Source organism: Pecten maximus, chromosome 4, assembly GCF_902652985.1.
Source record: "Pecten maximus chromosome 4, xPecMax1.1, whole genome shotgun sequence".
In the NCBI taxonomy this organism is placed as follows: domain Eukaryota; kingdom Metazoa; phylum Mollusca; class Bivalvia; order Pectinida; family Pectinidae; genus Pecten; species Pecten maximus.
Window position 1 is genome coordinate 18,483,216 of NC_047018.1, and position 111,515 is coordinate 18,594,730.

Sequence of the window (111,515 nt, forward strand, 5' to 3'; positions counted from 1 at the left end):
GTCCCCTGGTGTGTCTCTCTATATGTCGTATGAGGTGACTATTTGTGGGTCCCCTGGTGTGTCTCTCTATATGTCGTATGAGGTGACTAATTGTGGGTCCCCTGGTGTGTCTCACTACATGTCGTATGAGGTAACTAATTGTGGATCCCCGGTGTGTCTCACTTCATGTCGTATGAGGTGACTAATTGTGGATCCCCTGGTGTGTCTCACTACATGTCGTATGAGGTGACTAGTTGTAGGGTCCCCTGGTGTGTCTCACTACATGTCGTATGAGGTGACTAGTTGTGGGGTCCCCCGGTGTGTCTCACTACATGTCGTATGAGATGACTAGTTGTGGGTCCCCTGGTGTGTCTGACTTCATGTCGTATAAGGTGACTAATTGTGGGTCCCCTGGTGTGTCTCACTACATGTCGTATGAGATGACTAATTGTGGGGTCCCCTGGTGTGTCTCACTACATGTCGTATGAGGTGACTAATTGTGGGGTCCCCCGGTGTGTCTCACTACATGTCGTATGAGATGACTAATTGTGGGTCCCCTGGTGTGTCTCACTACATGTCGTATGAGATGACTAATTGTGGGTCCCCTGGTGTGTCTCACTACATGTCGTATGAGGTGACTAATTGTGGGTCCCCTGGTGTGTCTCACTACATGTCGTATGAGATGACTAGTTGTGGGGTCCCCCGGTGTGTCTCACTACATGTCGTATGAGATGACTAATTGTGGGGTCCCCCGGTGTGTCTGACTTCATGTCGTATAAGGTGACTAATTGTGGGGTCCCCCGGTGTGTCTCACTACATGTCGTATGAGATGACTAGTTGTGGGTCCCCCGGTGTGTCTCACTACATGTCGTATGAGATGACTAGTTGTGGGTCCCCCGGTGTGTCTCACTACATGTCGTATGAGATGACTAGTTGTGGGGTCCCCTGGTGTGTCTCACTACATGTCGTATGAGATGACTAGTTGTGGGTCCCCCGGTGTGTCTCACTACATGTCGTATAAGGTGACTAATTGTAGGGTCCCCTGGTGTGTCTCACTACATGTCGTATGAGATGACTAGTTGTGGGTCCCCCGGTGTGTCTCACTACATGTCGTATAAGGTGACTAATTGTAGGGTCCCCTGGTGTGTCTCACTACATGTCGTATGAGATGACTAGTTGTGGGTCCCCTGGTGTGTCTGACTTCATGTCGTATAAGGTGACTAATTGTGGGGTCCCCCGGTGTGTCTCACTACATGTCGTATGAGATGACTAGTTGTGGGTCCCCTGGTGTGTCTGACTTCATGTCGTATAAGGTGACTAATTGTGGGGTCCCCCGGTGTGTCTCACTACATGTCGTATGAGATGACTAGTTGTGGGTCCCCCGGTGTGTCTCACTACATGTCGTATGAGATGACTAGTTGTGGGGTCCCCTGGTGTGTCTCACTACATGTCGTATGAGGTGACTAATTGTGGGTCCCCCGGTGTGTCTCACTACATGTCGTATGAGATGACTAGTTGTGGGTCCCCTGGTGTGTCTCTCTATATGTCGTAAGAGGTGACTAGTTGTGGGTCCCCCGGTGTGTCTCACTACATGTCGTATGAGGTAACTAATAGTTAGAGTTTCTTTCGTCGATAACCAACCCGCTAGACAGCCGTCTTCATAATTATGTTAAAAGTTCAAGTTGTTTTATTTCCGTTAGTCATAATTACAAAACATAATTATCAATATTTCATGCTAAAAAGTTTCAAGGCAAAATGACACGTAAGACCCGTTAAAAGAACACTCGCTGTTCATTTTCTCACTTCAGACATGAAATGTAAACTGAAAACAATTATGTTCACGAATAAAGTACATCCTGGGTCATGACCGTGAAACAAACAAAGAAACAAACAAACAAGCAGACAAAGAAAGAAAGAAAGAAAGAAAGAGACAACCCCGTCTAACAGGTCGTTAGCTGCACGCTGACAACCGGATTGTTATGCGTGGGGAAGATTGATGAATCTTCACATCTGTCCGACAAAATGTCTAACGTCTGGTGATGGAGTCACAGGAAACTCAGGCTACAAATCAAACAAGTTACCCGGATTCCCCTTCATAGTACATGTTATGTTAGTATGTCGGTTTAGTCATATATGATAACGATTCTAACATATGGGACGTGTTAAACATGTAACTTTAAAGGCGCCTTTGAAACTTCAAAACATATTTTTCGTGTTCTAATTATTCGGGTATGGGAAAGGGTAAGAGTGTCTCTTTTACTAGTCAGATACGGAGAGAGCGTATAGAGGCTGAATCTCCAATGCCATACATATTTTTGCGAACTAGAAAATATACTATTATGAAATGAAGATGAAACTCAAAATAAATGTTTCAGCAATATAAGTTTGTCTTTATAACAAGTGGTATGAACAGAAATCTCACATCAGCGACTGTATATCTGTCCTGGTGTTAAGCGATTTATTTTTAATGGAAATGAGGTTTTACAATTCCTAAAAGTAAATCAATGGTACCTCAGTTTCGTGTATGCAGGTGAAATGCTATAATGTTTGTTAATGTGATAATTTTTGCTAGCAAATATAAACAAATAAAAGTGTATCAGGCGTCCTCGGCATACTATCATTTTACTATGTATTCTTAGGTTATGTCAATAAAGGCTGCATTATCCGATTTTTTTATCTAATTGAAAATCATACACACATGTAAACCCTCACGTACAAACGGGCACGTACACATACATACATTCTTTCTAGTGCCGTTGATAATAATTACACTTACAAGACACACTATCAATGCTAATGTATTATCTCCAATCCACAATGTTCACGTGACCGTGTGATAAGATCAAGAAGTCACGCAATTAACGACGTCATAAGTAATCAGCCAGGGTCACGTGCATGCAGGTGCGCACGCTTCATTAACGCTAAATCGTTGTATCGTATACCAAAAGTTGAATATCCCCAGTAATTTACGGATTTAAACATTTACGACAGAAAATATTCAATTTTTTTTTTTAAATACCACTATAAAGGTATATCGCCGCGTGTCCTTAGTAAAAACACACGTCGCTATATGGGTGACACATATATTTATCGAGCACCATTCCTCAAGGTCACGAGTTGTATCATGTGTGCCGGATATACCGCCAGTTCACGTTTTGTGATCGCGTATACTTGTATCCCGTTTCGATAAAAGTGTTTTCGTAACTTACTGACTTGCACATATCAACGTGGATAATTTATAGGTGTGTCTCCCAAAATTATACACGTCATTCCTGCGTTTTGAACACACGTTTTATCTGAGTAACTCATATGTGTAGTAATGACTTATGCATTTTTGTCGCAGAACACGAATGATAATTTAAATAGATAAAAAATTATCTGTCACAAACAATGTGTGCTCTTGGATATGTTTTAAACAAAAACTCAATACGAGCGTCGATGCACATATGCTTGAATGTCACTGTGTATACACGGCCTAGCATTCCGGCAGGTCATTATATATAACATGTATACAATATTTGAGCAGGGACATTCAGGTTGTTTATATGAAAGTGTTACATATTCTTAAAATAAAGCTGCTGGTAAATGGTTACCTTTTTAAAATATCCTCATATTTTAAATACGAGGAATGACATTTCGAGTCCTAAATTTCAAATTGTTTGATGTACGTATTTATTCTTTTTAATCGTTTTTTCTAAATTTATTTTTGATGTAAAAATTATCATTTGCATGTGCGTAAAAATATCTTGTAAATCACAAGTATTCTTTGTCGTTCTCTATTAATCACGTTAACTTAAAACACGCATTTGAAAAAAAGAAACTAAAAATAAAATATCCAACAAAAGTATTCTTATACACTGCGCAGTATTAAGCGTTTAATTTATGTTTTTTGCCATTTTCTGTCGACGTCATCATGTCTAAATGCTACAGAGTGTTATCCGTTTACGACGAGAAACACGTCAATACCGTATGTGTAGGCATATATATATATTTATACCCAGAAGGCGCTTCACCGATAAAATACACAATCGTGTAGGCTTACTGTCACGCTTGCGCGAGCAAATTATTTGGTTGTGTGTTTGTGAGTAAATACTCGCACTAAGGTCGTTTAGAAGGTTTCGTACTTATCAATACACATTGACGATACACATGTGCTGTGTGGTTATGGTTTAATTGCATTTCAGTCAAATCTAATTTTTATTACAACTCGATAGCGTACGAGTGCAGAGAGAACCATTTATCCCATAATGCAATATTGTGCGTCTGGGCACATGCGTAAAGCCCTGCTGCCATGTCGAAAGTTTTCTGTACAAGGAAACATACCCTGGCGGTAAATTTGTGACATTTTCAATGACTGTCATCAGTTTGACGTTTATATGGAGTTATGTCAGCTTTGCAGAGTAAAGAATGGATCTTGCAAGCGATAGACCAACTCCGCCAACGAAAGGCAAGACCCGATCTACCGCGAATATGTCACATGGCGAAACGAAAACACGGATTGAGATTCTCGGAGACGGAAGAGCAACTTGAAAAACTTGTGGATGCGCAAATTGTTATAAAAGTGGATTATAAAGGCAATATAAGTTATAGAAACGCTGCTAAGTGGCGGAAAAGTCATTTAGGTGGACAGGTATTAAATTCTAGAGCTGCTGTCGAAATGTTAACGGATGCAGTGCATGCATTGACAGAGGGTCGTGGTGACAGAGAGGAGAGGGATGGTACACGCGGTGTTTCAGTCAGGGACATAGAAAGATGGCTTGTGTCACAGAAACTGGGAAGGGAGGAATTTAAAGTCCCCCTCCATGTAATGTTACAAAGAGAAGTTGATGCCGGAAGACTTGAAAAACTTCCTAGTGGAAATTATGTTACATCCCGGCTGGGAGCAAAAGGATGTAATATGAAAGCTATGTTGAAGAGATGCGTTTCTGTCAATACCAAAAGAGGAAGACCCCCAAAAAAGAAGGTTTGGGACTTTTTATTATTTTCCTAGGAAGTATTTTATTTATTTATGTTAAAATCATACCTATATCATGTGCCTGTCTATATTTTTCTTGTTTGATGTGACTATAAAACGGATGAAAAAGCTGAACAAAAATTTCAAATATTTTTTTTGTACGTTTTATTTCTACTTCAGCTTTTTCATTTATTAATTTAAAAGCTTGTAAAAAAATTAAGAAAAATCTTTTTGAGAGGGATACCTCGGAAGTGAATTGTTTTTTGTTTTTTGTTCGTTTTGTTTTTATTTCCTTTTATATAGGGCATATGTATTTTTGTCGCAGTTAGAGCTAAATTACACTCAGGACAATCACTTGATTTTATTGTGTATCGGTATAATCTAACTGTTATTATTTTCGTGTTCAAACTTATTTTGAAAATCGATTGTAATGTATGAAAATAATTCTGTAAAGCTAATAGAATATTAATTAACCCTTTGAAACACAATTAATGTCTTTTTAAACCACGAGTGATTCTCATGTGGCAAAACAATGCTATATTATTTTGCTCCTTCAGGTTCTTTTAAAGATGAAACATCTTTTTTAAATTAAGTCGATAAAGGTGAAGTGTGCCGTGATAATGACATGAATGATATTGTTTATTGATCGCTGTGAACAAACAAATCGTCCTTATTGAAATGAGCAAGACATATTCTCATGTACATTGTTAAAATCTCGAGATGTTATGAATATTTTATCTTTTTTTTCTGACCTTGACCTCGGGCTAAGTAAGCAGATTGTACCTTTAGTAATGCAGGTCGATGTACGTTAATTATATAGGGACAAGAATGGAGGTTACGCGTATAATTGATAAAGCCTATACACATGTATATATATATATTGAAAACTTCTTGTTCTCAGTGTCCGGTACGTATGTATAAAATATACGGAGGTGCGTTAAAGCATCGATCTATTCTTTTATTGAGGGACATTTTTGTATTTTGATCCATGAATTTTTTGTCGAGGGGAGAATGTTGTTGCCGCTCTGTCCGGGCGTCCTTTTTTTTTTATCCGGATCATAGCCACAGTTAGGTAAGCAAGGACCATGAAACTTGGTCTGTACATCAGTAATACTGAGGTAATATACAGGGTGCTAGATTCAACGCCTACAACCTCTTGTTAACAACAGTTATTGCCATTTAAAAAAAATGTGTCCGGAGCATTATTTTGCTTGCATTTAATGAAACTTTGTGTTTATATTCATCATACTAAGACTACGTTCAGTGTCGGTGCCTGCATCCCCTAAATAGGGAGTTATTGCCCTTGTTTAGATTTTGTGTCCAGAGCATAACTGTGTTTTGAATTGAAGCCTATGAAACCTATAGCTAACATATACATCTAGTATCAGACTGAGCGAAACAGAAGTACAGTGTATTAAAAAAACATTATTCTTTTCTCTCGCAAAAGGTTTCCAATTGTTAATCTCGGGGAGCGTTCATCAGCTCCACTGAGTCGATGGGTCCTCTTACAGTTATTGTGAATTATAATTGTTATTTTCATTTGAGGATATAGTTCTGATAGTTACTATATTTATTTCAATCGGTTCCAACATCCGAGGTCTTCCACGTTTGGTTAAGTCTGTACACGCTTTCCGATCAATAAGTTTTTCACACCCGTTGAACTTTTCCGATTCCGTCGTATGGCCTTCAGTTCCGTATTACTTTTTCACGCATGTGTTTTTGTAGGCGATAACCAAGGTTATTGGGGTTTGGATGAAAAAGTGAGTAGGCGATAACCAAGGTTGTTAGGGTTTGGATGAAAAACTGAGTAGGCGATAACCAAGGTTATTGGGGTTTGGATGAAAAAATGAGTAGGTGATAACCACGGTTGTTAGGGTTTGGCTAAAAACTGAGTAGGCGATAACCACGGTTATTGGGGTTTGGATGAAAAAGTGAGTAGGCGATAACCACGGTTGTTAGGGTTTGGCTAAAAACTGAGTAGGCGATAACCACGGTTGTTAGGGTTTGGTTAAAAACTGAGTAGCCGATAACCACGGTTGTTAGGGTTTGGCTAAAAACTGAGTAGGCGATAACCACGGTTGTTAGGGTTTGGTTAAAAACTGAGTAGCCGATAACCACGGTTGTTAGGGTTTGGCTAAAAACTGAGTAGGCGATAACCACGGTTGTTAGGGTTTGGCTAAAAACTGAGTAAGCGATAACCACGGTTGTTAGGGTTTGGTTAAAAACTGAGTAGCCGATAACCACGGTTGTTAGGGTTTGGCTAAAAACTGAGTAAGCGATAACCACGGTTGTTAGGGTTTGGTTAAAAACTGAGTAGCCGATAACCACGGTTGTTAGGGTTTGGTTAAAAACTGAGTAGCCGATAACCACGGTTGTTAGAGTTTGGTTAAAAACCGAGTAGCCGATAACAACGGTTGTTAGGGTTTGGTTAAAAACTGAGTAGCCGATAACCACGGTTGTTAGGGTTTGGTTAAAAACCGAGTAGCCGATAACCACACATTTAGTAATGGGGTTAGGATTAAAAACTAAATAGTCATACAACTATTAAACTTATTTCAACGTCAGCCAAGTCTTATCAATATGTCGAAAAAAATAAATTATTAATATTAAAATGATATCGAGAAAAAGATTCGCGATGACGTTGAAATAATTCGAAAAGCAGTATGTTTTAGGTCTACATGTGCGTTTATCACGGCAGGTATATGCGGTGTAAATTTCAGAATAACCGTGTCATTACAGTATTTATTGAAGAGCACGAGTACTTGTCGTACTCAGGCGTTAATACCAAAAGGGCCCTAAAGCCATATTGATATTATCATATATATATACATGAATGGCATGACAAACACATACTTTTTGAATTTTGATTATATTCATGAATATCTTATTACAGTCGTGATATTTTGGTTATATTATTCATGAATGATTTCATTATAAACTTCATGCATTAACAGCTTCATAAAAGAGCATTTTCCTGGAATTGTATGGGATGTCCTATGTAAACAGACACAGATAAGGACGGTTTGAGTGTGGCGTTATCTAAACGATCCACATTATAATATGTATTGTATTTCTCATTGCACCAACTATTTTTCAAATAACTTCAAACTATTAAAACGAAGATTCGACATACTGTACGAGAGAGGGAGAGAAACGGAGAGAGTAAGAGAAAGAGAGAAGAGAGAGAGAAAGAGAGAGAGAAAGAGCAACAGCCGCGATATCGTCAACCAGCTCACATATTTGTACAAAGATAATCTTACACACATGTGTTATACTAATACACACATGCTGTGAATGTATTTCCGGTGATTCAGGAAATGCGTTCGATACGAAAGTATATATGTTTTATATATGATATTAAAAAAAGATCCTTTCCTGTATTGATTAGAGCGATCGAAAATCACTGATAGCTATGGGATTCAAACTTAGAAGCATCTTTATAAAGTACGTACATGGTATTATATAACAGTGTAAATCACCACACTGTTCGTCGGGTAAGTTTAACTAAAGCCCCAGTAGGTCAGTGGCATGAATCAGTTTCCTCGGATAGATTTGCGCAGTTTGTAATGTCGTTCAATGTCGTACAGTAGTACCATATTATATGGTAAATGTCGAACATGTAGACATTCAAAAACACCTCTTCAAGCAGGTCAGTTTTGACAAGCTTTTCGTATAATGATTTGTATTTTAACTGATTTAGTACGAAGTTGGAACATACAAAAAGACTAATCTTGAAGAAGGCGATCACCTTTTTGTTTTCCTTTTGAATCAAATAAACATGAGATTTCTCTCTGCGGTCTCGTTCATAGTGACTTGACACCAATCCCCAACTCACGATATACATACGATTGATAAGATGATACCACCTGTATGACAAGTGGTTTTGGGATTGTAGAATACCCGTGGTCTGATAGCTGTACAAATTACCAATCCGCTGTAAATATATATCCGTAGTCTGATAGCTGTACACATTACCAATCCGCTGTATATATAAATATATACCATGTAGTACCAACTAAATATACCCGTGGTCTGGTAGCTGTACAAATTACCAATCCGCTGTATAAACCCTGTAGTACAACTAAATATCCATAGTCTGATAGATGTACTAATTACCAATTCGTTGTAAATATATATCCGTAGTCTGATAGCTGTACAAATTACCAATCCGCTGTATAAAACCTGTAGTACCAACTAAATATACCCGTGGTCTGACAGCTGTACACATTACCAATCCGCTGTATATAAATATATACCCTGTAGTACAACTAAATATACCCGTAGTCTGACAGCTGTACACATTACCAATCCGCTGTATAAAACCTGTAGTACAACTATAAATATCCGTAGTCTGATATATAGCTGTACTAATCTACGGTTGACTTACTCGTTGATACTTGCCATCAAATGATATATGTAATTGTAAATGAGCAATGAAGTTAGATTTAATTTCAACTGAATACAAAAGAGCCACTTGTTGAAATTTTCTTGCAGTAATTTCCAGAAAGTCAATATTGATGTTTTTTATTGCCACGTGGTGGAAAAATGATGTTTAACCTGAAACCAATAAGGAGAGTCTATATATGTGCAGATGAAATGGCATGGCTGGATGACTCGCGGCTTTAAAATCGTCTATAAGAAATACTATTAAAATGTATTCAGTTCCTGGCTAAAATATTTCGAATGGTTTAGATAACATTGTTAATTTAGGAATATTTGTCTGTTATAAAGCATAGCCGTCACAACCTCTGACTATAACGACCTAAACGATGTGTACTTGTATAGTCAAACTAGTATAGAAGTGTATTATATATATATATATATATTGATATTTTCACTGCAGTGCCACAAGATATACCAAGTAACAACACGAGTAGACTTAAGGTTCATGCTATTTTCCTGTTATGTTGATACTATTTTCCTGTAATGTTCCTGCTATTTTCCTGTTATGTTGATACTATTTTCCTGTAATGTTGATGCTATTTTCCTGTTATGTTCATACTATTTTCCTGTTATGTTGATGCTATTTTCCTGTAATGTTCATACTATTTTCCCATAATGTTCATACTATTTCCCCATAATGTTCCTGCTATTTTCCCATAATGTTCATACTATTTTCCTGTTATGTTCATACTATTTTCCTGTAATGTTCATACTATTTTCCTGTTATGTTCATACTATTTTCCTGTTATGTTCATACTATTTTCCTGTTATGTTCATGCTATTTTCCTGTAATGTTCATACTATTTACCTGTTATGTTCATACTATTTTCCTGTTATGTTCATGCTATTTTCCTGTAATGTTCATACTATTTTCCTGTTATGTTCATACTATTTTCCTGTAATGTTCATACTATTTTCCCATCATGTTCATACTATTTTCCTGTAATGTTCATACTATTTTCCTGTTATGTTCATACTATTTTCCTGTAATGTTCATACTATTTTCCTGTAATGTTCATACTATTTTCCTGTTATGTTCATACTATTTTCCTGTAATGTTCATACTATTTTCCTGTTATGTTCATACTATTTTCCTGTAATGTTCATACTATTTTCCTGTAATGTTGATGCTATTTTCCCATAATGTTCATACTATTTTCCTGTAATGTTCATACTATTTTCCTGTAATGTTCATACTATTTTCCTGTTATGTTGATGCTATTTTCCCATAATGTTCATACTATTTTCCCGTAATGTTCATACTATTTTCCTGTTATGTTCATACTATTTTCCCGTAATGTTCATACTATTTTCCTGTAATGTTCATACTATTTTCCTGTAATGTTGATGCTATTTTCCTGTAATGTTCATACTATTTTCCTGTAATGTTCATACTATTTTCCTGTTATGTTCATACTATTTTCCTGTAATGTTCATACTATTTTCCTGTAATGTTCATACTATTTTCCTGTTATGTTCATGCTATTTTCCTGTTATGTTCATACTATTTCCCTGTAATTCAGTGGCCGTTTATATGACTTATAACCCGAACGGAACACAGTATAATGCTTAGTTATGTTTTCCCAAGTCAGAATTATTTCACTAAGATTAATATAAAAGATATTATATATAAAATGCGTAAATACAACTAATCTAGGGCGTTTGTTTACACTGGCTGGCTGATCCAGCCTTTCCGGATCTGTGGTGCGTCATTATATTGGTTTGATTTAAAAATATTTAATTGCCTTTTTAGCGACGTGATTGGGTACAAGTTGTATAGCTGATTTGAAGCCACGCTATTCCATCCAAACGGTCTGTTCGTACATGTACATGTATGTATTACCATGGTATTACTTACTAAATCACGGACTGTGTGTTACCATGGTATTACTTACTAAATCACGGACTGTGTGTTACCATGGTATTACTTACTAAATCACGGACTGTGTGTTACCATGGTAATACTTACTAAATCACGGACTGTGTGTTACCATGGTATTACTTACTAAGTCACGGACTGTGTGTTACCATGGTAATACTTACTAAATCACGGACTGTGTGTTACCATGGTAATACTTACTAAATCACGGACTGTGTGTTACCATGGTATTACTTACTAAATCACGGACTGTGTGTTACCATGGTATTACTTACTAAGTCACGGACTGTGTGTTACCATGGTAATACTTACTAAATCACGGACTGTGTGTTACCATGGTATTATACTTACTAAACCACGGACTGTGTGTTACCATGGTATTACTTACTAAGTCACGGACTGTGTGTTACCATGGTATTACTTACTAAACCACGGACTGTGTGTTACCATGGTATTACTTACTAAATCACGATCTGTGTGTTACCATGGTATTACTTACTAAATCACGGACTGTGTGTTACCATGGTAATACTTACTAAATCACGGACTGTGTGTTACCATGGTATTACTTACTAAGTCACGGACTGTGTGTTACCATGGTAATACTTACTAAATCACGGACTGTGTGTTACCATGGTAATACTTACTAAATCACGGACTGTGTGTTACCATGGTAATACTTACTAAGTCACGGACTGTGTGTTACCATGGTATTACTTACTAAACCACGGACTGTGTGTTACCATGGTATTACTTACTAAATCACGGACTGTGTGTTACCATGGTATTATACTTACTAAACCACGGACTGTGTGTTACCATGGTATTACTTACTAAGTCACGGACTGTGTGTTACCATGGTATTACTTACTAAACCACGGACTGTGTGTTACCATGATATTACTTACTAAACCACGGACTGTGTGTTACCATGGTATTACTTACTAAACCACGGACTGTGTGTTACCATGGTATTACTTACTAAATCACGATCTGTGTGTTACCATGGTATTACTTACTAAATCACGGACTGTGTGTTACCATGGTATTACTTACTAAACCACGGACTGTGTGTTACCATGGTATTACTTACTAAATCACGATCTGTGTGTTACCATGGTATTACTTACTAAATCACGGACTGTGACTGTGTTACCATGGTATTACTTACTAAATCACGGACTGTGTGTTACCATGGTATTACTTACTAAATCACGGACTGTGTGTTACCATGGTATTACTTACTAAATCACGGACTGTGTGTTACCATGGTATTACTTACTAAATCACGGACTGTGTTACCATGGTATTACTTACTAAATCACGGACTGTGTGTTACCATGGTATTACTTACTAAATCACGGACTGTGTGTTACCATGGTATTACTTACTAAATCACGGACTGTGTGTTACCATGGTATTACTTACTAAATCACGGACTGTGTTACCATGGTATTACTTACTAAATCACAGACTGTGTGTTACCATGGTATTACTTACTAAATCACGGACTGTGTGTTACCATGGTAATACTTACTTAGTCACGGACTGTGTGTTACCATGGTATTACTTACTAAACCACGGACTGTGTGTTACCATGGTATTACTTACTAAATCACGGACTGTGTGTTACCATGGTAATACTTACTTAGTCACGGACTGTGTGTTACCATGGTATTACTTACTAAACCACGGACTGTGTGTTACCATGGCATAACTACTAAATCACGGACTGTGTGTTACCATGATATTACTTACTAAATCACGGACTGTGTGTTACCATGGTATTACTTACTAAGTCACGGACTGTGTGTTACCATGGTATTACTTACTAAACCACGGACTGTGTGTTACCATGGTATTACTTACTAAATCACGGACTGTGTGTTACCATGGTATTACTTACTAAATCACGGACTGTGTGTTACCATGGTATTACTTACTAAATCACGGACTGTGTGTTACCATGGTATTAATTACTAAATCATTACTTACTAAATCACGGACTGTGTGTTACCATGGTATTACTTACTAAATCACGGACTGTGTGTTACCATGGTATTACTTACTAAACCACGGACTGTGCGTTACCATGGTATTACTTACAAATAAATCACATATTGTGTGGCTGGGTGTCAGGTCCTTGTGTTTCGAGATATTGCGAATAACTACTTTATGCTAATTGTAGATATAAGGTACATATTTTCCTTTCACCTAGGCGGCTAGGGTTCGATTTCCCACTCGGACGTGGACAGATATGGGCTCACCTGCCCGACCACGTGGGTTCTCCCTGGGTACTCTGTTTTCATCCTACCGTAAGACCCCTCGTGCGCTTCCATCCGGGCCAACAGATAAAGTCGATTTAAAGAAAACAGTAAACATGTATGTACATGGTTCTACAGACCAGATATTGAATTTATTCATTGTGATAGTTCCCATATGCAGCTCATCTATATTTTAAAACACAAACGAAGTCACACAGTGAATCCGTTTAGTTGCCTGACCACATTTCTCCAAGGTTCATGTTGTCCTTGGCTCCAAATTATCTGTAAACATCCGACCAGTACTTCATCATTCCCCCGTAGTTTTTCACAGGGAATCCGACACACCTCTCGATGTATTAAAAATTATCCGTGTTGATATATGTAAGTAACGTCTGTTTTCATGGCCCGTACACGGTTTTGGAAAGTATGTTAATATTCAAGTTTAGCCTTTAGTTATATATTAGCCTCAGTATGCTTACAAATGGTCATGAATTTCACTCCGCCACACAGAATAGGAAATATTTGGATTATACTCCGCCTCGCAGAATAGAAAATACCCGGAATTCACTCCGACTCACGGAACAGAAAATGTTTGGATTTTACTCCGCCACACAGAATCAAAACGTCTTGATTTCACTCCGCCTCACAGAAATAGGAAATATTTGGATTACACTTCGCCACACAGAATAGGAAATGTCTGATTTCATTCCGTCACACAGAATAGGTAATGTCTTATTTCATTCCGTCACACAGAATAGGTAATGTCTGATTTCATTCCGTCACACAGAATAGGAAATATCTGATTTCATTCCGTCACACAGAATAGGAAATATCTGATTTCATTCCGTCACACAGAATAGGAAATATCTGCATTTTACTATGCTACACAATATAGTAAATGTCGGATTTCACTTCGCCACGTAAAATAGGAAATATTTGGACTTCACTCCGCCACACAGAATTGGAAATGTCTGGATTTTACTCCGCTACACAGAATAGATAATGTCAGATTTCACTCCACCACCTAGAAAAGGAAATGTTTTGTCTAGATTTTACTCCGCTACACAGAATAGATAATGCCAGGTTTCACTCCGCCATCTAGAATAGGAAATATTTGGATTACACTCCGCCACTTAAATTGGAAATATCTTGATCTCACTCCTCCACACAGAAAAGAAAATGTCTGGATTTCACTGCGCTACAAAGAAAAGAAAATGTCTGTATTTCACACCTTCACACAGAAAAGAAAATGTCTGGATTACACTCCCCCATCTAGAATAGAAATATTTGGATTTCACTCCGCTACACAGAATAGATAATGTCAGATTTCATTCCGCCACAAAGAAAAGAAAATGTCTGGATTATACTCCGCCACCTAGAAAAGGTAATATTTGGATTTCACTCCCCCACACAATAGATAATGTCAGGTTTCACTCAGCTACACAGAAAAGAAAATGTCTGGATTACACTCCGCCACTTAGAATAGATAATGTCGGATTTCACTCCGCCACAGAGAAAAGAAAATATCTCGATTTTACTCCGCCACAAAGAAATGAAAATGTTTTAGTTCTGTTCCTGTTTCGCGCTGTCATATTTAGGTATATTTCTGGTAGCTTTGTGTCGCCAGCCTATCTAATATCTGACAGATGTACCGTAAAATGTATGTCATATTGAAAATTCCACATTTCTTGGTTAGCTGGAACAGTGCACGTGATTCCCCAAGAAAAAACTGACATTGACCTGCCTAGTCCTCCCCCTCCTCCCCCTCCTCCCCTTAAAAATGAATTCTCTCCTTTCCCATCAACTCACTTCGTTTAAAGTTTTTCACGGTGGCAGGGAAAGGACGTTGTCAATAAAAACCAATTGCGTTGGAGCGAAATATAATTGTATTAGAACAACATATCAGGTGAACACTCATATCTTCGTTCGCACGCAATGCACATTTTGTTTATGTTGTCTGTACCCAGTCGCCGTAGTTTTGCGATCAGTCACCATATAAACCAGCAGTATATATATAGTTCAACATCATTTTATTGATATCAGGTTAGAGCAGTAATACATTCCACAGGTAGAAAACAATGTACTGGGTACATACACTAATACCTTCCACAGGTAGAAAACAATGTACTGGGTACATACACTAATACCTTCCACAGGTAGAAAACAATGTACTGGGTACATACACTAATACCTTCCACAGGTAGAAAACAATGTACTGGGTACATACGATGGTGTATGTCCTTGTTGCAGGGTATGTGTACATTAGCGATAGGACTTTACTGTAAAATGGGGGGTGGGACGACGTGATGGATAGGTGCATGCAAAGGGGACAGTCGAATGAAATCGATAAATAGGTAAAACTATGAAAGTACATGTAATTAAATATCGATTAAGAATATGAGTATGACATTATTTTTGTCGTCGGTTGATATCTTTTCTCGTACGCCGTTTTGGATGCACATTTGTATCTAAAACGGTAATATCTGATGGACATAACTCGTCACGGTCTGTCTGCTGGTATAATACAGTATCGACTATTATGGAAAAGAGATATTTATGTCACATGACGTATTATTCGTTCCGTTAATCCCGTTTCCGTCCACAGATTTATATACTTCCTGCTGTGCAGCCCATTTCTTAGTTTATTTTTTATAGCTGGTAATCGATTTATATTTGATATGGATGTAAATTGAGCTGTCTCGCTGCTCCCTGTACTCCGTTCGTCGTATCTACTGAGCCAGTGAATTTGTATAAGTTATATTTTGTTGAAAGCTGACTGTTGCCCGACTCGTTGGTTTCGCGTGCTGAAAATCAATATTTTAACGAGATCGATATTTTCACGTTAATATTTGAAGAGTAAATAGTGAATTAATTTCGTTCTGTCAGGACTGTTTTAATTCGTTTAAAACGAGTGGTACGTGATACTTTTTGATATACAGAAAAAACATTAAACAAGTCATACTCATTTAGAACTGTCAGTACACGTGAATAGGTTAGGCATTGCTCTTTATGAAATTTGATGTAGACATGAAGAGGTTAGGGCCTGATCTATATGTCATTTGATATATATCTTGAATGGTTAGGGCCTGATCTATATGTCATTTGATATATATCTTGAATGGTTAGGGCCTGATCTATATGTCATTTGATATATAACTTGAATGGTTAGGGCTTGATCTATATGTCATTTGATATATATCTTGAATGGTTAGGGCTTGATCTATATGTCATTTGATATATATCTTGAATGGTTAGGGCCTGATCTATATGACATTTGATATATATCTTGAATGGTTAGGGCTTGATCTATATGACATTTAATATACATCTTGAATGGTTAGGGCTTGATCTATATGATATTTGATATACATCTTGAATGGTTAGGGCTTGTTCTATATGACATTTGATACATATCTTGAATGGTTAGGGCTGGGTCTATATGACATTTGATATATAACTTGAATGGTTAGGGCTGTGTCTATATGACATTTGATATATAACTTGAATGGTTAGGGCTGTGTCTATATGACATTTGATATACATCTTGAATGGTTAGGGCTCGGTCTATATGACATTTGATATATAACTTGAATGGTTAGGGCTGTGTCTATATGACATTTGATATATATCTTGAATGGTTAGGGCTGTGTCTATATGACATTTGATATATATCTTGAATGGTTAGGACTTGGTCTATATGACATTTGATGTATATCTTGAATGGTTAGGGCTTGTTCTATATGACATTTGATACATATCTTGAATGGTTAGGGCTGGGTCTTTATGACATTTGATATATATCTTGAATGGTTAGGGCTGGGTCTATATGACATTTGATACATATCTTGAATGGTTAGGGCTGGGTCTTTATGACATTTGATATATATCTTGAATGGTTAGGGCTTGTTCTATATGACATTTGATACATATCTTGAATGGTTAGGGCTGGGTCTATATGACATTTGATATATATCTTGAATGGTTAGGGCTGGGTCTATATGACATTTGATGTAGACATGAAGAGGTTAGGGCTGGGTCTATATGACATTTGGTATATATCTTGAATGGTTAGGGCTGGGTCTATATGACATTTGATATATAACTTGAATGGTTAGGGCTTGTTCTATATGACATTTGATATATATCTTGAATGGTTAGGGCTGGGTCTTTATGACACTTGATGTATATCTTGAATGGTTAGGGCTGGGTCTTCGTGGTATACTCCGGATGTTAACTACGCCGTAAATATCTGTACAGTGACGGTTTACTAAAACAAATACGTTTGGACTATTATCACGAAAACGAGGCTTCACAAAAAGTATATCTATGACGACACTCCTAGTTTTCTGACCTATAAATAATCCTACTCTATATATAGCAGTATTATCAGGAGGTCTGTCAGATGCGATAACATCTGTTGAAAAACTAGGCCGCCAATGACGTTACCCGCACATTAATATAAAATATTCCAACAGAAAACATATTTCTGCAAAGTGGGTAAATATGGCGTCGCGTAACGCTAAACAATATTTATACTATCATGAAAACTTAGTCTTATTTTAGGATTTAAACTATCGAACGTAGTCTTATTTTAGGATTTAAACTATCACGTTCGAGCTAAAAATAAGATACAATTATTGTGATAGACTGCAATGGTCCTTTGGTGCGCCGTGTGTTGTCAATGAGTTATGGAAACATTGTATATACGTTGTCAATTAATACCGTATGAAATAAATTAAAATTGACAAATTAAATAGGAATTAAATTTACACTTCCTTTCCATGTACATATTGTCGACACTCGGGTTTGTTTACAGCTAACTTTGTACATATTGTCGACACTCGGGTTTGTTTACAGCTTACTTTGAACGGTTGCGGAGTTAATGGTTTATTTAAACTTTTTTTTTTTTTTTTACCAAAGTGAAAATTTTCAATCCACCATTTTTATCTTTATACTAAGCACTTAAATATCAAAAATTATTTTAATGTTGAAAATATCTTTCTTATGATGAATAAAAATTGGATAGTAGAAGGAAACATAACAAAATAAAGAAAGATACGTCTTGGCGAATCGAACTCCGAACCTCAAATTTAATAAGTGGTGGCTCAACCATAATCATTATAATCAGTCTAGGTAATGTTTAAACTATGATCATTATAATTAGTCTAGTTAATGTTTAAACCATGATCATTATAATCAGTCTAGTTAATGTTTAAACCATGATCATTATAATCAGTCTAGTTAATGTTTAAACCATGATCATTATAATCAGTCTAGTTAATGTTTAAACCATGATCATTATAATCAGTCTAGTTAATATTTAAACCATGATCATTATAGTCAGTCCAGTTAATGTTTAAACCATGATCATTATAATCAGTCTAGTTAATATTTAAACCATGATCATTATAGTCAGTCCAGTTAATGTTTAAACCATGATCATTACAATCAGTCTAGTTAATGTTTAAACCATGGTAATTATAATCAGTCTAGTTAATGTTTAAACATGATCATTATAATCAGTCTAGTTAATGTTTAAACCATGGTCATTATAATCAGTCCAGTTAATGTTTAAACCATGATCATTATAATCAGTCTAGTTAATGTTTAAACCATGATCATTATAGTCAGTCCAGTTAATGTTTAAACCATGATCATTATAATCAGTCTAGTTAATGTTTAAACCATGGTCATTATAATCAGTCCAGTTAATGTTTAAACCATGGTCATTATAATCAGTCCAGTTAATGTTTAAACCATGATCATTATAATCAGTCCAGTTAATGTTTAAACCATGATCATTATAATCAGTCTAGTTAATGTTTAAACCATGATCATTATAATCAGTCTAGTTAATGTTTAAACCATGATCATTATAGTCGTTCTAGTTAATGTTTAAACCATGATTATTATAATCAGTCTAGTTAATGTTTAAATCATGATCATTATAATCAGTCTAGTTAATGTTTAAACCATGATCATTATAATCAGTCTAGTTAATGTTTAAACCATGATCATTATAATTAGTCTAGTTAATGTTTAAACATGATCATTATAATCAGTCCAGTTAATGTTTAAACCATGATAGCTATAATCAGTCCAGTTAATGTTTAAACCATGATCATTATAATCAGTCCAGTTAATGTTTAAATCATGATCATTATACTCAGTCTAGTTAATGTTTAAACCATGATCATTATAATCAGTCTAGTTAATGTTTAAACCATGATCATTATAGTCAGTCTAGTTAATGTTTAAACATGATCATTATAATCAGTCTAGTTAATATTTAAACCATGATCATTATAGTCAGTCCAGTTAATGTTTAAACCATGATCATTATAATTAGTCTAGTTAATGTTTAAACATGATCATTATAATCAGTCCAGTTAATGTTTAAACCATGATAGCTATAATCAGTCTAGTTAATGTTTAAACCATGATCATTATAATCAGTCTAGTTAATGTTTAAACCATGATCATTATAATCAGTCTAGTTAATGTTTAAACCATGATCATTATAGTCAGTCCAGTTAATGTTTAAACCATGATCATTATAATCAGTCCAGTTAATGTTTAAACCATGATCATTATAATTAGTCTAGTTAATGTTTAAACATGATCATTATAATCAGTCCAGTTAATGTTTAAACCATGATAGCTATAATCAGTCTAGTTAATGTTTAAACCATGATCATTATAGTCAGTCCAGTTAATGTTTAAACCATGATCATTATAATCAGTCCAGTTAATGTTTAAACCATGATAGCTATAATCAGTCTAGTTAATGTTTAAACCATAATCATTATAATCAGTCTAGTTAATGTTTAAACCATGATCATTATAATCAGTCTAGTTAATGTTTAAACCATGATCATTATAGTCAGTCTAGTTAATGTTTAAACCATGATCATTATAGTCAGTCAAGTTAATGTTTAAACCATGATCATTATAGTCAGTCAAGTTAATGTTTAAACCATGATCATTATAATCAGTCTAGTTAATGTTTAAATCGTGATCATTATAATCAGTCTAGTTAATGTTTAAACCATGATCATTATAATCAGTCCAGTTAATGTTTAAACCATGATCATTATAGTCGTTCTAGTTAATGTTTAAACCATGATCATTATAATCAGTCTAGTTAATGTTTAAACCATGATCATTATAATCAGTCTAATTAATGTTTAAACATGATCATTATAATCAGTCTAGTTAATGTTTAAACCATGATCATTATAATCAGTCTAGTTAATGTTTAAACCATGATCATTATAATCAGTCTAATTAATGTTTAAACATGATCATTATAATCAGTCTAATTAATGTTTAAACCATGATCATTATAGTCAGTCAAGTTAATGTTTAAACCATGATCATTATAATCAGTCTAGTTAATGTTTAAACCATGATCATTATAATCAGTCTAGTTAATGTTTAAACCATGATCATTGCAATCAGTCTAGTTAATGTTTAAACCATGGTCATTATAATCAGTCTAGTTAATGTTTAAACCATGATCATTATAGTCGTTCTAGTTAATGTTTAAACCATGATCATTATAATCAGTCTAGTTAATGTTTAAACCATGATCATTATAGTCAGTCTAGTTAATGTTTAAACCATGATCATTATAATCAGTCTAGTTAATGTTTAAACCATGATCATTATAATCAGTCAAGTTAATGTTTAAACCATGATCATTATAGTCAGTCCAGTTAATGTTTAAACCATGGTCATTATAATCAGTCTAATTAATGTTTAAACATGATCATTATAATCAGTCTAATTAATGTTTAAACCATGATCATTATAATCAGTCTAGTTAATGTTTAAACATGATCATTATAATCAGTCCAGTTAATGTTTAAACCATGATCATTATAATCAGTCTAGTTAATGTTTAAACCATGATCATTATAGTCAGTCTAGTTAATGTTTAAACCATGATCATTATAATCAGTCTAGTTAATGTTTAAACCATGATCATTATAGTCAGTCTAGTTAATGTTTAAACCATGCTCATTATAATCAGTCTAGTTAATGTTTAAACCATGATCATTACAATCAGTCTAGTTAATGTTTAAACCATGATCATTATAGTCAGTCCAGTTGATGTTTAAACCATGATCATTATAATCAGTCTAGTTAATGTTTAAACCATGATCATTATAATCAGTCTAGTTGATGTTTAAACCATGATCATTATAATCAGTCTAATTAATGTTTAAACCATGATCATTATAATCAGTCTACTTAATGTTTAAAAAAATCAATACATTTTTCATCAACTATATTTGTTCTGCTACTTTTCGATGCCAGCGCATACAAGAATTGTTTATGTTATAGATTTAAGATTTGTACTCGAAAGAGAGGGGGAACTTATGCTATTGCGTCGGTGTCAGCGTTTCTAAATGTTAAGTTTTTGGTGAAAGTGTTGAAAGGCGCCGGTTAACTCCTTTATAAGTGTACTATGGTTATAATATTTAGTTTCAGGGTTGTTTGAGGGGGTTAATTATCACTTCTCCGAGTCCCTAACCCCGATAATGTGATTCGAATTTATATAGACTTCATAACTAACTTAATATCTTACGTCACCAAAGTGAATTATGATGATTAATTTGATATTGATGGGATTATATTGAATTGTCTCTGAATAACAATGCTGTATATTATATTTACACTCAGCATTGTCCGACCAAATTATCATCGGGTCTGCATGATCGAGACAAGTTCAATTTAAAATTTAAATAGGAAGCCGTATAAATATAATTCACCTTAAGCAACGAGACAATAAATTATATGCGTAGATTGTGAGAGCTAATTCCCCGGGTTTTCCGCCAGCGTTTATAAACATGCACCCCTCGTGTGGATACGTGTCTGTTCATCAGCTGGCGGGTTCGAGTATCAGTCAGTTATGGCGCCAAAACTATTTCCATTTAATTGGTATTTATTTATAATTGCTTTGTTCGTGTATTTACCTATCATCTGCTGTGTTTGTCTCATTTATTGTCCTGATTATATCGTCGACTAAATCTAATTTTGTTAAAATAACATAATCGTGTACTTTAAATGATTTCGGAGTTGTAAAACACTAACGTGTTTATTGTTACACATTCTAATTACATATGTACATTCATTGTATATTGTCCATTTATCCACATTTTTAAAAATAGTATGAAGGATTATTTTTACTGCAATTATCGTGCTATTGATAGAAACGATTAATTCTCACATCAAAATATCCCTTTTCTCTGTGAATAATCCATGATACGGTTAGCGTAATCGGTCGTGAGTATCCAACGATGAAGGTCTGTCCGTCCGTCCATCCTTCCGTCCTTCCGTCCTTCCGTCTTAGTTCACTTTCCGCACAGCTATCTTTTGAAGGAATGATCAGATTTTGATGAAATTTGCTTGATAGACGTATTACCTGAACCCCTCGCTAAAGTTCGATTATCGGCATAGTCCGCGCATATTTAATGAGGCTGTTTGATCTGATTGGCTGATTGCTTTCCACACGATCTCTTTTGGAGGAATGATAGGATTTTGATGAAGCTGGCTTGGTACATACTTGTTACTAATTATGTTGATTACTTTCACTGGAACTTGATGACTGAACACAAATACATGTAATGATTCTAAATGCTATGTCATATGTTTCATGTTTTTTATGCATGTTGTCGACTTTAATTTCATGCGATTCAATATTTACATGGGCGGGGGGATCTTGACGACTATGTCCTTGTCCAACATTGAGTTCAACTAAGTACAGTACAAAAAATAATATCATTAACATACACATTTGACATAATGACAATCGCACTGTAGTGCTATTCTTACGTTCCTACGACAAAACATGTAGCGAATTTAACAAGTATCACAGATATATATATATATGGGACATAGAAGTATTTCCAACAGTGTGGACATTGAAAGATGTCAAATGTTGGAGGCAATCCGCGGCTTCATCAAGACACAAAGAATACACAAACACAGTCACATGATATATAAACAGTTTTAGATATGCAATAAGATACCACAAGAGACATCTTTATTGTAGTTGACAAAAACAACTATGAACCCTTCGGCTTTCGTGGGCCGAAGGCAGATGCTAGTGTGTCTGGTACATTCGGTTATCCGTGAATTCTGGGAAGACAAAGATAGTACATTTTAGACCTCGGAGCGTACCTGCTACCCAGTATGCATTTAATTGTAATGGCCATTCTTTGGAACGCACGGATCGATATAAATATTTAGGCCTCTGTTTTAACGAACATGCTGATATGAAGCTAGCAGTGCAAGAACTATCAAAAACTGCAAGTCGAGCCCTTGGACTTCTTATTTCAAAGTTTTACCGTGCCGGGGGAATGACGTACTCTGTATTCACAAAACTTTATGAAAGCCTAGTACAGCCAGTGCTACTGTATTGCTCTGCAATTTGGGGTCAGGCTGAACGTAGAGAAATCAACAACGTCCAAAACAGAGCAATCAAGGTGTTTCTTGGAGCGACAAAGAATACGTCAAATGCCGGCGTTATTGGTGACATGGGCTGGTTGTCTACCCTTAGCAAACAGAGGATTGAAGTGTTCAGGTTCTACTGTCGTGTGAAGTCTGCTAACCCTGACAAGTTACTAAGAAAGATTCACAACTGGTCCATGCGAAGGCGTGATTCGTGGGACGCGCGGGTAGGGAAACTCGGGGAAAAAATACAGTATCGAAAACTTATTGGAATCTGCCGTCAGACCCACTTATCACACTGTAAACGCCATAAACTTAAAGTTCAACAAAAAGACGAAAGTGACTGGTTCGGACAAATTGGGAATGTGTACGGTAATAAGTTACGGACTTACCGGAAGTTTAAGAAAGACCGCAAACCAGAACATTATGCTAAACAGTACATGCCTAGATCTTACCGTAGCGTTCTAACCAAGTTACGTTGTGGTAGTGCTCCTTTAAGGATCGAGACTGGTCGTTTCAGTATACCTCAAACTCCTTTAAACGAACGATTTTGTGTATTTTGTACAAACAGTGTAGAAAATGAAATTCACTTTTTGTGTGAATGTCCTATGTACAGTGATCTAAGACTTAATCTTTTTCATTCTATGGAAAGCGTCTGCGAAAATTTTAAAGAATGTGATATCAATAACAAGTTTAATTTATTAATGGATAATTAAGATATTCAGTATTTATTAGGTAAAACAATATTTTTAATGCTTCGTAGAAGAAGAGTGTTTTTAAAATAATGCGTCTTCTTATCTATTCAAATGTACATGTATATTAGTAGTATTCTATGCTTTTAGTCTATGTAATATTTTTAGATGCATGTCCCTGTGTATTTGATGAAATATAGTTTTAATGACACAAAGTGTCTCGTAAGCCAGGAATGGCTGGATGTTGATATAGTTTTATGTATTTTGAAAATTTGTAATTGATATGTGTATATATTAACATGTGACACTATAATAAAATATTTTATTGATTGATTATTGATTGATTTATTTGGTACAGAACCATGTTCTATGACGCTATGCATAACTAAAAATTGTTTCCCGCACATGAAGATGCTGCAGTGTTAACAGACGCATCGTCCCAAAATAATATATCGTAACAACCTCAAAAATCTCATCAAGATTTTGTCAAATTGATGGAGAAATATCCAAAATCTTAAAAACCTCAGAGGCCATATCTTTCATACGTGCCAGGCAAGTGGACAATAGATTAACTTAGTTTAACTTAAAATGGTATTTTTCCTTTCTTTGTAAGGTGTCACCCTGGTCAGTCTTTTTAAAACAACATTTTAGTAGCATTTCTACAAAGACTAGTATATGTACATTAGATTTAAGAAGAAAGTCAATACCCACACCTTAAACTTTCACATTGTCCGCACACATGCTCTCAAGACTCCCAATATTGGACAGATTTGATAGAGTTACTAGTCTTTTTGCCAAAACACGTTGCTTGAAATTTCTCTGGATTGACCTTGATGCCATTCAACTGTCATATCAGGAGTGTGGTCATCGTCATAGGGACCCGATGACCTATCCTAGAGTATAACGCATTTCCAGACGTAATAAAGGACCGAAAACGTCTAAAAAATAGCTATGCACACTAGGAAAATGCAAATACACCCACACTGTAACGTATTCTCAAGTCCTAATGGTAGAAGTAACAATTACAAAACTATTTATATTATTGTTATGAGCTTTGTCACATGAGGATGTAAGGATGTAAGGATGTACATCGTTGCCTTGGAAAAATGCAAATTCACATAAACTAACGCATTCTCAAGTCCCTGTGGCAGAAGTAACAATTACAAAACTATAAATTATTATCGTGAGCACCCTCTCAGATGCTTAAGTAAAATCCTTTGAATGAACTTAGTATATGGATGTTCATTGTTGCTCGGGTTGTGAAAGAAAATATTGCCGTTTGACAACAATAAATTCTAATGCACACTGGCGTTTACATACGTATCAGTTCACTTATTTAGACGCCAGATCGTATATCCGGGATCACAGACAAACAATGACAGAGTTCTATAATTAGCTATGCGTGGTATACGAGACGCATATAAATTGTCCTCGGCTAACAGCAATAACGCCAACAGTTCAGCAGAATAACTCTAAAATCGCCAAGTCGTCATCGAAAACGGACATATTTCAATTAAATCGAGAATGGAATTGATAACACCGACCGTAGATGAATGGATAGGGCGACACCTGTTGGAAGGATACACGGTATTATGTTATGGTTAAGAGGGGTGGGATGTCACTACCATAGTTCAAGGACCAACTGTCAGTTCGACATGTAGGGACATTTGAGTAATAAGAGTTCGGGAATGTGAGGTTCAAAAAAAAAGAGTGAGAAGTTGAAAGACAATGTGATAAATAATCCTATATTGAAGATCCTAAATAACAGTAACTACTTTTACTGTGATGCTTTCTACGAGTACGATGTGTACGTTTTATTTCCCCTCTTAGCAGTTATTGTAATTTCTGTTGGGTGGAAAACTGGTAGTATGTACAATCACTCCGAAAATGTAATGTCTTAATCAGAACGACATACGCTTAATCTGTATGACGTTTATTTTAAATATAAACCACGTGTATTTTGCATGTTCGAATTAGAGTGTTACGATCGTTAATTAAAAATACGCGCGAATGGGATTCCAACACATTACTGAATGTTTATTCCGTCAGTTCACTCGACCCTCTAGAGTTCTAAATATAACTGAAAAAATGGATGATCGGTGTTTTGTTAACTGTCTCAAGCTAGTTATAATTTTATCTTTTTAGAAACTCAAGAGGTTCTACAGTTACGAGCCCCCGGTAACATGGAATGCGGCACCGACCGTCCCAGCAGCCTCGTTATGGTGTGACTATTGTAAGCAGACGTCCAGACAGAATCGACTCGGACAACCTGAAGACCTACTCGTCTGTAAAGACTGCGGGGCAAGAGGTACAGGGCTAAGATGTGTCGTTAACGTACACGTGATGTCTAAAGAGGTACAGGGCTAAGATGTGTCGGTAACGCCCACGTGTTGTCTGAAGAGGTACAGGGATAAGATGTGTCGGTAACGTGCACGTGTTGTCTAAAGAGGTACAGGGCTTAGTGTTGTCGGTAACGCCCACGTGTTGTCTAAAGAGGTACAGGGATAAGATATGTCGGTAACGCCCACGTGTTGTCTAAAGAGGTACAGGGCTTAGTGTTGTCGGTAACGCCCACGTGTTGTCTAAAGAGGTACAGGGATAAGATATGTCGGTAACGTGCACGTGTTGTCTAAAGAGGTACAGGGATAAGATATGTCGGTAACGTACACGTGTTGTCTAAAGAGGTACAGGGATAAGATATGTCGGTAACGTGCACGTGTTGTCTAAAGAGGTACAGGGATAAGATATGTCGGTAACGTACACGTGTTGTCTAAAGAGGTACAGGGATAAGATGTGTCGGTAACGCCCACGTGTTGTCTAAAGAGGTACAGGGATAAGATGTGTCGGTAACGTGCACGTGTTGTCTAAACAGGTACAGGGATAAGATATGTCGGTAACGTGCACGTGTTGTCTAAACAGGTACAGGGCTAAGATATGTCGGTAACGCCCACGTGTTGTCTAAAGAGGTACAGTGATAAGTTGTGTCGGTAACGTGCACGCGTTGTCGTCAGAGGTACAGGGATAAGATGAGTCGGTAACGTGCACGTGTTGTCGTCAGAGGTACAGGGATAAGATATGTCGGTAACGCCCACGTGTTGTCTAAACAGGTACAGGGATAAGATGTGTCGGTAACGCCTACGTGTTGTCGTCAGAGGTACAGGGATAAGATGTGTCGGTAACGCCCACGTGTTGTCTAAACAGGTACAGGGCTAAGATGTGTCGGTAACGTGCACGTGTTGTCTAAACAGGTACAGGGATAAGATATGCCGGTAACGTGCACGTGTTGTCTAAACAGGTACAGGGCTAAGTGTTGTCGGTAACGTGCACGTGATGTCTAAACAGGTACAGGGATAAGATGTGTCGGTAACGCCCACGTGTTGTCTAAAGAGGTACAGTGATAAGATGTGTCGGTAACGTACACGTGTTGTCTAAACAGGTACAGGGCTAAGATGTGTCGGTAACGCCCACGTGTTGTCTAAACAGGTACAGGGTTAAGATGTGTCGGTAACGTGCACGTGTTGTCTAAACAGGTACAGGGATAAGATATGCCGGTAACGTGCACGTGTTGTCTAAACAGGTACAGGGCTAAGTGTTGTCGGTAACGTGCACGTGATGTCTAAAGAGGTACAGTGATAAGATGTGTCGGTAACGCCCACGTGATGTCTAAACAGGTACAGGGATAAGATGTGTCGGTAACGCCCACGTGTTGTCTAAACAGGTACAGGGATAAGATGTGTCGGTAACGCCCACGTGTTGTCTAAAGAGGTACAGGGATAAGATGTGTCGGTAACGTACACGTGTTGTCTAAAGAGGTACAGGGATAAGATATGTCGGTAACGCCCACGTGTTGTCTAAAGAGGTACAGGGCCAAGAAATGTCGGTCACGCACAAGTGTTGTCTAAGCTGTTTATGTTGTCTGTGCAAGTTTCTAAAAGTTTTTTGAAGTGTTCTATTTTTTTGTCCTGATACATTTTAAGACATATTGTATATTATAGAAAATCAATTAAGTAATTAAGTTTAGGTGAAGTTGAGTTGTAGCAATTCTCGGGACAGTATTTCGATAACAGTTTTGGACTAACAGAAATCATAATTGATTTTGTCTTGTTGTTCGTTGATCTATTTAAAGAAATTGTTATGTTGAACCCCAAACGTTTATCGCGTTCCCGTTAAACATTGTATTCAAGTATTCACAATGGATTTAAGATTTTGGAGTAAAGTTAATTGTCATAATTCAGTAACCCAACGGTAATACATTTTACAGAACCAGTTCTAGAAAAGCAGAGTATAACATATTATATGCGAGTGAAAAAAACTTGAAAAAACTTAATTAAAAGTCACAGTTTCTGTCTGTCTGTCGGCCGTCCGCCCATGAAACTTTGCAAGTAAAATTCCCAACACCATTCGTTGAATTTTATCACGCATGTTTACCAGAATATGGCCCTTGACATTTAGAATTTCGGTAATTACGGCTCGATAGTTTTTGCAGAAGTTTTTTTTACCTTGATATGTAGAATATCTGCCCCAGAAGCCTTGTATTCACGATTTCTCGTCACGGGTACCCTATTTTAGACTGTAAAGTACAACAGAGTTGTAGGTATGCCTTTCTTCACAGAGAATTCACCTCCCTTTTCAGTATTTTCGTATTATAAAGACTATGGCTCTATAGTATGACAAATTCTGCTGTACTTGTATACCTTTGTAGTAGAGGTTATTTCGAAAATATTTTTTGTTTTACACAGTAAAATCACAATTGTCATAAGTGTTGGGTCTTCGCGCTTATTGCAGGGGTATATTAACCCAGGATAGAAAACGCTATAAAGGATATCAACCGGAACCTGTCTATTATATAAAATATTTCAGTCACAGGCGCATGGCGCCGAAAACTGTCCAATAGTTTACATAATAGGCAGTTCGAGGCTTATATATTACTTAAAGCACGCTCCTCTTTGTGTTAATAATATTGGACAGATTCAATATCTGTTGAGTATGTGCAATCAACCATGAAAGCTATTGATACAATTAATACAGGGTTTCTATGTCATGTAGCATTCTTCATATGTTTTTGTACAAGTACATACCTTACAAGTGTGTAGAGCATGCCCGTGTAGAGTTTGTTCTCACTTGGATAATGTCGTCTGACAGTGAAGGTGTATTCCTAACAGTCCAGGTACGGTACATTTTGAACTCCATGCGGTATCCAGTATGGTCATTGATTAAATTAAGAATACGATTGATTTAAATAAGAAAGTGGTTACTATATATTTCTGGGATTATACATGTATCTTTCGAAGAATGAAATGAAACAAGCAAGGTTTTAATACCACATTTGTTCACGTTTCCACGTTTTTCATTAAAGATATATTACAGCTATATTCTAGGATTATTCGCGAATTTCTTAATGGATGATGTGAAATGAATTTCATGAATTTTGTGTACATTATCTATACGCCGTAAATCTTGGGAAAAGATTTCAGCTGCAAAATATTATTGCCAAAATAACGAATTCAAAGGAAATACAATTAATGCCAGAAATGTGTCTGTCAGTGTTTGGACATATATTTATGCTTGATGCAAAAAGAGTGATTCGTGGTTCAAACATTCTGTTACAGGAAAAATCATAGTACACGGTTAATCTACTATATGGGACCTTAGATATTGGTTATACTTCAAGAATGTTGTTGATATATTCAAATTCTGTATTACAGTTGATAAATACGCGTATCTGCATATAACAAAGTATGACATCACAGCTGTGTTTTAAGGTGACAAAAAGAAAGGCACTCACTTTTTTCCACGAATGTTCATTTATTACAATAATAGATCTTGTCATAGCCAATGATGTATTTCAATAGTCAATTTCTAGCCCTGTATTACTTTAAGAAATAAACAAATATTGACCATTAGATGAAAAATAATAGATCAACCTTTATTTCTTGAACAAGACCGATTAATTGTATACAATAGACCATCGTTATTCGGTAATGTATGGTCACATTACTCCATTGCTGATGTTAAAGCACTAGTGTCTGGCCTGAGGCCACGGTATCGAGCTTTAGATGTACTGAAACGACACTACAGCAGCTATTTGAAATGAGGTTTTGGCAAATTTTTGCATTTCGTCAGCATTTCAGAGAAATAGAAGATCCACATAAAAAAAAAACAAAAAAAAAAACAAAAAAAAAACTCGTGGATTACAATTTTTAAGCAATGATATATTTGATTAAAACCTTATACGCCTTTCGTTGAACAGATAATTGGGCGATATAACGAATTTAAGCTTCATTACCATCATAACATAATGGATCGGAGATACAAATTTATCTTTACAAACTAATAGTAAATATATGAATCTTGTCCATTTTTTCTCTAAATCTTATCATTTATGAAACCAAAAGTACTTTTTTTTCGCCGAAAATACGATAATATGATGATTGAATCAAATTAGAAATGATTGTATCGTTAATTGTTAAGTGTTGATAAACGTGATACATAGCTGAACTTGAACTTATAGACCGACAACTTCCCCAGACGGTACTGAAAGTGTTGTGTCCTTTGCGCCGTCATCAGAAGGGGATGTACGCTATCGAGCTAGGAAATAAATGGATTTGCGGGTAATTGTTGAATCGATAAAACGGAAAACATTTTGCTGAAATTGTACTTCCCTTTTAACGAAGCTTTTATTGAAGCATGCCCCCTTTTCTGCAATTAGCTTTAATGATGTAGACGTTACGGGCACCTGCTAATTTCTGCTGTTGATCTTTATTTGTGGTTGTTGCTGTTGGATTTTTTGTTGATGTTGCTGCTTATGTTGTTTTGAACAGCGAGCAGTTATATTGCCATTTAGGAAAACACGCGTTGGTGCTCACCGCTTGAATCAGTACAACCTTACAAACAACTACAAGTTTATCTCATCGGCTTGCAATACAGCAGTGGTACAAATCAGCTTGCGAATCTCTGCTGATTTTATCTAGAAGGCTTGATTTAGATTACACGGCGCGGTAATATTTCCGTACTTAGAGCTTGTATAGATCTGGATATTGATAGATAAGATGATAAGCAGATTTTAAACATGTTTTCACGGAGATAATGCTACGTTTAGTATTAAATGATTAGTAGAGGAAATGAAACTCGTTTTCTCCGTCAGTATTACAAATTGGTCGTATAAGACTAGTATTTGTCTCCGTGTGTATGGTTGATAACTGTCTCGTCTCATACCCACGTGGGCGGTAAATGGTAACGAAGTCTTTCTTGAGGAATATCTCACATCTGTCAAGTGGACTATTGGGCTTTTACTTTCTAATGTTTTTTTTTGGTTTTAATCAAGAATAAGAAACATAAGTTTGTGAAGTTCTACGTATAGTCGCATTTTCTGTGAATTTGTGAGCTTGCGGATTGGTGTTATAAGGTCCCCCTGGTCTACCGAATCTAGATAATTGGCGTTTGTCTCTCGATGTGGCACATTAAAAGCAACTCTGGCCTTGATTAACTTAGTAATTATGATATGTAATATCTTTTTACTGAGTTGTATTTTGATCAGAAGGTTTTTAAAGAGATATAATCTTATTGTATTACAGAAATTAATCTTTCCTCGAGATATTCACTTTTTTGACTGATCTCTTTGAAATATGTGAGTCTTTATAATCATGGCACATGTATTAAGTTGTTTTTCCCCGAGTAACATTTTTATTCGACTATTTTAGAGACTTGTTTTCACTTGCCTCTATAGCAGTAGTTTTGCCTTGTACGGAAAACTTCCTGTTTATCTTTTAAACAGGAAGAAATTGTTATCCAGATAATATTTTAAAAGACCCAATACTTAAAGTTCAACAATCTGTTTAATATTGTAATTAATGACATGTAGGTGACAAGATAAATTCTCTTTTTGCCCATGTATATGTCCTGTATATAATTCCCTACACTGTATCGGTTTAAGAGAATCAAATCATTGCCATATTCCAGTATTGAATTTTGCCAGAATTCTCTTTGGAACTGTGTAGGATTTATAAACACGTCATGCAGCTATGCTTTTCATGGATCAGCTGCTTGGACGTAACTTAATCCGATGGAAATAAAATACCGTTCATTTCTATTTTCAGCTCATCCGACATGTATGGAATATTCAGAAGTGCTGGCGCAGCGAGCAAGTCAGTATCCATGGCAATGTATGGACTGCAAGACCTGTTGTCTCTGTCTCGACTCCGGGGACCCAGTAAGTCAGGCACGGGGGTCTAAAGAGAGGGGTGGGGCTGTAGATAGGCTATGGCCAAGGTCAGAAAAATGTGTTTTAAATGCACAATGTACCTTTGTAAGGATTTTATAAAAGACACAAGATGTCAACACATTTTGATACAAATTTGGTTAGATGCAATAGAGTCAAAATAAATTAAATTATATCATACGACTTTTTCGTCCCTCTATGGCTCATTAATAATGTTAAGGGCCTAAAGTGTTGATGCTCAAAAGGCGACGGAGGAAATTCTAAACCTTGATAATAAGATATATAAGACTCCCAGATCTTAGCGTTTTCTAGAAGACTATACGGTCGGCTGTAATTGTATGGGTTGATGAAAAAGTTGTATAGTGAATACAACGTCATCATCCGGTGTCGTTCACCAGATCTTTCGATACGGTCACGATTAGGGGTTGACATACGTCACTGTATCCAGGCTATCATAGAAAATAGGGATAGGAACTCATCGATTTAAAGGTCGGAGTAGCGTAGATCTTCACTCTCTGGGCGATAGATAGGTGATAGAGAGAAATAATATAAAAATCAATATTTCTATACTCGACAGTACTTCATTTTCATGGGGATGGAGGCTTGAAAGTATGATAGCTATTGGCATTTCAAACACATGTGCGTATGTCACAATATCATGGATATATTGACATATCGGTTGTCGTATTTTGTCAACCTCACCCCTGAAATGCCTAGTTATGCTATCACCTATAACGAACCCTCAGGTACTGCCACAGGTACTTGGGGTAAGAAATTATATTTGTATATACATTGTATATATACTATATAGCCTAGCTCTATTGTATATAGTAATACGCGGCTATATAGTATATATATACAAATATAACTTCTTACCCAAAGTACCTGTGGGTACTGCAGGTAGGGTCCGCAATGTCAATACATAAAAAAGTAGATAGTACATTGACATGGGAACAGTCCAATGTTTCCAGGAAATAGTTTCTACCCGTACTTATACTTTGGAACAATACGTTCATTAAATTAGCAGGTAATAATTCTTACTGCTTAGCGATTGGTCAATTTTTGGTGTCTTGGGTACCACCCAACCGGTTATTGTGAATCATGGATCATGTCACCAGAATTCCCATGGGTGTAGAGAAGATATGGACATGTATATCGAAAGCTAATAATTGGATTTAAGGACGGACAGCCATGTATCACCGAAGACGGACATCTGTCCATCACTCCATAATGCATTCATGCAGGTTATGTCACAGATAACTGTGAAATGCTTTTTATCTGCCCTCAGAATGTTTATATCAAAACCGCACTGTACATTTTTAGTATCTTATATCAACTGAAGCACTACTTATTTGAAACATGGTTTGTGATAAGGATATTTGATTTCTAAAACCTAATGTTTATTATTTTGATAGGATTCCATGCTGTTCTGCGACGCTTGTGACAAAGGATACCACATGAATTGCCACACACCACAGTTGCTAGACAAGCCTTCAGGTCAGTCATAAACTTTTTTGTCACGTGCCCTAAGTGTGGCCGCGAAGAGCAAGTGAACTTTTTCCGCAGTGTGGCGTCCGTCGTTCGTCCGTCCAGCGTCAATCGTTCTCTTCAAACGCATTTTTTTCTGAACCGCAAGTTGATAATTTAGCATGTCTGCTTATAAGGACCATGGCCTTTACCAGAATAAATGTCACTGTGGCCAAACGTATTAAAATTCATACTACTACTTCAGAATAGTTAAAATGCCACTAATTCTGACATTGAATTATTTGTATGCTAGAGTGAAGGGGTTTCAAGTTTGATAAACTATTATCGGCTGATTTTCAGGTCAGCTGGGTTAATTGTGGTAAGCTCTTCAAAATGGCTTCTTATGAATGATTAAGATGCATTATACAGGGACAATGGCATGTTGGACACCGCAAGAGTAAAACTGAGCGATAGAATATTATAAACATCCATAATATATAGATATACCCTTTAGATAAAGGTCCAGGTCGGCCATTTCTATTGTTACATTACCAAAACAATACTGTGAGATTTAATTTCTCATTCTGAAATCTGTTTCGTATTCACGGAATTGTAATATTCTGTAAGTAATCCTATGTTGGCTTTCCGGTCAGACCGAAGTTATTGGAAACGAAAAAATCAATAATGCTGCTAAGTGAGGACTTACCCATTAAACCAGCACACTGCCTTACTCTTATTGTATATATCTTATAACAAATTACCCATTAAACCAGCACACTGCCTTACTCTTATTGTATATATCTTATAATAAATTACCCATTAAACCAGCACACTGCCTTACTCTTATTGTATATATCTTATAATAAATTACCCATTAAACCAGCACACTGCCTTACTCTTATTGTATATATCTTATAACAAATTACCCATTAAACCAGCACACTGCCTTACTCTTATTGTATATATCTTATAATAAATTACCCATTAAACCAGCACACTGCCTTACTCTTATTGTATATATCTTATAATAAATTACCCATTAAACCAGCACACTGCCTTACTCTTATTGTATATATCTTATAACAAATTACCCATTAAACCAGCACACTGCCTTACTCTTATTGTATTTATCTTATAACAAAATACCCATTAAACCACCACAGTGCCTTACTCTTATTGTATATATCTTATAAAAAGTTACCCATTAAACCAGCACACTGCCTTACTCTTATTGTATATATCTTATAACAAATTACCCATTAAACCAGCACACTGCCTTACTCTTATTGTATATATCTTATAATAAATTACCCATTAAACCAGCACACTGCCTTACTCTTATTGTATATATCTTATAACAAATTACCCATTAAACCAGCACACTGCCTTACTCTTATTGTATATATCTTATAATAAATTACCCATTAAACCAGCACACTGCCTTACTCTTATTGTATATATCTTATAACAAATTACCCATTAAACCAGCACACTGCCTTTCTCTTATTGTATATATCTTATAACAAATTACCCATTAAACCAGCACACTGCCTTACTCTTATTGTATATATCTTATAATAAATTACCCATTAAACCAGCACACTGCCTTACTCTTATTGTATATATCTTATAACAAATTACCCATTAAACCAGCACACTGCCTTACTCTTATTGTATATATCTTATAACAAAATTCATTAAAACAAATTGGCCAAGTCACTGGTCTCAATCAACAGACATGCCCATCCGGTAGAGCAAACCACAGACGCCTGTGAGCAAACTAACGTCAGAATCGTATCCTCTCGCTTTTGCGTTAAGGTCATGTTAATTGCTCGCCTTAATTATTAAAGCGACTATAATGTGGATTCCATACTCATTTAACGATGGGTTCTTATAAACAGTAAACTTGGTTTGAGATATATCGATACACGAGCCTATGCCGTAGATATGTTCTATAAATATACATCTTGATGTTTGTAAACAATGCTACACGAGAAAACCGAATGGGGTCACATGAGTGCCAGTGACGAGTCCGCGCAGCGTTCTACTTCCTAGCGGTACCCACTGTAGTGTAACAGTTACACCGTTTATGACACCGTTACACGTTTATGATACAGTTACATCGTTTATGACACAGTTACACGTTTATGAAACAGTTACACGTTTATGACACAGTTACACGTTTATGACACAGTTAACACCGTTTATGACACATTTACACGTTTATAAAACCGTTACACGTTTATGACACAGTAACACCGTTTATGACACACTAACACCGTTTATGATACAGTTACACGTTTCTGACAAACTAACGCCGTTTATGATACAGTTACACCGTTTATGACACAGTTAACACCGTTTATGAAACAGTTACACTTTTATGACACAGTTACACGTTTATGACACGCTTAGACGTTTATGATAGTTACACGTTTATGATACAGTTACGCCGTTTATGACACAGTTACACGTTTATGAAACAGTTACACGTTTATGACACAGTTAACACCGTTTATGACACAGTTACACGTTTATGACACAGTTACACGTTTATGGCACAGTAACACCGTTTATGACACAGTTACACGTTTATGAAAGTTACACGTTTATGACACAGTAACACCGTTTATGACACAGTAACACCTATTATGACACAGTAACACAGTTTATGACACAGTTACACGTTTATGACACAGTTACCCCGTTTATGACACAGTTACACGTTTATGACATAGTAACACCATTTATGACACAGTTAAAACCGTTTATGATACAGTTACACCGTTTAAGACACAGTAACACGTTTATGGCACAGTTACACGTTTATGACACAGTTACACGTTTATGACACAGTAACACCGTTTATGACACAGTTACACGTTTATGACACAGTAACACCGTTTATGACACAGTTACACGTTTATGAAAGTTACATGTTTATGACACAGTAACACCGTTTATGACACAGTAACACCGTTTATGACAGTTACACGTTTATGACACGGTAACACCGTTTATGACACAGTTATACCGTTTATGACACAGTAACACGTTTATGACACAGTTACACGTTTATGACACAGTTACACCGTTTATGACACAGTTACACGTTTATGACACAGTTACACGTTGATGACACAGTAACACCGTTTATGACACAGTAACACCGTTTATGATACAGTTACATCGTTTATGACACAGTTACACGTTTATGACACAGTTACACCGTTTATGACACAGTAACACCGTTTATGACACAGTTACACGTTTATGACACAGTTACCCCGTTTATGACACAGTTACACGTTTATGACACAGTAACACCGTTTATGATACAGTTACACGTTTATGACACAGTTACACGTTTATGACACAGTAACACCATTTATGACACAGTAACACCGTTTATGACACAGTTACACCATTTATGACAGTTACACGTTTATGATACAGTTACAACGTTTGAAACAGTTATTACCGTTTATGACAGTTATTACCGTTTATAACACAGTTATTACCGTTTATGACAGCTATTACCATTTATGACAGTTATTACCGTTGATGACAGTTATTACCGTTTGACAGTTATTACCGTTTATAACAGTTATTGCAGTTAATGACACAGTTATTACCGTTTATAACATAGTTATTACCGTTTATAACACAGTTATTACCGTTTATGACAGTTATTACCGTTTATAACAGTTTTTTTCCGTTTATAACACATTTATTACCGTTTATAACACAGTTATTACCGTTTATAACAGTTACACCGTTTATAACAGTTATTACCGTTTATAACAGTTATGCCGTTTATAACAGTTATTACCGTTTATAACACAGTTATTACCGTTTATAACACAATTATTACCGTTTATAACAGTTACACCGTTTATAACAGTTATTACCGTTTATAACACAGTTATTACCGTTTATAACACAATTATTACCGTTTATAACACAGTTATTACCGTTTATAACAGTTACACCGTTTATAACAGTTATTACCGTTTATAACAGAGTTATTACCGTTTATCACAGTTATTACCGTTTATAACAGTTATACCGTTTATAACACAGTTATTACCGTTTATATCACAGTTATTACCGTTTATGACACAGTTACCACACGTTTATTACACAATTACCACCGTTTATGACACAGTTACATTTTAAATACAATGCTAGCTTTTTAAATTGTTCCGTTTAAGTTTGATGCCTTTCTTTCTGTGACCGTCTTTTATCTTGTTTTTGGGCGCTTAAGGCGAACTCAGTTGTCAATGTACCATAAACATCTTACCTCAGGCCACGCCCTAAACTCAGTTGTCAATGTACCATATACATCTTACCTCAGGCCACGCCCTAAACTCAATTGTCAATGTACCATAAACATCTTACCTCAGGCCACGCCCTAAACTCAGTTGTCAATGTACCATATACATCTTACCTCAGGCCACGCCCTAAACTCAGTTGTCAATGTACCATAAACATCTTACCTCAGGCCACGCCCTAAACTCAATTGTCAATGTACCATATACATCTTACCTCAGGCCACGCCCTAAACTCAGTTGTCAATGTACCATATACATCTTACCTCAGGCCACGCCCTAAACTCAGTTGTCAATGTACCATATACATCTTACCTCAGGCCACGCCCTAAACTCAGTTGTCAATGTACCATATACATCTTACCTCAGGCCACGCCCTAAACTCAGTTGTCAATGTACCATATACATCTTACCTCAGGCCACGCCCTAAACTCAGTTGTCAATGTACCATATACATCTTACCTCAGGCCACGCCCTATACTCAGTTGTCAATGTACCATATACATCTTACCTCAGGCCACGCCCTAAACTCAGTTGTCAATGTACCATATACATCTTACCTCAGGCCACGCCCTATACTCAGTTGTCAATGTACCATATACATCTTACCTCAGGCCACGCCCTCTAGATTACTCTGCGATAGCCATTTTTCGGACATCCTTTATATTTTTAGCCCACCATCATCAGATGGTGGGCTATTCAAATCGCCCTGCGTCCGTGGTCCGTGGTCCGTCCGTCCGTCCGTCCGTCCGTCCCTCCGTCCGTCCGTCCCTCCGTCCGTCCGTCCGTCCGTAAACAATTCTTGTTATCGCTAATCCTCAGAAAGTACTGAAAGGATTTTTCTCAAATTTCATATGTATGTTCCCCTTGGTGTCTAGTTATGCATATTGCATTTTGAGACCAATCGGAAAACAACATGGCCGACAGGCAGCCATCTTGGATTTTGACAATTGAAGTTTGTTATCGCTATTTCTGAGAAAGTACTGAAGGGATCTTTCTCAAATTTCATATGTATGTTTCTCTTGGTGCCTAGTTATGCATATTGCATTTTGAGACCAATCAGAAAACAACATGGCCGACAGGCAGCCATCTTGGATTTTGATAATTGAAGTTTGTTATCGCTATTTCTGAGAAAGTACTGAAGGGATCTTTCTCAAATTTCATATGTAGGCTCCCCTTGGTGCCTAGTTATGCATATTGCATTTTGAGACCAATCGGAAAACAACATGGCCGACAGGCAGCCATCTTGGATTTTGATAATTGAAGTTTGTTATCGCTATTTCTGAGAAAGTACTGAAGGGATCTTTCTCAAATTTCATATGTAGATTCCCCTTGGTGCCTAGTTATGCATATTGCATTTTGAGACCAATCAGAAAACAACATGGCCGACAGGCAGCCATCTTGGATTTTGATAATTGAAGTTTGTTATCGCTATTTCTGAGAAAGTACTGAAGGGATCTTTCTCAAATTTCATATGTAGGCTCCCCTTGGTGCCTAGTTATGCATATTGCATTTTGAGACCAATCGGAAAACAACATGGCCGACAGGCAGCCATCTTGGATTTTGATAATTGAAGTTTGTTATCGCTATTTCTGAGAAAGTGCTGAAGGGATCTTTCTCAAATTTCATATGTAGGTTCCCCTTGGTGCCTAGTTATGCATATTGCATTTTGAGACCTATCGGAAAACAACATGGCCGACAGGCAGCCATCTGGATTTTGACAATTGAAGTTTGTTATCGCTATTTCTCAGAAAGTACTGAAGGGATCTTTCTCAAATTTCATATATAGGTTCCCCTTGGTGCCTAGTTATGCATATTACATTTTGAGACCAATCGGAAAACAACATGGCCGACTGGCAGCCATCTTGGATTTTGACAATTGAAGTTTGTTATCGCTATTTCTGAGAAAGTACTGAATGGATCTTTCTCAAACGTTTTTGTAAGTTGCCCTTGGTCTGTAGTTCTGCATATTGCATCTTGGGACCAATAGGAAAACAACATGGCCGACAGGCAGCCATCTTGGATTTTGACAATTCAAGTTTGTTATCGCTATTTATCAGAAATTGCTGAAGGGATCTTTCTGAAATTTCATTTGTAGGTTGCCCTCTGTGCCTAGTTATGCATATTGGATTTTGAGACCAGTCAGAAAACAACCTGCCCGACAGGCAGCCATCTTGTATTTTGACAATTGAAGTTTGTTATCGCTATTTTACAGAAGGTACTGAAGGGATCTTTCTCGAATTTCATATGTAGGCTCCCCTTGGTCCCTGGTGTTGCATTTTCGGACCAATCCGAAAACAACAGACAGCCATTATCGCTAAATCTTAAATTGTTTGCAAAGTACTAGAGGGCTGTTTCTGAATTTACACAGATTAGTAAGACTTAGAGGAAGGGAAAAGTAGAGAAAAGATCAATCTGACATGGAACCTATAAAGATCATTCAATGGTGGGCGCCAAGATCCCTCTGGGATCTCTTGTTATGGATTATATCAACTTTACCGTCTTATAACACGTAGGAATAGTGTCACACAACGTGTCATTAGAACTGATTACTAACTGAAAAGGCCATCGGTAATTATTAAAATACACTGTGTTACAGCTAGTCTGCCATGTGGGCCTAGTGGACTCCCTGTCGCTCGTTTGAAATAGAAACACATACTAACAAAACACTCACTTGATCTAGTCATGTTAAAATCTATTTTTAAATGTGACTTAACAATACAAAGGTTGTATACCATGTTGTAATATGAACCCACGTATTGACTCATACGTGATCGTGCATGCACTCGTAGCAATGCATACAGGATAGAGTACACCCTGTCAGTCTAAATAAAACCACTTTTCAGTGCACGTTCTTTTCTATAGGTCCTACAGAAATATATCGAAAAGACTTTTCCGAAGACCCATTTTATCGATATATGAAATATTCACATTTTAAGCAAATGATGTTGTAACACATCGCCAATGTTTGTTAATTGTTTGGACAAACACAAACGGTATGTTTGAGTTGATCTCCTCTTCCGGAGTTTTTCCTATGAACTCCTCTCTCAGTTTTTGTCCTACGATCTCCTCATCCATTGTTTGTCCTATGATCCCCTCTTCCAGTATTTGACCTATGAACTCCCCTTCCAGTGTTTGTCCTATGATATCCTCTTCCAGTGTTTGTCCTATGATATCCTCATCCAGTGATTGTCCTATAATGCCCTCTTCCAGTGTTTGTCCTATGATATCCTCATCCAGTGATTGTCCTATAATGCCCTCTTCCAGTGTTTGACCTATGATCCCCTCTTCCAGAGTTTGTCCTATGATCTCCTCTTCCAGTATTTGACCTATGATCCCCTCTTCCAGTATTTGACCTATGAACTCCCCTTCCAGTGTTTGACCTATGAACTCCCCTTCCAGTGTTTGACCTATGATCCCCTCTTCCAGTATTTGACCTATGAACTCCCCTTCCAGTGTTTGACCTATGAACTCCCCTTCCAGTTTTTGACCTATGATCCCCTCTTCCAATGTTTGACCTATGATCCCCTCTTTCAGTTTTTGTCCGATCTCGTAACCAATGCATATGCAAAACTACGATATCAGTATGTTTAAATGTGAAACACTTTTCGTGCTGCTGAGTGATTGTTAGAAACATGCTATATGCTGCACGTCATACAGTTTCATCTTTCGTTAGAACCATGATACATGCTGCACGTCATACAGTTTCATCTTTCCTGTGATCTCTTGACACGTAAAAGACTATCACAACACGTTGTGGTTTCTTTATATGCTATTTTTTGATTTTACAATTATCTTTGTAACATTTTCGTATTTTTATGTATTTTGATACAAGAACCTATGCCACATATATTGTTCCGTTCCGTGGTAGCCTGTTCCTGTCGTTATATAACAACTGCCTAAATACCTCAGAAGTTAAATTGTTACGTCTTATCCGTAATGTTTTGAAATCCATGATGTATCTAAATTTAATTTACTTCACTAAAGCAGTGCTATCAGTTTGCATTACCAGAATGACTGTGTGGTTATTCAATTCTATTCTCAAACATGTCAAATATCTTTAAGAACAGAATAATTTGATACGCTTTTAACTTAGACAAATCGTTTTCTGGTACTTTAAAGCCAAACGGACTACAGAGATACCAGCCGTATCGTGTTTGAAATGTTCTTTTGGAGCTAGACTCGTCGGCGATGATGATTTTTGTTTGTTTGGGATTTATGTCAGCACAAAAGTTAATGTCATATGAAGACAGAGGAACATCAAACGAATCTCTATGTATTTCCCATTTATCAAAGCGTTGTTTTACGGAGTTATCTTACAAATACACGAGGTGTCGATGCCTACCTCAGCACGAGAGGACGTTCTTAAGTCATTGAAATGTACACGCGCAGATTATGGAAAATGATCATTTAATAAATTGTGTTTATTTTTAGGAAAATGGATATGTTCGGAATGTACAGATCAGGGCGTTGCCATGGCAGATATAGAAACTCCATGCGTCGACACGAAACCGGAAGTCGGCCATATTGAACACCCTCACAACACACGTAAGTTTCCGAGTCATTGGGCAGAAACTCGAATTAACATATGTCTGTGCTGAATAAATTACGTAATGTTATGCTAACCGACTTTTGTGATTCGGCTTACATATATGTATATAGCAATATATACATAACAAATGCATGAAGTAAATAAACTTTATCATGTTGTTTAATCGAATCCCTGTATTTTAATGTCGTGTAGGATGTTATGACGTATGATCGGATGGGTTCAGTAAAAATGGATGGCTAGCGGAGTGTGTGTGTGTGTGTGTGTGTGAACACGAATAGTATTGATAATATATCGGGCTGACGTCATGCTTAATGAATAATTAACTGGCATTTGCTTGCGTAGTGTGTTATGGTACACAACACGTATGAGAGATATTAAAATGGTTAATACCCAGAAGTAACAGTAAATAGCAGTTATTCGGGTTTTTTCGCAAGGAACATGTGAAACGCTTCGGTAGATTTATGATATGTATATATATATAGATAAAAATTGATAAGTTGCTTATGATGTTTATACATGGAATTCTGTTTAAATATTAGTGTTTTTATATATGCTAGCTAGGTTGTAAGCTTGGGTGATGTTAAGAAACACGTGTATTCAAATAGGGTCAGGTTTAGTTTGTCTTTAAGTATTGTGTTTTGTGAATTAATAATCCATAACACAATAGAACTCTACAAATGATCGTTTCGAGAAATATACACAATGCCTTTTAGAAAAAATACACATTACAATGGCGAGAGATATACACATACTACCTGGAGAAATACACTTAAACAGTATCACTAGGAGAGAGATACACACATTACCATAAGTCTACTAGTTCACTTCATACATTCATAACGTGAAGATAAAATAAAGCCACGACTGCGTGTGTAAAGGAAAGATGTCGATTTCTGTCAACATAAAGGGAACACCTGGCAATAGCTATAGAATTAATTACATACTACCGGGCAGGTTTTATAACATGGCTATTGTCACACACATGTAAACGTATTAGTTGTCATGAATATTTTAATACACGCAAATGCTTACACACGGCAAATAACAACTATTACAGCGCTAACCTTATCGAATATACAACTACCATTACTTTACTTGACTGGCGACATATTAAATGTTTGACGGTAACAGTTAACCTAGATAAGCCTGCTTTGAAATATAAATTTACCGAGAACGGAACCCGCATAGAAGTCTCCAGAATAGTGAAATATTTTGATTTAAAAGAAGGATACCCCGAACGGTTATATTCGAGAGTCGTCCTTCATGATAGTGTCTTTGACTTAAGGATGATAAACATTTCTTTCTACAAATCATAAAACACTAGAACAGTTTGAAATAATAACAAGTCACAATGGTAGAGTTTACACTACAGACAGTTGGCCGAATTTTTTCTGGATCCAACACCAAACATTTAAGGATTTGTTTGATATCTGTCAAAATATTGTTTTTGATAAGCATGATATACTGGTATTGTGGAATGATTATTAAATGCGGACATTTATTTTAATTTTTACTCATACATACATGTAAATTGATGTTATCGGATACGAAAGAACAGCTCTGTTTTATGCATGAAATCAAATTTCTACTGATACGCCTAGTCTTGATTTCAGCCGGCTGTAGCACGACTTCCGGTTTACCAACGCCATGCGATTCTCCCGTACATGACCCAGAAACCCAGGACAACAGGTGCGTGAACGGAAATCAGGTTACTTTAATCTGCCTTGATACTCCTAACGTAATCCCCATACACGTCATCATGGAATTAGTTATCGACGTGAGAATATTCAGTTTCTTTATCGATAGTTGTTCTGTGCCGTGTGACTTCGACGCAAATGTATTTCAAAATTGCCCATGCTGGTCTTTGTGTCTCCTACCTTACAAGATTAAATAATGAGATAAAGAATTATCAACGAAATTTTCACAATGCAAGTCAGAGTTTCCTGCGTGCGAACAAAATGCGGAATAGTTATATTTACTGGCTAAATGATATGGACAAGGTCATTATAAACAATTTCTAAACCTGAATTTATATTGAAAACATTTACATGTTAACGTTGAAAATATTTCCTTGTGGATATCGATGGCTATAATTTAGGGTTTTCCATCCTTAATTCCTTAATTGACAAGTTTATCGGATACAAAGCACTTCGTGGAAATTAATTCAGAGCCGCCGACTGTCATTGATCAAATATCTGGTAAAAATCTTTAAAATGAGGGACGAAATCCTCACGAAGTATGCATCTAAAAAGAATATTTATACTAAAATGTTGTTTCTGACCAAACGTAATGAGATATCAGGTGTTGTAACATTTGTCATGGTTTGAGCAGGTTTGACATGGCCAATATAGGATTGGTCTGACGATAACGGTGAGATGGTGATACTGTTTAGGGGTCGGCGGACAATCCAATGGGATAATGAATGCTTACTAACTGTCACTGAGGTTTACGGAATACGTTAGAAATATAATGCCGAATAATGCTAGTATCCTTTTCCATATTTAAAGACTCAATGGTGTCTTCCCTAGACTTCCGGTGTTTGTGAAGCTGGCCAGAGCGGCAGTGTCCAGGCCGGACGCTAGCCATTATCCAGACGCTTCCCGTTGGACTATTGAGGAGGTGGTCATCTTTTTCGAATCCATCGGATTTAAGGAACAGGCGGATGCCTTCCGCGAACAGGTATGACAGGCGGGGCGGTAAAATTGTAGTCTATCTAGGGATGGGGACACCGAATATCCAGTCCATCAGTATTTTGCTTCTTAATTTTTGTTCCCAGTTTTCTTCAATGTTTTTCTTGCACCAGGATACAAGATACACGATATTTTATTCATTATCGTATATATGAAACAGAAACATATGCTCAGAAGAACTATTATTACGAGAAACTTAAAATGATTGCACACTGCGCCATCTTAAATAAATATCAGGTATGCAGTTAGAACATGTTTCTGGACTGAAACCCAGAGACCGGACGCATATACAGAGATTGTGTGTGTTCATTATTTAACAGCAGTGATATTGAAATATTTCAATGACTAAACACTTCCGAGATCATTAGGTAAATTATCATTCTTGTTTCAGGAGGTAAATTATCATTCTTGTTTCAGGAGGTAAATTATCATTCTTGTTTCAGGAGGTAAATTATCATTCTTGTTTCATCGTAATTATCATTCTTGTTTCATCGTTAGGTAAATTATCATTCTTGTTTCAGGAGATTGATGGCCAGTCGCTGTTACTAATGAAGAGAAGTGACGTCCTTACCGGCCTGTCACTCAGACTTGGTCCCGCCCTTAAAATATATCAGCACGTGACCAAACTACAGACGGCCCACCAAAAACATTCCATCTTCTGACCCGGCAGCCATTTTCAATATATGTTTACGATAAAGACGTGGGCCCATTTTGGTGTTGATTACTGAACATTTTGGTGTTGATTACGGAACTTTGCCTATATACTGGTGCATATCAATTGACAATTAATAGCATATTGTTGATAATAATGGTACACATGTTGAATATATATTAACTTCTATTGGGTATCCAATGCCTTGGTGGGAGATACACTGCAGCTAGTTTAACAAGAGTTATTTCCCTTCCATGCCTTTTTATCATTATAATGGTGTCATAATTTGATGTTGCCACACAGGGACTTGAGAATTAGTTACAGTCTACATGTACTTGGACCTTCCCTAGTGTGTATACTGTAACTAATTATCACGTCCCTGTGGTTATGCATAATAACCAGACCCCGGTTTCATCAGCTTCGATGATCGGAAACTTAACATTTTCCATAGAAAAGCATTACAGAATTTAAGAAAAGTTCTTTAATGAAGATGTTTTCTTTAATCCAATAATGCTTTCCTATTAAACATCTTTAGTTAGGGACCATTCATGAAACCTTGGTCAGGATTTTAAACATTTAATTCACAGGTACTTTTTTTTTTAAAGAATTACTTCATAAGTGACAGAAGTCATTAATATGTTTCAGGAGGAAATTTGCCTAGCCAAGTCATTAGGTAGCAGCTTGTATCTATGGGGTTACATACTCCCCTTCTGGATAGAATTTATCCTGGAGTTTAACATGGTAACAATGATGATTGTGGAACATGGCAGGGTATATCCGTATGGTATCTATGTACATGTATTATTTACTGGGGTTACAACACTACACTCGTCCTTAATTAACCACAGCTGTTGACAGGACGTTAAACAATAAAACACCATTGCACAACTACACATATTTTAAACTACACATGTATATATATATATATTATATGTATGTATGTACTGTAGCAGATCTTAAGAATGCGACAGTTTACTTTGACCTACCTAAACTAAATGCAAATGATTTAATTTGTTCGAAAGTTCACACTATTATGGCAGGTTTTCTGATCTGCATCTCAATGTATCTCTTGATCAGAAGGACGCTTGTAGCGGTGTATAACATTATATTGCTGTAAAACTTTCGTATGGTGTTTGTTTCGGTGTTACTTTTAAAAAAGAGAAGATCACGAATTCAAATAATTCGTGATTACATGTATATGAAACAGGCATGATTTAACATGGATTACACAGCGATCGTTTCTCGTTTCTTATATATTAATGTTGATGATTTTATTTTTTAACATGTGTATGATATGAAACTTAAAAAAACTAAATGGACTTGCACACCCCATGGATTCATACGTCATTGATCTGAATATCTTACTGGCTTACAATCGGTCACTTATTGGTATATTGACGATTCTGAGATAAAACTATTGATTGTTATTGTTGTTAAGGTACAGGGGCGTCATGATTCTTTAGTGGAAATCGATAAGGGACTGATTTGGTTAATTCTTTTATATATCTAATAAAAAAAGTGGACCAAGAAATCACTTCCACAAGCCCCACACAACTCAGTCATTTGGGGTTGTTTTTAATTGAAATTTACATCGATAGGATATTTGACCATATATAACTAACACATACTATACGAACTTGTTGACACTTGTTTGTAGTTACATATATATGGTGTTTATACATCTTGCCCTAGGAAGTCGTTAGTGTACTGATGGGACATGCCGAACATTACCGTAGTTTACCTTAGGTACTACCTGTTCATTGTGTCTTGTTGAAAGAAAAATGCTGTCTTTCTTTTGTTTTCTATTTAATCATTAATTGATACAAACATATTGCTGTAAAACACGATTTTGTATCGAAGTGACTTCATAACGAAACCTAGAGTACAAACGTAGTTGATTATGGAGTTCCGGGAAGGCGTTAATTGATTTCAATTTAACACACTTCACGCATTGTTATATATTTTTTTCCCGATGGGTGTTTTTTAGCCCACCATCATCAGATGGTGGGCTATTCAAATCGCCCTGCGTCCGTGGTCCGTGGTCCGTCCGTCCGTCCCTCCGTCCGTCCCTCCGTCCGTAAACAATTCTTGTTATCGCTATTTCTCAGAAAGTACTGAAGGGATCTTTCTCAAATTTCATATGTAGGTTCCCCTTGGTGCCTAGTTATGCATATTGCGTTTTGAGACCAATCGGATAACAACATGGCCGACAGGCAGCCATCTTGGATTTTGACAATTGAAGTTTTTATCGCTATTTCTGAGAAAGTACTGAAGGGATCTTTCTCAAATTTCATATGAAGGTTTCCCTTGGTGCCTAGTTATGCATATTGCGTTTTGAGACCAATCGGATAACAACATGGCCGACAGGCAGCCATCTTGGATTTTGACAATTGAAGTTTGTTATCGCTATTTCTGAGAAAGTACTGAAGGGATCTTTCTCAAATTTCATATGTAGGTTCCCCTTGGTGCCTAGTTATGCATATTGCGTTTTGAGACCAATCAGAAAACAACATGGCCGACAGGCAGCCATCTTGGATTTTGACAATTGAAGTTTGTTATCGCTATTTCTGAGAAAGTACTGAAGGGATCTTTCTCAAATTTCATATGAAGGTTTCCCTTGGTGCCTAGTTATGCATATTGCGTTTTGAGACCAATCGGATAACAACATGGCCGACAGGCAGCCATCTTGGATTTTGACAATTGAAGATTGTTATCGCTATTTCTGAGAAAGTACTGAAGGGATCTTTCTCAAATTTCATATGTAGGCTCCCCTTGGTGCCTGGTTATGCATATTGCGATTTGAGACCAATCGGAAAACAAGATGGCCGACAGGCAGCCATCTTGGATTTTGACAATTGAAGATTGTTATCGCTTTATCTCAGAAAGTACTGAAGGGATCTTTCTGAAATTTCATTTGTAGGTTTCCCTTGATGCCTAGTTATGCATATTGCGTTTTGAGACCAATCAGTAAACAACATGGCCGACAGGCAGCCATCTTGGATTTTGACAATTGAAGTTTGTTATCGCTATTTCTGAGAAAGCACTTAAGGGATCTTTCTCAAATTTCATATGTAGGTTCCCCTTGGTGCCTGGTTATGCATATTGCGTTTTGAGACCAATCAGAAAACAACATGGCTGACAGGCAGCCATCTTGGATTTTGACAATTGAAGTTTGTTATCACTAAATCTGAGAAAGTGCTGAAGGGATCTTTCTCAAATTTCATATGAAGGTTTCCCTTGGTGCCTAGTTATGCATATTGCGTTTTGAGACCAATCGGATAACAACATGGCCGACAGGCAGCCATCTTGGATTTTGACAATTGAAGTTTGTTATCACTATTTCTGAGAAAGTATGTAAGGGATCTTTCTCAAATTTCATATGTAGGTTTCCCTTGGTGCCTAGTTATGCATATTGCGTTTTGAGACCAATCAGAAAACAACATGGCTGACAGGCAGCCATCTTGGATTTTGACAATTGAAGTTTGTTATCGCTATTTCTGAGAAAGTACTGAAGGGATCTTTCTCAAATTTCATATGTAGGCTCCCCTTGGTGCCTGGTTATGCATATTGCGATTTGAGACCAATCGGAAAACAAGATGGCCGACAGGCAGCCATCTTGGATTTTGACAATTGAAGATTGTTATCGCTTTATCTCAGAAAGTACTGAAGGGATCTTTCTGAAATTTCATTTGTAGGTTTCCCTTGATGCCTAGTTATGCATATTGCGTTTTGAGACCAATCAGTAAACAACATGGCCGACAGGCAGCCATCTTGGATTTTGACAATTGAAGTTTGTTATCGCTATTTCTGAGAAAGCACTTAAGGGATCTTTCTCAAATTTCATATGTAGGTTCCCCTTGGTGCCTGGTTATGCATATTGCGATTTGAGACCAATCGGAAAACAAGATGGCCGACAGGCAGCCATCTTGGATTTTGACAATTGAAGATTGTTATCGCTTTATCTCAGAAAGTACTGAAGGGATCTTTCTGAAATTTCATTTGTAGGTTTCCCTTGATGCCTAGTTATGCATATTGCGTTTTGAGACCAATCAGTAAACAACATGGCCGACAGGCAGCCATCTTGGATTTTGACAATTGAAGTTTGTTATCGCTATTTCTGAGAAAGCACTTAAGGGATCTTTCTCAAATTTCATATGTAGGTTCCCCTTGGTGCCTAGTTATGCATATTGCGTTTTGAGACCAATCGGATAACAACATGGCCGACAGGCAGCCATCTTGGATTTTGACAATTGAAGTTTGTTATCGCTATTTCTGAGAAAGCACTTAAGGGATCTTTCTCAAATTTCATATGTAGGTTCCCCTTGGTGCCTGGTTATGCATATTGCGTTTTGAGACCAATCAGAAAACAACATGGCTGACAGGCAGCCATCTTGGATTTTGACAATTGAAGTTTGTTATCACTAAATCTGAGGAAGTACTGAAGGGATCTTTCTCAAATTTCATATGAAGGTTTCCCTTGGTGCTTAGTTATGCATATTGCGTTTTGAGACCAATCGGATAACAACATGGCCGACAGGCAGCCATCTTGGATTTTGACAATTGAAGTTTGTTATCACTATTTCTGAGAAAGTATTTAAGGGATCTTTCTCAAATTTCATATGTAGGTTTCCCTTGGTGCCTAGTTATGCATATTGCGTTTTGAGACCAATCAGAAAACAACATGGCTGACAGGCAGCCATCTTGGATTTTGACAATTTAAGTTTGTTATCACTATTTCTGAGAAAGTACTGAATGGATCTTTCTGAAATTTCATATGTAGGTTTCCCTTGGTGCCTAGTTATGCATATTGCGTTTTGAGATCAATCTGAAAACAACATGGCCGACAGGCAGCCATCTTGGATTTTGACAATTGAAGTTTGTTATCACTATTTCTGAGAAAGTATTTAAGGGATCTTTCTCAAATTTCATATGTAAGTTTCCCTTGGTGCCTAGTTATGCATATTGCGTTTTGAGACCAATCAGAAAACAACATGGCTGACAGGCAGCCATCTTGGATTTTGACAATTTAAGTTTGTTATCACTATTTCTGAGAAAGTACTGAATGGATCTTTCTGAAATTTCATATGTAAGTTTCCCTTGGTGCCTAGTTATGCAGATTGCATTTTGAGACCAATCTGAAAATAACATGGCCGACAGGCAGCCATCATGGATTTTGACAATTGAAGTTTGTTATCGCTATTTCTGAGAAAGTACTGAAGGGATCTTTCTCAAATTTCATATGGAGGTTTCCCTTGGTGCCTCGTTATGCTTATTGCATTTTGAGATCAATTGGAAAACAATATGGCCGAGAGACCGCCATCTTGGATTTTGACAATTGAAGTTTGTTATCTCTATTTCTCAAAGTACTGAATGGATCCTTCTCAAATTTCATAAGTAGGTTCCCCTTGGTCCCTTGTAGTGCATTTTTGGACCAGTCTGTCCTGAAAACAACCTGGCAAACAACCAGCCATTATCGTTAAATCTCAAATTTCTTATATAGCTAGGATTCCCTTGTTTGAAAAGTACTGGAGGGATGTCTCAATTTGCCCAGATTAGTAAAATGGAGGGAAAAGTAGAGAGAAGATCAATCTGACATAGAACCTATAAAGATCATTCAATGGTGGGCGCCAAGATCCCTCTGGGATCTCTTGTTTGTATATGCAATTTTAACTATATCAAAACGTTCATTGTACAATAATTTAATCTTGTTTGCAACAAGCATTTTCATTGGCTTAGAAAGTCATATTATCAGCTCCTTACATAACGTTAAAAAAATGACGGCGCCGTTTATAACGTCGCTTTTGATTGGCGGATGGAGTAACGTAATGCTTTGTAAGAGAAAAGAGTCCATAAATATAAAGTGAATTTTTGCAGGGTATAGATTAATTTATAAGGATTAACTTGAATATATTATTTTATGTTATGGATTTATGACACGATTTATTTAGAGTACACTCCGTTTTTTGTGTGTTATAATACCATAACAGAAAAAATATATATTAAAGTTCATCCTTAAATGTTTACGTGAAAAAAAATCTGAAATAAAATCGGGTTTTAGTTTGATAAGCTGAACGAGCCTCATCCCATTCTCAATACTCCAGTGATTCGGAGAGAACCCTGGTGTATGAGGATGGAATCATCCCGAATACGATATGAAATTAAATAGCATTATCTTTTTGTGCCATGAGGAAGGGGATGGAATCGGTTGTTTTATTGGTGATCTGGTTTCCGGGTTATTTTTGTCTTTGTTTGTCAATACACGAATGTATATGTTATTGATGTTCATGAAATGATGGATGAAATAAAACTTGTTGTTAATATCTTGAAGGAAGACATCGTCATGTGTTTTGTCGTTATATTACTGCTCTAGATGGATCGTTATTGAATTAGATAGGTAGCCTTTCTTGGTAGCTTAGTTTTCATTTTTAATTCGGAGTGTGAACACATGTCGGTACCGTGAAGGACCAATTTGCAGTTATTACTTGGTTTCACAACATGGCTGTTTAGGATTACAGTTGGGGTATTGACAGGAGTTTTTGCATGCTGATAAAATCAACGTTATGTCTTGGATAAATTTTGAATGGTCGGGATAGTGTTGGTCACTAGTAGATTTCAGATAAGTATTCTGGACAGGAGAATTGACGGACAAGAGCCGCCCAAGCCAGCAGTATCACTTCCTCCGGTAGTCGGGCCGATTATAGGTCCATTGCTGAGATTTCTGAAAAAATATCATTAATTGTAATAATTGAAAACAAAAATAGCTATACAAAAATGTAACTATATTGTTTTCATGGAACCCTGCGTTTTTCTCTACTCTCCAAATTTTGTTAGCAGTAAACATGATCTCATAACAATCCTAAAAACAAGACCTTGAGAATTACAACATTATAACATAAATTCCCACTCAATATCAAGTCATGAAATTAAATATGTGCCTGATAGTGTGATTGTAATAGAGGCTTGGCTCAAACTACACAGAGAACTGACGAAATCTTCATTTAAGATCTGTAGAAAAGAGAGGGAAAAGTACGAAGACCCCGAAAAGGTGGCAGTGTACATATATGGCTCTTACACAAAACGAAGAAATCACTATATCTGGCGCTTCTTCTAACGTCCAAGAACATCCGATTATAAACGATTAGGACATAACGTGTAATTTAAGCCATTTCATCAAGGGAGCAACCAAAACTTAATACTTACGTCCTCATTATAGGTGAAGATTTCAACGCCAAATTGGGACTGAAAGCCTGAAACAAATCGTGTGAAAATTCTACGATTTTGCAAACCTGTTGGATGACAGCCTTTGAGCAATTTAACGACATTCTCGCCAGAAATGACGATGTTTAGAGCGATTGAGTAAAGAAAGAAAAAGAATGTGCGAATTAAAACAATAACAGGTCTCTCTGAGAATCATAAGAATTAAATCTGGTATGCTGAGTAATCAGAAGTCGGCCTGCAGAGCTACTCAAAGGTATGATATCCGAGTGAAGAGGGATCCCAACAAAATTCAAGTCACTCCTCTACCCTCACTGGAAATGTTCCAATAAAACGTTATCTCTGGTTTCCTTTAAATGAAAATGTGTTTTGCCTATTTTCAATTCTTCGCTAACATTCACATTTAGATTTTTTAAGTTGGTCAGTTCCCATTATGTACGGATGCTACCAGTAAATTATGTAAGGCTGTCGTTATGGGGAAAACCCTGATGAGATGGCCATGCATTTAAACAGGTAATGTTTACAGGTAATGTTTATGCCCGAATAAGATAATCATGAATAGTTTTGCTCTCTTGGCCAACTACGATACACATATGATGCTGCATTAATCGATGAACTAATCAGGACATGTAGTACTGACCTTTCAAGGTCATTCAATGTCACCATTATAGACAATGTGTTTCTTTAGATAATGAAAAATGGTGTTGATCAGATACATTGTATACCATAGAGAACCATCCATATCAGCCACTTGCTTCCTCTATCTTACCTACAAGTCAACCGTCATCACATCAGCCACTTACCTCCTCGATCTTACCTACAAGACAACCGTCAGGGTCATATAAAAACTAAACCGTGATTAGCGTTATGTGATACTAACTTTCCTATAGTTATTTTGCCGTTTCCAGATAGTAACACTCCTGCTTCACCAACCTAAGTGTTAATGTGACATTTTAGGTCCAATATCTTTATTTCCGTGATAGATATAAACATCTGACGTTTTGTCGCTGACATATGACCTTATAATTACATTGGCAAGTTTTCTATTTCATTATGTGATATGAGTTTAGATGATTAATTCGTGTTAATTAGTTAATTGGTATTTAACCCAGATTTGTATGTCGAATGACATCGCCTGAAGAAGAAAGCACATTCCTTCAGGAGCTCCTGGTCATGTTCCTCCTGTACTTTCTCAAAGATTTCTAATTTGACTTCTGAAGTTTGATTTATATTTCAAGTCTATACGTATCGTTTACATAGTCAGAAGGATCAATTGTGTAAAAAAAAATTAATAATTTTTTTTTAAATAATCTTTTAAAGAAGGCACAATGTCGTGATTTTTTGACCATGGTATCTTGGTACAGGCATGTCGTGGAATGATTTTGTTAACTGTTAAAACCTGTGTGAGAGTACACGGAGGAATGAGGATATATGGTACAGCTTTATGGTCTATATCATGATCTTATTAGAAAATATTGTATTTCCTTATGAGATATGAAGTCAGACGTGTTTGATACTTGTAGATATGTCTCGTGGTGCTGTTGTCACCGCCCTAACTTGTGTAAGATCGTGACTGAACCCGGATTTGATTTTGAGAGAGAGAGGGGGAGATCTTTATTAGCACTCAGGCACACTATTATGTGCGACAAGAGGTCAACAAAAATTACAACAGCATAATACAATGTATAATTCTGTACAGAATAGTGAAACACATACATTTAGACAAAGTTTGTAGTATACACTGCATAAACGTTCGTTCAATAAAGGATGGTATATTTAACCATACAATAGTACTTATGATAACATGTATGTTTAAAACATATCATTTCAATATCTTTACAATATGTATGTACTTTAAAAATTGATGTTTGAAATTTACATATTATGTTTCAGATGTCTTTTTAGTAATTGGATGAACATAGATAGATTTGAAAATACTCTAATATTGCATAATGATAATAATCCTTTCATTTTATGAATAGATTGGTTACACGTATAATAACTAGGTATATACTTTTTACGAGTTTACAAGATATAAGAAACTTTATTTAACGTCGCATACATACAACCAAAGAACATTAGCTCATGCGAGCTATTATTGCTACAAACATAAGTATGATAACAAAATCAGACACAACAAATACTACATTAAGAGATCACTGGTAAATAAACAGAATAATAAAGTTCCTCAAAAATTACATGATTTAGAATAAACACTTAAATATATTACAAGTACCATTTCAGACTAGGGTTTATACAGTATGAGTAAAAGCATCAAAACAAAATAATATCAATTTTCCAAATAAAAGGCATTGGAGGTTATCATGAAAGCTTTTAAAATAGATAATTTCTAATTATGAATTAAGATTGTAAAATAAATAGCACAGAGAGCAGGTGATTGGAATCCCCTACCTACCAAACTCACTGGTCTCTACACACTTTATATTAAAAATAATTAAAAGCTCAGAGAGTAGGTGATTGGGAATCCCCTACCTACCAAACTCACTGGTCTCTACACACTTTATATTAAAAATAATTAATAGCTCAGAGAGTAGGTGATTGGGAATCCCCTACCTACCAAACTCACTGGTCTCTACACACTTTATATTAAAAATAATTAATAGCTCAGAGAGTAGGTGATTGGAAATCCCCTACCTACCAAACTCACTGGTCTCTACACACTTTATATTAAAAATAATTAATAGCTCAGAGAGTAGGTGATTGGGAATATCCTACCTACCGTACTCTATGGCCTAATAGATAAATAATTACATGTTTATTACATGTAAAGTGTAAAAAGTAAAAATGTTTAGAAATAAAATGCCTATAGGCATGGCCAGACCAAACAACCGGAAGACTCAGGATTTGCAGATATTGCAGAAACAGATGGGACCATCCCAGGAGTGGACCAGTCTCTTGAATAACCTGAAGTTTTCTACTCTTCTCGAAAGTCATTGGGGAGACTGTTCCACACCCGAGCGGCCTCAAAAGCAAATGACTTTTGACCATATACCTCACAGTGTTTACCCCATACCTCACAGTGTTTACCCCATACCTCACAGTGTTTACCCCATACCTCACAGTGTTTACCCCATACCTCACAGTGTTTACCCCATACCTCACAGTGTTTACCCCATACCTCACAGTGTATTATAGCCCATACCTCACAGTGTTTACCCCATACCTCACAGTGTTTACCCCATACCTCACAGTGTTTACCCCATACCTCACAGTGTTTACCGACTTTTGACCATACCTCACAGTGTTTACCCCATACTCCACAGTGTTTACCCCATACCTCACAGTGTTTACCCCATATCCTCACAGTGTTTACCCCATACCCCACAGTGTTTACCCCATACCTCCCAGTGTTTACCCCATACCTCACAGTGTTTACCCCATACCTCACAGTGTTTACCCCATACCTCACAGTGTTTACCCCATACCTCACAGTGTTTACCCCATACCCCACAGTGTTTACCCCATACCTCACAGTGTTTACCCCATACCTCACAGTGTTTACCCCATACCTCACAATGTTTACCCCATACCTCACAGTGTTTACCCCATACCTCACAGTGTTTACCCCATACCTCACAGTGTTTACCCCCTACCCCACAGTGTTTACCTCATACCTCACAGTGTTTACCCCATACCTCACAGTGTTTACCCCATACCTCACAGTGTTTACCCCATACCTCACAGTGTTTACCCCATACCTCACAGTGTTTACCCCATACCTCACAGTGTTTACCCCATACCTCACAGTGTTTACCGACTTTTGACCATACCCCACAGTGTTTACCCCATACCTCACAGTGTTTACCCCATACCTCACAGTGTTTACCCCATACCTCACAGTGTTTACCCCATACCTCACAGTGTTTACCCCATACCTCACAGTGTTTACCCCATACCTCACAGTGTTTACCCCATACCTCACAGTGTTTACCCCATACCTCACAGTGTATTATAGCCCATACCTCACAGTGTTTACCCCATACCTCACAGTGTTTACCCCATACCTCACAGTGTTTACCCCATACCTCACAGTGTTTACCCCATACCTCACAGTGTTTACCCCATACCTCACAGTGTTTACCCCATACCTCACAGTGTTTACCCCATACCTCACAGTGTTTACCCCATACCTCACAGTGTTTACCCCATACCTCACAGTGTTTACCCCATACCTCACAGTGTATTATAGCCAATACCTCACAGTGTTTACCCCATACCTCACAGTGTTTACCCCATACCTCACAGTGTTTACCCCATACCTCACAGTGTTTACCCAATACCTCACAGTGTTTACCCCATACCTCACAGTGTTTACCGACTTTTGACCATACCTCACAGTGTTTACCCCATACCTCACAGTGTTTACCCTGGGCACCTCAGACATATACGCATTCCTCAGGTCATAGTTGGACTGCTTAATATTTATAAGGTTTTGAATATATATACAGGTGATATTTGTTTGACTATTTTAAAAACTTCACCACCCATAACTTTCAGGCGCCTTACCTGCAACCTATCACTTTTGGTTAAAATAAGTAATTGGTTAAAAGACGAATTTGACTTACATATATATTTGAGCATAAACATAAACAATGATACTCGCATCCAACCCCAGTAAAACATAGCGGACAAATTATATTTTCACGAGACGTTCCGGTCCATCGCCCTGTCTCTACCGGAAGAAATATATTACTGGTTCTGAATTTACATATTGTTATTCTATCTTTTTGTTTAAGCATAGTTAAATATTTTTCAATCTGGAACTGATGTTTAAATACTGCATATGCTTTACCACGGGAAGATTTATCAATATCAGTATACCGCTGTTGTATAAATTGATCTTGCAGAATGGTTTTTAAACGTAATTTGAGGTAATTTTTATTCATAGTGCAGATATTTTGATTTAACCAAACGTAACTTAATCCCGTAATGTTAGGTATATCCTTAATATAAGAAATCCATTTGAAAAATCATTTAATGTAAATCAACACACGTTTTGTACATTAAACTTTCACCTGTAACTAATTTACACCAGAACATCATTATACTGGACTTGATTTCAATATTTTAGGGATATCTACCCGTTTCACTATATACCAATATATTTTCTGTGGAACTACGATTGTAAATGCAACTTCTCACACACATTAGCATGTTCAAACCCACAGTTCTCTGACGAGTATAAAAGTATGGGAGAGATTAAAACCTCTTGCTGTTTCTAAAATAACAACTGTGTCATCTGCATATAGACGAATAAATAATTCAACAAATATGCACATGCTTTCTTGGAAGAGAGTATCGAATGAGCGAAGTTGATCAACAGTATTATGCATAAAAAATCTTCCAGATCGTTTAGATGTATCGAGAACAAAAATGGCGAGAGATTTTCCCCTTGTTTTACCCCGACGTGACATCGGTCATACCATTGCTAGTTTTTACACAAGATTTAGTGTTATCATAAAGACTAATTATAACATTAAACCATTTCCCCGTGATATTACTTTTTAACAGTTTCTTCCATAATCCTACCCTCCAGTATCGAACGCTTTTCTGAAATCAATAAATGAACAAAATAGTTTTTGTTTTTGGAAAGGCATATATATATCAAAGCGTGCAGGATAAATATGTTTTCAGTTGTAGAGTAACCTTTTCGAAAGCCAGCTTGGACATTATAAATTAGATCAATTTCTTCTGAAAAATTGTTTAATCTTGAATTCAAAATAGCAGTAAATACTTTACCGAGACAAGAGACGAGTATAATCACTCGATAGTTATCGAGATTTTTAGGGTCACCCTTCTTTTTGTATAAAGGTTTAACTACTCCAACAGTCCATGCTTCTGGTACACATCCTGAGTTCAAAATAACATTGAAAAGTGTAGCATGTATAGGTAGAAATGTGGACTCTGTATGTTTTATATACTCATTAATAATATCAAAATCTGGTGAATGAACCACTCACACGAGGATTGACACGTTAGGAAGCTGTTATACATGAAAGGAAGTTTGACGGCCAACGTGTGAACTCTGCTACGTCTTTCCTGATAATTATTTCTAAATTCCAGGAGAACTAATGTCAGGATTTCATCATGAGTCGTTAATAATGAGTGTTGAAATGTAATTTTATGAAATATGTTGTTTCTTGATAAAAATCGGTGCTTCGCAAAATTGCCCATTAAACCTGAAGACAGTGAAAAAACTATTGTAGTTTAACATTAATAAACAGCAAATTGTGTAAGAATCAGTAAAACGTTGTGAGTTTTAGTCCTCGTATCGGCCAAGGTTGTGGTCTGATAAATGACGTGGGATAAAACAAATCTCTTACAGTGAAAATAGACTGATGTCATCCTGAGTCGGTCCAGTGGAAGGTCACTCCCCGCTAGAACTAAATGGTCTTCTACTACGTACTGTATTGACGACCTAGATGTACATTGTACGAGTCATATACAAGTATACATGTACGCCCAAATAAGGGTTAAAGTGATGATGCGGTCAAATGACAGGTGACCAGGGGATTGGTTTGAGATATAGCTTTTGCTGTCTGATAGTAAATGATTTTCGGTGGATATTGAGGCATGGCAATATTAGAATGTATTACAGATGCTGAAATCGATACATGCTCTAAAGACATGGAAGAAAGCATGACTATGGTGTCATTTAGGCGAGGAATAAATATATTGAGGCATCGCCATGTCAGATATAATCTTTATTTAATGAAGGGATATTCAAGTACTAAGATATTAATAAAACATGTTCCTAAGTCATGGCAATTTAAAAAATGGCTATGAGGTCATTCAAGGTGAGCAAGAAATACACAACATCCGATGATGATTTGACCAGAGTGACGTCACGGTGAGTCCAAGTACAAACTGAACAAGTGTGGGGTGCTACCATATGATGGATGACAACGTTTGATGTAATGACAGTGATATTTACCTGTCGTAGGTACACACACTTACAGGTAACCTCTAACGTACCAGTATGTACTGCCCGGGGGGCACGGCAGTCTAGCTCTGGCTCGCGGGAAAGCCATTTCTTACTAGTATACACTTCCGTGTTTTTCATCACTTTAGGATTTCGTCAAGGGACACTGATGTCAATATCTATGGAACATGGAAACTTAAAGCTATTTTAGTGTGATTTTGGGAGATTTAACAAGTAATTGTGTCAGTGACAATGTCCAGCAGTGGTCAGACCCAATTCCAGAGTCCAGTTCTGGACATGTTTAAGTGGTGGATGTTTATGTCCTGGATGGTCAGATACACGATGGCTAGTGAGTAAACAAAATCTGTTTATCGTTTTTACGCTCGTCGAATCGCACCTTCTGAAATACATTGTAAGGATATCTAATTTATAAGAAAATGCATGGTTAATTATCATAAAAAGGTACTTTGGCTAATTCTAATGAACGAAAACACTTATTTGTATTATAGTTGACCTCACCCACGTGCCATCAAACGATATGTAGAATTATCTTAACATATTTCTCTTTTCTGCTGAAATATTTCAATAATATATCTAGCATTTTCTCTGCTCTTTCACATTTTCTAAATTAAGTTTCACGGAGTATCTTGTGTATGATTTTCAACCTTTACAATGTACATGAGACTTAATAAGCGATGGACGTAGGTTACCTCGTCAGTGATGTACACACCGTTAGTTACTCTGACGTTCGTATCCGTAAGCATGCCAGGTATCATCACGTATCATCATTGAACATTCCTAGCATTTCTAAGAAAAGGAGAAAAAGAAAAAAATTAAAGTAATACACAAGCACGACAATAATGCATTATGATTAATCATAATCACGTCTCTTCTTATCCATTCACCGCATACCATTGTAATCATTGATGTGTTTCGGCATGCTAGCAATGTCGTCATTGTATTTAATGAATGTGGAACTGTTGGAAGAAACAGCTATGTTTCAAAATCTGGTAATAGATTAATGTACACTTAAGTTTCTTTTCTAATACATTTTAAATTCATTTAAATTCAAATTATACATGTGCGAGTGAGTTGAAGCAAGGTTTAAAATAGTGTTTAAATCTAGGCCTTAATATCTAGCGTTCTTGTAATTCAAAGTTGATTAAGAGGGTCTGCTTCCTGTGTTTGTTTGATTCAAAAACATATTTCTCGGTATTTTGCTATAGTGAACTTGTTCTATTGTTCTTAAACATGATAATCTGATTATAAAAATACAATTATTTATTTCAGTCAGTATTTAGCATTATCTCAGGTAAAGGGAAATATAATAATGTATATATGTCAAGTAGTAATAACGACAGTACAGACAAGTAAATTGTCGAATTTTCGAGGCAATCTGCCCCTTTATCAAGATACAGGTAAAAGTAACTAATTGGATAAACCGGATCACAATATAGGTAGCCTAGATTATGATGCGTATTACTTCGTGTGATAGATAGGATGTTTGTTTGAAATAATAACCTGTAATGACTTCAACAAGCAGTTTCATTAAAAAAATACGAAACAAAACATCATAATGAATGTTTTAATTCAATGGAAACTTAATCATTTTATTAATATATCCTATGCCTAGTTAACGCAGTTTTACGTGTTCACGGTAATCACAATGTTTCGCGGATAAAACTTACTTCATTTTTGGATTAATGCCTTTGCAATTCATTGACACAAACAGGACGGATGTATGGCCGAAAAGAAAGATTAGCCAAATTAAAAAGAAAAGTTCATATATATGAAAGCTCCATAGAAAGGCCAAATAATGGTCTCAAGTATTGAAGTCGGGCAGCTGATCAATTTTGGTTACCTCATTTCGCGATATTCATCATTCGAGCATGCGAGGATATCGGGATTTGAACTCCTGTGGTATTAACATCAAAGTATAAGATGTACTCACCGATAGAGACGTGACCTCACAAATTATAGTACAATAAGGCCAGTTCTTTATTACCACAAACCCATGTAGTCCACCGGTATACTGTAAACATTAAAATACAATACACAAAACCATCACACATACTCCTACATCAATGACAGGTACATCGTCTGTCAAGGATAGGAGATTATGACGAACAGCCATATACTATATAGGAATAAGTATTGATATTCCATCTTAAGTTTCTATTGATTTCGTTCATGCACCACTGATATCATTACTGTTTTGTTTCGTTCGTGCACCACTGATATCATTACTGTTTTGTTTCGTTCGTGCACCACTGATATAATTACTGTTTTGTTTCGTTCATGCACCATGACTTCATTGTTTGGTTTATATATCATGTCTGTATAGTTTCGGTCATACATCATGGCTGTATAATTGCGTTCATACATCACGCCTGTAGAGTTTCGTTCATACATCATGTCTGTATAATTTCATTTATTCATCACGTCTGTATAATTTCGTTCATTCTTCACGTCTGTATAATTGTGTTGATACATCACGTCTGTATAGTTTCTTTCATACATTATGTTTGTAGTTACTAGTTTACTATCGAACGTCTCCCGTTTTATTTACAAAAACAAACACTTTATTGTTTGATGAACACCATTTTCATATGATTACATTTTATGAAGATGTAGTATTCATTGGATTAATTTATATGTAACATTGCTGTAGGTGGCTACCTAGATCGTATATATATCAACGTTTTCATTATTAGATAGAGGCGAAAATGAATGGGAACATGCTATGGTTTGTAACATACCATTTTCTATATATGACAAAATAGTAATGGATTGTTGTGTATTGGCATTTTTTTCTCTACAAGTTACAAATTGTATATTAATACCGAGAATATTATAGTCTAGGAGAATACCGGCATGAAAACATGATTTCATTGAAGGCACCCGCTACGCAAATCTAGGTCGACTCCAACCCGGTCATACTGTACTGTAACACTCTGAAGTCAAATTAACGCATTGGCTCTTCTAGCTTCTTTCCAATAAATATCAGCTCTCTGAAACATCTAAGAATGAGAACTAAGGTTGTGACAACGAAACCATCAGAATATCAACAAGTCTACCATTTATACACGAGTTGTCTACCATAAAACATATATTTCTTATCAATCCTCAGTCGACGATGTTAAGAAATATTCAGTATCCAATAGTATTTTTTGTATGCTGACGTGAAAATATCCTTTCCCCGAATTACATAATCATACGCGTCCTTAAGTCATGGTGTTATTTAAGAAATAATTAACGATGATTCGTGTATTGTTGCAGGATATACAACGAGGACCATGCTACTAAGCAATTAAATTAATGACGAAGGCCGCAGGCCTGAGTTATTAATTAAAATTGCAAAATATCCGAGTCCGAGTTGTATATCCTGCAACAATACACAAATCAAAGTTGATGATTTCTATTCTACCATGTACTGTTTAGTTCTGAGATCTACCTCTTTCTAATAGAAAACGCAAAGAAACCCCGGGAAAACCTTGTAATTTATTTCTTGTGTATTGCATTATTTTGCTGTTAACACTTACTATGAACTACATTGCATGTATTGTATGGTCAGAAAGAAAAGACAATGAGCAGTTCCGCCATCGCACATTTTTTTGATACACTATTACCTAACTACTCAGATGTTTCTAATTTTTTTGTAAAATGTGATAGTCATTAAGCAAATAATTTTTCTTCACTGATATTAACCGAGTTTTCTTAAATTTCATAATTCATAAGATCATAATAATAATATATTAATCTACCATAAAGGTAAAGTAGAACGTTATTGTCGTGTTGTGTTTGTCACCAGATAGAGCCCTAGGGAAGATATGTGACTCGCTACGCCTACTCCTGCCAGGGGGAGTAATTTAACAGTGTGAAACAAGAGATACCTATACCGAGGTACAATACTATTACAAATGTACTTCCTGACTGTAAAGCGAGAATGACACATGTCGGGTGTCAGTCGCCATACACGGATGTTGATTTCACACTTGAATGACTGTAATGTTCACGGCAGTGATAATGTCACAATCTTTAATTTGTTGATCTACTGATATTATCAACGGTATCGCTGTATTGTATTTTAATCCGCACCAACAAAGGCACTGGTGTATTGTGATAATCATACTTGTTTAATAAAATTATGTTGATAACTTTAACGAGTGCAACACTAATACAAATATCACATTACACAACCAACTCGTAAACAGTTGATCATGAGCTATCACAGACATAGATTACAATTGTGATTTTAAAAAAGCAAGTGTGGTATCTGATAAACTTACATTTATAAGATTTGAATGTATCATTCATTTGAAAGATTAAGACACCTCCTTTACGTGTGGTATTATAATGTCTTATAAATTATAAGATATCTCATTTATTTATAAAATTAGGATATCTTATAGATTATAAAATATCCCATTTACGTATAATATTAGGATATCTTACAAATTATAGCTATCTCATTTACCTATATGATTAGGGTATCGTAAATTATAAGACATCTCATTTACGTATACGATAATGATATCTTATCAATGATAAGATATAAAGATATTTGATATCTTATGGACATATATCTTTCATATTGTCTATAAAAATGAAATAGAAAATTTGAAGATCTTTATTAAGGTTATATGAGCAGTCTTATAAACACATTAATATAAGATATTTTCGGTATTTATTTCGGAATTGTAATACATTGTATATTTTATTAACTTTAAATATCAATTTAACGAAATACATATCCGATTTTGCTTTTGAATACTTGTAAGATCGGCTTGCCAATAGCTGTAACTTCAACAAACGACACAGCAGTCTTGTGTAAGGAATGCTTTGATCACCTTGTAATGCCCTAGGTTACAAGAATGACATGAATATTCCGTCAAAACAATTCCTAGTTTTACATCGAGGATCAAAGCCAGAATCCAAACGACATCTTATGGCGTTTGTTTCAAATTAAAACAACACTGTTTTATATGTGTTTATTCTGCATTGATGAATTGTAGCGTTAAGATTGACAGACAGAACATGGCATACCACGCGACAACACCCATACATGTATCAACTATTTTATTTATGATTTTCCGTCCTAATGTTTCAACGCCGAATAAATGAACGTCCTTATCTGCTAAAAACAGTGTGTTCTTCTTACGCTTCAGTAGCAAGCATAACGAAACAAACGTGACAGTGCATCAACAAAGATGTTCTCATTTCGTATGTCACTTAAAAACATATTAAAGTTACGCATTTTAAAGGGTAATGAAATAGTTTCTTTAGCCTCGGAAATGTTCTACGCTATACCAACTTTAGCCCAGCTCTCAAGAGTTGTAATGGTTTATTTTAGGTCTGTACATATTTCCCTGTAATGGTTTATTTTAGATGTATACTTACTTCTCTGCTATGGTTTATTTTAGATGTATACATACTTCTCTGTAATGGTTCAATTTAAATGTATACATATTTCCATATAATTGTTTATTTTAGATGTATACACATTTCCATGTAATGGTTTATTTTAGATGTATACATATTTCCATGTAATGGTTTATTTTAGATGTATACATATTTCCATGTAATGGTTTATTTTAGATGTATACTTACTTCTCTGTAATGGTTTATTTTAGATGTATACATATTTCCATATAATGGTTTATTTTAGATGTATACATACTTTCCTGTAATGGTACATTTTAGATACATACATACAAATGTACTTCTATATAATGGTTTGTTTTAGATGTATACATACTTCTCTGTAAAGGTTTATTTTAGATGTATACACACTTCCCTTCAATGGTTTATTTTAGATGTATATATACTTCCATGTAATAGATTATTTTAGATGTATAAATATGTATACATACTTTCCTGTAATGGTACATTTTAGATATATACATACAAATGTACTTCTATATAATGGTTTGTTTTAGAGGTATGCACACCTCCCTGATACGATATTGTTTGCTTTGCCTCTGTTAGTAGTTTTAGAACATGTACATTGATAAGAGACGATGGTCTTATATCAAAGAATTGTATTTATCACCAAACATTACCTATATGCTACAGCAACGTAAGTAATTTCGAGTCATTATTGTTAGACCTCTCACGATTCTATATTTGCAGATCCTTGTCCAGTTGGAACTTTTGGAGATCTGTGTCAGTATAAGTGTCACTGCGAGTTTGGGGCCTCATGTATCCCCAACACAGGGGAGTGCTTTGCCGGATGTGAGGAAGGATATATAGGACAACCTACTTGTCAAATAAGTAGGTCCCATTTGATTATGTCATTATATATTATATTTTTGTATCATATAGAAAGCAACCGCATTGTTTCTTTCAATTTCCTCAAGGCTTTGAGTCAAATTTGATTCCGAGCTTTGACGGAATTTGCCGAGATATTGCGATTGATGAAAATTGGTTATGCATTACCATTTCGCCTTTATAAAATGCTATGATACATATATAATCAAATCGAGTATTATGAAGTACTCCAGAATACATATACTTGATTAAGTAAGTTGTTAACATTAAATTATCACAGATATTTAATTCATATCCTGCCTCATTTAGATGGAAACAGTTGGTAGGTGATCAAAGACATGCACATACCTACACTTTTGTTTATTCTTCTTTACAACACAGACGCTTTTATTATTTCAGAAAACGTGGCCCTACGAAAGGAAACTGATCAAAATGGCGACACAACAGTTACGTCCAGTTTAGTAGTGGATGGTGACCGAAGACAGGATGGGTCTACGTACGGCTGTTCTCGTGCAGTGGACACTAAGTATCCTTTTATTGCCTGGTGGTACGTCGACTTAGGACAGAACTACAGTCTCAACAGGATCAAGATCTTCTTCAGAAACGACTGTAAGTTATTCTATTTGTACTATTGTAATACATGCACGGGGACATTTTCCTGTTAAACTCGCCTTATTAGACGATTATTTCAAAAGCAATATAGAGAAAAAGTTTTATTTGATCGGTGTTATTTTACTTAAAACAAAAATATCTTTAAAGCATTTAAGATAAGATACTTGCAACGTACACATATTAAAGTACAATCTGAATCCAAAAACACATTTGATAATTAAGTCTAAAATTAAATTACCACTATTAATTGGCTTATCAAATGGAGAAACATAAACTAATTTCCGTGTCTAGGAGGATGCAGTTGTATTGCGAGTAGTGAACGGATCTTCTTCAACGAGTGATTGTCAATTACTAAATGTCTTAGAATTAACATGGATGAGCTGGTATAGATTAATAAAATCTTATATCTAACTCTTAAAAGTGGGTTGAGCTATCCCTGTCTACGGTACAGGCCCATGTTTGATAATTTTTCTCACATACTTATAAAAAAGTAACAAATGGTTGTGTGAACGTTTTCGTGGAACTATCATCAATATCCTTGGAATGCGCGTCAAAATTGATGACCTTAACAATTTGCAACGTGGTTACGGTATATAAATTGATGACATTTTGTGAGTGACGTCATAGTGCGTGTGAGCTGTCTACTCTCTACACCTGTAAAAGACATGATTTCCCCCCACTAAAACGGAGACAAACCCGCGAAGAAAAGTGCTTATCTTCAATGGTAATACAAAGAGTTGCAAGTTAGATGTTACTAACCAGTTATAAATCAGCTATCGGACTTGTATATAGAGGCATTGTAATGCATGAATCTATAAACAGTCCTATTGTATATGTATGGAAGATAACACTAGATATGATCATTACACAGTAATATTATCCATGGATTAAATTCTTATTTTGTCGGATCGTTTAGAGTAATGAGTTGAGTTGGTCTTGAGGTAAATTGAATAAACTTCGAAGACAAACTCAATTCATCAACTCGTGATAGTTAAAACAAGATTCAATGCTCATGTTTCTAGTCTAACATTGCTGAGTGACTGCTCGAAGTCTACAAATCATTGCCTGGTGTTGACTGAGCGTTTTCATACAAATGCATATCCTTTCAATTTAGAAAAAAAATTATAATCTGGTCTAATTCATTAATAAGTGAAACAGGCAAAGTTTAGGAGTTTAATTGAGTCTAACTTAGTAGAAATTGAAATACATAGAAATAATAATACAAAACCAAAACTTATTTTGGAGCTATCCCCAGTTTCTCTTCGTCTTTTGATAACAGTTTTGTCATTGTTGTGTTGTGTTTTGGCAATTACAGTAGCGGTAAATTATTATCGTCGGCTGTTACATTCTCTTGGTTTTATCTTTACAGTAGCGGTAAATAAGCCGATATTAGAGGGAGAACGGTCTGTCCTGGTTTGTTATCGTCGGCTGTTACATTCTCTTGGTTTTATCTTTGCAGTAGCGGAAAATAGGCCTATATTAGAGGGAGAACCATTTTGACTGGTTTGTTGGCGTCGCTGTTACATTATGTTGGTTTTATCTTTACAGTAGCGGTAAATAAGCCGATATTAGAGGGAGAACGGTCTGTCCTGGTTTGTTATCGTCGGCTGTTACATTCTCTTGGTTTTATCTTTGCAGTAGCGGAAAATAGGCCTATATTAGAGGGAGAACCATTTTGACTGGTTTGTTGGCGTCGCTGTTGCATTATGTTGGTTTTATCTTTACAGTAGCGGTAAATAAGCCGAGAAGAGAGGGAGTACGTGTGTACGTCACAGCATCACCCCTCGACTTTGACAACAATGCTTTGTGTTACAAAGATGTTCTTAAGGTAAGGTTGTTCTGTACGATTTGCATTCCATCATCGGAATCGATTAACAATAACTATGTATTTCAGACGTTATGAAACTGCATTACCCCTTTTTTACGTTTAAATAATTAAAATATGTTTACAAATTCCAAATTTCAAGTTTGACAAAATTGTTTTTTGTGAAAATGAATCAATCTTTGGTATATTTGGAAGTGTCTTGGTGTTAAATATTCTTTTTTTTTTTTTTTTTTTTTTTAAATCCGATCATTTTAAGTCAGCTTTACTTGGACTGTACTCCACCGCATTTATTTTTGTTTCATTATCAACATAAACAGTATTGAACAGTGATTCGAATTTTACGTGAATGTTATCAGGAAGATTCTACATCCAAATGCTATACAGCTTGTCGACATAATATATACAATCACGCGTTAAAAACGACATGCTTTAGAATTAATCTATATTTTATATTAGTTCCCATACAATGTATAAAAAATAACAAATGGTCTGTTGATTTATTTTAGCCTGATGGAATAATTGCACCTCCGGACCTACTGGACCTTAAGAACTGTTCCACTAGAGGGCGCTATGTTATTGTTTACAATGAGAGACCCCTTGTAGACCCACTCAACTGCCCCACAACAACGTATTCCTGCTGGGCTAACCTTGAGGTGTGCGAGGTGGAGGTCTATGGTAAGTACTGCAAGGCTAAAGGGACGAGTCCAAGAATGACGAGACAGCTTATACCGAATCTATTATCAAATATCAGGGACGAGTCCTAGAATGAAGGGACAGCTTATACCGTATCTATTATCAAATATAAAGGTGATACTAACCTGTGTCTATTTTGTACAAGTATATATAAGAGATAAAATATGATGAATATTATCAAAGTCTTTGTCCAAAATAACGAAACAGCTGTATGGCGCATCCATGATTCAGCGTATATTGTTTTATTTACAAATCAAAAGGCGATACCTTTGTTAGTTGTTTGTGTATCGTTGTGTATATGTTATGCGAAAAAGCAACAGAAATATATTAGTGTAAATATTGTATATGCTGTATTTTTCGTAGTGAAGGGACGTAAATAGTATAAATACTGTGTATTTTTCGTAGTGAAGGGACGTAAAATACATAAACACTGTGTATTTTTCAGCCTGTACCGAAGGAACGTTTGGTGAAAACTGTGATAAATTCTGCCACTGTAAGAATGGAACCTGTGACCAAAATACGGGAATTTGTCCTGGTAGAGAATGCAGAGAAGGCTGGATGGGGGAACAATGTGATGTCGGCAAGTTTTTATTCTTTATTCCGAATTTTAAGACGTGCTTACGTATGACACTTTTTTTTAAAGATATACACTACAGAGAATTTCGTTAATAACATATTTGTAGATACAAGGATGAACAAAATCTTATGTTTTCATACTTGAAAATAACTTTCCTGTCCTGCAAATTTATGCTCCATCTATTAACTCCTTGTCAAAGTACATGGCTGAGGACAAGCAAAATGGTTGATTTCCTATAAAAAAGATGAAACAAAGAAAAATTATTACTGCAACGATAGACAAATGCTTATTTCGCCTATAAAATAGGTAACAGTGTATATTCTTTTCCAAAAGTAAAAAGAATGAAATGAAGATCTTAACCATCTGAATCATTTAACGGAAAGTTGCCGTTTCTTTAATACCATGATCATATATAATGTTACACAACGTTTACATTATAGGTTGCCCGGATGGAAGATATGGCATTGGGTGCAACCAGACGTGTGGGAAATGCCGGAACGGAGATGTATGTGAGCCAATGTTTGGTACATGCCCTAATGGATGTCAACCAGGGCTTGATGGTCCCACTTGTAAAGACCGTAAGTACCATATAGAGAAATATATCTAAGTTCATATAGTTAAAGATCAGATATGACGAAAAGTGTTTTACATTCGTTCTTTACCCATGGTATAACGTTTAGAAGAGAGAAAAAATTCCGAGATCCTTCTGATTAAACAACATAAAATTACGTCCACAGTTCCACATTGTATGCTATAATGCATTGACTTCCAACCAATCCATCAATGGTCTCGCCACTGCAATGCTGCGATATAGTGCCACTGAAAGTATATTTACAAAATACTGAAATACCTAAAATAATGTTGGACTGAAGAATGCACCAGCATTGATTAAGTATATCAGGTGGCAACCACCGAAATGATTTGAAAATGTACCTATATACAATATGATGGAATTTTGCTATTGTTTCCAGCCTGTTCAGACTTCCGGTACGGTCAGACTTGTCTTGGGAGGTGTGACAACTGTGCAAATAATACAGACTGTGACAAAGTCTCTGGATTCTGTCCCGGCAGATGTGACAGGGGTTGGCATGGCGTCAGGTGTGACGAACGTAAGATATTAGATGTTTATATTATAAATTGTTTATTGTTTCGGTCTATCAATAGACTTATATCGTGTAAAATTATATATTTCTATCTCTTCACATGATATAGAACAATACGATACATTAAGATAGATATATAATTCATAGTTGCACCATAATAATGCAATATATGCCTACCTTTCTACAAAAGTAAAGTAGAAATTCCGAAATATGAGGTACATGTGACAGTAAAATGAATAAATATGAGATGAATCCCGTTATTGTCATTTGCATGGACAGGATGTCCAGCAGGAATGTTTGGGACCAAGTGTGACAAAAGGTGCGGTCAGTGCCGTAATGGTAACCAATGCCATTTTAACTCCGGCCAGTGTCCAAATGGTTGTGGGCCGGGCTACACCAAATCGTCATGTACAGAAAGTGAGTACCCTTCTTCATACCCACACTGATTACATTTTCATTATACTCATTTAATTATGGTCTAGTTTTATTAATTAGCGCATGAAAAAAAACCTTATAAATGTTTCCGCTTACAATAGTAAACGTAATGGATTTAATTTAGTTTATCTATAAGATCACATAGAAAGTTATATATGATTACGAGCTGAAGACACGAAACATTTTAAAACATAAGACTTAAAATATTTTCTTAAGATACTAATTTGAATGTTTCAAAAAAATAAAATAAACAAATTTAAAAAAAAAAAGAACAATCAAAAACACACACACACACCCGCAATTATTATCTGTATAACCTATAGTGAAAAAAATGGAAATATATATTACGGAAGGATAAAGACACATACTTAGCAACTTCAACCAACTGATATTTCATGGAATCCCAGGTTGCATGATTCACCTAACACGTATGCCATGACCTCGCAAGGTGAAGGGTTCTAATAGTAGTCTCTGGGATGATGATGATTGTGTAGCACATTGTATAACCATTTCGGTTGCGGCTTCTGATTTTTTTTTTTACACGAGCTGGGATAAATAGATAAAAAATAGTTTTGTATGTATAAATCTGGATCTCAGGTTTAATCATTATTGTTAAAGTTAGGGATACAACGGAGTTAATTTTCCTTGGCGTCAGTCATTCTTTTCTTTGCAAAACGTTAAGGTAAGGTAAGTGTTATAACAATAGATACAATTTTACCTTTGTGAATGGATATCATTGACATTATCACCTTAAACTCTGACATATATACAGAGATAAGCCAATATAGTGGTTGGATATCATTGACATAATTACCTAAAACCCTGACGTATATACAGAAATAAGTCAGTATAGTAGTTGGATCAATGCTGCTCGACATGGAAAGACTTACCAAATATTTCAGAACTAATATTTCTGCTCACATCTCAGATTGCCCTAAAGGAACCTATGGTGTTAATTGTTCACGGAATTGTAGCACATGTAAGATGGAAATGTGCCATCACGTGGACGGAAGTTGCAATGAAGGTTGTAAAGCTGGATGGACAGGCCCCTCGTGCCTTAAATGTAAGCCGAATTCCTTAATATGAGATTTTCAAATCAATTTTCTACTGTCACATTTATTTTCAATGCGATTTTAAAAAAAACCCCATACAAATAAATAAGAAGAGTATATTATGGCAGTATCAAAGCATTTCAGGTGAAAACATTACCCAGCGGTGTTGTAGAAAGAATGAGCAATTAATAAAAACTGGAGAACACAGACATTGCCCTGAGATAATTAACACAGTTAAACGTAATTACGTGTTTCTGACATCTAACGCTGTACCATCCCTGTTCGTGTGTCCTTTGATGTAGCATGCGGACAAGGACGTTTTGGTGAAAATTGCGGAAGGTCATGTGACCATTGTCGTGACAGAGTGTGTAATCACGTTACCGGACTATGCGTGAAAGGATGCGTAAAAGGTTGGAGAAATCCTAGATGTGACCAGAGTAAGTTTGATAAACTTTTGATTTCATAGTATTAAGTTCTGATGTTTATACTAGTGAAGTGTGTTTTTTATAGTGTTAGGGATATGCACGATATATATTTCTATTTTCTTATTTACAATTAACATTCTTTTGTAGAGATTGTGCATGCTTGGTAACACTGACTCACAAACTCACGTATCTACTCTTGCACACTCACACGTATATATGATGCTAAAATAATATATAAAATCATATCGCATTATAAACACTAACAGTTATGATAATCTCACATCTCATACGTGAGAACTACATTTGTATGGTATTAACTAAATTTATTATATTTATATCATTTAAAATGTAGTATATAATTGTTATGATCTTTACTACAGTGTGTCCACATGGAGCCTATGGTAGTGATTGTGGTGCCACATGTGGTGCATGTACTAAAGGCGCCACCTGTCACCATGAAAACGGTGTGTGTGTGGAAGGATGTGCCGAAGGGTGGAATGGTACCCACTGTGATCAAGGTATGTTATTTAAGCAGTAAATCGTTGTAATATGGCTTTTATAGTAGTTATGAATGACAGAACATTGCAGGCAAGTACGCCATTTTGCACGTAATGCTGTATCAATACTATGTGACGCATATACATGCATTCCCTACATCATTTGTTGTCCTTTAATTCCATCATATTGTATTTTAAGTAATACCGAAGTATACATTACCGGAAGTTGATAAAATAGAAGTAAAAGCTGTTTTGACCAGTGTTCTGGTAATAATCATGACGTCATAATGCTCACGCAAGTTATTAAATCATGTACCTTCTGACTTATGATGTTCTTAACCTACCAACAATTTGACATTCGATGTTTTACACCCTACCTGTGAAATTTATTGTCTTTGAATTTGTAGCTTGTGTAAGAGGAACATATGGACTCCAGTGCTCTCGCATGTGCGGCCAGTGTAAGAATGGAACAGTCTGCCATCATGTAACAGGATTGTGTGAGCTCGGCTGCTCCGAGGGATTCGTCGGGCCTAATTGTAAGTACATTGCCCTACCAACGTTGTTAATGATATCAAAGGAAACATGGAACCATCCATACATATATAAGCAATCATGATAAGCGCGTGACAACAGAGTTCAAAACACTAAAATCAAGTACTATGCACCTTTAACATTATTAATCCATTTACGGTCTTAAAAAAATTCTATTTACAGGCGGAAGGAAATCAGTGAACAACGACAACGAGGTTGTGATTCAGAGTGCAATCATAGGTGGCGCCCTTGCTCTCGTCTGTATCGTGGGAATAATCGTTCTTGTCTGTATTGCCAGGTATGGTGACCGCTAAATCGAATTTTAGATTCTAGTACAGTGTATTAATTAATGTATTTGCGTTCCATTTATATTTTGTATATGCAATTTTTAGCGAAAAACTTTTGTGCGTTGATTGTATTTTATTGATGAAATATCTTTTGGAACTGTTACAATGAAGTTAACGTCTAAACAATGACAATTGTCTGAGCAATAGAATGGAACACTATGTCCTGTTATGTAGCACTTTGCTATACGATTATATCTACTATTCTAGGCAATGGAGGAGGAAAGTACGTGTACAAAAGAAGGAAGAAGAAGAGGCACAGGTGGATTCAGAGACAAACTATGCCAATATACAGAATACAACATACCAAAACGCTAATATCAATAACGGTGGGTACATACAACATACCAAAACGCTAATATCAATAACGGTGGGTACAAACAACATACCAAAACGCTAATATCAATAACGGTGGGTACAAACAACATACCAAAACGCTAATAACAATAACGGTGGGTACAAACAACATACCAAAACGCTAATATCAATAACGGTGGGTACAAACAACATACCAAAACGCTAATATCAATAACGGTGGGTACAAACAACATACCAAAACGCTTATATCAATAACGGTGGGTACAAACAACATACCAAAACGCTAATATCAATAACGGTGGGTACAAACAACATACCAAAACGCTAATATCAATAACGGTGGGTATATAAAATATACCAAAACGCTAATATCAATAACGGTAGGCACACACAACATACCAAAACGCTAATATCAATAACGGTAGGCACATACAACATACCAAAACGCTAATATCAATAACGGTGGGTACATACAAGATGCCAAAACGCTAATATCAATAACGGTGAGTACAAACAACATACCAAAACGCTAATATTAATAACGGTGGGTACAAACAACATACCAAAACGCTAATATCAATAACGGTGGGTACACACAACATACCAAAACGCTAATATCAATAACGGTGGGTACATACAACATACCAAAACGCTAATATCAATAACAGTGGGTACATACAACATACCAAAACGATATCAATAACGGTTGGTACATACAACATACCAAAACGCTAATATCAATAACAGTGGGTACATACAACATACCAAAACGATATCAATAACGGTTGGTACATACAACATACCAAAACGCTAATATTAATAACGGTGGGTACAAACAACATACCAAAACGCTAATATCAATAACGGTGGGTACACACAACATACCAAAACGCTAATATTAATAACGGTGGGTACATACAACATACCAAAACGCTAATATCAATAACAGTGGGTACATACAACATACCAAAACGATATCAATAACGGTTGGTACATACAACATACCAAAACGCTAATATCAATAACGGTGGGTACATACAACATACCAAAACGCTAATATTAATAACGGTGGGTACATACAACATACCAAAACGCTAATATTAATAACGGTGGGTACAAACAACATACCAAAACGCTAATATTAATAACGGTGGGTACAAACAACATACCAAAACGCTAATATTAATAACGGTGGGTACATACAACATACCAAAACGCTAATATCAATAACGGTGGGTACAAACAACATACCAAAACGCTAATATCAATAACGGTGGGTACAAACAACATACCAAAACGCTAATATCAATAACGGTGGGTACAAACAACATACCAAAACGCTTATATCAATAACGGTAGGTATATAAAATATACCAAAACGCTTATATCAATAACGGTAGGCACACAAAACATACCAAAACGCTAATATCAATAACGGTGGGTACAAACAACATACCAAAACGCTTATATCAATAACGGTAAGTATATAAAATATACCAAAACGCTAATTTCAGTTACAGTGGGTACACGCAACATACCAAAGCCCTAATATCAATAACCATAGGTACATGCAACATACCAAAGCGCTATATCAATAACGGTGGGTACACACAACATACAAAACCGCTAATTTCAATAACGAGGGATATCAACGGATAACAAAATCATATCAGTTTGAATAATTTTGGTGTAATAAGACTGCATTTGAATCAGGAATATAATTATATTAAAGTGTCATTTAAAAAGATACATCCACTTATTCAGTTTGCATTCAATCTTAATTTTGTTTCGTTTTTAACTGCATATCTGCATTTTGCATTTACCGATACTTTGACCAATCACATACTTCATCTTGACCAGAAACGCCACCTGCCGCATCATATCCGGGTCCTAAAGAACATTATACGGCTATGCCGAAAGAAAACCCCAATAACTTATACACTTACTGGAAAATGTACATCATGCTTTTTATAATTTGAAAATTGTTTTCAGGTTTCGTGGACCCTGACGTTGACACGGATACCGCCACGACGAGATTTAGTGGCGATAGTTCTACGTACGTCAATAGCATCACTAGTTTGTACTACAACGTAGGATCACAGCTACCCGGGGTATCACTCAATAACTACACCGAGTATGTCCAGGAGATGGAGGAGGACCAAACACGTTACACGGACGAGTTCGAGGTGAGTTCTTGTTCTCTGTCCTTTTAACTCGACTATATGATCTCGGTTGATTTTGTTATATTGCCTTTTTATCAAATTAAACGTTGCATTCATTCTGTATATTCATTTCTGTTAGGAATTAAGGGACCGTCCTACATACACACACGTAGAAGGCCAGAAAAAGCAAAACAAACCGAAGAATCGATTCCTTACCACATTTCCATGTAAGTAAACAATTTAGAATATTTTTTTGTTATTACAAAAGTTCCGTATACATTATATACAATGTATATCAAGAAGGTATTTAAACGTGCGATATGCTTCCTATAAGATTGTTGGTCATCATTTTAGTGTAATGTATGTGGAAACCTATTGTTAACTAGTTAAGACAGGTGTCATATTACTGACTCATTATCAATTAGTATATCTCATTTACAGATGACCATTCCCGTGTGATCCTCGACAAATTACCGTGTGAACCAGATTCCGACTACATTAACGCCAATTATATAGACGTAAGCTTAAACAGGCACTGTCTGAAAGTTGAACAAGTAAACATAACAATATAAATCCACTGTATTGGTTATTATGCTGTGATCACGTGATCCTTTACATATAAATAATCATATCAGTGAGAAAGGTCAGGTTTGTATTAAAATCATACTTATGAATAAAGAATAAGGAGATATGTTTACATTAACGACACGACTCGTCCTATCTTTAAATTGATATTGAATTAACATTAACTATGAACAATTAACTGAATCGTTTTTCATAAATATTGGCTGTTTTTTATTGTGCATATTATTGACGTCTCCTTCAAATTTATTTTCCAGAGCGTGGATTCAACGAAGGCATATATAGCCACTCAAGGTGAGATTACATACCGAAATTATTATCTTAACCTTAGTTACGCCTCTCTGGAAAAAAGTATAGACATAATGTAAAGACATAGAGAATCAGGAATATTGAAAATCTGCTTTCAGAAACATTAGCAACTTATTTGAGAGGTTTAAAATGAGCAAGTGTTCTAATAAAGAATCGTGTTGGTTCATGATATATACCTGTCAATGTTATCTGTGTATTATACGTAAAGCAACTGACGATAATTACGCCCATCAGGACTTGATTGTACAATATTGCTGAGAACTTTATTAACCGTTCTGATTTTGCGTTTAGGTCCAAATCGACATACGGTTGGCGACATATGGAGACTTGTATGGCAGGATAAAGTCGAAAATATCATTATGTTGGCAAATCTAGTGGAGGATGGTAAGGTAAGTCTGATTCAACAGGTCGGTTAGGTCCAGGTAACGGAAATGTTACCGTTAATGTCGGACAATGGCGCGTGTTTCTGTTTCGGACAACAATGCTTTTATCACAAACATGCAAAAGTACTGTTAACGATATAGTAAGTGTCATCACTACCGTATGTACTTGGTACAAACTGAGGGTACGTTTATTTTGAGCACATTTAATTTTGCGATCTTAACTGTCTGCACATTAGAAAGGAGCATAATTTATATCATACGCTTTGTTTATGTTGATTTTTATGTAAGGAAACAATGTAAGCTTTTACGAGAAAATTTATAAGAAGCAAAATCCTGCCTCGCACTTTATCGAATGATCATATAACTGTAAGAATACTATTTCACAGAATTTAAAAATATTTTTTTAAGCAGTTAAAGCATATTTAAGCATTAAGGATTATAGTAAGAAAGATAATAAAGCATAAAAATCAACCAAAAACGAAAAGAAATGAAACAAAATCATAAAAACCACACTCACAAAAGTATGTTTTATGTTTGACAGGTGAAATGCGAGTGTTACTGGCCGACGATTCAGCCTGTTACCTTCAACCATCTGACCGTAAGCCGTATTAGTAAGACGGAGATGGCCATGTACACAATAAGAACATTCATCGTTACAAATACAGAGGTATGTATAGAGCAATATAAATCAATATCTTATATCCCTTTTGGTCTACTTTTCCTTTCCCTTCCTGTAGTTTTGTTAGCAACAGAAACAAAACATAAATGAAATTTACCGTAAAAATTACATTTAAAATGTTCAAACTTTTATCTGACCTTTTGGCGTAAATGTAATTGTAAATTAAAAAGAAATCTTTACTTTTATTGATTTCTTTCTATCAACTATTCTATTTATGAAGGACAAGGGAGATAACTATCTGGAAATGTTCATTTAGTTATTACTAGGGTAAACATAAATGAAAATAATTGTGTGATAATTCCATTGTTAGCTTTCAGAGACGCGACAAGTGACACAATACCACTTCACGGGTTGGCCGGACCACGGGGTACCGGATACTCTCGAATTGGTGGCTTTCCTCATGCGGGTTCTACAGGACAATCCACGTAGGAAAGACGGTGTACCTCTCCTTGTACACTGCAGGTTAATATCTTCTTTTGTCATGTTCGAAAAAATCTGGAAATATCTATCGTGATTTTGGGAATTTTCTATATAAACTGTTTGGATAACTAAACTTGAAACTCGGAAAAATATAATACATGGTTTCTTCTAACATTGGGTGAGTAATGTTAGGAGGAGTCTCAAGGAAAACGTCATATAGGGTGAGTTAGGATAGGAGGAGATTCAGCGAAAATCATTATATTGAAATAAAGTTTGTGATTGGCATCTCATCAATTGGTTATACAAAAGACAATCAAAACTATAAGCGTATTTCATATTAAATTGAGAGTTAGAGACAGTAGAGCCATCATTAAATAAACTAACGATAAACCCCGGAAGGTTGATAATCTTAAATGTCAATCAGTAATGTCTCCAGTTGCAACAAAAAGACAAAAGACACACTAGATATCAACACCCTTCAAAAACATTGAGAGTTATTGAAACATAGCTAGAACATATGATCAGATTGCTATTACTTCAAGCTCATTTAACGTTTTTTGGAAAGGAATGATGGGAATTAACAGTTTTAGCGATTTTGAAGTGAAACTTATATTGACAAATAGAGTGACAAGGAGGATGTATAATTGCTAATAATACTCTTGCTTAACTGATATTCGTTCTTGTTTCCCGGTTTTTCGTATGTCAGTTAATGCCTGTTTGTTATACAGCGCTGGAGTTGGCCGGACGGGGACATTCATTGGCCTGCATGCCCTCTATACGTACGGATCTGATAAGAAGCGAGTGGATGTGGCCGAATTCGTCAGGCGTATGAGGGACAACAGAATGCTCATGGTTCAGAACATCGTATGTTTCAATCCTTTTACTAGACATAGTGCAATTTAACAGATTTTGTTCAAATTGCTAGCTTTCTATTGTACTCTTACGTAAATATCTTAATGTCTCTGTCATAAGGTTTGCTTTTTTTTTGTTTCAGGAACAGTATCGGCTGCTACACATCGCTCTCCTAGAGGCGTTTAACTACACTGAATCGACAATAAAGAAATCCGACTTTATCAAGCGTTATAATGATTGTGTAAATAATCAGTTAAACTTAATCACTAAAGAGTTCCAAGTAAGTAGTCATCTTTGGCGGTTCATGTTGTAATGTTTACGTTTTTAAGTTGTATGACGCTAACACAAAGAGGACCAATACTTTCTTTCGGATCTAATTTTATGAAATCATGAACGAGAGAAATAAAAGACATCATATATCATGCAACTAATTCAAATAGAGATGGTGCAATTACGACAGATAGTTTAGATCTGACTGATACTTGGTGTATATAGTGGGTATATACATGGGAACACAGATGACAACAGAAGAGTATAAGTATGTTGTTCACGGAAAACATGGTAAACAAGATTCGATTTAATTTTTTTTCTATAAAAAAATATATCGTAAATCGTCAATATGTTAACTACACTATTTTAATTTATGCTCATTTTCTGTTTATCATTTACATCACCAGCTCCTTCAATCGAACAAACCTGTATATTCTGACCAAAACTTCACTGCAGCCAGAGCAGCAGAAAACGCCGGAAAAAACAGGTCGAACCAAATTCTGGCAGGTAAGTACACCCAATTGTGCGTATTATATATAACCAAATTGTTAAATATATGAATAAAACAAAATCCGGATATTAATTGATGTCAGCACTATACACGTAGTAAGCAAATTGTAGGATAACGCTGACAAACATATTAAACTCAGGAAGTATCATTCACGGAGTTATTTCCCTTCCCCTACTTGGTTTCTGAAATTGGTACTGACACTTTATTCGATATTTTATATCGTTCAGCATATGGTTATTGTGAAGAGCATGTGTAATTTCTAAGAGTATCAAGAGTCCAAGACTAATGTAATTTTCATCAAAAGTTTAAAACTAATTCCCGATGATGTTCCGCATAAATAACATTTAACATTAAAAACTTTGGTCGGATGCTTCCACTTTGGTAGAAATAGAGCTTAAAAGTGCAGAACGTATTCATAAAAAAAGGAAGTACCTTGTAGCTCTCTGCCAGAGAAACAAACTTGCATGTGTGTATTGAGATATCTTGCCAGGACTCGTCGTGATAATTTACCCGTCGGTGACATTCTACACGGGTCTCTCGTTGGTTCTGATTTGCGTAGTTCTTGGTTACCCACAAGACTTAATATGTTCCACAATTCTTGTGTTGAAATAGTAATAGCATGATTGATTATCAGCAGGAGCAAAACATTTTTTAGGAAATAGGCGACCTTGTATTTATTTGTAGATACAATAAGAAACGCATAGTGAAATCTATCTATAAAGCAAATGGATAGGCTGTACTGGTGTGTATATGTCGGCCTCGAGTAAATGAAATTGTTACAAACCCTTAGGTTAATAAATGTCTTTATATAAGAATTACATTTGGTAATGTTTATTAAAGTTTAGACTCGATTGTATATCCAATTATAAAATTTCACACAAATCATTACCTGTATGTGTCTGTACTTATTTACATGTAATTCATCGATCTGTACATGTTAAATAATAGATTCGAATGCTGTTTTAACGTTTCTAGGTCGTGGGAAGGTTCTCGGTATATTGTACATTGGATTCTGTTATAGCTGATTTTGTATATACGTCATTATTACCAAGTTTTCGTATCAGGAAGTTGCACTACCTCATTGTTTTATAGAAAGGCCTCGCATTCCATCAATAACCAAATCAACACGATTTAAATGGTACGGCCTGTCTATTAGATTCCCTTTACAATGGGCGTATATTCAGCACGTGAAAAGCAGCTCCTGTGGTGTTGTCACGGACTGATCATTCATCGTATCTGTAACGAAATCCCATTCTATATTCTATAACATAAAGCCTCTTTGGCAACACATCCTATTTACCTCCTACATGTACATGCTATTTGTGTATAACTGTATTTTTATTTCGCCCTCGTTTCATCAATTGTGAGTTTAAATTTCGTTTGAACCGAAATGATTAAAGGGGACCTTACAAAAGAGGTTTTCGATTTTTTTAAAACAGTGTTTTGTTTATTTACGATGAAATATGCCTACGGCGAGTGTTATATCATATTTAATATAGAACTAAAGCAGCATGTTTGCATGATTATTTCCATCGCTCCTCTTTATGTAGCACAACTTGGAATAACACTACCAAAACAGTAACCTGTCCTCACAATTGTGTAATCATATATGGTTTTTATAGAATGACAACATATCATTGCAAGTGACTACTTTTGAAAGTAATATTTGCTGGTAGACGTTACGCTCCGAACTTTGCTGTCTCCTTGTCTAGACATACGAGACAGTCTATAAAAACGGTAGCTGATATTCCTGTTTAACGCTCAGCATTTTGGGATAGGATGATTGGTTCACCCGTTCTCAGTTTAATATGCCCGGATGAGGTATCTTGCTGGACGTTGTTTCGGCAGTATGCTAAGTCAGATAGCACTTTACCAGTTGTTCAGTATGTATTGTTGATAATGCTGAATTCCTATTTGAAGGCGCGGTTTGCTTTGCGTCGGTTAGACATGGAGTGTGTATCACCTTGCAATGTAAAGATATTCTTAAACAAATATATTTAAGACGTAATATGACAGTTGTTTTGTCACCTGATTGTTATATTTTGGTCCTACTCTCATGTATGTCATTAAGGTTTTCGTTCAGATTATTGTTAATATCTTAAAAAGAAAAATGAAAAAAAACCATTTTGTTTTAATTTTGACGGATTTGTTTCTGGGCAAAACTATTAATTATTTCGTTGTCGCAATGATGCATGACAGTAAAAGATCTTTGCCGACTCATTGGCTTAATAACCATCAAGGAATACATACACTGTAAGTAAACTGTATGTTGATGTACATCCAACACTTTCATAGCTCACCAGACATTTATATTTATACAATTGTTACAATATCTATTTAGCTTACATCTATATTTCCAACATTTAATCATTGTATTTCTATTTCAGCTGTTTTTGTTAGAACACAAATTGATTGGACAACAGGCAAGCCTATATAAGTCCTCTCCAAAACATTAAACATGGTATTTATGTATCTATATATTATGGATGTTATCTAATATTTCAGTTGACAGATTCCGGCCGTACCTGAACACATATATTGAGGGAACAACAGATTATATAAACTCTACAATAGTTCCGGTAGGTTGTCTATACTATCAACCGTAACATTCAGTGTCTAGATAACAATAGATGTATGTCACACAGGCATTATCTGTTAATTGTGTCCGATTGATCGGTTTATAAAATAACATATCCGTATTGTAAAAACAAGCCTGTTTCTATACATGTTGTATAGATTGGTTTTATATATCATTGAATATATACACCATGTTCGTTTAACAACACATCAAGGTTTGTATTATTCATGTATTGGTTTCGTTTCAGTCATGCAAGGCCCAGGGGAAATACATTGTGACACAAGCACCACTGCCAGACACAATCGTGGACTTCTGGCGGCTAGTGTACGATCACGACTGTTATACTATTATCGTACTAAACTCACCAGACCAGGAACTGGAGGTAAACCGCCCACAACATAATAGATACCCCCACACACAATCACTATTAACATAAATAGTTAAGGTTTTGGTGATTATGAAACATGAGCTGAAATCGATGAGATGCTTTCTAGACTCAATAATGCGATATTGATTTAATTAACATCAATACTTTTCAAAATATTTATTGTAACCGTAGGCTAATTGACAAGTTTAATCGATGGGATGTTTTCCAGACCAACATTGATTATCATCATTTATTCATTTCGCGCAATAATATCCAATTATTTATCTGTTTCGGATAAATACATATGTGACCTATGATATACATTGTTCTGAATCATCCTACCATCCAATCTATCAGACCCGTATCCTTGTTAATTTGTGACAATGCCATTCCCTACATAATGTTAAAGTTATTATTTTCTTATGTTCGAAATTTCGGGGTATTACCAAACGTTTAGAGCAAAAAGACCTATCAAATAAATAAGGGTGTATACCGATATGCAAACGGAATTTTGATTTTACTCAAAATCGACAAAACACATGGAACAATTATCAAAAATAACGATCTACATGGTGACTATTGAAACAGTACAAGGACAAATAGACCAGCTATTCTGAAGGGTAGTGCTGTGGTCTTCATCGCCATGTCAATCAAATCAGGTCAAATCCAGGTTTGTCACATCGTCCTAATAAGAACCGAGGTAGTGAGAGTGAAATTAAATTGACTTATTTTAGGGAATATTGAATATTTAATTGGATTCTTTATGTAATAGATAACTGAAAATGTTGTTCATTTTGAAGATTTATCCTGTTGGCAAATTTAGGAGTTCAAAAAATAAAGAATGTCTTACATAATTTATTAAGAGGTAAGAAATAAAAGTTCTTCAAATTAATTCCCCTGTGTCCTCAATTTGCCCCAGGGGGAGTTCAAAACCTAGGATGGTTTATATAGGACTGGACAATTTCTATTTACTTTTACATTAATGCACGTTGTGAGCTCATATATGGCTGACTTATGCTTTTGTAGTAAATAATTGTGAATATGTACTGTCATAAGGGGCATTATAGACCACAAAGCGTAAATGATTATGATTGGTTTAGAAATCAAATATTGAAATTTAAAAAAAGTATTTCTTTGCATCCCTCCATCCAGATTTTGACAATTCTGTCAACCTATTTCGAGAATTTTGGTCGCCTCCAATTATCAACACTGTAGGCCCTTAGCATCACAGCCGAGTATAAAAAGGACGAAATATCTGTAAAACGCAGTTTACTTCAGTTTAGTTCTCTGTATCTTATTCTCTATTTGTTTTGAAAGGTTCTAATACCTTATGAGTCTTTTGTCAAACATTCAAAAGTATTTTGCTGAGCCGGTGATTATATGACGGAGTTCACATTTAGTTTGGATTTCAGATTTCTTCGTCAATATCTTTGATACGTATATATACCTGGTATCCTGTTCTCATATATCACCCCCACCCCATACCTATATTACAACATTACACCAATAATGCCTAATACATGTAGGGGTGTGTTGCTGTTCCTCAGGCGAGCGGCGTATGGTGGCCATCAATGGGCGACTCCGTCAGCTACGGCGCACTGACCATCACAACCACAGATGTTAAGGACGTTGGCAAGGACATTACTGAGAAAACTTATGACATCAACAAAAAGGTACATCAACATGTATAGCAACATTCTTTCATAACGAAACGTGATAAAATATAACCTTTTCGTGTCGTCATCACGAAACAGCAGGAGTCGTAATGTACTCATTATTGGCGATAGGAAGCGATATTTTTATTGTAACCAAACATCAAGGCTCGGCAGTGAAATGGTTTGCTTATCTTATCTGCGTTGATATTCTGAAAGTGTTTTCGGTCGGAAATTAAATGTCTGTGCTAACAAGAGTGATTTATGCCAGTTTAAAACCTGTTTCATGATTGTTGCAGACTATTTCTGACATGTTTCTGTTAAACTTGTTTAAGTTTCATCTTCATCAGAGCGTGACTGCTTTCATGTTTGCCCGTTAACAAAATAATAGATACATCCAAATCTATTGTAGAAAACCAGATTTATTGTAACTGCTTATGTACTTTTACATTTAAGAGTATATTACATCAGATGATATCAAGTAATTTTTGTTTGTTTGCAGGGTTTTGGTGAGGCACGTGCCATTAAATCGTACCATATGGGAGGTTGGACTTCCGGTCAATACAAACCGGTTTCCATAGAAACACTGTTGGAGCTCGTGGATTTGATGGAAGCATGGAAACGAAAGTGTCTGTGTCACACAGTTGCAGTGCAATGCATGTAAGTATTTCATTTAAACCGTAGGTATACAATGTTACTGTATCTCGGAAATGTCAGACTTTATTTTCAAATATTTCTTCTCTTATATATAGTGATTTATCATTATTGTGTTTTCACCTCTTTGACAATATCAATTAACATATGAATTAATATAGGGACTATACACAGTACGTTATGTAATAAATAACAATGCGGTAGCATGATAATATTTACTCGTTTAATGGTATTTCCTGAGGTGACACGTGGATATTTTGTGTTGGTGGTCATTGCTATTTTTTGTATGATTTCGATCTAGAAGTTGAGATTTTAATCAATTGATATATTTATAAAATATTTGATTTTGTACTTGGTTTTCGTTTATTTAAAAAAAAAAAGTTAATGTTATTCCCTGATTTTTTGTTTGTTTGTTTTTTGTTTGTTTTTGTTTTAAAATGCAAAGTTTGGGAGCCCCCTGTCACTCCTCTTACAACATACGTAAGAGGCCTCTCTCAATTCTGTCACTAGGTTGTCCTCATTTCACCTCTTTTGCTCGTCCTCTATTCACTGTTTCAATCATTTGATAATTCCAGATTTATAATTGTATAATTTCATTGTTTTAATCTTGACGACTAAGTATTTCGATGTATAATATCTTTTGCACAACTAATATATAACATCTGTGTCACTGACAAATCGTGCGCGCCAGATACATGTATCATTAGTGTATTCCCCATTACCGTTCACTGACAACCCGTACGCGCTAGATATCATTAATATAATCCCCACTACCGTTCACTGACAAATCGTACGCGTTAGATATCATTAATATAATCCCCACTACCGTTTACTGACAAACGCGCAAGATATCATTAATATAATCCCCATTACCATTTACTGACAAACCGTACGTGCTAGATATCATTAATATAATCCCCACTACCGTTTACTGACAAACCGTGCGCGCAAGATATCATTAATATAATCCCCATTACCGTTTACTGACAAACCGTACGTGCTAGATATCATTAATATAATCCCCACTACCTTTTACTGACAAACCGTGCGCGCAAGATATCATTAATATAATCACCATTACCGTTCACTGACAAACCGTGCGCGCAAGATATCATTAATATAATCACCATTACCGTTCACTGACAAACCGTGGGCGCAAGATATCATTAATATAATCCCCACTACCGTTTACTGACAAACCGTGCGCGCAAGATATCATTAATATAATCCCCACTACCGTTCACTGACAAACCGTGGGCGCAAGATATCATTAATATAATCACCATTATCGTTCACTGACAAACTGTGGGCGCTAGATATCATTAATATAATCACCATTACCGTTCACTGACAAACCGTACGCGCTAGATAGCATTAATATAATCCTCATTACCGTTCACTGACAAACCGTGGGCGCAAGATATCATTAATATAATCACCATTACTGTTCACTGACAAACCGTGGGCGCTAGATATCATTAATATAATCCTCATTACCGTTCACTGACAACCCGTGGGCGCTAGATATCATTAATATAATCACTATTATCGTTCACTGACAAACCGTGGGCGCTAGATATCATTAATATCATCCCCATCATGCAAGCAGGTCGTAAACTGTACATAATGTATATACACCAAGTGGTATCGACCAAAAATATGTTATATTGAATCATCAACTATGTCATGTCTATGGAATACCACCTGTTGATGAGTGGTAGATCGCCAAATCCTTGCACATGTACTTAGTTACAACCTTGAATAAATGATAATACCATTCTTATATACTTAATTATTGATAACGTTTCTATTGTGCGCAGTCAAAATGTCAATTACGGTACGATGAACGAAATAAAAGTCAAAATAAGATAGGATCACTTCTTGTCCTAGTTATTTCTGGACCATTCTTTCACACCCTCCGTAAACAGTTAGATGTTAGTCATAGGACATTCTGATCATTTCTCAACAATTCCACATACGTTGGATAGGTTCTAAGGACTCTGACCAGGAATATTAATGTAGTTACCAAGAGTCAAGTAGTGGGCAGGGCGAACCAAGCTCACCTGTCTCGATAGGACGTATAGTAATGAGAATACAATATGTACATAAATCCATATTAAGCTAACACAGTGCTAGATATTTAACAAGGATAATACTATACTGTATATTTCATACGTTACTGATTGCTGATTGAAAGGATTCCTCTTGGTATAGTGGAGACTTGAGCCTTGGATGATTAATTTATACACGAAAGCTAATTACCGGATCACTCCGGGCAGTACTGAAATTGTTTTCAGTATCAAGGGACAGATATACCTTGGCCCTTTTACATACGCACGCATTAAATATTTTATCTTCCTGTTATTGTTTCTGCATTAACCCGAAACAAAACCACTTTCGTTTACTGGAATATTGTTGGTTTATTTGTTTTCGCCTATGTTATTCTCTAAACCACTAAAGACAGATGTATATAATGTATGATTGTCATTTTAAACCGAAGTGTTAAATATTTTATTTCCAGAATGTTTATGTAATCAGCAAGCTTCATCTACTAACATTGCTATCATCAGGGCAATACTGGAGGAATCGTCGCAATTGCTTCTTCTTAACCCCAACCAAACGTCTATTATCAATAACATTGTTGACTCATTTGAAAATAATCTGAAATGCATACTAGTCTCAACCTATTTATGATGTACCTGGGGTTATCATAGTTATCATAACACATACAGCTGTAGTTTATGTCTATGAGGTACCTGGGGTTATCATAGTTATCATAACACATACAGCTGTAGTTTATGTCTATGAGGTACCTGGGGTTATCATAGTTATCATAACACATACAGCTGTAGTTTATGTCTATGAGGTACCTCAGATTCAGATTCAGATTCTTTATTTGCATAATACAACATTTACATACACGAACACATTAACTTTTCATACAACAGTAAATATAATTGAAATTATATATAATCCCATGGATTATTGTTGATATATAGTACATAATTATGATTTCAATCAGATTTCACTAATTCACATGCACACCATAACATTCATACCAACATAATGATTGACATAGTATTATAGAGAGAGAGAGTATATGAAATTATGGACTTAAGCTGACAACAACCTTCTTCTGTACATAGGTAAACCAATATATTTTCCTTATATTATATACTTCTTTCATATTTTGTGTGCTTAATAATTGAATCAGTTTGTACATACTTGGATTCTTTACATAATAAGGTTTAAGATATTTTGCTCGTTAATCTGCATAAACACTACATTTTATCAAAAAGTGAAATTCGTCCTCAATATCATTATCATTGCAAAATAGACATATCCTCTGGTTCTATCTAAATTTCTGTATCTTCCTCTTTCTATATTCAAGTCATGTGCAGATAACCGAATCATAGTTACATTTCTTTGTATGTTAGTGTCTAATGGCTTATTCAAATATGACTGACAGTAAGAGGAAGTGATAAGATGTTTATATAAATCTCCTTTAGATGAATTGTTTATCAGAGTAATACACTCCTGACGGAAAATATCCTTTATTTTTATCTTGAATAACTCAATATCAAAACTTTGTACAAATTCCAAATTATATATATAACCTGGGGGAGGTAGTTATCATAATACATACAGCTCTAGTTTGTCTATGAGGTACCTGGGGGAGGTAGTTTTCATAACACATACAGCTCTAGTTTGTCTATGAGGTACCTGGGGAGGTAGTTATCATAACACTTACAGCTCTAGTTTGTCTATGAGGTACCTGGGGGAGGTAGTTATCATAACACATACAGCTCTAGTTTGTCTATGAGGTACCTGGGGGAGGTAGTTATCATAACACATACAGCTCTAGTTTGTCTATGAGTTACCAGGGGGAGGTAGTTCAACTCTAGTTTGTCTGTCTATGAGGTACGTACCTGGGGGGAGGTAGTTATCATAATACATACTGCTAATCTCCAACAAACTAACACTTGGCTAGTGCTGTGGCTGTTCCGTTTTTTGTCATTTGCGAGATTTCAGTTTTGGTATTTTTCTGTTTCACTGAAGGTTTAATCAATATATGAAGTTATTTTGTTTTTCCATCTTCATAAAAATGTAAGATTGTGCAAAAGTTTTATCGTCCTGATTATCCTGGGAGCATATCTCATAATAATAACAATATCTCTTTTCAGATATCATTAATTGTCGCATTAGATTGCTAGCAGACAATACCAAACTCTATTCAGGTCATACGAATAATTAAATTGGATGTAGATACAGATAATGTTTTGGGATTTCTTTTTTCAATCTCGAGATTCAAGAAGACAATAACAATTTAAATGACATCAAAATTGCTTGTTGTAAAACTTAATAGATATGTGAACTTTTAAAAAAAAAATTGTCCCTCACCTGAAGTTGTTTATTTGTTTTATTTGGAGGATATAAGAAATAATTCTGCAACACGTGTTTGACATAAACACAGCCAAGAAGTCCTAAATATACAGTGTTACTTGTTAAGACGACACTGTGAGCTGAACACAGGGAATGATTCCACGCGTTTTAGCTCCATGTTTGATCATACTTTCATTTGCACTTGGTTTTACTAATCAAGGTCCGATCGTTATTTTGTGTCTAGGTAAAGCTCCAAGGTAGATGACAATGGTAAAACTCGGGTATAGAAATCAATACAACACTTAACAATTCTCACACTGTCCTCGTTACACGGGCCTTGTGAGGCGTGCTATAAATACCACGTGTTCGATTTATTTTGATTTAATGCTCATTAAAAAGATGAACTTACTGAGGCGCCTATTAGTTAATGCAGTTGGTAGCATGTGTATCGTACCGACAAGAATCTTTGCCGTCGGTGTCCAATCCACGTTTGATAACTGTTATTATGTATGATATTCCTGGGAAGTCAGGCATTAAATGAACCAGGGACATTTAATCTATATATAAATCTGTTTTCCGATATCAATTTATTCTATCATGATCTAATGACATTTTTTCTTGGAAAGGGATTTTTCTATGTATTCCAGTGGCCCTATCAATATAACACCAACTCTTCATGATATACATCTTAAACTAAATAAAACTATATTGCAAGCAGATAATAAGACTAGAATGCCTACACTTTTTGTACAGTGACGGTGCCCTATGCAGCGGAGTGTTCTGTGCAGTTAGTCTAGCGCTGGATGGACTGAGATTAGAACAGCAGGTTGACATTTACCACACTCTCAGAAGACTCCATGTGCGGAGACCGGAATTTGTTACGAATGAAGTGAGTTCCTTTGACTAAGGAAGTATGATTAAAGGCATACTTCTTGTATGCTTTCTTTTCTTATGTATACCTGACATTCCAGTATGTTATTGTAATACTATTCTTATTTTTTCCATATCACACTAAAATATGGCAATGCAATAAATATCTATATCTGATCAATTAAGCTATGCTATTGAAGTCACTTTGGTCTAATTTTAGCCCACCTGGCCCGAAAGACCAAATGAGTTTTTTCATAGCACGATGTATGTCTTCCGCTCATCTGCCGTCTTCTTGTTTCAATAATTTCTTGCAATTACATTCGGCTAGTGAGTTTCTTGGATTATGGCTGACAAAATTGTCAAGATAAATCAATGAATAGATGTATGGATAAATGACCTATGTTCAATGTCATAAGAATAATTTTGTCTATAACCCTCGCAGGAACTCTTCTGATTATGTGTCTAGATACTTTCTGCTATGAACCTTGAAAAAGATTGCAAGAATCAATAACCTTTGCCGATAGTAATAACATTCTTAACATCAAAATATGCCTCGTGACCGCAATAGTCTGGAATCCGTGCTGTAAGCGGGTAAATGGTCTGTCTACAAAATTAGCTGGTACATTGTCCCTCTACAAAGAGAGCTGGTACATTGTCCGTCTACAAAGGTAGCTGGTACATTGTCCGTCTACAAAGGTAGCTGGTACATTGTCCATGTACAAAGGTAGCTGGTACATTGTCCATCTACAAAGGTAGCTGGTACATTGTCCGTCTACAAAGGTAGCTGGTACATTGTCCGTCTACGAAGGTAGCTGGTACATTGTCCGTCTACGAAGGTAGCTGGTACATTGTCCGTCTACGAAGGTAGCTGGTACATTGTCCGTCTACAAAGAGAGCTGGTACATTGTCCGTCTACAAAGGTAGCTGGTACATTGTCCGTCTACAAAGGTAGCTGGTACATTGTCCGTCTACAAAGGTAGCTGGTACATTGTCCGTCTACAAAGGTAGCTGGTACATTGTCCGTCTACAAAGGTAGCTGGTACATTGTCCGTCTACAAAGAGAGCTAGTACATTGTCCGTCTACAAAGGTAGCTGGTACATTGCCCGTCTACAAAGGTAGCTGGTACATTGTCCGTCTACAAAGGTAGCTAGTACATTGTCCGTCTACAAAGGTAGCTGGTACATTGTCCGTCTACATAGGTAGCTGGTACATTGTCCGTCTACAAAGGTAGCTAAAGGAAACTTCGCTGATACAATATCATCACGTTCGATTCGATATAGAAATAAGATTTTTGTTTTTAAATTAAAATGACTGTCAGCTTTCTGTGATAAATACTTTTGCTAAAACTTCTCAAAAAATCCCCAAATTAACTACTCGTCCGGGAAAGATTGTTCAGATGAAGAAAAATTCGTCTGGAACATTAATATACTAGCTATATAGGTCACCTCATAAACGTTCGTTTTTTAGTTTTGACTTACTCGTTTTGGTCATCAAGTTTTCAAAACGCAGCTTAATACCAGTTGAGCGCGACAACCCATTAGACCTCATGTCCTCTGTGGGCAACGCTATACACGTTTTCTTTTCGAGAAGTAGGTTTTAGCAGAATAATAATTCTAGTATAGATGTAGATGTTTTTCATTAAACATTTTCTCGAAATCTGCTCCGCGAGAAGTTTAGTTGTATAAATATTAGATCTAGTATTAACATACCATTCGTGATGAATGAATATAGCACGATAATGGATTTATGCATATTTTGTTCTCATGTACGCATGACTTTTACTACACCCAAGGGAACTAATGATATTGTGATTAAAAAACCAATTATGTTTATTTTCAGGACCAGTATCGATTTATTTATGACGTCATAGCAGAATACATTGAATCCCGAGGGATCTATGGAAACACTTAAAGTTGATCACCTGGATCAGATCAACATGAGGCTTTTACCTGTCCGATCTTGTTTGTACTGTGTACCTACGAGACCGGGAATCCCGAGGCCAGCATCAAGGCACGTAAAGTACTTGACGCACGTGAACTTGTTATCTGTGTCTACTGCCCGATATCAAACAAATGTTGTTTGTGGTAAACAAATGAGTTTGTTGCACTAGACTCACGGCTGACGTTAATCTGGTTATAGAATCACTGAATAGTTTCACAGAGACACTGATCATCACCATGGGTCTTGCATAGCAATTCCAGAGGAATCGATACCGTGATCTTAACGAGACACCCCTGTTGTTTACGGCTGGTGAAATCCGTAAAATGATACAAATTGTATATATAACCCATGGTGAAGAATTACAAAGTATTGAAATCTACTTTTTGTATTTCCACTTCTGTTCTCGACCTTTCCTTTTATGGTTGGTTGTTGTCCATGATCCTTGCATTATTCTTCCAATGAAATCCATGAATGGTGACTTTATCGTTTTATCTGAGAAAACGAACGCTATATATGCAAAGAACCTGATTTATGTTGTTGACCTTTTCTCAATACTGGGGACATTTGTTATATTGTCTTTTGTAAGCGAAAAATCGATTTGTGTACGACTGTCTGGGTACAGGATGTTATAAAAACGACCGTATCGAGGAGTTGTAATCCCACAGTTTCAAATACTAAAAAAGCTGAAGTCAGTTTCATTGATAATGGCGTATTAATTTGAGGGTAAACGTCAGAATGACAGCGGCCGTGGATATAGTCATATTTTTAGACCATAGTGCTATTTTCTATATCAATAAATTATTACCACTATATCTTATAACATCTAGTATCTAAAGGTAAAGAGTCGAACCACGTTTGTACTTCTTCAAACAGACAGAAACAAAGTATCAATACTCGGATCAAAACCGATACAGAAATCACTGTTATCACATAAATTATACTTTCTTCGTAAAGAAATCAGGTGTATCATATGTACTTATAACGTAGATATTGTATAGAAACACATTCTGAAATTGCTCCTGGTCAGGTTGCAGAAACGTGTTTATAACAAATAATGCGAAAGTTGATAAATGCGAACTCTTATCGAGAGTCAATGGGTCTGAAGTTTGAATTCCTGTATTAGATACCGAAAGCAACTCTTACTTAGAAGAAAGACTGCACAATATGAAACTACAGGAAACATTGAGCGCTTGGACCTTTACCTTTAAGATATGTAAATGTAGTATGTATTAGTCAATTTGTTGGTAAATTTAGTGTAATTATTTAGTGTTTATATTAATACAATGATATAAACTTTTAATAAATCTATAATTGACAAAATACATCGCACATTAGAATATACTTCTCTGTAGATAAATGTTTAATACTATGCAACTATTTTTTTTAATAATCTGTTTGTGTGTCCTGATTTAATGTAATATATTTTGATGTTGTTGATAGCCAATTTGCTCTTTTTTGTAGAAATGTACATTGGATTATCTATTGATACATGAGCGGTATAATTTACGATAATTGGCTTATTAACATGTTGGAGATAACTCTATTTTAGCTTCATCAATTAAGTCTTCTAAACATCTATGTGTTCATGTTATATGCAATGATAAAATAATGAATTATATATACTAGTTTACCAAGGTATGTTGATTCGAATGTGAGCTATCAAAACCTATATTAAATGTGTATAGTATATATATATATAACCCAATAAATCCGTAAGCCTGCCTCTAGGCCTTTCCTCAGTCTTAGATTGCTTCTTCCATTTTATGAACCTCCTTATTGCTTCGTACAAATCGAAAGAAAATTTAAAATTATATTTGTAACGCCATTTAATTCTTCTTTTTTTTATTATATATTTTCACTTTTCTTTCTGGTAGTTTTTATATTACTCTCGTATTTTTTCACGTTAATCTCATCCGAAAAGGCTAATTAGCGAACTCATTTTTAGCAAAAATCCGTGTAGATTAGGTATTTGATAATTGTTTGTGTTAATATAGCAGAAATACATTACAAATGTATGCTGTACATCAGTATTGTGTTCAATCAATTGTACTCCATATAATGGTACACCCTGGTGATTGATTGACCTACATAGTCTGTGAACTACAAATAATGTGCATTCTACAAAGCTGTTTTATGTCCTCCTGTCGACCTTCTGACAGCAAATGTTTATGAAACTGTGAAAAATTAAAAAAATATTCTAATTTGATCTAGTAGTTTTTTCTGCTTCAGTTACTTGGTTACAAAGTGTATGCGTCTCAAATTTTCATTTAAAACAAATACATTTCAGCGATATATCAATACCACTGACCAGGTATAACAATGCATTAATCATCATGCTTGGGTAACATGTGGTATTGTATCCGTTTACATACACATATGATACATGATAATACCTTTCAGAGAGAAACATTGACACAACCTGGTGTCTATATTTTAAAATTAAAACCTCGAACGGGCATTGTACTACATCGGTTGTCGTAGGAACATTGTAGCACATTGATTTATCTAAAATGTTTGATAATGAATCGATTATTGTAATGCTGACGATGACGCCATTGTATTCTTAATGTACAAAACATAAACCTTGGTGCCACGAAGTAAACGCTCATGGATCGAAGGCTCAAAAGTTATCTTTCCTAAATCAGGTAGTTTCCTTAGCCATATGTATCTATATATATATATCACAGTACAACTGCGACAGAAAATTCAAACCATAACCTTCGGATCAACGACACATAGTGCAAATGATGCATTGTGCTAATGATTATATATATATAACATAGCAACACAAATGACGAAGGACGACAACTTTTTGACTCGTGCCCTGACCGGGCCTCTAACTCATGATCTACGGCACCAAATCGTCTAGCCAGAAATACCCAGAAATTTATATATGTATTATACATATATAGAGATATTAAAATTTTCTGCTTCTCAGTGCCCGGTAACTATATATAAAAACGTATACCTGAAGAAACACTTAATATTAAAGTATAAGCGCTTTCGTGTTAAAATCTTCACCTGCTTTAAATGCTTCAGACGTTATCTATACATATAATTTTAATATTGAAGACATTGGTGTATGATAATATTCGTCTATTAAATCAAGCACTCATTGTCTCGGAGAACTGACCTAGGCATGCGTTTGGTTTATATTTCCGTTAGTTGTTGGGTGAACAACTATGTACAGTCGGATAGGTGTGGTCTATAAATATCGCCAATACCACAGGTTTAATCGATGAAGGTATACTCGTCGGCCACATCACGTGAGGTATGACCCGAGACTACCATGATTTCCCTTTAGATTTTCACATTAAACATTAAATGACACTTCAGTCACGATCGTTTGATATCTTAATACACGGAAAATGTTTATGCGGTTACTTGTAAAAATGTCAATCCTGTGAAGACATTATTTGTGAGATAAACAAGATAGTTGGCATGTGGTGACACATGACCACATGACCACACTCGCCAAGAAATGTAGAATATATCACAATCAGTGCCTTGATTATTTGCATTTTGAAGCTAAACATGGGCAGGATACTGGCAAAATCATCTATAGGAACAATTAATAACTTCGAGTAATGCTAAACTAACTCTCACCTGAAGGTTATTTTTGTCGGGTAGCAGTCTTATCTAAATAGAAATGATTAACTAAATATTTTATGTCGTGAATGCGTCGCGAAAAATGAGAAAAGATGTTCGCGATTTTCCAAATGAATATAGAAGATAATTCTATACAAAACAAGCATACTGGGTATAGCTAAAGCAATACATGTCCCCTTACGTCCCGGCTAAAATAGTAACATTGACCTTGATCCAAAATCCCTGAGATTCGAAGTAACCGAAATATTATGGTTCTTTATTATTGTGTGAAGTTTGATCAAAATGCCTAAAGGAATTAAGTCGCCAGAGTGCTGACTAGCGTTGGAGTACAAGACGGGCGGAGAGGAAACCTATAGTCCCCCGCTCCCACCGGTAATGGACTAATAAAACATATATTTCGTTAATCATCGCTAACGTGTTCAATCTTTGCAGCCATCTTTAGACTTTTACTTTTATATTGTAAAAGTAAAAATAATTTTAATGTCAATATATAGTTATCAACTGGAATAATGTATAATCCTCTTACATAACCTTACATGTCCTCTATTCATTTCCATCAACTGTTCAGTTATTACGTACACATGTACTTATTATTCCCTATATGACCTTAGGCTTTTTATTGTGACATTTATCCAGAACGACTATCATTATGGTCGGATAATACCACAATCAACAGATTACACAGGTCATGTTTAAAAATACCCGTCGTTGGATTCAAAGGTTTCGCTAATTGATGCAACAATGGCGTGTCTTTGTGATTAACATTTAATGACTTGGTTTCAGTTCAGTCAGGTATGTAAATATTTAATGACCTTTTCCGGTATTTTTGTCGAGGAACAAAGATAAGTATAGAGATATGACAAAAATACCACCACATGTAGATACCACTACAGGAGAATGGGAAATGGACAAAACGGATAAAGTACATATGACTTGGAATGTTGGAAATGACCAGTCGTCTCAATGTTAAGGTATTTGTTAACAAGTCTTTATTGTGCCAACAATATACTACAGAAACGTCTACACCCACTTTTAGCTCCTTTTGGTCCTTTGAGCTTTTGGAATTTTTCTATCATGAAACAAACTTGCAATTTATCTGTCATATTTGTAAACAAAATGAAACACACGCCTTTTTACAAAGGGGATGGGGTGGGGGTGTGACTGGGTGGGATTGGATGGGGTGGGGGTTGGGATGTGACTGGTTGGGATTGGATGTGGTGGGGGTTCGGATGTGACTGGGTGGGATTGGATGGGGTGGGGGTTGAGGTGTGACTGGGTGGGATTGGATGGGGTGGGGGTTGGGGTGTGACTGGGTGGGATTGGATGGGGTGGGGGTTGGGATGTGACTGGGTGGGATTGGATGGGGTGGGGGTTGGGATGTGACTGGCTGGGATTGGATGAGGTGGGGGTTGAGGTGTGACTGGATGGGATTGGATGGGGTGGGGGTTGAGGTGTGACTGGGTGGGATTGGATGGGGTGGGAGTTGGGGGTGTGACTGGGTGGGATTGGATGGGGTGGGGGTTGGGGTGTGACTGGGTGGGATTGGATGGGGTGGGGGTTGGGGTGTGACTGGGTGGGATTGGATGGGGCGGGGGTTGAGGTGTGACTGGGTGGGATTGGATGGGGTGGTGGTTGAGGTGTGACGGGATGGGATTGGATGGGGTGGGGGTTGAGGTGTGACTGGATGGGATTGGATGGGGTGGTGGTTGGGATGTGACTGGCTGGGATTCGATGAGGTGGTGGTTGGGGTGTGACTGGGTGGGATTGGATGGGGTGGGGGTTGGGGTGTGATTGGGTGGGATTGGATGGGGTGGGGGTTGGGATGTGACTTGGGTGATATTGAATGGGGTGGGGGTTGGGGATGTGACTGGGTGGGATTGGATGGGGTGGGGGTTGGGGTGTGATTGGGTGGTATTGGATGGGGTGGGGGTTGGGGTGTGACTGGGTGGGATTGGATGGGGTGGGGGTTGGGGATGTGACTGGGTGGGATTGGATTGGGTGGGGGTTGGGGTGTGACTGGGTGGGATTGGATGGGGTGGGGGTTGGGGTGTGACTGGGTGGGATTGGATTGGGTGGGGGTTGGGATGTGACTGGGTGGGATTGGATTGGGTGGGGGTTTGGGGTGTGACTGGGTGGGATTGGATGGGGTGGGGGGTTGGGGTGTGACTGGGTGGGATTGGATGGGGTGGGGTTGGGGTGTGACTGGGTGGGATGGGAGTGGGGTGGGGGTTGGGGTGTGATTGGGTGGGATTGGATGGGGTGGGGTGGGGTTGGGATGTGACTGGGTGGGATTGGATGGGGTGGGGGTTGGGGTGTGACTGGGTGGGATGGATGGGGTGGGGGTTGGGATGTGACTGGGTGGGATTGGATGGGATGGGAGTTGGGGTGGGGATTGGGTGGGATTGGGTGGGATTGGATGGGTTGGGGGTTGGGGTGTGACTGGGTGGGATGGGATTGGGTGGGGTTGGGGTGTGACTGGGGTGGGATTGGATGGGGTGGGGGTTGGGGTGTGACTGGGTGGATTGGAATGGGGGTGGGGGTTGGGTGTGACTTGGGTATGATTGGATGGGGTGCGGGGGTTGGGGTGTGACTGGGTGGGATTGGATGTGGTGGGGGTTGGGGTGTGATTGGGTGTTATTGGATGGGGTGGTGGTTGGGATGTGACTGGGTGGGATTGGATTGGGTGGGGGTTGGGGTGTGACTGGGTGGATTGGATGGGGTGGGGGTTGGGGTGTGAACTGGGTGGGATTGGATGGGTTGGGGGTTGGGGTGTGACTGGGTGTGGATTGGATGGGGTGGGGGTTGGGGTGTGACTTGGGTGGGATTGGATGTGGGTGGGGGTTGGGGTGTGACTGGGTGGGATTGGATGGGGTGGGGGTTGGGGTGTGACTGGGTGGTATTGGATGGGGTGGGGGTTGAGGTGTGAATGGGTGGGATTGGATGGGGTGGTGGTTGGTGTGTGACTGGGTGGGATTGGATGGGGTGGTGGTTGGGGTGTGACTGGGGGGATTGGATGGGGTGGGGGTTGGGATGTGACTGGGTGGGATTGGATTGGGTAGGGGTTGGGGTGTGATTGGGTGAGATTGGATGGGATGGGGGTTGGGGTGTGACTGGGGTGGTATTAGATGGGGTGGGGGTTGGGGTGTAACTGGGCGGGATTGGATGGGTGGGGGTTGAGGTGTGATTGGGTGGGATTGGATGGGGTGGGGATTGGGATGTGACTGGGTGGGATTAGATGGGTGGGGGTTGAGGTGTGACTGGGTGGGATTGGATGGGGTGGGGTTGGGATGTGACTGGGTGGTATTGGATGGGGTGGGGGTTGGGATGTGACTGGGTGGGCATTGGATGGGGTGGGAGTTGGGGTGGGAGTTGGGGTGGGAATTGGGTGGGATTGGATGGGTTTGGGGTTGGGGTGTGACTGGGTGGGATGGGATTGGTTGGGGTTGGGGTGTAGCTGGGCGGGATTGGATGGGGTGGGGGTTGGGGTGTGATTGGGTGGGATGGGATTGGTTGGGGTTGGGTGTGACTGGGTGGGATTGGATGGGGTGGGGGTTGGGGTGTGACTGGGTGGTATTGGATGGGGTGGGGGTTGGGGTGTGATTGGGTGTGATTGGGATGGGGTGGTGGTTGGGATGTGACTGGGCGGGATTGAATGGGGTGGGGGTTGAGGTGTGATTGGATGGGATTGGATGGGGTGGGGGTTGGGATGTGACTGGGTGGGATTGGATGGGTGGGGGGTGAGGTGTGACTGGGTGGGATTGGATGGGGTGGGGGTTGGGATGTGACTGGGTGGTATTGGATGGGGTGGGGTTGGGATGTGACTGGGTGGGATTGGATGGGGTGGGAGTTGGGGTGTGATTGGGTGTGATTGGATGGGGTGGGGGTTGGGGTGTGACTGGGTGGGATGGGATTGGGTGGGGGTTGGGGTGTGACTGGGTGGGATTGGATGGGGTGGGGTTGGGGTGTGACTGGGTGGGATTGGATGGGGTGGGGGTTGAGGTGTGACTGGGTGGGATTGGGTGGGACGGGGGTTGGGGTGGGATTGGGTGGGATTGGATCGGGTGGGGGTTGGGGTGTGACTGGGTGGGATTGGATGGGGTGGGAGTTGGTGTGTGACTGGGTGGGATTGGATGGGGTGGTGGTTGGGGTGTGACTTGGTGGGATTGGATTGGGTGGGGTTGGGGTGTGACTGGGTGGGATTGGATGGGGCGGGGGTTGGGGTGTGACTGGGTGGGATTGGATGGGGCGGGGGTTGGGGTGTGACTGGGTGGGATTGGATGGGGTGGGGGTTGAGGTGTGACTGAGTGGGATTGGGTAGGGTGGGGGTTGGGGTGTGACTGGGTGGGATTGGATAGGGTGGGGGTTGGGGTGTGACTGCGTAGGATTGGATGGGGTGGGGGTTGGGGTGTGACTGGGTGGGATTGGATGGGGTTGGGGTTGGGGTGTGACTGGGTGGGATTGGATGGGGTGGGGGTTGGGGTGTGACTGGGTGGGATTGGATGGGGTGGGGGTTGGGGTGTGATTGGGTGGGATTGGATGTGGTGGGGGTTGGGATGTGACTGGGTGGGATTGGATGGGGTGGGGGTTGGGGTGTGACTGGGTGGGATTGGATTGGGTGGGGGTTGGGGTGTGATTGGGTGTGATTGGATGGGGTGGTGGTTGGGATGTGACTGGGCGGGATTGAATGGGGTGGGGGTTGAGGTGTGATTGGGATGGGATTGGATGGGGTGGGGGTTGGGATATGACTGGGTGGGATTAGATGGGTGGGGGTTGAGGTGTGACTGGGTGGGATTGGATGGGGTGGGGGTTGGGATGTGACTGGGTGGTATTGGATGGGGGTGGGGTTGGGATGTGACTGGGGTGGGATTGGATGGGTGGGGGTTGAGGTGTGATGGGGTGGGATTGGATGGGGTGGGTGGGATGGATGGTGGTGGATGGGGGGTTGGGGATGTGACGGGGGGATTGGGTGTGAGTTGGGTGGATTGGGTGGGATGTGGATGGGTATGGGGTTGGTCGGATGGGATCGGTGGCGGTGGTGTTGGGGTGTGACTGGGTGGGACTTGGATGGGGTGGGGGTTGAGGTGTGACTGTGGTTGGGATATTGGGCATGGACGGGGCGTTGGGGTGGAGGGACTTGGGTGGATGGGATTGGGTGGGGGTTGGGGCTGTGAATGGGGTCGGGATTGGATGGGGTGGGGTTGGGTGTGACTGGGTGGGATTGGGATGGGTGGGGGTTGAGGTGTGACTGGGTGGGATTGGGTGGGGGTGGGGGTTGAGGTGTGACTGAGTGGGATTGGGTAGGGTGGGGGTTGGGTATGTGACTGGGGGTCGGGATTGGATAGGAGGGGGTGGGGTTGGGGTGTGACTGCGTAGGATTGGATGGGGTGGGGTTGGGGTGTGACTGGTGGGATTGGATGGGGTGGGGGTTGGGGTGTGACTGGGTGGGATTGGATGGGGTGGGGGTTGGGGTGTGACTGGGTGGGATTGGATGGGGTGGGGGTTGGGGTGTGACTGGGTGGGATTGGATGGGTGGGGGATATCTTTGGCGTCGACTGAGCGATTAAAATATAATCCTACTGTTAAAAGCGTTACACACATATGAAGTCACCATAGTTAGTTATCCAGAGTGACATTATCCTGATGAAATACATAAAGCGATTTTCCTGACGTACACCATGTGGTATACTAAATCAGGTCAAGGGCGATATCAACTTCCGTTCGTGAATAAATCTGCATAAGTTATTCCATTTGGATGACAATTTAATGTATAACCTCCCCAAATTAGCTATGATATAACGTTATATAATAGTTATGATACATGTAATCTATATCAATAATACTTACGACAAGAAATCTAACACCATAACATGTGTGGTACGGATAAATTCACACTTTAAACATACCAGGGTAAGTAATGAATACCCAATGTGAAATTCATTTGAAATAGTTACTTATGGGACGACGTTGTGACTACGACGACGACGGCGGCGGCGGTGGCGGTGGTGGTGGTGGTGGTGGTGATGATGATGATGATGATGATGATGATGATGATGATGATGATGATGATGATGGACACATGCCAAAATTAATAAAAAAAAACTTCAGTAGTTCGTGCATGAAAAATAGCGGTAACAAACCTCAAGTGTCAAAATACAAAATGGTGATTGTTGATCACCTTAAGAAACCAATCAACATAATTCATTTTTCAAAATCTAAAGTGTCTGATGGCGGCCACCTTGAATATCTAATCAGGCTCAAACTGTGGCATTTAAACTTATCACCATGCGGAACACGTGATTCAAGTTTCGGGTGTGCTTGAGAAATAGCAACATGGAGACATGTTGATTGGAAAGACGGACAGACAGACAGACAGACGGAAGGAAAGACATCAAGACTCACATCAAAAAGGAAGTTAGTTGTTATAATGGCACCACGTGGTATCTGATTGTTATACCTGTGTATCTCCCGCTGAATATGTACTACACCTGAGGTTAACTAAGATATGAACACATAAACATACTTTTGTTGTAAACTCACTCACCTCAAGGTCATCTAATATTAATTAATTTTACAAAAATAGAAAAAAAAACAACGTCTAAGATAAAGAAATGACCCGGGGGCTTAAGGGAAACCTAGACCCCGAAAATAATTATATAACAAACATTTATGGTCAACAATCCTTCTTGAAGAATAATTCCTCATCAGATTTTAGTTGCATCTTAATATTTGTATTTTACGCTCTGAAAAGAGGTTAGCTTATTTTCAGTTCAATGAACAGAGTTATTACAGTTCATTGGAAAGCATTATATTGTTTAATTGAAATGTTGCATTATTTATTCCATGTAAAGTATCGTGTGAGGACGGTGTGTGTAGTGTGTGACTATATTGTATGAGGACGGTGTGTCTAGTGTGTGACTATATTGTGTGAGGACGGTGTGTGTAGTGTGTGACTATATTGTGTGAGGACGGTGTGTGTAGTGTGTGACTATATTGTGTGAGGACGGTGTGTGTAGTGTGTGACTATATTGTGTTAGGACGGTGTGTCTAGTGTGTGACTATATTGTGTTAGGACGGTGTGTCTAGTGTGTGACTATATTGTGTGAGGACGGTGTGATAGTGTGTGACTATATTGTATGAGGACGGTGTGTGTAGTGTGTGACTATATTGTGTGAGGATGGTGTGTGTAGTGTGTGACTATATTGTGTGAGGACGGTGTGTGCAGTGTTTGACTATATTGTGTGAGGACGGTGTGTATAGTGTGTGACTATATTGTGTGAGGACGGTGTGTGTAGTGTGTGACTATATTGTGTGAGGACGGTGTGTGATAGTGTGTGACTATATTGTGTGAGGACGGTGTGTGATAGTGTGTGACTATATTGTGTGAGGACGGTGTGATAGTGTGTGACTTTTTGTGTGAGGACGGTGTGTGTAGTGTGCGACTATATTGTGTGAGGACGGTGTGTCTAGTGTGTGACTATATTGTGTGAGGACGGTGTGTCTAGTGTGTGACTATATTGTGTGAGGACGGTGTGTCTAGTGTGTGACTATATTGTGTGGGGACGGTGTGTGTAGTGTGTGACTATATTGTGTGAGGACGGTGTGTGTAGTGTGTGACTATATTGTGGGAGGACGGTGTGTGTAGTGTTTGATTTTATTGTGTGAGGACGGTGTGTGTAGTGTTTGATTTTATTGTGTGAGGACGGTGTGTGTAGTGTGTGACTATATTGTGTGAGGACGGTGTGTGTAGTGTGTGACTATATTGTGTGAGGACGGTGTGTGTAGTGTGTGACTGTGTGAGGACGGTGTGATAGTGTGTGACTATATTGTGTGAGGACGGTGCGTGTATAGTGTGTGACTATATTGTGTGAGAACGGTGTGTATAGTGTGTGACTATATTGTGTGAGGACGGTGTGTGTAGTGTGTGACTATATTGTGTGAGGACGGTTTGTAGTGTGTGACTATATTGTGTGAGGACGGTGTGTGATAGTGTGTGACTATATTGTGTGAGGACGGTGTGTGTAGTGTTTGATTTTATTGTGTGAGGACGGTGTGTGTAGTGTTTGATTTTATTGTGTGAGGACGGTGTGTGTAGTGTGTGACTATATTGTGTGAGGACGGTTTGTGTAGTGTGTGACTATATTGTGTGAGGACGGTGTGTATAGTGTGTGATTATATTGTGTGAGGACGGTGTGTGATAGTGTGTGACTATATTGTGTGAGGACGGTGGGTGTATAGTGTGTGACTATATTGTGTGAGGACAGTGTGTGTAGTGTGTGACTATATTGTGTGAGGACGGTGTGTGTAGTGTTTGATTGTATTGTGTGAAGACGATGTGTGTAGTGTGTGACTATATTGTGTGAGGACGGTGTGTATAGTGTGTGATTATATTGTGTGAAGACGATGTGTGTAGTGTGTGACTATATTGTGTGAGGACGGTGTGATAGTGTGTGACTATATTGTGTGAGGACGGTGTGATAGTGTGTGACTATATTTTGTGAGGACGGTGTGTGTAGTATGTGACTATATTGTGTGAGGACGGTGTGATAGTGTGTGACTATATCGTGTGAGGACGGTGTGTGTAGTATGTGACTATATTGTGTGAGGACGGTGTGTGTAGTGTTTGATTGTATTGTGTGAGGACGGTGTGATAGTGTGTGACTATATTGTGTGAGGACGGTGTGTATAGTGTGTGACTATATTGTGTGAGGACGGTGTGATAGTATGTGACTATATTGTGTGAGGACGGTGTGTATAGTGTGTGACTATATTGTGTGAGGACGGTGTGTGTAGTGTGTGACTATATTGTGTGAGGACGGTGTGTGTAGTGTGTGACTATATTGTGTGAGGACGGTGTGTGTAGTGTTTGATTATATTGTGTGAGGACGGTGTGTATAGTGTTTGATTGTATTGTGTGAGGACGGTGTGATAATGTGTGACTATATTGTGTGAGGACGGGTGTGTGTAGTGTTTGATTATATTGAGTGAGGACGGTGTGATAGTGTGTGACTGTATTGTGTGAGGACGGTGTGTGTAGTGTTTGATTGTGTTGTGTGAGGACGGTGTGTGTAGTGTTTGATTATATTGAGTGAGGACGGTGTGTGTAGTATGTGACTATATTGTGTGAGGACGGTGTGTATAGTGTGTGACTATATTGTGTGAGGACGGTGTGTGATAGTGTGTGACTATATTGTATGAGGACGGTGTGATAATGTGTGACTGTATTGTGTGAGGACGGTGTGATAATGTGTGACTTTATTGTGTGAGGACGGTGTGTGTGTGTAGTATGTGACTATATTGTGTGAGGACGGTGTGTGTAGTGTTTGATTGTGTTGTGTGATATTGTTCTTGGGTTTTGTTTTAGGTAGTTGGTATGCTAGAGACGTCCATGTTTTGTGAAGTCGATAAGAATACTGCCCCTCTACATTGTACCATGTTTGTTTGTTAAGACAAGGTCTTGTGTGTATTTTTGTTTGTCCTATTTGATATTGTGTGCAGTATTACAATAAAACTTCCTATACGAAACTCACAAAGAACATATATTTACCCAGGTTGATTTCAAGATTACGAGCATGGATACCGGACATTTATCCCAGCCTACAGCGGCTGCTGTAGATCAGATACTCTGCCTTCTCTGTGGTTGATGAGCAGTGTTGACAGGCGCCAGTGGAGCTCCCGTCAGAGAGTATCATCGGCACGAACAAATCACGATGTACTTGTAAACCATGACGGATAAAAATTGTCCATGGTCAAATTACCATAGAAACCATACGTCAGACAAACGGTCCGATATATACCGCAGTGAAATCATCCAGTATTGTGTCCAAACAGTATTATGATTTACACTACATTGTGTCAAGGCCCAAGATAAATAGAAGAAGAAAGATATAAAATGAGCATATAAATCTATTGAACTATAGATATCAACAGGAACACAAGGAGAAACAATCTGAATAAACCAAAAATAAAACGTATCTTCTTGAAAACATGGTAGAATTTGGATATTGGATACGTTTGATATTTCTAAAGGAATAGAAGTATGTTCTGAATATGCGTGCCATACACAGTAATGACTGAATAAGATCAATATATTACATTAAATTTTATACTTTCTGAGGGTGTATTAAAAATTGATATCTATTTGAATGCATTTCACATACAGATATAGCATCATAACAACACAGTAGAAATGTGAAAATCAGCTGGCTCTCCGGTAAGTAATGTCCCAGGATTCACAATATAGGAACTCCGTGGAGTATGTGACCTTCCCGAATTATAGAAACTGCATGGAGTACGTTACCTTCCCGAATTATAGAAACTGCATGGAATATCTACCCTCCCGGGTTATAGAAATTCCGTGGAGTATTAACCTTCCCGAATTATAGATTCTGCATGGAATATCTACCCTCCCAGATTATAGAAACTCCGTGGAGTATTAACCTTCCCGAATTATAGAAACTGCATGGAATATCTACCCTCCCGGATTATAGGAACTCCGTGGAGTATTAACCTTCCCGAATTATAGAAACTGCATGGAATATCTCCCCTCCCAGATTATAGAAACTCCGTGGAGTATTAACCTTCCCGAATTATAGAAACTCCGTGGAGTATTAACCTTCCCGAATTATAGATTCTGCATGGAATATCTACCCTCCCGAATTATAGAAACTGCATGGAATATCTACCCTCCCGAATTATAGAAACTGCATGGAATATCTACCCTCCCGAATTATAGAAACTTCATGGAATATCTACCCTCCCGAATTATAGATTCTGCATGGAATATCTACCCTCCCGGATTATAGAAATTCCGTGGAGTATTAACCCTCCCGGATTATAGAAACTCCGTGGAGTATTAACCTTCCCGAATTATAGATTCTGCATGGAATATCTACCCTCCCGGGTTATAGAAACTCTGTGGAGTATTAACCTTGCCGAATTATAGAAACTGCATGGAATATCTACCCTCCCGGGTTATAGAAACTCCGTGGAGTATTAACCTTTCCGAATTATAGAAACTGCATGGAGTACGTTACCTTTCCGAATTATAGAAACTCCGTTGAGTATCTACCCTCCCGAATTACTGGCCAAAGTCTGAAACAAAAATCGTCCATACTCTATCCCTCTATCCCAATCATTACATAATTTTCGAAATGTTTTGTGTTCATTAAGTATCAGTATGGAGGTAGGACACAGATGGGTGATCGCTTTAGCTTTGATACCATAATGACATTGTTAATAGTTAAAAGTAAAAGATAATGAAGTTTTCAGGACGCTATTCTGGTCCATTAAGACGTAATTTAACTTCAAATGACGGCGATAAACTGGATAGTTCCTTGTTACTGGTTGTGATTAGTGGAGGGGATTTTTTCTAGGTAATACCACAAAAACATGACGTAGTGAAACAAGCCAGGTAATTACTCTCTCTTCTTTTAACATCAGGTCCGGTTGTAGAACACATAAAAACCTCATAGCAATTAGCCATGTACGTAATACATTGGTTTATAAAAGCGAACTGACATATTTGATGTTATTAGTTTGTAATCGTTGTAGATATTGTGGGTATTACTGACATGTCATAGGATATTGTCAACAAACCAATGCCCAAGCCCTTCTCTATCAGCTGTTGATATTTTTTAAATTTTCGTTAATAACAGAGAGGACATCTTGTAATCAAGCATATACGTATAGCCGTGTATCATTAAGGAGGATATCAACGGACGCCCGAGTGTCCTACATATTACCCTAGCAAGAGAAGATGAGAAGCCAGGCTTGATATTATATTTTGAACCAATTTGATATTCTGCATAAATAGAGTATCGGGTTCATCATCCTTCTCTGAATGATACGCATGTACAACTGTATCTTATTCCAAAATGGTATCAAATTGATGAACCAGAGAAATATTATCAATATCGTTCTTGGTTGAGACCACCGCAATTAATAACATGTAAATTGTGGTATTTTTTTTTTTAATTATTTTAAATACATGCAAGTGATTTATCCTGATAGTATCATCCTAATACAGAGTACGTGAACGTTTTCATTGGAAGCATTGTCAGGTTAATTAACGTTAAGCGTGATTATCCCAATATTGGCACAAGTGTATTCTTTATACAGACGCTGAAATATCTACTCAATATTAGTACCTAAACGAATCAACATATGCAAATAGAATGAAAACAGAACGATGCATACTTTTATTGACGGAAACGTTCCCTGTATTGTCGGTTAGCGTATGACACCGAAAAATCATAGAGCAACTGATGCATAACTAATCAGGTGACATCCTGATTAGATAGAGTCATTAAACACGACAGATAAGAGAATATTAATAAGAACAGTTAATAATTGATAAGAAATAGATTAGCTATTATTTTAGTTACTTAGATTTTGTCTAAAACTATCAAATATTGATTAATTTAAGAGGTTCAGTGTTTGGAAAAAAACAAAAACAAAAACAAACTTGAAAGATGTCTGAAAAGCTAACAATGCGTTTCACGGCTGTGGCGATGAGTACCGTAAATATTGATTGCTGGTCGCACAGCTGCCGTGGAATTACCCGGTCAATACACAACAGCTTACACCACTCTTTAAACATCACTTTGTTAATGAGAAAAGGCGTTAATGATAACAGGTAAAATTGGGGCAAAATAAATGTGATTTAAGGTCAAAACTATAAATAGAATTTCAAATGAAATACAACACACGATGATAACACATCGAAAAAAGGAAGAAAAAAGGGGGTACACCGTAACAAAGGAAAGGAAAGAAAGGAAAAGACAAAGGAGATACACCGTAACAAAGGAAAGGAAGGAAAATACAAAGGCGATACACCGTAACAAAGGAAAGGAAAGGAAGGAAAAGACAAAGGAGATACATCGTAACAAAGGAAAGGAATGAAAAGACAGGGATACACCGTAACAAAGGAAAGGAAGGAAAAGACAAAGGAGATACACCGTAACAAAGGAAAGGAAGGAAAAGACAAAGGAGATACACCGCAACAAAGGAAAGGAAGGAACATACACAAGGGATACACTCTAGCGAAAGGAGTGTGAGGTGTTGGAGCGTTGTGGGGTGTGAGGTGTGGAGGGGGATCTTTATTTCATTGATTGTCTACTGGGATTCGTTAGGACAACAATGTAAAATAGGTTCTCCTAAAGTACTAGGAATATGGGCAATCTCTAATTGTTATTGAGGACGTCACAAAATGGCCTTCATGTGTATATCTGGACGAAAAAGCAGGCCTATAACCTTGTTAATTATTCGTAATAATCCATATATACGTTATCTAAGATATTGATAGGAACTAGCAGATGTTTGAAATACGTTAGTTATTTATTCAGAATATGTAAGGTATCTATAAAAAACTGTATCTAATGTATTTATCTACCAAAGGTTTAATAGATCTAAAGCATTTATTAAAACTATAAGAGATTTAATGGATCTAATGTATATATTGGAACTATCAGATGTTTAATTGATCTCTGGCATTTGTTTGAACTATCAGATGTTTAATTGATCTCTGGTATTTGTTTGAACTATCAGATATTTAATTGATCTAAAGTATTTATTGGACCTGTTAGAGGTTTAATGGATCAAATGTATTTATAGAAACTATCAGAGGTTCAATTGATCAAAGGTATTTAAACATGACTTTCCCCGATAAGCTTCCAATGATGAACTATTACAAAAGTTACAAGAATTAATAGTTTACCTAATTTCCTTATTGTCTAAAGAATATCACTAATTGGCATGCATGAAACCTCTGTTAATTTGTACATTAATGGTAAAAATAATGTACTCATACATGTCGTGCTCTTTTGTATGATACGCTTAAGATATGTTGTTCTTTAGAAGAAATTGATTGAAAATT

General features: G+C 37.1%; 3 protein-coding genes across 5 annotated transcripts; all 3 read left to right on the forward strand.

Moving 5' to 3' along the window:
• The first annotated feature begins 4,143 nt into the window (after positions 1-4,143).
• LOC117325418 (histone acetyltransferase KAT6A-like) lies at positions 4,144-48,558 on the forward strand. The gene is made up of 8 exons (XM_033881603.1): positions 4,144-4,942; positions 26,815-26,977; positions 32,766-32,878; positions 34,303-34,384; positions 43,120-43,233; positions 44,851-44,926; positions 45,766-45,916; positions 46,449-48,558. The coding sequence occupies exons 1-8, from the start codon at positions 4,364-4,366 to the stop codon at positions 46,587-46,589; spliced, it is 1,419 nt and encodes a 472-aa protein (XP_033737494.1). The 5' UTR covers positions 4,144-4,363; the 3' UTR covers positions 46,590-48,558.
• On the forward strand, positions 23,891-24,969 carry LOC117325419. The gene is made up of 2 exons (XM_033881604.1): positions 23,891-24,424; positions 24,595-24,969. The coding sequence occupies exons 1-2, from the start codon at positions 24,064-24,066 to the stop codon at positions 24,606-24,608; spliced, it is 375 nt and encodes a 124-aa protein (XP_033737495.1). The 5' UTR covers positions 23,891-24,063; the 3' UTR covers positions 24,609-24,969.
• Positions 48,559-60,756: 12,198 nt separating the features above from the next.
• LOC117325420 (receptor-type tyrosine-protein phosphatase kappa-like) lies at positions 60,757-96,237 on the forward strand. Of its 3 annotated transcripts, none has more exons than XM_033881605.1 (31): positions 60,757-61,086; positions 66,870-67,010; positions 67,407-67,616; positions 69,347-69,447; positions 69,951-70,119; positions 70,583-70,717; positions 71,155-71,292; positions 71,686-71,823; positions 72,097-72,234; positions 73,181-73,315; positions 73,607-73,741; positions 74,110-74,247; positions 74,634-74,762; positions 74,941-75,055; positions 75,312-75,430; positions 77,412-77,605; positions 77,721-77,808; positions 78,023-78,099; positions 78,421-78,457; positions 78,764-78,861; positions 79,397-79,522; positions 79,845-79,996; positions 80,683-80,818; positions 80,949-81,086; positions 81,484-81,583; positions 84,093-84,166; positions 84,413-84,547; positions 86,059-86,205; positions 86,687-86,844; positions 91,975-92,110; positions 93,932-96,237. In XM_033881605.1, the coding sequence occupies exons 1-31, from the start codon at positions 60,990-60,992 to the stop codon at positions 94,001-94,003; spliced, it is 3,906 nt and encodes a 1,301-aa protein (XP_033737496.1). In that variant the 5' UTR covers positions 60,757-60,989; the 3' UTR covers positions 94,004-96,237. The 3 variants fall into 3 exon arrangements, with proteins under 3 accessions (XP_033737496.1, XP_033737497.1, XP_033737498.1); XM_033881606.1 differs by having other exon boundaries at positions 60,758-61,086; positions 86,080-86,205; XM_033881607.1 differs by lacking the exons at positions 73,181-73,315; positions 73,607-73,741 and having other exon boundaries at positions 60,759-61,086.
• The last annotated feature ends 15,278 nt before the right edge of the window (positions 96,238-111,515 follow it).

Bases quoted from the DNA above. Each gene is read 5' to 3' on its own strand.
- LOC117325418 (XM_033881603.1), top strand. From the start codon at position 4,364: ATGTCAGCTTTGCAGAGTAAAGAATGGATCTTGCAAGCGATAGACCAA. The intron at 34,385-43,119 runs GTCAGTCATAAA...GTTTATTTTTAG, and splicing joins GTTGCTAGACAAGCCTTCAG to GAAAATGGATATGTTCGGAA. The intron at 45,917-46,448 runs GTATGACAGGCG...TTCTTGTTTCAG, and splicing joins CGGATGCCTTCCGCGAACAG to GAGATTGATGGCCAGTCGCT.
- LOC117325419 (XM_033881604.1), top strand. From the start codon at position 24,064: ATGGGCTGGTTGTCTACCCTTAGCAAACAGAGGATTGAAGTGTTCAGG.
- LOC117325420 (XM_033881605.1), top strand. From the start codon at position 60,990: ATGTCCAGCAGTGGTCAGACCCAATTCCAGAGTCCAGTTCTGGACATG. The intron at 70,718-71,154 runs GCAAGTTTTTAT...TTTACATTATAG, and splicing joins GGGGGAACAATGTGATGTCG to GTTGCCCGGATGGAAGATAT. The intron at 84,167-84,412 runs GTAGGTTGTCTA...GTTTCGTTTCAG, and splicing joins TAAACTCTACAATAGTTCCG to TCATGCAAGGCCCAGGGGAA.